Source organism: Toxotes jaculatrix, chromosome 15 (genome assembly GCF_017976425.1).
Source record: "Toxotes jaculatrix isolate fToxJac2 chromosome 15, fToxJac2.pri, whole genome shotgun sequence".
NCBI classification, from domain to species: Eukaryota; Metazoa; Chordata; class Actinopteri; family Toxotidae; genus Toxotes; species Toxotes jaculatrix.
The window spans coordinates 2,700,214-2,804,669 of NC_054408.1; the positions used below are offsets into that span (position 1 = coordinate 2,700,214).

The 104,456-nt window shown below is 42.7% G+C and overlaps 2 protein-coding genes across 4 annotated transcripts; both read left to right on the forward strand.

The window, feature by feature from the left end:
- Positions 1 to 883: 883 nt before the first annotated feature.
- LOC121194290 (diacylglycerol kinase beta) lies at positions 884 to 77,946 on the forward strand. Of its 2 annotated transcripts, XM_041057076.1 has the most exons (27): positions 884 to 1,188; positions 10,907 to 10,965; positions 11,639 to 11,750; positions 13,851 to 14,455; positions 17,818 to 17,894; positions 23,680 to 23,830; positions 26,384 to 26,650; positions 27,792 to 27,944; positions 28,430 to 28,479; positions 28,898 to 28,972; positions 29,147 to 29,266; positions 29,878 to 29,995; positions 30,545 to 30,633; positions 31,487 to 31,603; positions 32,362 to 32,460; positions 33,375 to 33,485; positions 33,591 to 33,664; positions 35,591 to 35,665; positions 38,455 to 38,540; positions 38,950 to 39,039; positions 41,885 to 42,045; positions 50,916 to 50,980; positions 59,266 to 59,356; positions 62,421 to 62,622; positions 75,029 to 75,149; positions 76,489 to 76,549; positions 77,475 to 77,946. In XM_041057076.1, exons 4-27 carry the CDS (start codon positions 14,389 to 14,391, stop codon positions 77,571 to 77,573), a joined length of 2,619 nt encoding a protein of 872 aa, XP_040913010.1. In that variant the 5' UTR covers positions 884 to 1,188; positions 10,907 to 10,965; positions 11,639 to 11,750; positions 13,851 to 14,388; the 3' UTR covers positions 77,574 to 77,946. The 2 variants fall into 2 exon arrangements, with proteins under 2 accessions (XP_040913010.1, XP_040913009.1); XM_041057075.1 differs by lacking the exons at positions 10,907 to 10,965; positions 11,639 to 11,750.
- A 9,878-nt stretch (positions 77,947 to 87,824) lies between these two features.
- etv5a (ETS variant transcription factor 5a) lies at positions 87,825 to 99,208 on the forward strand. 2 transcript variants are annotated; one of them, XM_041057664.1, is made up of 13 exons: positions 87,825 to 87,962; positions 89,616 to 89,764; positions 89,953 to 90,046; positions 90,140 to 90,187; positions 90,729 to 90,779; positions 92,715 to 92,838; positions 92,978 to 93,280; positions 93,401 to 93,711; positions 95,552 to 95,614; positions 96,044 to 96,112; positions 96,419 to 96,588; positions 96,691 to 96,798; positions 97,171 to 99,208. In XM_041057664.1, exons 2-13 carry the CDS (start codon positions 89,717 to 89,719, stop codon positions 97,399 to 97,401), a joined length of 1,620 nt encoding a protein of 539 aa, XP_040913598.1. In that variant the 5' UTR covers positions 87,825 to 87,962; positions 89,616 to 89,716; the 3' UTR covers positions 97,402 to 99,208. The 2 variants fall into 2 exon arrangements, with proteins under 2 accessions (XP_040913598.1, XP_040913600.1); XM_041057666.1 differs by having other exon boundaries at positions 96,691 to 96,792.
- The last annotated feature ends 5,248 nt before the right edge of the window (positions 99,209 to 104,456 follow it).

Consider the following 104,456-nt stretch of genomic DNA (forward strand, 5'->3'; position numbering starts at 1 on the left):
CAAAGTGGCCACTGAGTGTATGTGTTTAGTTGTATGGGCAGGACGAGACCTGATCCTTTTGTGCCCACTACCAGGATCTGGTCCGGCTTTGGACCACAGATGTTGTAGAAAATACAATGTTAGGTGATGGGAAAGATCTTGGTCTGACGTAAGATGACTACATCAAAAGTAAAGGTTAGGAATCAATTGTGGTCATGCTTAAAGAAAACACAGACTGTCGGTTGGAAACGAGAAACGAAGTCTCTTCGCTTTGTCACTTGAGCTCACAGTAGTTGTTGTTTTGGGGCATTTGCTGATACGACTGATGCTGCTGTTGTTCCTCAGAGGTCAGTCTCCAAAATGATGGACAATGTTTGACGCCTGCCTGGAGACAACAGTGTTTATTTTACTGCCTATGCAGAGGTGAACTGTTGTTATTTAAAGTGCACAGCACCTGCTCACATACCTTTGTGTTTCGACAGCCTGGTGTTGAAAGTTAAATTCAAACTTTAATAAAGACTTTTTGGAGGGAGAGTAAGTGTTGAAGTTTCTCTGACTTCAGGTTTGAAGTGTTCTCCAAAAAGCACCTCAAACAAAAACAGGCAAAAATAAAGATTTATATGAACTTATTTTGTCCTGTTCACTGATGTTATTTGATGTAGAAAAAAAAAAAGAAAAGAGAGATTTCACCCCTCAGAAGGTGAAATGGAGGAGGAAAAGAAGACTCGTTTGCAGCTGCTGATCAATGAGTCAGAAAGGGGGAAGAGAGCGAGAGAGGAAATGAACACACGGGGAAGCAGAGAGAGAGAGAAAGAGAGAGAGAGCATTAACCATGCGCACATAAGAATCACAGAGACTGAGAGAGAGAGGGAGAGGGAGAGGGAGGGCAGCAGAGGGAGAAAAAAGGCTTAATTAATTCAGGGTGGATGGGAGGGATGTTGCCGCTGTCCCTGCCGAGGCTCCAGTGCCTCTGCCGTCGTGCTGCATGTAGCCGAGTGATTGTTTGAGCGGAGAGGACGACTCGGCTGCTGCTGCTGCTGACTGGGAACCAGACGCCAGTCCAGACCAGCACGACTCCACATCCTGGAGCACGCTGACTGACTGGCTGACTGACTGACTGACTGGCTGGCTGTTTGACGGGCTGGGTCTCCACTGAGCGACTAAACAGGGATGTTACTTGGACTGTAGTGGGAGCAGCAATGGCCAGAGGTAGGGAAGACTTTCTCTGTGATTACTCCTCCTGTCCCCCTTCTCCCATTTCTGTCTCCTTCTTTTTCTTCCATGTCGATGATCACGTTTTGTTTTATTTATTTATTTTATCAGTGTTGTCTGATCTGTCTTTGCTGTTTCACTCTCTATTTTTTCAGGTCATTTATCAGCACTTAAATATTTTTGCTTTTAACACATTTCCCTTTCGTTTTCTGGCCATTGGAGCCCAATTTTATTTTGTACATAACCTTTTTTTCAGTCCAAGTTTTTTTTTTTTTTTTAATCTTTCAAATGTCCTACATCTGAAGCTCTGATGCTGATGAGGCTTTTTGGTGAGGTGTTGTCTCGTAGTGAAGGAGGTTTGAAAGACACTGGATGTGCTGTGTGCTCGGTAGGAGATGGAAGTAAAAAACACAATGTCTCGGACACGTTATACCTCAAGAGCCAGTTGGACATAAAACAAGTGAACGCAGAATAAGATCAGTTCTGTAGTTGGATCAGCTGGTATCTGGTGACACTGTCAGACATCACCTCTCAGGGTCAGGTCACTCTTTCCTGGAAAAGAAATGAATTAACACAAATAATGTCCTGATAATGTACTCAAACATGTTTCACTGATAGCGTGACCTTTGTCAGGGAGTTGCAAGCCAGAGGCATAATAATGGACTCTTGTTGAAACTACATTTCTCATGTTCTGTTTCTCAAGTACTGTTTATTATTAATGTTCAGCCAGGATATATTAAATCAACTGACCCAAAATTCTTCTAATTATTTTGATCTTGTTTCCTCTGTGCTGAGAAGGAGAGGCGAGGTACTGGAAGGCTGACATATCTGACCACCTTAAACTATAATTCTAATGCTATCACTTTATATTTAAGTCTCTGATTAAACGGAATTGGTTTTTGAGTGTATGCTGCACATCTTAATGTCACTCCCTTTTTATCCCAGGCTGCCTCCTTGAGAGCGGTGCTTTAGCATGAGACGGCTGACTTCTCGTGATTAATCTCCAGTCGGCACGCCTAATTACATCTCATCAAGCAATCACCAAATGTGATGGTTATTTATTCCTTGACAGCATCCTCTTGGTCGGTGATAAACATTAGGGATTTGACTGTGAGAGCACAACGAGCGAGCAGAGAGGGCAGAGCTGAGAGAATCAGGAGGAGAGGATCAACAGAGAAAATGAGAGAGGGAGAAAAAAAAACACATGAGAAGAGAGTGGATCTGAACAGGGAGGAGAAAGACGGAAAGTAAGGATGGAGGGTGAAGGGAGGAGGATCATTTAGCAGTGGTCTGACATGCAGCTCACGTTTTGAGTCCCAAGAAATCATATAAGCACCTGGGTGCTCTGTACATGTCTTTGTGACAGTGGCATGTGTGTCCATACTGTGTTAGTCATGCTGAAATCACGTGGAGGGTCAGTGGAGGTCTGTGAAGATGGTGGTGAAAGCCTCCTGTTAATGATCCATTTGCCAGCAGACAGTAATTTATCACATGGATTAAGAGGTGAACAGTCTCCTGTCTGAACATGGATCTGTGTGATTAGGACGAGAGCATGCACAGACCCACTCAAATTGATTCCTTTAATTTCCGTGGTGACCTGAATAGAAGATGACCCTGATTATAAGACACCATTCCCCGTTTTAAACATCAGTTATTTTATTTTATTTTATTTTATTTTATTTTATTTTATTTTATTTTATTTTATTTTTTACACAAAACAAGGTAGACATAGTTTACATCGTAATGGCTCATAAAAGTAATGCTTAAATAAAAACATTATAAATCACTATATAAAGCTAAATAATGGTGGTGTCCTGTACATGAGTCTTTAAGGCCAAGTCCTCCAGCTGAACTGAGTGTTGTGAGTCATTATTGCCACTGACTGAATCAGTGGCTTTTAGCAGTGGAGCTCCCCCCACAGGTAACTGAAAGTCTAAGTTTAAGCTCAGCTGTGATAAACAACATTTTATTAAAGGTTAAAAACTCACTGAAAAACTGAAAACCCACGATGATGCGATAGCTCGACTGCAGATGGGTGGCTGTGTGGTGAGTCTGTTTGTTCAGACCTAATTTTGTACTCAACTGAATAAAACTGTTTGAACAAGAAACAGACTTGAATTAAAATTCAGTCCAAAATGACATTTTCTTTCTGATGTGCATTTGAAGTGGGAGACCATTAAAGTTAAACCCGCAATGTTTTTGTAAAGACAACATTAACATATTATCATCTTTTAAGTTGATATGTCGAACCTGTTAGCAAACAGCAAACTGGACTCTCGGTCCAGTGTTCCCTCTCTTTTAGCTCTGTTTTTGGTCTCCACCAGCTCCTGAGGGAAATATCTGGTTCTTTAGCTGCTAAATGCTGCACTGTGTTCACCAGCTGCTCTCTGAGTGAGTCTGTCTGCTGTTTGCTGCTGAACAGGTAGTGGGCAGAGGCATTTTTACAGCTGTTTTTCTGAAAACAGCTTCTGAAAACAGTGTGAAAGTAAACCAGAGCAGTGAAGTTGTGTCCCGAGAGATAAACAATGAGCTGAAAGTCACTGTAAAGCTCCGTAAAGCCGAGGGGAGATTGCAGATTCAGCTGATAATTCTCAGGAGACTCATCACCATGAGTGACGTCTTTCACGTTATCACATTGTTTTCATATTGTAATAATAAAGTCCGACATTAACCACTGAATTCAGCTCTTTGATGATTTATAAAGTATTCAGCTCAGTAACAGCTCCTTCTGTTTTTCACATGCATCACTCTCACATACTCAGCAGTCAGTTTTGGAAACACAGGAAGAAAAAGCCCTTTATAGTATTTTTCATTTTCTATCTTATCTTTTTGGATGTACTGTCTTGTAGCATGACATTTCATGACAACATACCAGTTTTCTAATTTACTCTGTCCAGTCCATTTCCAGAGTAAAGACTTAAGGAGACACTTTCCACTTGTTGTGAACTGATTGATTCTGTGGCAGTAAAACGCGTAGCTGACGTGAGCCAGCAGAAAACTCTGGAAGGTGAAACTGAGCTTAATGGAAACTTCTGGGGCTGATGAACATAACTTGACAGAAATGCACTGACCTTGCATCTTTAAGGCAAAAAACAAAACCACAACCCATAATGCATCTCCATCTTAATGTAACAGGTTCAGTTTGGACCAGTATGTTATGTGAGCAAAGGGCATTCAGTGGCCTCAGAGACTGATTATATTCTGCACACTGGACTTTCTGCAGTGCTCTTGTTTGGCTCATATTAAGAGGCCTGCAGTGACAGCTTATGATATGCCTTCAGTGGAGTATTAAGTCTGAGTCAGAATGTTTGTGATGGCTTTATTGGTTGGAGTTTTTGCTAGTGTCGCATGAGGTCACCGTTAAAGGTGAGAAGTTAAGATAAACAGGACATGGGCGTCTCTATGATTTATTTATTTACTGTGTGTTTTCCTAAAATACGCAACATGACCAGACTCAGAAATGAAAAAAAAATAAAAAAGATGATATAAAATGCAGCGCCCACACCATCAGGTACAAAATGCAGTGTTCATGTTATACAGTGTGTAAAAATCCCCTCGAGGCTAAATTTAAAGTCCCTCCTCCACTCGTTTTTACTTCACTCTGTATGTGCAGAGTTTAACACTTGATGTCACATGATTTTGTGACAGAACCACTAATTTGGAGCCAGTCGTGGTCCAATATGCAGCACGCACAAGTGTGGTGTGGAAACTTGACACCTCCAATGCACGAGACATTGGGTGTTTTAAACTTTTTTTGTGGAAAAATATGTCTGACAGAAATGATTATTTAAAGCGGAGTATTACGTTTTAAATATGCCTGGAGGTGAACATGTCATTCAAGGCAGCAGTTTCTCATTTGTCTGTGCCACTGCAGACCCTGCTGTGCTGCAGGGTCGGGGTTGCGTTGTTTTCCTTCTCACACTGGCGACAGGTATTCATGTTTCATATTCACGACACTGAACGGTCACTGGAAGAGCATGTAAATCTATTATTCCAAATTGGTTGGCATTTCCCTTTAAATACAGCGCAATCAGTTGTTGTGTATAGCTTGGCCTTTCCATTCCCCTCTGCATTTTACACACAATCCCCCAGTTGCCATGACACCCAGGCCTTCCATAAATACTCCTGGTATTTGTGAGGCTACATCCCCAGTAGGTTGGAGAAGGGAAAGCCAGGGCCCGATGTGAGGCTAGCCTGCAGCAGAGCTAATCACAGATCAATCCACAGCGTTCTCAGACAGTCTGAGTGTCGGCTTCAGTGCCATTTCCAAGCCCAGGGCCTGCTCAGCGTACTGTAGCTACAATGGATCGCTGCACATTACATGTTTCATTTCTTTTTCTTACCCTTGTAGCCTTGCCAATGTACACCTGCTGTAGGCAAATAACCGTGTGGTAGAACTTGAGCAGACGACTAACGACACTGAGGAAGGGGTGATGTTCATCATGCCGCTGCAAGCTGTGAAAACAGAGGTAAAAACAGAGATGATTCATTCTCTGGAGATGGAAAGAACTTCTCGCAGAGAAGATCGAAATTCAGTGGAAACAGTGAGCTGTGATAAAGGGTGCGGGAGGTGAAGATAGACCGGGACAAGAGACAGGAACAGTGTGTGTGATTTTCTGTGCGGTATGTGTGTGTCTTGTCAAGTCTTGACAAGGGATCAGCAGCAGTCCTTTTATGGGTAAAGATGAAGCTCAGGCTACAGCCCCTAAGGTTAACTATGCCCCCATGCAGCTCATTCTCTGAACCAATATTAGCCTCTAAATTTGTCTCGAACTTTGCCCCCTCCCCACTGAAAACCTCATACAGAAGGAAAACTCAGTCCTGTGTGAAACATCAAAAAATAATTCACTTCAGCAGAAACAGTTTCCACTGTCTGAGGAGGGGTTTGTTTTGGGACTCAATTATTCTCTCTGCACAAAAACTCTTAATTTGGAAAGGTCATTTTCACTACTGCTTTCCTCTGTTTGCTTGGGGGACGGTGTATACTTTGCAGCCAGGAAGCATAAAAACAGTCAAGAACACAAAAAAGCAATTAGATAAAACACGAACCGTCATTCCTCAGCCATGCACCAAATGCCCAGGGTCTTTCTCTTATTTTCCTGTCCCCTTACCTTTCCCTGCCCACTTACACACCTGTTGTCATTTGCACATCAGTCTTCTAAGTATTTGGACATGAACGTTTGTAATTTGGAGACAGTCTCCATCCCTTCCAGAGGCAGGCATTATTTAACAGGGCAAATTATACACACGTCTTTCTTGTCTAGAACTGAGCCCGGAAAACTGTACAGTAACTCACAATTCTGTACTTGATGAAAAGTGAACTGGGGCCAGAAATGTTGTACTTTTTACTATCGTAATAAAATAGAAATTTTAAAGGGAGTGTTCAGCAGTGGAACACTCCAAAAGAATTATTTAATACTCGCCCAGTTCCACTCACAGACTTCAGCTCGCTTAGTCCTTGGGAGCTCAGAGCTGTCCCACTGGGAAATCAGCAAGTGTTTGAGGACTCTCTGACTTTCTGAACTCTTTATTCACACAAGTCTGAGGACTTTGCTCAAGAGAACAGCCCAGAATCTAATGCTGAATGAGGGTTTGTTTAAAGATGGATTACACCATCACGGCAGGTGTTGTTTTTTTAAACAATGAGTTTGTTTTTCAACCTGTGAAATGAAAAACAGAAAACTGGAATATCTAATTAAATTTTCTGAAAATTAAAAAAAAAAGAAATTATTATTTTTTCAACTTGCATGTGATTGACCAACAAACTGAATTCACTTTTCCAATTTTCTAATTTTTTTTTTTTTTGTGTGTGTGTGTTACAGCTTGTTCAAAATGGTTTAATGACATTTTCATTTTGTCAATCATATCACTGCCCTTAATGGTCTCTCTTTATTGTTCAAGTAGCATCTTCTTCAGCATCCTAAACCATTACAGAGAGAGGGAGAATCACTAATGGACCATTACAGGCACTAATTTGCGTGAACAAAGTGGAGGAAATCTGCCATAGGATTCAGGTGATTGAAGCGATTCAAGTGCCTCAGTGACTAATACTTTAAGAATCGGCCTTCTTTGGTCTCAGGGGTGGAAGAATTAAAACCTCGGCCCACACGCACTTGAGCTCTTTGACTTAGTTATTTTATAAAAAGCTCTGGATGTGCGGAGAGCGATGACGGTGGCTGAGAAAGTGTGGATTTCAGACATAAACACACCCACACACATAGGTCACAGGAACATGCAAATTCATCTCAAGGCAGGCCCGAGCTGCTGCAGGTGTGCACTGTTTTTATAGTCAGGGACTACTCTGTCAAATCCATACTGGATATACGTGTTTATACCATAATGCTTAGAGGTTAGGATTCTGCATGTGTGACTTCACTGCATGTTCAGATGACATGATAAAACAGTTCATGCTAAGCAAACACACTGTGTTTTGAGTAGAAAGCTCTCCTGACTCCGTGTTGAGGGAGTTGCAGTTGTAGCTGCTGAGCACTCAGAGAGTGTGTTGTTGTCATTAATCAGTTAATTCCCATGAGGCAGTGAGTGTGCTCCAAACCTTCCTGTGAGCTTCCTGTTAATCTCCTGACGTCACTAAAGTTTAGTTGACTCAACCTTCATCTTGTCATCTCTCACCTCCCTCTCGTCGCTCACCGGGCAGCGCTGAAAGGCTGTGAAATGGTAGCGCTTTCTGCTATGGGTGTGAATCTGGTAAAGCATGCTTCCCCATTATACATATATATATACACACATGTGAGACTGGTCTCACAGGCATGACTAATGCCTATAGGCCTTTACTGAAGTGCACCGTGCAGCTGGGCTCTGGTGTTAGTGCAGATTTCATGTCTAATCCAGCAGTTTAAATCTTGTGATAGGAAAAAAAAAACTGGAGCATTTTCCACCAGAAACACTGCTAATAAATTTGAGTTTCAGTTAATAAAAATGTAATTGACCAATGCAATATTTCAGTAGAAGCCATCACATGACGCAGGTGCAAACTGGGAATGATTTTTAGGTTTTGTTCAGTAGGCCACCGACCCAGTTATAGCGGTGATGCCTATATTTAGCAAGTGCTTGGATCATGAAGATTATCTCAGTGCCGTAAATGACTGATGTTTGACACAGAAAAGCTGCTGTCGGTATCCATTTAATCATTATGCTCGCACAGTTCTATGGCTTCCTGCAGCAGACAGTTACAATGCTCTGCCAGAGAGTGTGTGTGTGTGTGTGTGTGTGTGTGTCGAGAGCTTCGCTGCTGCTATCAGAGCTTGTACACACTCTTCCTGTAGTGAGGGCTTGCTTAGCCCACAGCATCCTGCCCAGCAATCTACAGGGGAATGTCAGTTAGAGGCATCCTGTATGGCATCTGGCTTCCAGCTGTATACTGAAGTGCACTGCCAACTTTACGCTGGGCTGTTCTTATTCTGATTCTGAAGAGTGGGACTGACTCTGGATCAGCCCTCTGCTTTTGTCCTCCTGCAGACTCCTCTCCATCTCTGCCTCCGTGAACATAATTATGTCGGGGCCCCTGTTTCTGTTTACCTTCCCTCCTCTTCAGTGTTATCACTGTAATCATCATCAGTATCCTAATTTGGCAGTGTTTTTCTCTCTCCACATGCTTTATGTCTTGGAACACCTCTTGGTGGTGAATGTGCAGACACAACAACAGCCGACTGGAGTGGCGTGTTGGATTGGATTTAATGGTTTGAACTGGTCCGGATTGAAAGACAGTTTTCTGCCATCTTAGGTTTAGTCAGAGGAATTTTAATGTTAAAAATATTTCTGTTTTTGTTTGTCCTGAGATTGTCCTCACCGGAAAAACAACAGCATTCGTCAAAGGCTAAAAGAAGCCGTTTGTCACTTTGCTGAAATTAAACTTTACCGAATTGTTCTTAGTTAACCCTGCTTTGTTTGGCCACTTGGGGGCAAAGGAAACAAATACTGAATAACATATTGGCACAAATTGATCTAGTGAACTTGTTAACAGTTGCTTATTTACAAATCCAGCAGTTACAGCAGCATTATCCTTCAACTGCAGTGGTCTCTGTGTCCACCTAATGAGTCAAACTCCCAAATTCCCTCTGTTTTAGCTCTGTTTTTGGTCTCTACCAATCCCAGAGGTTACTATTTGGTTTTTTAGCTGCTAAATGCTCCGCTATGTTCACCAGCTGCTCTCTGACTGAATCTGTCTTGTTTGCTGCTGAGCAGGTAGAGGACAGTAGTGTTTTTTACACCTTTTTCTCTGAAAACAGCTGATTTTACATAGGTATGTGTAATAGATTTAGAAGATACTCTAACACACAGATTGCGTATAGACATTCAAACGTTTCTCTTTCATTATGTCAGTGTTTATCAATTGACTTAAACAATGTCTTGCCATTTTTTTTATAACATAAAATAACTAAGTCTGGTTTCCTAACTTGCCACTGAAAGAGACGGAGTGCTGTAATGAACATAATGTGTTGGGGAGGTGTAAATAACCCTTCTCTATTTCCATGTCTCTTTCTTCATAACACTGAGAGGCTCTGTGAGTCACTGACGCTTGTTAAAACCACAGCACTGAGGCAGCAAGATTCGAAGAAGGCTCATACAACTAACTGCTCTTTTGGTCTCGGGTCTATTTTCAATCACTTATTATTGAGAATGAATTAAAAGCTGGAGAAACACCATAAAGGAGTACTTGGATATTTTGAGAAATATGTTCACATGTTTTCTGAAGGAAAGTTAGATGCAGAGATTTCTACCAAACTCATTTATAAGTGTGTTTTCATCCACCTGTTTGTATGGGCATTTTAAACGACAGCTGAGGTGGAAAAGTTGGTGTGGTGATAAAAAAAAAAAGTGCTATGAAATCAGATTCGTCCAGTGGTTAGGTTTATACATAAAAGGCACTTTGGTTGAGGTTAGGTTAAGACGTTCTGTATAAAACAGACCACAGTCCTTCCCTAACCTTCCTAAAAATGACCATAAAAATGTTAAATTATGCTGTAGACACTACACGTGGATGGATATTAGACTGTGTTAAATACAGTGTCTGTACACATTTTACTGATATGTTCAACATTGGTGTTTTTGCAACTTGTCAAATGCATAGATTAACATCATATTATCAAATCGTCATCTATTCGCAATTACATTTCCTAGTAAACATAGTTTCTGTTGCAGTTTAGTTGAATATAAACATAATTTCTTGGAGACAGTGTTGCTATGAACACAGTGGGACTGAACCAAAACAGGAAATTCTCCTGAACAGCTATAACAAGCCACAATGAGCTGAAACACTCTGCGCTCCGCTGACACCTTCTTAGTGTAAAACATCAGTTATGGCCACTTTAAGAAACTTAAAAAAAAAAATCCATATGGTTTGTGGTAAGAGCTGACAAATGCATACCAAGGACACACAAACAGCACTGATGCATATAATGTAGTTACATCTGTTCGTAGTTACCGTGGAGATGCCTCTCTCCCTCTATCTCTCTGTCTGTCATGGTGCTTCACTCCAGTGACGTCATAGTTGCCGGGCAACCTCGTGAGCAAAACAGAATCCCTCTCTGCTCAGAGGGGAGGCCCCCGTCTGCTTGACTGGCACGTGCTTCTCTCTCCGTCACGCACCCACACTGTCTGCATATAGATTCCCCCCCTTTGTTCCCTTTGAGTCACTCACATCCCTAAATGTTCAGCCCATTAACACATGCCACCGGCTGTCTCCCATGTACTGTAGCCCAGGAGTGAAGAGAGAGAGAGAGCATCTGGTAAAGCAGAGGGGAAGCAGATTACGGGGTAAAGTATAACACTGATTCACTCTCAAAGCTGGGCTGATAGAGTAAAAAGAAAAAAAACGGGGGGTTAAAGGGTTGCGCTATTCTTTATTTTTCTTATTGTCAACAGATCCCATTGAAAAGGCCAACACCAACAATGAACTGATCCTGCTGTACTAACAGTGCTGCCTCTGTAGCCAAAGCCTGACATAGCTTTTTCCTCTGTGCCATAGAGATCAATTCACTGTGGTCCCAAAACTAGATTTATTAGAGATACTTAATACTTAATAATCTCAAATTATACTTAACAGTACTTAGTTACTTTCCACCATTGGTGACGGAGATTTGTTTTCGTGACACCAGTTCGTCCCCGTCTGGTTTTCCTGTCCATACGACCCTTTTCTATTCTACGTCTCTTCTATGCAAACTGTTTTCCTTGAATCTGACCGCAGTCAAATCACACTGTTCTCACATGACAAAGGACAGAGAGAGTGATAGGCGGTATTTAAAAATAGACTGTTTTCAAAATGACTCACGTGTTGTTGAAACTGAAGTTTGGGAAAAATAGCACTGACAACTTTTTTTTATTGTGTCATCTGTAGAATTGAAATAGAAATGACTAAGCTACGTTTGATACACCTACATCTATATATATTATTACTAGACTTTATGACGTTATCGTTTTTCCTTCTCAGATGACAATGGAAACCTGTCCATTAGATATGAGCTGCTGCAGTGCTGAACAAACACGTCTGCTCGGGGTAACTTTTCCAAAATATGGGCGCATTTCTCGACTTCCCCCGTAGTGTGAGTGAGATTGAATTTCTCTGTTTCATGTTGTATTTTCTCCTAAAAACCGCAATAATGTTTGTTAATGAGTAAAAGTACAATACCAAATGTATTTTACGGTAAGAAGACAGTATGTGGGCTGTAATATAATGTGTGGCTGTTCTGCCCTTTTTGATATTTAAGAGTCTAATTTCTCCTTTTTGCCCACTTGTTACTCCCTAATTTGGCATAGTCCTGTTTCCTTCCACTGTATTTACATTTAAGTGTCATCATTAACAGCAGTATTTTATTAGTATCTGATTCATGCAATGAAATTATCCTGTAAATCTCAAGATGCATTATAAAGGGTTATCAGGTTAGGTTATTGTTGCTATGATTTTTAAAAAAAATAAACAATACAGTAAAATCCTTTGCTATAGCAAAAGTATGCACTGAGCTCACCACTGGCTATAGCTGCACATAGACAGTTTTTATTCAAAGACACTTTATTAATTTCCCCTTCGCCGTTTGTACCATATCATAATGAAAATTTTGAGCATTTCCAAAAGTGCATTTGCTATAATTAAATCCATGCATATGGTTTGTTTTGATTCCCACTGACTCATATGTAAAGCAGTGGCCAGAATCACAAGTGCAATGTTTTTATGCTAATCTGGGCTTTGAAGAATAAATTAAAACTGTGTTTTGACCGTAATTCTTTCAGTGAGAGCCGTTTCTAAAAATAAACTGTTGTTATTCCCTTGGTGAGTTGGAGTTAGTCACCCGTGCTTTTATCTTTTCTCTCTTGGAACTATGTGTACTCTGGCGTCAGTCAAAAGTCCTCTCATCTCCCGTTCACACAAACACACGAACAAGGATTATCACAGGAGCCAAGAAAGATCATATCACCCAGATTTTTTTTTTTTTTTTTTTACACCTTTACAGCGAAGGTATGTTGGTTTTAAACATGGCGACTTTAGCTGGTCCCATCAGTCTTTCTTTCTTTTTTTTTAACATTTTGACTTGTCAGAAAATGGAGCCTCTGTTTCATTTAATTGTCCCAGTGAAGCAGCAGGCAGAAAGAAAGCCCGAACCACTGACAGAGCAAACAGGAGAACAACAATTAATACTGTGGTTAGTTACACCTGTGTCCTTCCTGCTGACATGTCACAATACCTGCTGTGAAAAAGACCTGCTACCATTAATTTGAGGAATTATATTAGTCTTCAATATCTGAGCGTAAAATGAGACATTTTGAGCGTGGGAAAAAAAATAAAAATATTATTTTTTTATTTGTTATAGTGCGAATAAAACATGAGTAAACAACGCTTTATTCTGTGCTCAGTCATTTTATTTGCATGTTTTCTGTTACCCACACACTGTCAGCGCACAATAATAACCTCTGTAACTCATCTGAGATTTACTCTCAGCATCCCTGTGTGCTCAACCTGACACAGCAAACGGCAACATTTTTGAAAAGCACTGATTCAGATAGTTTTGGCTTTTATTTGTCTAAGTTCAAAGAAATCTCCACATTTCGTTAGTGGAGATGACAGCACTGAAAAATGAAGTCTTACAATCTCCCATGAGAGAAAATTCAGAGGACAAATTATTGAAAAAAATAAAAACATAAAAAAGGTCCTCTGTGCTTTTATTATTCAATAAATTTTCTTCTGACTTTGATCTGTGTTGTTTCAGTTTTCAGGTCACCTGTAAAAATTCAATGCATTTTGACATAAAGAAGCAATGAAAATATAAAACTACTGGACTGGATTACAAGCATTAAACTGAACAGTGCCGGTGTCCTGTACAACAGCCTGAGCATCATTCCCCTCAGCGAGCTCCTCTGTCTTCACATGCTCCATCACTCTTCGCCTCCCTTTCTGCTGTAAATCCCTTTTTGCTCATACGTCACTGTCATCTTTGCTGCCCCCTCCCTCCTCCTTCTTCCTCCACAACCAACAACCTCCCCCTTCTACCTTTTAAATGACTTTGAGATGTTACAGATATTTCTGTTATGACTGCTGATATAAAACTGCTATACACAGAGAATGCTGATGATCTTCTTAATTAATATTTTTCAGTTTTCTCTCTTCTCTTCTCCCCTCCTTGTCTTTGCTCCTCTTTTTTTCTCTCCAGGTCAGTGAAGATATTTTTTGCTGCAGATCTGCTGAGAAACCTTGTGCCATCTGCGAATTATGAGGAGTAATTAGTTACTTCGCCTTCGTGGACACACACCTGACTTGGCATTATCCTCACTGCCGCGCTGGGAGCTGACTCACATTTAGCTGCTCCCAAATCTACTTGCAGACTAAAATACATTTATTTTTGTATCCTGTTTTTGTTTTTGTATTTTGGCATTCAAAGTGACGAATTCAATATTTGGAGCACCTCAGCAATATTCAGGACGTGAAAGCATCGACCTTTAGGCTTCACTTCAACGAAACTCTTCGGCTAAACCTCCACCTCTACTCATGTGGCCTCAGTTATTTCAACTTTCCACCTCCCGTGTGCTCACAAGGTGCTCGTCGTAAAGAGGCAGAGATGACATCCCAAACGTCTTCGCCTCAAGTCTTACTGCACGACTTGATCCGAGGATAACTATCAATTCCCCAAACAACACCCGTGGACTGACGCACTCCCAGAACACAGAGCCCCACCCCTGGCTTCAGGCAGTATGGGAGACGGGAGCTGGGTATGTCTGAGCCCAGCTGAGTTTGCCCAGCTGCAACAGTACAGCGAGTGTGAGTATCCACGTGTCTGAATCTGGAGGTTTCAGATTTGTTTTTGTTTGTTTGTGTGTGGGAGATTCTGGTCTGGATGATGAGTGTCTGCATGCACATACAGTGTGCGTGTGTGCATATGATGCTGCTCAGGAGCTTTGTTTGCAAAACCAAATACTGTGGTATTCATGCTATAGTGTACCAAAGGCTTTATGCAACTCAAATTCAAAAGTTTTAACCCTCTGGAATCCAGGGTCACTTCTTTTAGTTCTTACCTACTTTTTGATTTTTTCAGCTTCATGTTTATCTTAACACTTTGTCCATTTAACAAAATATGAAAATGCCAGGAAACAAGAAATAAAACACAGACAGATACACTACACTACAATCACTGAAAATATTGCACTACATTTCAAAATTCATGCACACAACAGAAACATACAAGAAATGAATCTATAATGTAAATTTACATTTAAAGAGATTAACTGTGCCCATGTTCACTGACATTTCTTCATATCTTATTAGATTAAGTTACAAAATCATTCTAAAATCAAAAGAAGAGTAAACACTGCAGCAGGATTTCAGCCTGGATGTTTCTTGCCACATTATTCTCCCGTGTATGTGTTTTTTTTTCTGAATGCCACTTATTAGCCTGCTGGATGAGAATTGCGGATCTCTGTTCTCCCTCGCTAACAACCACATTTGTTATTCAAAAGAGCATCTGTCTTCATGTTCCTCGTGTCTGTCATTGTGGATGATGAACAGAGTATTACTTTCTCACGCGAGCTTGTCTGTTGAGGAATTACTCAATCGTACATAAGTCGTTCTTTTATAGAGCTTATTATGTCAGTGGTGGAAGGTCACTGACCAGAGGAGAGACTACCTGGTAATGTAAATGGTTACTGAAGTGCTTCATTTTGACTTTGCCTACTTGTACCCACAAAATGAGTGTGGGTGCACACATGTGATGGATCTATATGTAACTTAATTGTATATATGAGGGAGACTGATGTGATGTGGAGACACGATTTCTTTTTTTAAAATTATTATTTAATCCATAAATACCTATCACAAAGTTCACATACACATATTCAAATAAAACTACCTATTACTAAAAAGTCTAAATTAAATTTTATTGAACTTGGTTCTGAAAGAGCCAGAAAATCTAAATTCTTAAAATGTCAAATTTTGCAAAACTTAATTGTCTCTGTAATGTTCTAATAAACTTTGTCCAGCAACTCCTGCAGTGATCACAGCTCAGCAGCCACAGGAGCCACTTACACACAGGTCACACTACATCACGCAGGTTAAGACCCTGTGCAGGACAGGACACAAAAATAATCAAGGCTAACCCTCACCTCATTCATGCTGCTGTCCAGCAGGGTTTTTAGTTTATGAGTCAGGTCGCACTACAGAAGGACTCTAATCGAAACATGACAGATGTGCACACTGGGGAGGCCCCTGCAGGTCGGGAAGCTCTCATTTTCTCTGATGATGGTGAGGACTGGAAAGACAGGAAGGCTTGTGTATCAGCAGCCAATCAATCAAGGACTTAATGAAGGACACTGGCTGTGTTTTTCTGTAGAGACGGGGTATTTCAGCCAGCAGGCGCTATCAGGCTGAAGGGGTACTGTCATTAATAAACCATATAATCAAATAGAACTGAAACAATTAATTGACTAATCAGTCACAGCCATTTTGGGAACTGATTAATCATTTGCTTTGTGTGTGTGTGTGTGTTTATTTAACATTTAACAGTTCTAGCTTCTCAGGATGTGATGTTTTCTTTGTGTTGTGTGATAGTAAATTGAATATCATGTTTTGAACTGTTGGTTGGAGAAAAATATAAAATGTCAACACTGGGAAATTTACAAACTGGTTAATCAATTAATCAGTAGAATAACTGAGAATGAAAACATCATTAGTTTCAGCCCTGATATAATCAGTGAGAGCTAAAATGATTAGTTGATTCAACTGAAATGATTCAACAGCAACGATTTGCTGATTCTCTTTGTCAAACTGAATTAGGGCTGCACCGATCAGTTGATCAGTTTATTTATCTGTCAACCAAAAAATACTCAGCATCTATTTTGACCACCGATTATTTGTTTTGGACCTCTAACAATTAGCTGATTAAATATAAAATAATGTTCTTTTGCTCAAGGTTCTGAAATGACAGGATCTGCTGATTTTCCATCATAAATCGTTCAAAACTGAATTTTCTTTGGACAGTCGGTTAAACAAAAGAAGACATATAAAGACATCACCTTTGTCACTCTGTGTATTATTTTAAACACTTTATGGACCAACCAATTAATGAATTAATCTAAATAAATAAATAAAATAAAAATCTGGAGATGAATTAATAATGAAAATAATTAGTCGCGTCTCTCGTGGTGAGCTCAGTGCATCTGATAGTGATTTTCCTTTCGTGCCTGAAGACCACTAACCACATTGTGCATAAAGCTAATGCAGTGAACTAGACTTTTTATTTTTTCATACTGGATGTTCTCTAATCTTGTTTCTCATCTTACCTGAGATCACACACTCCTCTCACATCTCCCCCTCTCTCCTCACTCTGTTTGTCTCCTCCTGTCATTGCGAACATCTAATGCAGGATAGAAATGGGAAAGCATTACAGGCTGCAAAGCTGCTGAGCACTAAAAATAATGAAGTGTGGTCGGTAGTTTATTAGGAGAGCTAACATGATTGGTGAAATCAGGTCATGAGCGTGTGTGTGTGCATAGGTAAGTGCGTGTGGTAATGGCGGTGGTTGTGTGGGGATCTTCCCCCATGTACACGTGCACATTTGTCCCCTGTGATTGTTTGACAGATGAATGTGGGAGGAGGTCATTACAGTTAGTGTTTTGGACTGAGGCCCTGTGACGCACAGCGGCTCCAGAAATTATTCAGACCCTTTCACTTTTTGCTCATTTTATTGTGTTCTAGATTTGATTACAAATGGATGCATGCAACATTGCTATTTTTATCAGCCATCAGTCTTCAAAAAGTGAGGGGGTCTGTATGGTTTCTGAAGCCACTGTTTGCGTGTGTGTTAAATAAATGTGGGATTACACATATTGTCCCCTTTTACTTTTTACTAACAGGGCGACTCACAGACTCAGCTCAACTGATGCAGCACCGAGTACAGCTCAGTGTTTAACGGGGCATTTGTTAATGAGACGCAGCTTGTTTATTCAGCTTTGAGAAAACATTTTTATCCAAAGGAACATTTCATCTATGAGCTATGATTATAGAAGATGCTTGAGGAAATGTATTCGGTGTGCGAACAGCACGATGGGGCAAGCTGTTCATAAGTAAGTTGGGTGTATCAAAGCAAATGTGTTAACAAAATACTGTTTTTTTCACCATTTCCTCCTCAGACTCCACAAAGAAGCTGAAGGATGTGCTGGAGGAGTTTCATGGCGAAGGAGTCCTTTCCAAATACAACCCAGAGCAGGTGTGTCTGCACGACATCTCACTCCATTAACCTCCATCTTTTTTGTCACTTCCTGGTTGATGTTCTCTGTCTTACGCTCTGGCACAACTACTGTCTGTGAGCACACAAACACATGGAGTGACGTTGTCAGCTCCTCTGATTAAGTGTAATATCCATCACAGAAGTGCTTAGTCATTTCCCCCATTTTTAGACGGTGACACACCCTCAGCATCATCTTAGGCACCTGACGTCAGCAGATCAGCTCCCAGCTGAACTGTCGACTGCAGCAGTTGGTGCAGACTCTTTTATTCTGTCGTCTGGACTTTAGATTAGAGTGTCTCTAATTTCTTGGCTCTTTCTTTTGATAGCAGACGACTGAACCCTGTATTTAAATTTTTTTTTTAAAGGTCACTCTTACAGGTGGCTTAGACTTTGAGTGGTGAACATTTTGAGCCCTAACTTGAACCATCTCTGGTTTCACAGTTACATACACTGTATAAACTGACTGGCCTCATCACCTGTGGATGATGGAAGGTTTCCTTTCTCACAACACTGTGATGTTAATAAAGTAAATATACAGTTTGATCAATGTGACCTGCTGAGCTGAATCAGACAGATCCTGGTTCGCCTTTTCTCGCGATCAGTTTGGTTACTGGATGACAGTCTAAACGTTTATGTGCAGGTGTACAGTGTGAATTAATCCAGGTTGTAGGTGGAAGCAAACAAGCTGCCTTTACTGTGGTGGCATCTCACGTGTGGCTCAAATAACACAGCAACAAATGTGAATTAATTAAATTTTAACCTCAATTTGCCACGAAAGATCCTGTAGAACCTGTTGGATGTTTGAAAAGACAGTGATTCAAATGCTGAGCCCAGTTTTAATAAACGGCCAGACTTCACAAAAACTTCCACAAGCCATCTCCATTAAAATAATGTGACTAATAAAGCGTTCGATGCTAAAGAGCAGCTTCAGTAAAGAGCACAGACATCAGCCAGATTTGTAAGTTCATAAGATGTTTATGATCGTAGGTGATTCCTTTCTTCCTCCTTTCTCTTCCACTTGCTCCTCTCTTCATTATCACCTCCACCCTGCTGTAAGCTTCTCCTGAGTATTTGTGATGACATGACTAAGAGCCTGGCTGGACGTTTGGCGCCACAGGAACCAGAATTAAAGTTCACGTGGGCTCTCTGAGACAACACCGTCACCTGGCGCCACAAAGCCCACCACAGCTCTGCATCTGCCATTTATCAATGTGTGTGTGTGTGTGTGTGTGTGTGTGTGTGTGTGTGTGTACACGTACCTCTAATGACTCATCAGTCCATTGTGCCAGCTGTAGTGGAATCTACTCAGCCAGCTGGTGACAAAAGAAGACTATGACCTCCGTTTCTTCCCACTCAGTGCTTTCATTTTAGCTTATTTTAAGCCCCAGAGAGGCTCTGTGTCTTCTGAAGGCGTTTAAAAAAAAGTGATTAAGGACAATAGATAAAAAGAAAGAGCAGTGATTGACACTTTGAGCTGTCAGTAGTGTTGGGTTTTCTTCACACAAACAGCCATAATTCTCAAAGATTGATGAGTGACTGAGACACAGAGGCTGTTCATTACACCCACAGGGTTTCCCTTCCTTTGACTGACTGGTGTGTGATCAACAGCTTTCTCTGTATTTTCTTTTATCATTCTTGAGTTTACGAAGCGTTTTCTGACCTGTCCGTCCACGTTACATATCTTTCAGCAGGAAGCGACTTTTGAATCAGAGGGACATAAAATTTCCTTTGAAAAAAAAAAGGTAAAGCACACCAAGGATCTTGGCGTCTTGTCCTCCTTTGCTCATGTCTGGTCTGTATTCCTTCTCAAACTGGTGAGGTGACTGCAGCCTACCTCATTTCTTTCAGTCAGATAACATTGTTCTTCAGATGGACACATCCACTCTGCCACTCTGAGATCTACACCAGACAGACGTAGTTCTACCTTTAAATGCCAAAAGATAGTTAATCAAATCGTTGTAGCAGCCCTGCCAAAATGAAAAAATAAAAAGATTAAATGAACCATGTAAATGTGTCATGGCTGCCCTTGGGAGATATTTTACAGATTGGCAGCCATGAATGTGAGCCCGCTCACAGGGAAAATAATCGCTGCTTAGACTCTGGGGTAAACGTGTTTTCCAGGGGGATGAGAATTTCCCCAAATGCGCTTGGATGTACTTACATTTAAGGCAGTCTGTCAAAATATCAACACAGCTTTTTTTTATTTTTATCATATAGTTCCTCTGTAGTGGATGTGAAGAGACTGTGTGTGTGTGTGTCTTTTCTATGGCGTGTGTGCACATGGACATATTTGTGTGAGTCCGTTGTGCTAAATGATACTCAGCAAATTAAAGCTTCATGGTTTATTTGGCCAAATAAGGAGAGGAGAGTGATATGAACGATGCTGTGGCTGGCTTTGGGAGCACTCAGCACTGGGTCAGCAGTGTTGAGCTGAGGGAGGATCCTCCCGTGATGGGCGTCAGTTACAGCAGCTCCAAACCCACCGAACAGAAGCATAATAGAAGAATATTTCCACTCAGTCTGGAGGTGGAAAAGGGATCATCTATACTTTGTCCTATTTTGGTGAGAGCCAGATATTCTCAGGGAGGAAAGGGGATTACTTAGACCGTTTACCTCAGCCTCATTATGTTTCCTCAATTTATTTGCATTTCCTTGCTGCCTCTGGGAAAATATATAAAACAAATAGTTCAACCAGACTGGCACGACAATGCGACTGATTCATGTGGGGGAAAGCAGGGTTTAGGCATACTCCTGTGTAAGGATGTGTCCTTAGAACAGTAGACTGAACATCTCGGTCAACTGTAATCCTACCTTCTCTTCAACCAGTCCATTGGTTGTGCACATATATCTCCAGATTAACTAAATCAGCCTTGACCTTATGGACAAGTTTGCAAAGTTTATACTTGATTTTTCATCCATTTTAACAAAATGCATCAACGCATCGGCGAAGCCTTTGATTGTGGTGTCAATTAGTTTGTAGTCAACTCTGAGTAAATATTCAGTAAACATAAAATAAGCTAGCAGCCTACATTAGGTTGTGCAATTACAAAGCTGTGAAAATAGGATGTTTTCATATTGATCAACCAATTGCCTTCAGTCCCACAAAATATTACTAAAAATAACAAATTTTACCATTACTGTTTTTACTGGTGTGTTTGTAGTTGTTGTTGTTGTTGTTGAGCTTTTAGTGTAATTTGGGATCCCTCAGAATATTTTGATGAGAGTTGTTTGGAGAAATAAGAATTGACATTGTATTTGTTGCATAAATACCATAGAATACACAGTGAATTTGCCCCGCCCTCCTTGACCCTCCCGAAAAATATTAGAGTTTATTTTACCGTTGCAAATCTGAATATTACTGTCCAATCAGCAGCCTGAATATCATTGTCCAATCAGCTGCGCGATTTCAGTCAGATTGAAAATCGCCCCAGGCGCTCTCATAGACTTACATGTCAATGTTTTTTTGGGTTTTTTTTTGTTCACGCTGTGCGTTTCTATCATGTCTATGGGCTCCGGGAGGGGCCCAGCGTCATTTCGTCATACGCACTGATAAAGTCACGTGCGCATACGCATCGCGTTCACGTTCAAGATCATCATGGCTAGCATTGCTACTCAAGGAGTAACTCCATCGTGTCATTGCGGGAATTACCATTCTGTCGTCGGAGCAATCGAGATAAACTGGCTATCAAAGAATTAGGACCACCCAGGCCGAATCTAAATGTCAAGCTGGTGTCTGCAAAGGTGGGGAAAACCTACAGCCGCGGATTTTCACGGAGCTGGTAGGAGAAGTAAACGTGGCTAGCAGGATGCTAAGTAGCTAACGCGCTGTTCTGCTAGCCCTGCCTTCTGATTCACCCGGATGGAAACACAGACACCGCCTGGACAACCACGGGTGAGAAAACACGAAACATCGAAGATGCAGATGGACAGCTGCCTGAAACTTCCGTCTTTTGGACGAATTAACGTCACGACACAGTTGGATGAGAGCTACATGATAGCTGTGTGTCGTCACAACGATGAGGTGAGCAAGAACCGCCATATTCTAGGCCGCCATATTGACTGTGTCAGACTCTGTGGCGTGTTTGAGTTAGCTTTAGATGCAAGGATGAACTAGAGCTGTCCAGCAACCCCGGGATTTTTCGTGGACTGGTCGACTTAGTGGCGTCGCTGGACGAGGTGTTTGAGGAGCACTTAAAAACGGCCGTGTTATTTTTACTCTCTAAATGTTGAATTGTAAATAGTTGTATTGATTGCACATTGCCAGCTGAATGTCACTGTATATACTGAATATGCGATTTTAGTGTGATTTGATTCGATTTTCAATACGGTCATTCTCTTAAGTGTGTTGCCATGGTTACTGTGATGATGACTGTATATAGATTAAATGGTAACTTATGCTAACATTGATTTCATTCATTGAAACAACTGCTGCACCTAAAATAAAATGTTGTCAGATGAAGACAGTGGGATTGTTGTGATTAATGGTAAAGCAGGTCTTTTTCCACTTTCAGGGGGCAAACTAGTAGATGACTGTATCTGTTGATGGCCACAGTGGAAGTGTTTCACTGTAGAACCAAACTTATTGTACTCAAGAAATTAACCAGTGAGCGAGCATGTAAAATACAACCATCGCTAATGTCATTCAGATGTTTGATGAAAAATGAGAGCAATCAGTTTACTCCCAGTTGAAAGTCTGTATGTCTGCGTCACACAGCATCACTCCGGTGCTTATGTGACTCGCCTTGATTTGAATTCAGAGGGTTGAATTGTGCAGCCAGGAAGCTTCAGGCTTTTCAGGCTGTGACTGACTGTGTCTGGTCTACATCCCAACCACCACCACCATCTCCACTGAAGATGTGGCCTCACATCGAGTAGCTAACCCCTTCTCTTCTTCTACCCACTCCTCTCACACTCTTTCCTTCCTCCTCCTTCCCCCTTCCTCCTCTTCACTGTTCCAACTGTTAAACAGAAGCAAGACGTTCTCAACCAAGTAAGCCTCAGCCCGGCGGGCTCTGCATGCTGTGTGGTGTCTGTGTCAGCAGACTGCATGCACATTTTGTCCACTAACATAACACAACCCCACCTTATCTGCTACAGATGGTCTGTCACCCTGCCAGAAGGGAAAGGGCCAAAGTTCATGGGGTCCTTGAGTTCAGTGCGACTGTGCACCCACCACATGGCTGTGAGGGGGACAGCTTTGGGGGTGGGGGGGGGGGGGGGTAAATGGAAGGAGCATTACATTTCTGTATTCAGCACTCAGGAATGTTGGTAAACATGTTGGTGTTTGTATTGCTTTCTTTATATTGTTTTGTTTTTCTTTTAAGTCATGAAACCTCCAAACCCTGAGGTTGTGGCGGGGTGCAGCTTCCAGCACCTCCATCCTGCCCTTTCTAAACCTTAGAGAGATATTTTCTGGCGGTCAGTTGACTAGTCCGACAGACTTTTTCCTTTTGACATTTTACTGACCTTTAAACGGGGACATGCTGTAAAATCTACAAAGAATGTTTTCATTTAAATGGCTTTAAACCATATTGTCATTAAGCTGTGTTGTGTTGTTTTTAAGAAAACCTGGCATGTCACCACAATTCAAGGCTGCAGACTTTCATTTCAGAGCAGATCAACTTGAATCAAAGGGTCCATCACATTTTCCTCTTTTCTCATTGTTGTAATAAACTAACTGTCCATATGTGGTTGGTGTAAACTTTACTCACAAGTGTACCTCAGTAATTCTGTTAACCTATTTGTTCTTTCCTTTCCCGTGCAGCCCATTGATTATGAGGGCTTCCAGCTCTTCATGGCCACTTACCTGGAGAATGACATCCCCGAAGAGCTGTGTCAGCACCTCTTCACCTCCTTCAAGAGCAAGACGGGAGGATGCTCTCCCGATCAGTCTCGAGCAGGAACGAGCTTACTGGGTAGGCTGCTTGTGTCTTTTTGAACGCCGCTGATCACAGAATGTAATTCATGACACCCACTCAATGAAAAGTGTTGGGCTGTCTGTTCTTAACACACAACGTCAGGCAGGTCTTTACTCAGGCGTTCAGAGCTGTTTCTTCCACCCTTTGAAATCCAAGGCAACTTCCCTCCAGAAGTTGCCGTATCAAAACCGTTCTGGTGACGCTTTATCTTACGCGCCCTGTATTTTCCAGCCAATTTCCTGGAAGCTTATTTCATAATTTCCAAAACCTTTGCTGGTATTTACCTGTTAATTTCTAAGACATTTCTAAAAAAAGGCCATGCAATTTGGTCCTAATTATAAAGGAAATGGAGAAAAGTGTTAGTTACAACAGTTATTAAGTACCAGCATGTTATATACCAGGTTTTAAGAGAAAAAATAGGAAAATAAGTAGTAGGAGGAATGGAAGGATACAGGAAGCGTTGGCAACAGAAGCAAAAGAGACAAACTAAACAGAGAATGGTAGATTCAAATGAATTTGCTCAGTGAATACGGATGTTTTACTGACATGGAACTGGATCCAAAATGGAACCAGCTATCAGGACTCATCCCTAGTTTTATTTTATCACAAGTTTTCTTGGTGGATGAACATACATCACAGTACTGCTAACTCTGTTTGAGTTATCTCTGAGAAACACAACAGTTGCTCAGTTAGCACCAAAGATACTGTGAGATCACATGGGTTGTCACATGGGTTTGTCAGCGTATAATCAGCGTACAGTGACTTTCTTTGTTGAACAAATGTAAAAAAAAAAACCTTCAGGTTTCACACCGACCAGAAACGAACATCTTCAGGGCGCTGTAGGCCATCTCTTGCACTGTGCTCTGTGCAGGATGTAAACTGTGCCTGCCTCCGTCCTTCCATGCTGATTGCGGTTCCTCACTGCAGAGCAGCTGAGGAGACAGATGGACTGTCGAGTTAGGAATCTATTTCTGTGGTTCAGTGCTTGTAAAATTAAGAAGCAACAAGTGTATAGCGGCAGAATGTGAGTGACAGTGTGCCACTTTGGGTGGCAGCATGGGTGCTGAGAGTCCCAGTGTCCCAGTTAGCTTAGCGTGTAACATCCCAGCTTATTCTTTATCCACAGACCTGAGTTGCACACTCTCTCTGTCATTATTTTTCTCCGCTTTCACTCTAAATCATCTGCATTGTGAAGCTTCTCACACACCTACGCCCATGAGTGATGGGGGAAATTTTAGCCTTCATCTTACAATAAATCTCATTAACTACTAATGTGACTATTTCTAAATTATGTCACTGAACAAGTGACATAACGTAAATGATATTTTCACTTTGTCGTCATCATATTTGCATAAATTAATGAAAAACTTTCACCTGATATTGATGAGGAAGTTCAGTGGTCGGTTTGGAGGCTGCAGCTGCTTCAGTGTGATCAGGTTCTCACAGGGAGCCTGCACTGCCCCCTGGTGGTAGTCTGGAGTAACATCACATGATCCAGGCTGCACTGATCAAATCCTGTAGTGTAGTGATATTCTTAGTGGCTGAACTGACTCTGACTGACTGACTCTCATTTTTCATCATCTGTCTTTCATCTTGCACCAGGTGGTCTTTACATCTGAAGCCCCCGACAGAACAAAGAGTCGGATAAAATCAACGATCTTTGCACCAGATAATGTTTCACTATATGTGATGTGCTGCTTTCAGCTTTCTGCTCCAACATATCATCTGCCTCTTTAAGCCCTGCCCCCTGTCCTGTAACGTACTGTTTAATAGAGTTCTCTGTTATGTCCACTAATGCAGCTTTCTGCTCCTGACAAAGGATTCAAGAGGGCTTTTATTTTGATGTATTCACTTAATTCAACTTGTCTCCATCCAATCTTGAACCAATCCAGTTCCTGTAAACAGCTATGTTTCTGTTCTTAGAAAAAAAAAAAATATATATATATATATATAGGACATAAAGAGTATTCTTTCTTCACTGATGTTGACTCATTCTTGCTGCGTCTGCCGCTCTTTTTTTTTTTTGCCTCGAAACAATGACTGACCTCAGAAGCCCGTTCCATTGACGCAGGCATCTCTATTCAGACCGAAGTGGCCTGTGCCCCCATTACAGGTACCAGTGCAGGCCGATATCATCAGGGTGATGTCATCTTAATGGGACAAGAGTCCTGCTGGCTATAACCTCCTGCTCCCTTGGTGGTTGGTGTGCTCTCGTGTTGATGTGCGTTCATGGTACTTTGCTTGTGGATCAGTGGATCACAGTGACTTGATGTTTTGTGAATGGTATTTGTGTGAGGTTTTAACACAGTGTGGTGATTTTACCTGCTTCCTGTCCCTCTATGCATCCTGAGTATTTTTTATTTGAGGTTGTTGTTGTGAAGTTTTATGGTATTTCTTTATGTTGCTCCTCACAACAAACCAACTCTTTGTGCATCAGTCATCCCCTCCTCTCATCATCCACTGTTTCCATAATTTCTCTTAAACTAGTTTGTCCCTTTTTCCTCTCTATTATTTTGTCTGCACCGTCCTGTTCGGTGGCCGCGCCCACAGGGATGAATGGGAAAAGCATCCTGTCTGCGATGGGCCGCCACACACCGGAGCACTGCAGCGTGATGAGCACCGCAGGCTCTGGAGCCACCACCTCCCCTTGTTCATCTCGCTCTTCCTCACAGCGTTCAGGGACAGGGGGCCACACACCTGGGGGGCCCCACCGATCACCCTGCACCCAGGTCAAAACTTCAGATGGCGGCAGCAGCAACGCCCTGACCCCCAACGCTGGGCCCGCCAGGTCGCCAGTGTCCCCCAGACTTTCACCAGGTGAGGTTAGCTACACTGAGACAAGGCTCACAGCAAGTGGTCTGGTTTACTTCTCAATGGTACTTTGACAACATGGGCCATGATCTGGTTCTTATCAGTCTGCCCTGCTGTTATGCTTAACTATGTGTGTGTGTGTGCAAAAAATCTCTTAAGAACAAGAGCAACATTTTTCTAAAAGCAGCTTTTTGTCTGTATAAACACTTTAAGAATAAAAGTCTCTAGAGTGTAAATGTCTGAACAAGGCTGAAGTAACATTTATCTAAAACCTCATCTGGTCACAAACCCCAATTTAAATGTCTTTACCTGAATGGATTTTAGTTTTCTGGAAAACTTTTTAAAAAAATATGAACATTTTCAGGCAGTGGTTCTGACCTCTGACACTTTAATAATGGATGACATTAAATTGTAGCTACTAACTGTACGCAGATAAACGTAGAAAATCTTGGGAGCCATAATTGGTCAGATTACTTAATACTTTTAATGTTGCTGTTCATTTTTCACATTCATAACGTCGCTTTAGACATGACACTGTTATTTAAACTCAGTCCCATGAGTTCATGTCATGGAGTCTGGGCCTGGCTTTGCTCTGCCAACATCCCCAGCAAACATTTATTTATTGGGCCTTATTCCAGTGATTACAAAAGAAATCTAATAAAAGTTTATAGTCCCAGGTCACTAGAGACAAACTAGGCAATTGCACCGTATGGTGAGGACATCTGTTTGAAGAAGGTCTCCTGATGTTCGTTCCATTTCAGAACCAACATGAGTGAAGGTGATTTGAGTGTTCAGAGTACATTCCTGTGTTTTTTAGACTACAACACGATTCGTTCCATCTAGGCGATGCTAATCCGGTTATGGCTTTTCAGATTTGTTATCCCTGTTGCATGATGCCATGTTGTTTTGATCAGTAGCCTGTGGCATCACCATCCTCTGTCTGTACTGTAGATGGTGTTTTGTCAACCTGTTCTCCACTGCTCTGCTTTGTCTCTGCTTGTTACACTGGGATCAGAGTTTTCTGAAACTGCCATACTAATCCTTAAATGTGTAATTTACTGCTGCTTTTACTGTCCTCATTCCATTAATTTCACCAGCGGAGTAGGAAGTGTGAGTAGCTTTGAAGACTTGTGTTGTACATCAACAGAGAGGAGCCACTCTGAGAAGCATTTGTCACTGCGGAGGAGCCCGTCGCCCCAGAAAGGCTCCCCCCAGCCGTCGCCCCAGGTGGTCTTTCTCAAGGACATCGTCTGCTACCTCTCGCTGCTCGAGAGGGGGACGCCGGAGGACAAGCTGGAGTGTGAGTGATGGGGATGGTGGATGTAGGCGGAGGGTCAGCTCCACTCAGAGGGATATTGAACAGGAGCAGCTGTTGTATGCAGTGTGTGTTTGTGCTCAGGCCACTAACGCTGCTGGTCTCAGGAGGCATGTCGGCTCAGGTTTACAGCCAGAGTAATAAGGCTGTTCCCTCCTTCTCTGGCTGCCTCCCCAGGGCCTTAGATACGGCCTTTACACCTCCCACACAGGGCAAGTCAGTGACATGCTTAAGCCCTGCTGTGCCCAATTGACTTCTTTAGTGTCTAAGGCTATATTGGTGCTCACTGACAAGGCTAATCTCTGCTAACTGGTCCCCATGCAACGGTACAGAAGTAGCACACTCCACTTCCTTAACCCCGTGGCCATCTGGAGAGAGTCCAAGAACAAATGTCATAGCCTGAGAGAACCACTAATTATCTGATGGTATCTGAGTCATCATGGGATCTCTGTTCTCTCGTTTCCCTCTAGTCATGTTCCGGCTGTACGACACAGACGGCAATGGAGTTCTGGACAGCTCGGTGAGTGGACTCTCTGTGTTTTGGTATCTCTCTCCGTCTCTTTTCTCTCTCCTCCTCTTCCTCTCTGTGTTTTGTCTCTGACTTTGCCCTTTGCACACAGCAGCTCCAAGAATAGTAACATGAACACAGCAGTGACAGAAGGTGTGTTTACATGAGATCATTTGTAATGGTTCTGTTCAGTTTAATATTAGCCATGTGCCGAAGCGATCACATAAACAGACACAGCGGTACACACACGGGCTTCATTACACTTTGAACTTCACTTTTCTGACACTGACTTCAACGTTGACTCGTAACACGTTGTTCACATCACAATCAGGAGAAGCTTCACATTTCTCACGCCTGTCATCCGTGTTTAAAATGGGTAAAGCTAGGAAGGCCCTTTTCATCTCTGTGTGATATGTCTTTCTTTTTATAGGAGTTGGATCGTATCATCAATCAGATGGTGCATGTGGCAGAGTACCTGGAGTGGGATTCGACAGAACTGCGGCCGGTGAGCAGACACACACTCAAATACAGTAAAGTCTGACGCAAAACGGAAAGACAGGAATAAAAGTACTAATGTAATAAATGACTGCAGCCTGTGATCTTCCTGAAACTGACTCTGACCTTTCCCTCTGAGTATCAGACACAGTTTGTGAATTGACTTGTGTCTGTGTCACTTCAGATACTAAAGGAGATGATGGAAGAGATCGACTATGACCGAGATGGGACAGTCACACTGGAGGAGTGGATCCGAGGAGGCCTCACCACTATCCCTTTACTGGTCCTGCTGGGCATGGATACGGTACATATTATTTTTCTTCACACTTTTTAACACACTTTTTTTCTTTAGTACAGAGAAGCTTTTGTGCCATTTTGCACTACACTTCCCAGAGATCAGTTCTCAGGTCACAGTACCTGGCCGCTGACTTTTTGTTTAATCGTGACCAAAGATCTGAAATTTTACTTCTGGAAATTTAAAACATTTTGTACAAAACATAATTGGATTTTTAGACCTTTCCATGGCATCACAACTCAAATGACACCAGATCTTTTTAGGCTGATGCGAATAAACTTGAATATTAAAGTAACCAAATATTTTTTAAAAAGGTCCCTTAAACAAATAAGATACTGGATGTTGAATGGGACATTTCACACTTATAAAATAAGCATATCAATGCTTTCTGATGAACAAACTATAATATCTTTCAAAATAAAAACAAAATGCTATCTTTAGATGAGGTTTACTTACACTGCGTTCAAGCCTGGGCCAGTGTTTGTGTACAAATTAAGTAAAGAAGGGTTTGTATTGGTCTGTTTATACGAAAAATCATTATCCAAATCCTCGAAAGATGAGGCTGTCCCGTTAAAGGAATAGTTTCCACCCATCACCCATCTTTTGTTGTCTCTTCCCAGAATGTGCAGGAGGACGGGCAGCATGTTTGGCGTCTGAAGCACTTCAACAAACCAGCCTACTGTAACTACTGCCAGACCATGCTGCTCGGAGTTCGCAAGCAGGGCCTCTGCTGCTCCTGTGAGTCCCCCTGTTTGTCTGTCTGCCTCTTTCTGTTTACATCTCCTCTGGTCCATTATTCTCCTCCTCTGACTCCTTCGTCTCTCTGTCTCTGTCATTATCTCTTTGTCCGTCCCTCCATCGTTATCTTATTTTTTCTTTTATTCCCTGCAACTGACTCAAATTTAAGTAGTCAGTTGTGCCTGAGTGCCTCTGAGTCAGTGCTGTTTTTCAATTAAACATCCTCACAGTCAGCATGAAAAAACGTTGACAATGCCATTATGTGTAATTTCATTACTGATTGAATTCTGCCAGGGAGCAGCTCTCGAGGTTGATGTTGTTGTCACTGCTGAATGCAAGTACTCACTTACTGTCTGAGATGATCTCTAATGTGGTTAACCTTTTATTAAATTCTGTGTTTTTAGTCGCAGTTATTGAGATGAGAGAGGACCAATATGAAGTTTAAAATGTGGTTAAACATGAAAAATGAGGAATGTGTCAGCCGTTGTTGAGGCCGGTCTGTGATGTGAAGAGTCCTACCAACTGCTCTCTCCTGTTGTTTTCCTTCAGTATGCAAGTACACAGTGCACGAGCGCTGTGTGTCCAAAGACATCGCTGCCTGCATCAGCACCTACGCCAAGTCACGTAGACACACCAACGTAAGTGCAAACACGACGCAGGAAAAGGCTTCATTCTGCACATGAAATGCCATGCTGGTAACATGGACTGGTGCTGCAGGGTAATGAGACAGGAACGCTGTCCAGCCTGTTGGGCAGATTCCCACTGACTCGTAGTCCTGTTTAACAGAGCGGCGAGGATCATGGGATGGGCTGTGAGGTCATGCAAGGCTTCTTATCTGGTTAACGTCCTGTGTATTCTCACGGTGACGTGATTAGACAGTGGAGAGTGATCTCTCTGGCTCAGGTCACATGATGATTACGATCTGTAGAGCTTTGTGCTTCCATTCAGTCCTGGGTCACGACCAAAACTCACTGTCAGGCCTCCGGCAAAGACTCGCTCCTGTCAATAGTTGGCTTTCATTTTGATTTTATTTATATGTTTACATCTAATTTATGCATCACTTTTGGTAGTTGATTAGTCATTTATCAAGCAAAACCTCCAGTCATCTGCTGTTTCCACTCTTTCTCTGTTTTAGATCATTGCAAATTGTCTGTTATTCAGGCTTCTTTTCATTTGGCTTCTTGAACTTACATTTTTCACTATTTTCAAACAATGAATTGTAAAAAATCTTCAGATTAAACAAAAGTGAAAATGATTGGTGGTGTCAGCCCTTAAGCCTGTAGGTGTGTTTACTTTGCTAAAAAAGAAAACTGCTTTTACTTCCATTGAAGTTACACAAGGACAAAATCATCTGTGCATTGTGTGCGACAAAGCTCTAGCAAAATGTTTGTAGTTTGCTTTTTATTTAGCAAAGCAATCAAGCGTCTCAGCTGTTCTGTCTGATTAAAATGCTGAAAATGTTCAGTCTGTGCTCTCTGTCTCCCCCTGCAGGCTATGCAGCATGTATGGATGGAGGGTAACTCTCCTACCAAGTGCGACCGCTGTCACCGAAGCATCAAGTGCTACCAAGGCCTGACGGGCCTGCACTGTGTGTGGTGTCAGATCACTGTGAGTTACTGCCTTATGTACACACAGGTGAACTCTTACCAGGTACCACTTTAATCTGCAGCGGCCATATTCCAGACTAACCTATGAGTACACAGTAGTATGAATAGATTCCTTCTGGAGTATTAGTGTTATTTTTGTTGTTCACCGTTCTCCTGGTGCGTTATGTATTAAACACGTAAACATAATGAAATATGACCATAGTAAAGTGTGGCTCTCTCACTCTAACACGCATTGGGACAGTGCACTGACTTGCACCCAGTTGCCAGTTTATTAGATGCACACAGCTGTACAGCTAACAGTCCTGCCATAAATCCTAATCCTTAACGATTTACTTCATACTTCATCGGCCGTTTGTCTCCAAATATGAGACAAGTCCCCACAGTGTGAACGACTTCATGTCCCCATAATGCCATTAATACAAGTAGCCAAAACACCTTCACACATATCACTTGTCTGTGCTTTTCACATCCACTAGATGTCACCACCGACTTGGAGTTTGCTCAACAGTAATCCTGCTGTCAAGGCACTCAAGTTCTCAAAGCACTCGCTCTCTTCTCAACATTAAAAAACATTCTGCACAGAAACACAAACACATAACTTTTTGATTGATGCTGAATGGCCTCTCAGACTGTCGGTACATATATCCCGTCAGGAGAAGCACCTCAGAAGTGCAGCGTTTTGTACTGGTAACATTTGATATTCTCACAGATGGATTACGCCCACAGTTCTTATGTTTCTGCTTCTCCTCTCCCCTGTAGCTCCATAATAAGTGTGCATCTAATGTGAAGCCCGAGTGCGATGGAGGAGCCTTGAGGGACCACACTCTGTTGCCCTCGTACATCTGCCCCGTTGTCTTGGTGAGGATGCTCTTCTCTGCTGTCCGTCTACAACGCTACACACACACACGACAGTAGAAGAAATAATTCACCAAAAAAATATAGTTTTCCGAGCACATGAACCGACTGTTGTGCTCATACAGAAGGATTCGAGGGTTGCTTTAAAAAGGTTCACAGGTTCCTTGATAACAATGGATGTAATGGATTCCAATAGTTTATCGAAATATTCATAGAAAAATTATTTTGAAATATACACTCATTTGCCAGTTTATTAGGTACATCTATAGCTAAACCTCATGCAGTGCAATATTCATGAAGGTTATCATGTTCAGTTTTTGGTGAAGCTGTTTAGGTGAGGATTTAATTTAATGGAGGCTGCTGAGAGGTGTTTCTGTTATTTAGCCTACACTCATCGAGATGAATGTGGTGGACAAAATAATAGAAACACCTGCCACTGTAATGCAACGCAGGTCAATAGCACCAAAAACTGCAGCCTCCAAACTGATCATAAAGTTTAGTAAAACAGTTTCAACTAAATTTAGCAACTAAATTGGATCATTTTATTGAGATAAGGGAGTATAAATCCTGTAGCAGTAACTTTTGTTTGGAGCCGTAGCCACAAGTCTGAACCAATTGTGTATCAACAGCTGTTGAGCTGTTGCAGTGATATGGGGCTCAGGAGACTTAGACCTTTCAAACAATATGCCATTTGTCAAGGTTGTGTGAAGAGACTCAACACAAGACTCATGCACCTGCAGAACGTTTGAAGTTAATTTTTGATTTATATAGGGAAAGTGCTTGTATGTTAATAGGTATCTATAAATCACGATAAGCCTGAGTGCACAGCTTTCTGCTTCTTGTATCCTGTGGTAAAGGATCGGAGTATAATATAAATAAGAGCCTCGGTCAGTCCATCAGTCTTCCTCCTTTCTCAGGACCGTCATTCTGTGGTGAAGCGTGGTGAGGGGGAGTCGCCTCCCAGCACCAGCCCTGACGACACCAATCAGACTTTCAAATTCTCCCCTGGGGACGGACAGGCACTTCAGGTATGTCACCCAGCAGCGATCCGTCCTCCATCCTGCAGGTTGTTGAAGTGACGACACAAAGCTGGTTTTCAGATGCCTGAGTCTGTTTTTGCTTCCTTGTCCCAGATCACCCCTCTCCCAGGTACTCATCCGCTCCTGGTCCTGGTCAATCCCAAGAGTGGAGGGAGGCAGGGGGAGCGGTAAGTGGGCGTGTGGTCTGCTCCACTTTTTATACTTTAACAGTTTTTACAGTTATTTGACACCTGATTGGTTTGTAAGTCAAGTCAGGCTCTTTAGTTTTTGGATTCACTTTTTCAGAATAAATTCTGGACTTTAGTGATATTCATTTGTAGGTTTTTGGGTTTATTAGTAAAAAAATTACGCTTAGCAGAAACAAAAACAAACATCAACAAACATCAGATTAAACCACTGATTTATTTATTTTTAAAATTTTATTTATTTACATGACATTATATTATTCACATGATCAGCCAGCAGCTCATTCTTTTGCCCCACTTTTGATTAATTGAAGCATTTTCTGGGCAGAAGGACTTTTTTTTTTTTTTTTTTTTTTACCATGGGCTGAGGTGATTATTGTCTTCTTGCAACAGGAAACAAGAATTTTAGGTTGTGAGCCTTTAAGATAATTTAAATATGAAGCAGAGTATCTTCCTCTGGTGGATGTTCTGAGGAAGTGAACTACAGAATCACACACAGAATGTGGACTTAGTGGTAACCAGCCCCCTTTGGAGGCACCAAATGCTGAATGCTGTAATTTAAAGACGAAGACGGCTGTAAAAGTGGTAAATAAATGTCATGTCTTCATTGTTGCTTTTCTCCCCACCTACTTCACTACAGAGACCAATCACACCCTGTTGCTCTGCCTCAGCCTGACACATTACCATAGCAACATGCTCTTTATTACCATTAGAAAGGAAATTATCCTCTATTAATAGACATTACAAGAACAAAAAAGAAACCGTTTTGAACAGGAAACCTGCGGCCGCATTGTTCTATTTTTGTCTGAGAGAAAACTGAAACTGAAAAAGTTTTTTTCATAGTTTAACTGACGACTTCAGCACCATTTAAGCAGACAAAGTGAGATACACAAACTGGTCTCCTGTCAGACAGGTAGTAAAATCACCTACATGAAATGTGCATGAAGATGATTGTGCAGGTGTCAGTGAACACTTTACGTAACTCTCACAAGGTTACAGGAAACCGCTATGTCGACGTGCAGCTCGCTAACACATTTACAGTTTGTGAGAGCAAAAAGATCATAGATGGAGGAGTGACTCTCCACCTCTCTCTCTCTTTCGTATCAGGCCTCTTGTTCCTGAAACTCGGAGATGATTTTTTTTCTGATTATTTCTGTATAGAAACTGCAGCACCAGCTGATTATTTAAGATGTGTGCGATACAGAAGATTCATTGAAACTATGCGATGCTTACACTGGCGTGATTTTTCATGAGCACACTGTTCCATGAAACGGGAAAGAGCAGGTGGGGGGGGGGTTAGGCGAGGGGTGAAGTTAGCAGGCACCAGACACTGGGCAAAAAGAGAACAGGACCAAAAAAGGGAGCAGGCGAAAGGCAAAGTCCACAAACATGCAGGACGTTAAAAAGTGGCATGCAAAGACAGGTATATACAAAAAAGGCTTAAATGATACAGCGGAGACGGTACGATAGTCTGGCAGAGTAGAGTTAGTGCAAGTCAAAGGTTTGTAAATGGGAGGGGAACACGTGAGCGTATGGGCGTGGGGAATCAGGTGACTGCAAAGTCAGAAAGGCCTCAGGTAACTGCAGGGTTGGTGGGAGTGGTACGATCTGAAATGAAAAAGACAGTGAATGAACGATGACAAAGCAGTTAGAGAATGAATGAATCAATGACTGAATGAATTGTGACACAATCCGAAAATACAGTGAAATGATGCAGAATACAGTAGCTGATGCAACATGGCAAGCACCATGTATTTATCACACAGTCCGACTCACCTCCGCATTGATATTGTACAATCTGACACAGCTTGTGATGAAGTCTGATGCAGTAATTGTCATATTGCTTATGCTGGTCGCTGTATTCTAAAGTTTCTGCCTGTATTTCACTCTGTCGCTCTCTTTTTCCAGGGTACTGAGGAAGTTCCGGTACCTTCTAAACCCCCGGCAGGTGTACAGTTTGGAGCGAGAGGGACCGATGGTGGGGTAAGTCTGCTGCATTCATCCTGCCACTGCCTTTTCTTTATGTGACAGAACCATTTCTGTCCCAGGACACTGTGTATAACATAGTCCTCAGCAATCACAGTGTCGTCAAGTTGACATGTAAATATGAAGAAGGCGTACTTTTGTTTCCTGTTTCCCTGTTTTTACACTTGTTTACTTTAAAGATATGAAACAAATATCAGTATTTTAATTGTAGTGTGTAGTGAGTAGTGTTGCTGCACGCGTCTGATGAAAGATTGATCCTGTTAGGTCTTTTGGGGGAAGACACGTGTCTGCCTGAGCCCATTAGAGTACATTAAAGAGTAGGCAAATGTCGTCTTTCAGTGGATAAAGAATTGATATAAAGAGCCAGACACAAAGAACTAAAGCTATCATTTATTAATGGATGAAAGCAGGCGTGCTAGTGATTCATTTTACAGTGACTTTAAGCTGCATCAGGAGAACATCATGAATATAAAGCACAAGTACAGTTGGTCACTGCTCAGTCAGGGAGCTGTGCTGTTCAACCACCTCTTTCCTTCATGTCAAACTAACCCGCTGTGGAGGTCAGTGAAGGGGAATGGGAACACTGCATTACTGCCTTAGTGTGCATTTGACCTCATGACACACACACACACACACATGCACACACTCGTACATACGTCAGAGCTGAGCACAGCTTGTACTTTGAAATGAATGCTGTTGTGCCTTCTGTCCATTCACGGAAGAAAAACGCCCTACGCAGCACAAGCAGCGTAAATGTTTTACCTTGAAGGTGAAGCTCTCCCTCCACCATCCTTTCACTCTCTCTCTCTCTCTCTCTCTCTCTCTCTCTCTCTCTCTCTCTCTCTCTCTCGGTCAGCCTTTTGGAATTTAATCTTTGGTAAAACCATCAAACTCAGCTGCTGTAAAACTGGGTGAAACAAAGCTGAGTGTTTGTTCAGTGGAAGTAACAATTCATCTTTACCTGTTTGGTGAATTGGCTTCCCCGGAGTGTCATCACTTATTATTACTATGATAATTGGTCAAAAATTAGTATTTGTCCCTTTTGCTCATCCTCAGTTTTACTGTCGCCTTCTGTTCATCATTTAATGTTTTCGGTGCTCCGGCCTTCCTGAGAACATTTTGTCGTGATTGGGTCTTACAGTAATTATGTAATTATTAATAAAGAAGCTTCTTTGTCGTGTTTCAACTCCATCTTTTCAAGTGCACATGGTCTATTATTCCAGTAACACCAGCATGAGTGCTGGGGCCTTTTCATGTCTTAAACGAGGTGATGTAACACTGTCACTGCTGAGCGGTGGGAGAGTTGTGTTGGTGCTGCTAAGAGGAGGAGAGAGGCTCTACGGTTTGCAGCGAACATAAACACACGGGGCTGAATGAAGGTCTGTTGTCATGTAGAGGGTTAACCTGCTCTCGGCTGAACTCTCCACAACTGTTACCATGGGCTCCATAGCAACAGGCTCAGCAGGCTCTGAGGTGAGAGACAGCTCACTCTGAGAAATTTGTTTAGGGAATGCAATTAGCTCGCTGTACTTCCAGTCATTACGGACGTCGTTTCAGCCCTTCCATTAATGTAAACCTCTGTTTGGCTCTTTGCTGGTGCACGTCTCTCCTCAGATGTCACACATAAAGCGCAGCCCACAAACAAGTCAGGATTACGTGGCTTAATTAAAATTTTATGCTAACACAGACGGGTGTTGGCTGGATGTGAAACACAGCTCCGTGTTGTGAAAATGTCCCCACAGACAGTGCGTGTCGGTGTAGTTCCTCTGCATGGCCATGAGAGAGGGCTGTCTGCCTCGTGGCCTCTACATCATCTGACCTGATCCAGAAATAATCCACCGCCTACTTTCGTTTGAGTGGACCACTGAGAACCTCAGAGCAAAAACTGAGGAGGCTGTTTGGGAGCTTGTGTTTAGGTTGTTTTCACTTAGAAGAATAAAGCTGGCATCGCTGTTGTTTCAGGTTCTAATGAGACATGAAATCAAAACCAGGAAGTCCAGCTGAACTGTCACGCAGAAGCACCCAGTACGGGCACCTCCTCTTCACTGACAGCCTCTTCCCATTCAAATGACTCAGGGGGATTTGGCTAAAGTCTGTATTTCAGTACGTCTGTCTGTAGGACTCAACCCCAAGCTCAATGGTTCCTAATGAAGATGTTAATCAGTGCCGTCTTAATACGTCTTAACAAATATTTAGCATTTTATATATAACAAGAGATTAGAACTTATCAGTGCCTCCACATCGCTGTTGTCCACTCTACCTGTAGCCCTGCGTAGCTCTTCGCTTCGTTGTCCTATTGTCCTGTTCATTTTTAAAATGCAGGCACGGTTTGGAGGGTCTGTGGGCTGTTACTGTGCAGGACCAGGTGGTCGGTGTGAAAGGGGTCGGTGCCCTGTATGCAGCTGTCTCATGACGGAGACAGATGAAAGCTACTGTCGACACCTTTGTCCCAACGCACATTAAAAGTCCCTTTGAAGGGCACGCACTCTGTGACTGTGGTTTCGAGGGAGACGAGAGGAGTGAACACAGCTGGAGAGGGCACATGGTGATTAAGCTCTCCCTCTCTCTCTCTCTCTCTCTCTTTTCCTCTGTCTTTCTCTATGTCTCTCTGCCCGTCACTGCATTAAATCATTCTGTATTATCCATTATGAAATCCAATCAGTGGATCAGTCACATGTAGAAAGCATTCTTAATACACTTTGACACTGACACTGAATAAAATACCTTTATAAAACACTTGTCTCTGCTCATGTTGGTTAAATCTACCTGATCCTCTGTTTTCTTAGGCTCAACTTTTTCCACGATGTCCCTGAGTTCCGGGTGCTTGCCTGTGGGGGTGATGGCACTGTGGGCTGGATCCTCGACTGTATAGGTACGCTGATATGTTTACACACAGTTTGTGTCATGACAGGATTCTGACTGCAGTGTCTTTAAAGGATCTTTCCAGTTTATCACAAATGTAACCTTGTGGTTTTACAGCCCCGAGCATTTTTTTCTGTTGTGATAATACTGAACTGTAGTTGCTAAGATCTGGAAACGCTGTGTCATCAGTAAAATTAAGTCTGTCGGGGCAACAAATATGAACAGTCAGCAGATAACACAGGTTGTAAACAAACCCCAGTTTGTCGTAACCTTTAGGTTCATTGGCAGAAGCAACAAAAATGAAACCGGAGCTTTACTAAAATCCAACATTTCCTTTAATTCATCCCGTTGGGCTTAAAACAGTTGTTTCAAGGTCTGTTCAAACAACCAAATGTAACATCGACCTGTTTGTCTTGCAGATAAAGCCAACTTTGCCAGGCACCCCCCAGTGGCCATCCTCCCTCTGGGCACAGGGAACGACCTGGCACGGTGCTTACGCTGGGGAGGAGGTGAGGCGAGGCACATGCTCAGTCATCTGTGTGTGTGTGTGTGTGTGTGTGTGTGTGTGTGTGTGTGTGTGTGTGTGTGTGTGTGTGTGTGTGTGTGTGTGTGTGTGTGTGTGTGTGTGTGTAATCTTTCACAGTATGTACATCTCTGCTTAAACATTTATGAAACTCAATACCTGCAATAACTGATTTTGTAACAGGTTGTGAACTTTTCATGTTGTCACAATTTAGTTTTGCTTGATGGCCCATGATACACTTTCCCTTCTAAAACCGAGTGTTTAAGAGACGTGGGATCTAAATTTACTTTTGGATTAAGTTGCAAAACCATCTAGTGGAGAAATAATAGACAGTAACCTATAATTAAATTAAGAGAAGAGGCCTCGATGCTTCTCTTAAAACCACCGACAGCTCAGCTATTACAGACTTGTGCTATGCAGCTGAACATTGTTCAAATACAAGAACTTTATTTTCAATTTGATGAACGAATACGTGAGGCTGAAGACAGGAGAATAGTGTGTAAAATCTCAAATATTTCCGTTTGCTGGGACAAAAAAATACATGGAGTCTTGGGCTGAATATTTCATGTTGTGTAAATATCAAATGGCTTAAATGAAGATCTGGGAAAAGCTGATAGAGAAATATATAATATTGTAAGACAGAGAGAAATTAGATGATTTTTCTAACCTCAAAGCGACTGAAGAGGAAATCAAAGAGGAAATGATGATGTTAAGGTGTTGAATAGAAAAACTGGAACATAAAGTTGAACAACATTCATTTATAAATTTCTATTTTCACTCTAGTATTTCAGGTGAAAGGAAAATAAGTGTGATTATCTGTAAATGTTCAGCCTGGAGCAGACTTTAAATGTGTAGTTGAATGACTTCACATCAGTCCAGACCCTGCGGTTTCATTTTAGTGCTTAAAAGATGAGTTTGTTTTCAGGAAGGCTCTCGGAGCATAGTAAGGTACGTAAAGCGGAAATGAGTGAGTGCACGTTTTTGGGAAATGAAAGATGGGGAGAGGAGTGCGGGAGCTCTTATGTGTCAAATTAAAAACCGTTAATATGCAAAGCACTTGTGCTGTAAATCCTCTGCCAGCCATTGATTTGTTGCAGTACTAAGGGCCTGTAATTAGAATGGCTGGTTATGACGGCTTGACTGTTGCTTCTTGGAGAACCAGCAGGGCACTTAACCAGGCTTATGAATGATATTCTGTCAATAAGCTGCCAGGTCCAGCGGGCTTTGGGACTTTTGTTAAAGAGATCATCTTTCTGAGAAAGAAACACTGAGGTGAAGGAGGCGCAGCCTCTGCAGCCATTTAGCTTAATGAATATTTACTTTGGCAGACAGTGTGAGCGAGGCAGACCTGTGTGAGGTGATGAACAGGCAGTTTTTAGCCATGCTAGCGTTGTGGCTCTAGGGATGACAGGATCGGTCAGTTGGTTGGCCCACCACTTCGGTTCAGACTAGAGCTGCATCTAACAGCTGTTTTCCAATTATTTTCAATTGGCAAACAACTGTTTTCTCAAAAAAAGCTCATCATAATGTCCCAGTTCATCCCCAGATGTCTTCTTTTTGTCGGACTAACAGACCCAAAGTTAAAATCTTTACTTATAGAAAGCTGGAACCAACATGTTTGGCATTTATGTTTAAAAAGAAATTACTAAACCGATAAATCAAAAATAGTTGGCGATTAATTTTTCATACAAACATTCATGGTTGGCGGAGGATCAACTTGCTGGACTTTTGAGTGAAATGCCTCAGCATCCATTAGATAGATTACTGTGACATTTGCTTCAGGATAGATTTCAGTGACTTTGATCCTCCGACTTTTCATCTTGTGGCATCATCAGCTCAGATTTTCAATCCGGCAAATAGTTTCATGGCAGTGCACCTGCAAAACTAGCCACATTTCCATCTTCAGCTGTGCTTTGTATTCAGTGCTAATGAAATGCTCCCTCTGAAAGTGAGGTTACACCTTAAGAGCATGAGTATGTCAGAAAATGTGTTTATGCAAACAGCCTCATATTTCACACATGATGCTGCCAAGGTGACGGTTCTCATTAATGCCTCATGCCCTTGTGACACCCTTGGAACGGCTGATTGCTATTAAGATGCCTGGCTGAAGTAGCCTGTCAGCTGTGGAGCAAAACCAGAGGGCTCCCCGGGGTGCTGTCAGGCCCGGGCCCCGTTCTGGGGTGGAGGTGTGGGGGGTGGAGGTGTGATGTGGTGTCTGTGAAATGGCAACCTCATCAGTGCCATTGTGTTTCATATTTGAATCCATATAATCCACCATTTCACCAGTTAAAAGTACCAGTTTAGATTTTGGTTCTGCAGTTATAAAAGAAATCACATCTTTTTCTCCTCGTTCCGAGTTTTTAAACTTTTCTGCGATACAGAATTGTAGGATATTATTTTTCTGAATGAATTTGCTGAATAATGGTGGAGAATTGATTAGAGAATTGGTGTGGCTGCGCATGTTCACTGCTGGACAAAAGTAAGTGGACATGCCTTGGACGTGATTGTTAAACATCTCATTCCAAAATCATGGGCTTTAATCTGCTGCTCTGGCGGCCTCCACTCTCCTCTGAAGGCCTCCCAAATGATTGGCTGCAGGGTTTTACTCCAGAACATAAGTGAGGCTGGGCACTGTTACTGGGCGAGAAGACCTGGCTTTAGTTGCCGTTTACGTTCAAAGACGGAAGCACACTGTTGCCTAAAATATTATTGTGTGCTGTAGCATTAAAATTTTGATTGATTGGAAGTTGGGGTGTACTTCTCCCTCTCAAACCTGTGAATTTGCTTGTGTTTTTACCCACTGTGCCTTCCTCTCTGTCTTTTCTCGGCAGGTTACGAGGGTGGCAGCTTGTTGAAGTTCCTCCGGGACATCGAGCACAGCACTGAGGTGGTGCTCGACCGCTGGAACATAGATATCGTCCCCGATGACAAGGAGGAGAAGGGGGACCCTGTCCCCTACAGCATCGTCAACAACTACTTCTCTATTGGAGTGGTAAGGAAACCAATACAAAGACTATCAATACATACGAGTGACAGATTTAAACTCCATAATTTATTTCCCTTGTGGTTTGACCGTGGTGGAAACTTCTTGGTTTTCAAAGGAAAGAAATCCACAGTATGGTTTGTATTTATTTACTATACCTGCTACTCAGAGAACCATAAAAAAATTTGGTTGCCCACCAACTCCAAGCATTCATTTAAGTTTCATGGTCAGTAGAGCTGTAACTAATTATTGATTTCATTATTAATGAATCTGATGATTATTCTCTCAGCCAAGTGTTTTTTTTTTTTATGGGATGTCGAAACATGGTGAAAAAGCTTGCTTAAAAAATGACTCAAACAATTAAATGTGTAATATCCCATATAAACCATACCATATAGTATTAGAGACACTGGTTATTTGGCCTTTGAAACTGTCGTCGATAAATGTGTATCAGACATAATCCCCAAATTATCTGATTGAGACATAGTTGTTACACTAACAGCATGGTGAGAGAGATTATCTGGTCTGTGTGGACATAAGCAATTAGTAGATTCATCAGTGAATTTCTGCTCCCTGTTGGGCAGGTTTCTTTCTTTAATTGGAGGAAAGAAACATGCTGCCAGGTTCCAGTTGCTTAGCAACCTTTTATCTTGTCCTGACGGAGATGCTGTTATGAAGGCTCAGGGACGTTTACACAGAGGTGACAAAACAAGGGCCTTGGTGAAGTTATCACAGTGCCGACTTAGCGACCGTGTCTCCACTGCGAGTCGGTGACATGTGCAGCTTCAGTGTTTCCAGCTGTGGACTGAAACACAAAGCTGCCAGACCTCAGCTGCCCTGTATTGTGGTTTGGACACACAAGATTGAATCTGAGGCGACAAACATCATCCTCTGCACGACAGCAATTCATATTTATTCAAATGAATTCCACTGTCGTCAGCCTACTGTCTTTGCAGGCATCCTATAAATAACTTGCACTCTACTTTTTTTCCCCCACGCAGAAATGGTCAGCGCAGCAAATAAACATTATCATACCGAACTGGTAATTAGAAGCACAGTGTATATTTCAGTGTAGCAGTGGAAACCAGACTGGTAACCTTGGTGGTTTGCCAAACTTTGAGCTGAGTCATCACCATAACAGCTAAAGTCGGAGCCATCTGCTGTTTTTGTTTTTGTTTTTTTTTTTCTTAAATATTCAAGCACCATTAATCTGATAAATAAAAAATAACAGCCAAACTAATTACATACAGAGAACATATGACTATAAATAAACACCAGTGACATAAGTGTAAAGAGACATGTGTGCGCAGGTAGAAGTTACAGGAGGCTTTTGGCAGAAGAGGATGAAGCACAGTGATGTTACACAACTGCACCCCCACTGATATCTGCATATGTGTCAGTGTAGATATACAACACATAAACATAACAGAGGAAGCCAAAGACCAAAAACTAATCTATGCAGCACAAACTCAATCACCTTCAGACTGTCTCCAAACAATGACTTCTCAAGCATGTCATCCAAAAACACATCAGTAAGCCAAACCTTTTTTTTCCCTATGTAATTTTATAGGTTCTTATTACCATAAACATGGGTAAACAACATGATGTTGTTTACTTTGAGCACTTTAATTTCCCTTTATAAGACTTTCTCTGCTGCCGTAACAATTGACTAGAGCTCACAATGCAAAAGCTTGCACACACTAACTAAAAAAAAAGGAAACTAATTTATGAGCCATTTGTAAATGTTTGCATCTCCAGTAGGAATGAGTAGATATAGGGCTGAGTGAATCAGACAGACAGGGGAGGGAGGCTGTAAAGTACTGAGAGACGTACTAACACATTGGTGGTTTTGATCATTGGGATTTGTTAACAACAATAAAAATAAGGAATAACACAAAATTTATCCTTCGATGCAAAGGTTATCTCTGTGAAGCTGCGACTGTTTCTCCTGGGTTCTGACAACGCTCCAATGTGGCACGGCCGTTAAATAAAGCGACAGATCGCTGTGCCTCCAGGAGCCATAGTGACAGATGGCTGAGTATCTGGGTGCACACGACACCTGAGCAAACCAATCTCTGACTCACACCAATGATGTAGCCATTAGTAACCCTCAAATCTGGTTTACTAACCATACAGGGTTTGCATTTCCTGCCATCCCATCGCAGACCTTGCTACTCAGGGTTTGGTTGCTATGGAGACGAGAGACTGGCAGGGCCGAATCTGAAAGCTTCCACAGTCATCTGTCCTTTATCTCACTGACTTAATTGTGGATGACATGGTGTGGAGCATGTGTTTGGCTCAGCCACGGCGCTCTGAACTGTAAATCAGAATGTATATCATGTTATTTCTGTTTCCATCTATGCTTTTATTTTAGATGAGATAAAACTTTAGTGATCCCCAGAAGCAGAGAGGAGTTTTTCTGTTTGCATATTGCAAGTCCAAACCCTTTCAGATTTGGTATTAAACATACCTAAAGATATGTGTGTCATCATTATAGGAGATGAGGATTTCGTAGTTTCAACATTGTGCCATTGGCAGAAACAACTGGCTTTCTGAAGGTGCTCTGAGCAGTGGGCTCAGTGTGGGGGCTGGCAGCAGAACGGATAAGCAGTAAGAATATGTGCGAACCCTCTGCCTCCTGTTTCAGCTTCACGTGGCTCCACATAAATCTATACTGTCGCATTTTATATCTCCATCAGTTACAGCACAGCTGTTTCCTGCCGTGTTTTAAATATGCACGTCGGTGCTGAAGTTGATTCAGCGACAGATACTAAAATAATAGCCAGTACATTTAAAGCGTTTTCTGTTGAACTGATAAAAAACAAATTATGGCAGTGGGTTTAACCATCTGTGTACACATTCAAGTCAGTATCAGTTCCTAAAGTGCCTTCACTTGACCTGCAGCCTGGAAAGAATCTTGTGAGAGGAATCTGAGAGAAGGAAATCACACCATGTCAGCAGCAATTAAAGATGCCTCCTCGTGCTGCAGTGAGGAAGCTGATCCCTCTGCAGCGCGTGTCTCTGTGCCGGAGTTTTGAGTGTATGGGTGCGCATGTGTAAATGTGTATGTATGTGCGTGCACGTGAATGCACGATTGTGTGTGTGTGTGCGGCCTGCAAGATGATTCCCAGTGTTAACAGCCAGTTCCTAATGCGTACCACAATCCCTGACTTTGCCTTTGGCCAGGAGGGTGTAGAGTATCCTGTGCCTCTTCTGATGGACATATAAGTCGCTGGCTGCATCTTTCACCTGATAGGCCGGAGCTGCACCAGGACAACTAATATGAAGTACTTCACTTCTAGTGCACAGAGAACAGAGCAGGCTCAGGAAACAGTTTTAGTATTGAAAACAGTTGCACCGCAAGGTCCATTTAAAGCTGTTCAGGAGCTTTCGGTCATATCACACCATCTTCCTTTGTTTACGTGGAGTTTGTGCTGTTTTGTTGGATGTTCATGTTCGTCAAAGTTTATTCTTAGCCGTGGAAAAACAATTCCATGTCTACTGGACAAACTCCATCTGCTATGTAAGATTGAGTGATACAAGCAGAAGCCAGAACAGCTGCGAAACCTCTGTATCCAAAGAGAGGCACTTGGATTGCCTCATGTCCCGCCATAATCCAGATGACTGAAGAAGACATCATAGTGCGAGCAGTTTGTCATTAAGAAAGCTAATGCAAGTTTTTAAAAAAAATCTTGGGCCAGTCGCAGCGTTCAGACATGCCGATGGAAAGAGGCAGGACCCAACAGGTTGTCATGTTAGCGTGCTGCACAAGCAGGTGTGAACACAGAGGTTTAAAGATGAGAACAGCACCAGGTGATGCAGCGACGGGGTGTTAAAAGAGGTTTTAATTCAAATGATCGTCCAAGAGTAATGAGTCAACAGCACAACAGCAGTCGAATAGACTGGCACAGAAAATAAACACAGTTATCTCAGTAACAGCTCAGACGGAGCCGATTATGTAAATTATGTGCTCAAAATTACATTTTCACCAAAGCTACAGGTTCAGTAAGAAGAAGCCTGCTTCTCTGTAGCTTCTTGTCTGAACTCACTGAGACGCTCGATAAGTTCAGGCAGAGGATTTGATCTCTCACCTGGATCCCTGTTGTAGCTTTAAGCCCTTTTGTTGTCATCTGTCTGTTAAAATAATGTCTGTTTGTTACTTTTACATTCATGTTCCTTACAGCTTTATGCTTTTTGCATAATAAACAGAGAGAGAGCTGCATTTAAATGAAACTGAGGATAGAAAGGAAGAGGAGTGTGTCTTTACTGTCACAGGTTGAATCTCTGATGGATTTTAAAACTGGTTTTGCTGTTGTGAACTTGAGTGACGTTCGCCTCCGCTTCTCACAGTGAATCCACTGATACATGTCCACATCAGTTTCATAATTTAACGCTGTTAGAGAGCGAATTGTGCTGCCTAATTTTTAATATCAAACAGTGCACAAGCACTGCACAGCACTGAAGGGCTGAATATTCATTTGTTCATCCTGCAGTTATAAAGAATAAAAATTACGGGCAGAGACTGTTGATAAGATTATTACTTAGACTGCACAAGGTCTTTTTAGCTTCTTTTGCTCCGGTTACTGTGAAGATGTTTGACACTCCCTGATGTTGCTGCCTGTATTTAAACCTTTAAGGGGCTTTGAGTACTGAGACAAAGGCCCTATTACATTTAGTGTGTCAGTGTTTGTTCAGAAAACAGGCAAGACCAGGAGGAGAGAACGTGTTCATGTAAAATGGTGTGTGTGTTTGAGAGAGATGGAGTAGTGCTGGCACAGACTGAAGGTCAGGGGAAGTATCAGTGACAGGAAGTCAGCGTCTGCCAGGTTCAGGCCAGGTTACCGCGGTAATGAATGACCGTGCTGAGTGACACCTGGCTGGTCTTAAAGACGAGAGGAACGGCGCTCAAAAAACACACACATGGTCAAACATGAGGACACACAAACAGATTCACACACCTAGACAAACGCTGAAGCCCCTAAAAGCTTATCTCAAATCTTAAGCACATTTCTGTAATATTAATGAATATTTTTGATTTAAATAAATGACGTAAAAAAAGAATATACCACCATCATGGTACAAAGTGCTGTTAATCTGACTGAAATAAAAATGATTCCTATCAGTGTGTTTACCTTGCTCTGTATGATGCATGCTAACCTGAGCGTCTCAGTATAACAGCATCATGGAAGATGAGAGAATCGAGGCTGACTATGACATTTCTCTTTGACATTAAGCTAACCAAGCCCCTAACCAGAGGCCAGTGAAACACAATAGGGGTGAACCGACAACCTATTTCTCCGCCGGGTGCTGTAGGTCTCACTGAGGTGACATTTTCCATCCAGTGTTTTTGTTGTTGTTGTTTTTTTTTCTTTTCCCTTCCTCTTTTTCACATCGCCCATCCGATAGCACCTCTTCGTTCCCCCCCACACACCATGTGCAAAACTTCAAACGGCAAGATCAAAACAACCTTCATCACGCAGGCAACTATAGGCAATGGCAAATGTCACATATTGTTACTGCCAGATTTCTGGAGGGGGACAGAAAGCACAGGAGTGGGGCTGGTCAGCGATTTCCTGCAGCTGGGGACTGAGAGCAGATTCATGACATGAAACAGCCCGTCATGTTTTGGAAAGCTTTGCGGCCACTTTGTGTCACTGTCTGGCCCTGATCCACACACTGTGCTGGACACTCTGCCCACAATATACCAAAATCAAAAAAACATAACTCCCTGATTTGTTCACTCGTGACAAAGGATCCTCGGGCAGATTGTAAACAACTTTCCCTCACCGAACTGTCCCATGTTTCCCTCTCGCATGTGTTGGTGCGATCAGTAACCTTGCCATGAGAATCAGCTGCATAGTTTGGGCTCTGTGGGCAAAGTTAGTCTCACGTCTCCTGGGTTCATTGCAGAAAAATCCGGCACGCCTGTGATGTCTCCCTGCTCTCCAGGTTCCAGTATCAAATTCTCAGCCAGTTAAAGCAGCAGATGCAGCTCTATTTTAAGATCTGATATTTGCTGATGCTGTTAGATCTCAGCAGATCGCCGCAGTGTCTGGTTGAGGAGGTGTGTTGCAGCAGGCCGGTAGCACCAGTGGATGGGTTTTGAGGGTGACAAGCGAGGATGCATCATGTAATTGCACCTGTCCACCTGTCCTGTCACAACCTTCCGTTCTCCTTGTTGCAGAGCGCTGAAACACCTGCACAGACAGGCAGGGTGCCAGCCTGTCACCACAGATGCTTTTGCCTGTCAGAGTTGCGGGATGCAACACTTTGCTGTAAATATACACCTCTTTTATTAGCCCAGATCACAGAGGGGAGGTATGACAGATAGTCTCTGACTAGGACGACCTGAATTTACCATGAAATCCCACTTCCATAACATGGAAATGTCGGAGCAAACCACTTGTTGCTCTCTTAAACAACAGCTTGCTCATTTGCCTGTTTCGTTCTATTGACTGTTGAACAGCTAATGTCGAGCCAGGTTGGTGATATTAGCATACTGCGTGACGTTTAAAGATGCCACATTGCATCATTTATATTTATTGACATTTATTTTTAGACTCTGTACAAGTTTCATCTTCCATATTTTTCTTTCCTGCGTTTTAAAATGTGCAAAATATGTGTTGTGTATCGTAATTCGAGCATCGGAGTTCTCATATATCAAGCTTTATAGGTTCTGGAATTAATATAGCTTTTCCAAATATTAGCCTTAAGTTAATGTGGAAATTGAATGAGAGCGACCTCGGAATCCGGAACACTTTTACGGATTTGTGAAACTAAGCCAAATCTAAGCACAGCCACTGTGTAAAGTACAGCCCCATCACTTATTCATCTCATAAAATTAAAAAGCCTTCAATATCTCCAAAATTACAGATGCACGGTCACCATTTTCCTCTTCATTTATCTAAGTGTTGGTGCTGAATAAGAAGAAAATTACTAAATTATACCTTTAGTGCATGAGTAGCTGATATTCTGTTGAATATCCTGTTGAACAAGTTAAAAAAGTCCTTTTATATGTAAGAGTTGGTTTTTCCTGCTTATTTCAACCTTCATATTGTCTTCATGCATTAACTGATGGAAGTCTGGTTGTGTCATGTGTCTTGTCTCTGTTAAACACTTTAAGCAGAACCAGGCCATGTTATCATGGAGTGACGTAGTAAAAGGATGAGCCCTTAACTCTGCCTTCATATGTCCATCTGAGTGACACTGTCCATTCACCGTGCTCCGGTGCTGAGCACCATCTCCATCACTTGAGCCACATCTTTGAGTTACGTCTACATTAGCCATATGACTTCCTTTGACATATAGTCGATTTAATCTCTGAGCACATGCATCTTTATCTCATTTTATATGTACAGTCACTGTTTATCTGTGGGGGACAGATCTCGTCCTCAGGCCTGAGTAGAGCAGAAGCAGCTCTGGTCAAGCTCAACCTGAGGTCAAATTAAAGCTGCTCTCTTTAATTGATCACATCCACTCAAGGCTCAAGTGTCCAGAACACTGCTCTATGTTCTGCTTGTGCGGAGTGTTTACATGCTGTGGAGCGTTTTGCCAGATTTTCATTGTGTTCTTTTGCTTGTTCTTGAGTCTATATGTTAATCTGACAACATTCAGTTTAGACTTTGGACTTATAAGACGTGGCGCAGACATGTAAAACTTCCAGCACATTTATGTAACAAGGTGCGTGTCTGAAAGGGGCCACATGTCTGTCATTTATTTGACTTGTGCAGTTTAGTATCGCTGTAGTTTCACATGATGCACTCTCAGAGGTTCTTGTGACTGTTCTGACCTTTAGCTCAATGCTGCACCGTGTCATCCGTCAGAGAGCTCTGTTCTACTTAGTATTTTACACCGACATCCCAGTGTAGACTGAATTACTACAGCACATGACAAGGACTTTGTTTTATTGGGATTGTTGCAGAGACCAACTAACTACACTGAGCTCCACTATTGTCTCAACAACAATTACAGTTACAAGGAAATTTCATACTTTGGGTCTTAATATCGTTTTGGCCAAAATACCTTTCGGTTATTTTAAAATTATGAGTTTAAGATTGTGATTCCATTAATTTTACTGACATATCTGACAAAGAGAAGCAGCAAACCAGAAAATGTTGCTTGGAAAATGACAGAAAGAATCAACTGATAATGGAAATTTTTGCTAATTTAATTTTTTCTCAGTTGAGTAATTAAACATCATTTAATCGTCTCAGCTCTAGGACGCAGGTAAATCATCTCAGCTTGCAGATTGAACAGAGAGGTAGCTCTTCAAAGTAAAAGACTGTCACAGTTGAAAATTTGGAACCCCCCCCCCCCCGCCGGTCAAATTACATATTTTTTGTTGATTCGTCAGTGTAAAGAAATAAATCCAACCCCTGCAGCAAACAGAAATCAAAAATCGATGTCTATAAAGTAGGAGAGGCTATAAAAAGACATCAAAGCACTTCCAGCTCAAAATTTCCACTGTCTGTCAGAAATGGCAGATAAGGGAATCTGTGGAAGTCGAGACAAGATCTGGAAGACTGAGATACCTTTCAGACAAAACTGCAGGTCTGCTGGGCAGAAAAAGGCAAAGCAGAATCCCCCCGTTTGACTGCAAAGGAGCTGCAGGCAGGTTTCACTGACACAGGAGCGGTGGAGCTTTGAGAGTTCATGTACAACAGGTCTGCAAAGCGGACAGATGAAGAGGTGAAAGTTCATAGATCAAGAAGAATCAGCGTTAATGCTCTGACTGATGCTGATTTGATGTGTGTTTAGTGTATTTACTTCTTTTCACCTCCTGTACTCGACAAAATGTGGAATTTGCCCAAACTTGCTGTGAACTGTGAGCTTTACTGCTGCCCTGCAGGTAATGTTGTCTCCTCTGTTCTCTCCTGCAGGACGCCTCCATTGCCCATCGCTTTCATCTGATGCGGGAAAAGCACCCTGAGAAGTTCAACAGCAGGTAACGTAATAGCCACAAAGAGGGACACACACACACACACACACACACACACACACACACACACACACAGTAGCACTGAGCAGGCGATGAGGTGGACGGTGAAAGAGACAGTTAATCTTCCCTGTTACACAGTCTTAACTCCATTAGCTAACAAGCAACCTAATAACCAGCTAGTGACCTCGCACTTTAATCAGGAAACTCAATATCACACTGAGCTATGATCGTCTAGCAGTATGCCAGAGTCTATTTGGGCTGGTGCTGTTACTTCCATAGTCCTACAACAAACATTTGGATCTGTTAGTTGACTGTTCAATTTTTACCTGATTATAAAAAGTCAGATGAGGAGTAAATTGTCTAGAAAGGCAGATGGAGACAGCTATGACGTAAATGGAGGTTAACGTCAACCTAATGGGAGAGAAGGTATCGTCAAATGGCAGGCCAAGAGGACAAGTGCATAGCTGTCTAATTAATTGTTATATAACGCTGGAAGCTGTGTTAGTCCGACTTGAGAGTGAGAGAGGTCAGCAGAGAGAGCAGCAGAGATACTGAGCTGGATGAAAAGAAATATCTCCGTGATGATGAACTGCCAACGGCAGCACGAGTTCAGAAAATCGAATCCAACCTCGTCTCACCAGCGAGATACAAGCTTCCTCTGTGTGTTCTGTCACAAGTCTGAAGTCTTAAATGTAGGGATGGGGCCGATCCGATCCAGTATCGGTATCGGATTCCGATACCAGCATTTTTCACGGATCGGAAATTTCCGATCCATGAACCATGCCTGTGCTTTAATGTTGTCTGCTGAAATGACTCCACAGGTGATTGCCTGCCGGCTGCTCTGCTAACTGGCTGCAAACGGCAGCGTGTCTCGTTACTCAGCGTCTTATTGAGATAAGCCTCTGTTCAGGAAATCCATTCCACAGTTTGCAGCCAGCTAGCAGGCGAGCATCGAGCAGCACCATGGCTAACCAACTTTTTGCAATGTTTGCAAAGCCGTTGTACCGAGGGGCGGAAGCTCCGTCGCGACCGACAAGTGGTAATAAGTAGCGATTAGCTCAATGCTAACATAATATGGAGAATCCCATTGACGGGCTAGCGCATTAGCATCGGCCGTTTTAAACAAACGATAAACCAAAGCGGGACACCATAACAGGTAAGTCATACAGGTAATTCACACACCAATATATTACTCACAGGCTGATGTCCCTTCCAGGTACAGCAGGAAGAAAATGAACTGTGCGTGAGCTTCCGGCCCTCGGGATGTTAGAGAATTGAAAAACCTTTATTTATTTCTGCTACAAGAGACAGTATACTTAATTTATGCTGATCACATCAAGTAGCCATTTTTATTTCTATTTTATTTGGAGAGGAGTAGTCTAAGAGAAGGTTACCCTTTATGGGTATCTCTTGAATTTAATAAATATTGACTGTTAACAGGATTTCCTGTTTTTCTGACTTTCTTTTCTGACCTTATACTTACCTCAAGTTGCCTTTTGGGACATACATGCTTACATTCATACATAACATACTTGCCTGTAGAGAAAATTTATTACAGCATCATATAAAATCAACAACAATAATGATAATAATAATATTAAAGCAAACAGAGCTCTGTATGGGAATAGTATCGGTATCTGCAGATATCCAAATTCTGGTATTTGGATCGGATAGTAAAGTAAATGAAAGAATGTAAACACAGTTACTATGACACATCCATGTATGCACAGTTCATACAGCCCTTGATGTCTCATCGCTTCCATCTCCAGCCTATTTCTGTGGCCACTCTTCACCCTGACCACTCGTTCACATGCAGAGTGGAGAACAAAGAGCAGCAGTACACTCACAGCCTCTGTAGATAGATACTGTAGCCCTTAGGTGAATGACCATTGATGAGTATACGACGCTGCCCGGCTCACTTCTGTGGCCTGGCCTGTTGTCTGTGCTGTAGCCCGGGGGCTGAGGGTTGTGTGTGTGTCTGTGTGTTAACAAACAGTTAACAAACAGTTAACACACAGTGTTTGTCAGTGTGATAATGTTCCACAGTGTCTCAAAGCAAACCTCTGTGAAAAGCGTTGGATGGTATCACAGCTGCATGCAGACCTGGACCAGGCGTTAGCGTAAAAGCCATTCTGTGTATATCGTACGCTGACTGTGTGTGTTTGTGCTTTATACACATGAGCACAATTCACTGAGGGCGTGCCATGGACCCCCCCCCCCCCCCCCCCCCCCCACACACACACAACACCCCCAATTAACTTTTACTTTGCTCGACTACTCAGTAAAGTATAAAATCTTGTTGTGAGTGCCGCTGGTTCACTTGGGAACCGGGTCTTTGCGTATCTCTGTGTGTTTAGCTGGTGTTTCATGTTGTTTGCATGATGGCAACAACATGTATGCTACTGCTTCCCTCTGCAGTTAATTAGTCTACACACTGTAGAAAACAGAAAAGAGGAGTACGGAGAGTAAAGGGGAGGGGGGGGGGGGGGTGTTTACTCTTTGAAATTCAATAATTAATGCTTAAGTTTCCACCCTTAGTCCCATATCTGTTTCCAGCATCACAGGCAGAAGGAAGAGAGGGTGATAAAAGATAAAAGAAAGATACCTCTGTTCTCCAGGGGCCCTCTCTTTGATGCATTAGACAAGGGCCAGAGATAAAAGATGTAAAGCATTTATGTGCAGAGCAGGAGACATTCAGTGCACACAAACCCAGGGGTTAAACACTGTAACCTAAAAAGCCTTTTCCACCAAATGTGCTTCACTTTTGCTTTTTTATGATTCAAACTATTTCTGTTCCGCCGACTGATCGCCCCGTCGCCGTGTGAGCAACTCATGGCTCTGATCCAACTATAAGCTCCGAGCGACAGTGTTCACAAAACACAGACTGTATTGACACTCAGCCTCACACTAAATAATACCAACAGTCTAATATACACTATTTACAGGAAGCCAACACTGGAGGTTATTGTTCTTCTGTGAATTTTCTTCTTCGGAACTTCCACAGGGCGGCAGACAGCTGATGGACAGCTGCAACTGTTTTATTGTAGCCTGACTGATGTTTTGGCAGAGCAAGTATCCGTCCATTTTTACAGCAGTTGGAATTGAAAGGAGTCAGTGTGGAGATGGAGCAGTTTTTTTCTCTGCGGGTGAGCACATGATAAATCACCTCTGACCCGGTGAGAGGGGCCCATGGCCACATGCAGCACTTAGCTCAGTGCTTTACTGTCGTCCCTGCCACTCACAATCCCACATTGTCTGCATGTGTGTGTGTGTCTCTCACACACTTACACACTTACACCATCCCCCACTTGTCTGCTAGCGCATACACCCCCCACCTCCCGGTGACACCCTCCCATCCTGGGCCTGTTGGGACCGTGGGGATGTGTGACTGCTGACACCTCAGCCTGTGAAGCTCCACCAGCTTCTAATGGTCACAGTAGTCAGACCTCCAGGAGCCCAAAGCCCAGGTGCTAATGACTTCTCACGCTGGGGACAATGCTGTCTTTCTGTATGTGAATGTGTGAGTGTGTGTCTGTCATCTCATTCCCAAGTGGGGGAGTTTCAGAGCAGGAGAATTGGATTTAGAAATGTTGAGAGAGAATGCATCTTTTTCTCTTCACTGTGGCCTCATATCCACACTCGTACAGACTTTTTCCAGTTTTCTTCACATGATCACCACAGCAGTTGGTTGCACAATGCAAGATACAAATACAGTTTCTGTGATTTAAAAAAAAAAAAAGGTTTAACCTCAAGCTTCACTTACAGTCCTTTTCCACTGCATGGTGCTGGCTTAACTCGACTTGACTTTCCTCGTCTTTTTTGATTTCCCATTGGGCAAAAGTTGTGGATAGTGTTTGGTAGTGAGCTGAGGTGAAACTGAAAGGTGAGGTGGAATCACTGCAGACTACTGATTGGTCAGAGAGAATCGTTGCAGCTGCATCAGCATTGCGACACAGGATGCTCTGAACAAACCCCGCATTTTTAAACAGCCTAGCTCCTGTACTGTCTCTGGTATATTCCTGTTATATGATGTTGACCATTGTTTGTGTCTGGTAAAGACCAACCAATAGATCGACAAGGCCCTTATATACTATATGATATTATTACAGCTAAATCGGTAACACCGTACGCTGTATGCTGGCTGACAAGCAACAAGACGTTGCGGTACTGACATGCTAAATGCATGTTTAAGATATTTTAGAAGCAATGATGTTGTTACATAGTTTGTCCACTAGAGAGCACTGATGAGTTTCCCAAGTTACTTCTAAGTAGAATTTGCGCGCACCGTACTGCTGTCAGATAAATGGCATCCTTTAACCTTTCTAATTTAAACCGAATACGCGCGTCAGAGATATTTAATCTGCTGTGGCTGCTGCTGATCCCTTCTCTACCTGTTTCTTCCATTTCTATCTATCACTCGTGAATGTTGAAATCAGCAGGAAATTGTCTTCTGCTGCGTCGTTGCTGTTTTCCTGTTGTCTCAGAGGGAAAATCTATCCACACACATGAATGTGACTCATGTCGTAATGCAAACACGTGCCTTGCCAGCCTTGGATAATGACATTTTTCCACTACTGAGATTCAGAAATTCATTTATCTTTCACACAGTGAATCATGACCTATGACCTCATTCATTTGCCAAAATCTATTACTGAATTTAATCATTCATTCAGCGGTCGTTGTAGTGATTAAAATATGGGGATGATGATGAAAAAGAAGAAGAGAGACATACATGAAGGAGTACATTGAATATTTATTTCCAAGTTAAACATGACTCGATCCCTGGTGTTTGTTAATGTAGACACCATTAGCTCTCTTCATAAGCTGCTTTGTGAAGCCCAGAGAGTAGGTCACTGAGACTTATCACCTGATTGGATTAGCAGAGATCAGATGTCAGCACCTTTTTGACCTCTGTTTCAGAACACTGCAGCCTGGCTTGTTATTCCCTTTAGGTATTCAGCTGGATGCCTTTTTGCAGGTGTCGCTCTTTGCCTGTTTCAGCCACAGTGACTATCGTGTTCTCTGCCCAGGTCTTTTATTTATTCCAAACAAACTCCTAGAAAGTTCAAAGCAACAGTTCCTGTATATGAGGGAATCCTTCCCTGGAAAAGAGCCATTGCACCTACTGCAGAAAAAAAAAACACAAAAGCTGTGACGATGCTCTGTTGTAATAGCTGATATCAGATCCACCTAATGCTTTTTCTTTAGAAACGAGTTATTATATGATTTTGCAAAGTTTAGATATATTTGACTTGTTATTCTAATTTTATTCAGTGGTTTGTTTTTATGACCAAAGTTGCTTCAGAATGTGGAAGTGAAATGATTTAAAAATGCTGACTGTAGGCTTCTAGGTGTGATTCTAGAAGTGTAATATTTAGCTGTGACTCACTTCTCTTTTCACATTAATATGTCCACATTTCTTATTTGGTGATACTTCAGGGGGAATTATGTGTCGATGACAAGCTTTGAAAAATGCTCCAAGTGCAAAAAAATAAATGTGAATTTCACTTCTTGAGCCCGAACAAAGACCCCTCACAACTTTACACAGGCTCAGTCAGGGTCCACGTACCTGGAGGTCAGCGCAGTCCAAGCCTCTCAGTGGCGAACATGCATCGGTCAGAATCTGCTGACTGGGGTAAAAACATGAAAAACAGCTATAATGGTAAAGAAATGTGGCTCATAAACAGACAGAGAAAATAAAATCCAAGCAGTTTTTTTTTTGCAAACGAAGAAAAGAAGAAAAACATGGTGAAGTGACATTAACCAACCAACCAGGAGATTTATACAGTCCAAACAGTTTTACTAACCTGTCCTCAGAGACTATGACTTTAAATTCAAATGTCCTTAGACCGCTGACTGGCCGGTGCTTTGTGCGAATCATTGTCAGTTATGGTCTTTAATTTTTCAAAGTGACGTCAAAGTACACCCCCGTCTCCTCCTGATTTCACAACAGGTATGAGGGGGGAGACGGAGGAGGAGGAGGAGGGGCAGTAAAGGGACCGGGGGGTCATGAGGTCAGTGCTCAGACTGGGGATTAACGGAGATGCTTATCTGTAGGGAGGGGCAGCAAGGTAGTGGGCAAGGGTTGGCCTGATATACAGCAGGAGAGTTTCGGAGGCCCCGAGCTTCGCTGAAGCAACTGAACCATGTTTTCAAAACAACATGGTTCCACCTTCCACCTGACTGTAGTGCCAGTCTCTGTTAGATGAAATGGGATTCCACCTGCTCTCTGAATTCCCTTTGAAATGTTAACGTCTCTTAGCATCATTCTCTGAAGTTGAATAGAATTGATGAGTACTTTTCTTTGGAGTCAGTTGTTAGTTCTTGCGAGCACACGCTTAAACACTGAAGCCATTACCTTCTCCTTACCAGTCAAAACCCCAGGGTTCAGCACACCCAGGCTTACCTCCCCCCGACTTCTTCTTCTTCTTCTTCTGTTTTTTTGAGATCCCCTTTTGTTGCATTAGAGGAGGAAAGGCTTATGGAAGTAGTGTGTCTCCCTGTTGCACTCTGTGTTCATAAGAGAGGGGAAAAAACATGAGTTAATTGCGTTTTTTACAGGCCGTCTCAAGTGGAAGCAGCTTAATGAGGTTAGGCAGCTCGCCTCGTTGAGAATCGCAACTGTTCCTAATTGTGATCTCAGATATGCTCATAATCCCCTGATTTGACAGCAGCAGAGCTTTCAGGGGAGGTATTAAGGTGAAAGAGAGAGAACAAGGGACAGAAAGACAATTAGCAGGGAGAAAAATATGTGAACAAGTGCAGCGGCTTAAGACATTTTACTTACACTCAAAGTAAAATAAACAGTTATGAAAGACTTGAATGCTTTGCTTGAAGTCTGTTGTAAAGGTTTATGTTGGTTATTCTTTTTCCTGAGTTCTCTCACTGGAGCATGAGTGGAAGGAATAACAGAAACACATGTTGAACTTTTAGGTTGATTTCTTTAGCTGGTTTTCCTCTTAGATGTTCAGTGTCCTCTTCTTTTTCTCGGTGGCTCGTAACCTTGGTATTGGCATGCCCACATTGTACGGAGCTGTTGTGTCAATAGTTGTGTTGTCAGTGTCAGCAGCATATCCACATGTCAGTGAACCTACTGTCATATCATGAAATATGTGTCATTTCTGGAGTAATGCAGGGTGAGACGTCAGTTATGCTGGTAGGTTTTTTTCTGGGATTTTTTGTGATGAGCTCAGCGTTTACACAAAGGTGCAGTGAAACGTTTCGTAGGCTCGAGTGTGGCGGTTTGTTCTTGATCTTAGAGCAGCAACAACTAGTTGATTAATCAATTGATCTACTGGGAAATTAGTATTTAGATCATTTTTAGGCAATAAAGCCAAACATTTTCTGTTTTCTGCTTCTCCAACGTGAGGATTCGATCAGGTTGGGGCTAATTTTGAGGCTATGCACGGCACAGGTGGTGTGATGTATGGTGGGTGGATGAGCACTGTCTTTTAAGGATCCGTATAATTGTTTTCAGCGGGTTGAGGTGGGTGTCTCACAGTGTAGGACCGCTCACTGTGAGAAACCTCCAGTTCTCTCCAGTCAGTGAACCACATGATTCTTTTCCCCCGTTTCTACCTGTGAATACACACATCATTAGAGTTTCATCAGTTTGCAGGTGATAGTCACAGGTTGGTCGAGCAGATATTTAACCTTCAGCTGCTCTCCAGTTCTGAAACTGCAACAAATGACAGCAGGATATAAACAAAGCTGCATCCATCAGGTCGCCTCTGATAAATCCATCTGCAGGGCAGAAGTGAAGCTTTGCTCGCTCAGACCTGTGGGTTGCATTGAATGTTGTGATTCACAGTAATGTTTACCTTGACCTTATAGTCTCCACCAGCAATGTTTCACCCCGTGTCCCCTCCAGAGGCAATGTTGTTGCTTCAGCTCTTGGCATAAGGGCACTGAGGCGAAAATGTGTGCATTGCTTTGTTGAAAGTGTGGACAACAGCAGAGGGCCTGCTGGACAGATGGTAGGGTTAACCTTCGGTGGTTCAGGATCCAACCACCGATGCTGCCTGTGCCAGTGTCTCCAGTTTAAGGCTTTAGGGTGCATCAGCGGAGCGTTGAGGTCACATGGCCACTAGCTGTCCTGAACTGTCGGTTTCCAAATGTGAGATGACTCAAGGCGCCGGACAGCTTCAATATGTGTCCTCTGCACCCTAAACAAATCACGCCAGAGGCTCACAACATTGTACTCATGTGCAAGCGAAGTTAGGACTGACAGTGTTTTCTAAACGTGTTAGTCAAAAACGTGTCTGTCCTCTGTTTCCCCTCTCTCTCCTCAGAATGAAGAACAAGCTCTGGTACTTTGAGTTTGGCACCACTGAGACCATTTCTGCCACCTGCAAGAAACTTAATGAATGCATAGAGGTCGAGGTGAGTCACAGTCTGCCGTCACTGAAGCAGAATGGACGAGTGATTGGTTGTGTGTCTGATATGAGGAAAAGATCTTTAAATACTCAAGATATACTGTATTTGATGAAAAGAAGAAACATCTTGTGTACACTGCGTGTCAACAAGTTTGCTTTTCTGACAGGCTTTTAAGTGCTGTTATTCTTTTATGTTTCTCTAAAAATGTTTTTGCAGAAATTTACACCAAAGCGGTTTTGCCATATTAATGAGGCGGGCTATTCATAGCACGTCGTTAATGCTCCATAAAGTCACTGATTGCCTCATTCTGTCACACGGCGCTGTATAATCTGTCACCTGGGTGCTTAAAGCACAGCAAGACTCCAAGAAAACACACCAGAAACACACCTTTTTGGAAACCACATGCAAACAAGCTGCCAACCCAACGGGTTCATTCCCTGCTCTCTCCACACCTTCGATCATTTCAAAAAAAAAATCCTGTCTGCTCTCAGCACTTTCTGACGTCCCTTCCCTGTGTATGGCACTCAGGCCCCATCTCATTCTGTAATCTAAATATATTCCTGTTTTATTATTTCTGATATTAGTCAGTGTATGGACTGAAATGTTTCTATTTCAAACATTAGTCAAATATTTCTTATCGGTGATTGTTCGTCATGGAAGACTCTAGTTCCAGTGCTCAGAAACAGCTTCTTTCACTTCCTCTAAAGTTACTCTGGCATGTAGAGTCATGTATACTGACTGGGCAGAGCAGTGATCACAAATAACCTCTACTGATCGGAACCATACTCTGTGTGTCAGTGATTGATATCAGTTTTTATATCATACAGACCCATAAATCTCCTGCTTTGGGCCAGAATGATTAAACCTCTGGCTTTAAACCATAGTTTTCTTCTCTTTGGGAAATTTTGTAAGAAAAAAAAAAAATCTGAATTTTATTCCATTTGATCCAGAAGACCCTGTACTCTGTTTGTAATACAGCCTCTTAGAAGACATCACATTTTGTTTTCCTCTCTTTAGCCCCCAGTGCTCTGTATGTAAAAGCTTTCACCTGAATTCTTTATGAATCTGTCTGTGTAGCCAATAGCAAAACAGCTCCTCCTTCATGTGAATGGACCGTGGAAGATGCTGACGTGTTTACCGCTCCGGGGGGGGGTGATTTCCACGTAAAGTGACATCATGTCTAATAAGAAACTGGGGAACAACAGTGTAGGCAGATTGCAGCTCATGAGGGCGATCGGGTGATTTTTCACAGAAGGGCGCAGAGTGAGAGGAGCTGTACCACAGGATGTAGAAAATAAACACCATACACAGGCATAAGCAGACCAGGGAGGAGGAGGAGGAGGAGGAGGAGGAGGAGGAGAAGGAGGAGAGTCAGAACTGGACAGATAAGGAGACGGCACATCTGTTGATGGTGTTTACTGTGAAGCAGCTGCATCAGTTGTTGAGCTTGATTTTACTGTAACCTTAAAGTCTGTCTCCTGCTGTCCTTCATGAACACACTATTTTCTGCCAATGGTGGAACACTTGTGAGTTTTCTATTATTATTGCACCATCATTTTTCCTTCCTGACTTATTTATAGTAGTTTGAAGTGCGTGGGACGCATTTATAAAAAGGTGATGTCATTTATTTTTAAGGATGTGTCCAAAATCAAAAATATATCAGAAAATATCAGAAGTCTCAATTTTTTTTTTGCTCACTACTGAGTAATCTATTACTATGTGTTATATAAGCTGTGGTGAATGAGTGAGCGAGGCAGTGATTTCAGACTCAGCCCGACGTTTGAATTTGACTCTGATGGTCTGTGGTTGGCTAACAGAAATCAGTCAGTGTTAAACTTTAATAAATATATACCTGGACATGTTTTTAGCTTCAATTAGCAATCGTGCATTTATTGTTATCAAGTTATTCTTAGAATCTAAAGCCAAGTTTTGAGGGCCTTTAAAAAGATATGTATTATGGGTTTAGATTAGATTAGAGCTCCTGCCCTGCACTGATGTGCTGGAGAGTCCTGTAAAGTGTATAGATGTGCTTCTCATTGACAAACCTGTATTCATGTTGGTTGGCAGCCATCTGCACAGTTTAATCATTACATTTAGATTGAAATTTAACTGTTTGCAGCGAGACCTCCAGTACAGCAGTTGTTTGTGAGTGCGTCTCTGTGAATATTTGTATGCGTAGTACTCAACAAGTGTTGCGTACATGTGTGTAGTTTTTCACACATACTTCGGTTCTCCTGTGGTTTGCCTGCGTGTTGTGGGTGTGCGGGAAAGTCCAGCATTTCTGTGGCTGCCGTGACTCAGCACTCTGCATGCTGAGTCACGGCAACGTGTTGTTGACTTTCGCTGGTGTGTCTAAATTATTTGCTGAATCCAGATGAGGTGAGACACAGTGTAATCCAGAGACAGGCCAAGAGCGCCAGATGGTGTTATTTTATATCTGTTAATTTCATATGCAGCGCACAGACATCGGGCCAACTTACTGTATTTTATTGCTGTCAATAAAGACAGAGCTGCACACTTGGCTTCTGTACAAGTAATGCATCAGGACAAAACAAATCTTGTAGTCATAAACAAATAAGTGATGCACAAAGTGGGTACAACCATGGAGTACGCTGCAGCCTGAACTCTAAAGCAACTACAGCTTTCTCAGCCCTGCTGTGTCATCTTACATCAACATAACATGCAAATCCTGCATTAATTAGCCCAACGCCGGCTTCAGTAAAACACAAAGGACCTGAAAGTACGAGAAAATTCTCTCACCCAGAGTTTTGTGTGTTCTTCCCTGTAGTTATTGTGTGACTTGTCACAGTCTGCTAAAGAAGTTTCTGCCTACACAGCTGAGCTCATACATTGAAAACAGCAATAAAGTTTCAAGGAAAGATTTTCCACCGGAAAACATTTGCCAGCAGCATATCTCCACACAGATGGAGGCAACACATGCTGGATCATGTGAAATTGGCTGTTATCATAATTAGCATAGCTTCATCCACACATATTTTTCCTTCGGTCATTCTTTCTCTTTGTCCCTCTTCTCTCTGTCTTTTTGTCTCCTGTCCTAAATTCCTCTCAGTGCGACGGGATCATCTTGGACCTCAGCAACACGTCCTTAGAGGGCATCGCTGTGCTCAACATTCCCAGCATGCACGGCGGCTCCAACCTGTGGGGCGAGACGAAGAAGAGGAGGAACTACAACCGCATGAGCAAGAAGGTTCCTGAGAGGATGCCGGCCAGCACCGTCACAGACGCCAAAGAGCTCAAGTTTTGCGTACAAGGTGAGTCAGTGCAGACAAGTGAGGACGTTCCTTCCAGGGGAGGTGTTGAAAGAATGAATTCACCTGTCTGGTACCTGTGTAAAGTCTCGTGTTTGACGCCTAAACGCTGCACAGTATTTTATAACAGTGGGGCAACTCTGTCTAGTTATCACGGCCGGAACTGTTTATCTGTTGTCAAGACAATCGTGAGGTAAACAGCTGAGCATTTCTCAGCATTCACGTTACCACAAATGTGCACTTGCATGTCTTTGATTGGCCAACACGGCATTTCGACAGATGATGTTACGTTGCATTGAAGGAGTTGAGCCATCGAATGGTTGTTTGATTTAATAGATCTTTAGAGGCCAGAAGAGGTAATTGTTTCCAGTGTTTTGTGAAAAACATTTTGTTTGTCTTATCCTTTCATTGAACTTATGACCCCTTAGATTTAACCTGGGACCCGACCCCCAGGTTGGGTACCACAGGGCATTATATTTACAAAGGGCATTATAGTATTGAAGATACAGTGAGGATAACAGTATTGCATATTAGATACTGTACAGAGGTGCAGTCAACGCAGACTTTCTGACACGAACACGACTCCAGCTGGTCAGTGCTCAGAAACATTCATCTACCTGAGTGAAATTCTGGTCCAGCTGTCAAACCTCAAACTCACTACCTGAAGTTTTTCTTCACATTTTCCCACCTGATTGTGACTGATTGATCTGCTTGTCTCTACGTTTACATTCATATAAGTACAGCGTGTTTTTTTTATTTTGGTTTGGTGTTAACAGGGGCAGTTACCTCACCTGACTGTAGTTACAGTCAAAGAGTTAATGGACATAAACGGGCATAACAATGCCTGTAATCATCTGCTCCAGGGTGTCTGGCCTTTTAGTGGTGGCTCGATGTGTGGCAGCAGCTTTTTAGTTGTTCGTGCTGAAATAGCACAACTGCAATTAAATGCTGTTTAAAGCGTTACCTGCTTTCACTGTTCTCCACAGCAATAATTGCTTCAAAATTGACTTTAGGTTGTTAGAGATAAGCAAGGGATCCTGAAAATCAAAGGTTGTTTTCTCCTGCAGAGCAAAAATCTGATGGTTGTAGTTTCCAACATCGACACGTATCCAGTTGTAACTGTAGCTAATAGCACAGATGCCAGAAAGGTACCTGAAGGTACCTGTACATTTCTTAATGTGATGATTCGCTGTCACTGGGTTAGGGTTACAGGTTTTTACTTTTTATTAATAGCTGGTGCACTCCCTAAATTTAGTAAATACTGTAACTTCAAAGAAATAAGAACCAGATAAAGATTCTGTCTCTTTATTGATTGATTCTACTGCTGTGTCTCTGGCTCTCTTTGAAGAGAACATTTATATTTATGAGGTGGGACGTGTTTTTTTTTTTTTCCAAAATGCCTCTCAGTCTGTGTACAGTGCATATATATGATTTACAAGGTTCATATCCAGTTCATAGCTTCTTCTTCCTCTTCTCTGTCAGGTGTTTTGCTATATTACAGCAAAAAACAACAAAAAACAAAAACAAAAACAGCCAACACAAACGAGTCGGACGATTTTGATAAATTACTGCAAGGACTTCCACAGAAACCACTTCATTAGGGACCATAGAATCACTAATCACTGGTGCTCAGCAATAAAATAAAAATTAATCTATATACAACTGTATACAGTGGAATTGTAATATGAGGCAAAGTGGGATCCAACAAAAGCCAAACAAGCTGACATGAAAAAATTGATTTATTGTTTATTCTCTTCACTTATTTTTTTTTTTTAACTGTTTAGTTCTGCCTGCATAACTTTTTATGATATGGCTGGACTCACCTCCAGCCTGCATTTGATGTCCACCAACATTAGAAAATAACTCACACACTGCTCGCTCACCAGTGTTTTCGCGACTCATCCCACTTCTGTCTCTTTCGCTTTGCTTTGTCTTTACATCTGCGCTGGCTGAACCAAACCTTGTTTCCATGGAGATCACAGGGCTTTACTGAAGCAGAGAGTGGAGGAGAGAAAGAGCAAAAGACAGGAGAAAAGGAAGACACAGGAGGAGGAGGAGGACATAGTGAGAGAAACTACAGTGCAAGAAAAAAACGCAGATGACTCAAATCAGCCAGTTCTGTGTGTGTTTGCTGTTGATGAGCTGTGCCTCTTCATGGATGGAGCCTCATCACAGACTGTCCTTCCATAGAAACGTGTCTGTGCAGCAGCTTATTACAACCCATAGTTACATTTTACTGTCAGGCGACTGCTCATGTGACCGCGATCTCACAGTCGTATGAGACGGCATCAGTCTTTGCAGCGAACGCACCAATGTGACATGTTTACTTCTCAACCTAAACAAGCACATAGGAGCGCAGCAGTGGCAGCTGTACCTGACCTTCATCATCATGGCCTTAGAGCCACAGAGCACAGAAGCAGACTTCTGCACAAAGCACTGAGCAGACACACAGTTTCTGTCACTGTACATGTGACATTTATGTTGTAAATCTTCAGCCTGGTCTTAGCTCTTGACCTAAATCCGAGCCTTAATCCCAAAGTAGCCTCTTAAAGAAGTGAAGACCAACAGATCAACTGTCCTCACGTGAAGGGATTTTGCTTATGTCATTACACAAAGCAGAATAAAACATAAACCCCTGTAACACAACCCAACGGACTGTAGTGTATTATACTTGTTGTTGGTATCAGAAACCAGTTGATTCAACCTAGAGTGAATGGGAAAATGTAAACTATTACCCACCTGAAGCTTTTTTAATGTGAGGACTTTTTGTTACTCTTCTCTGTTTTATATCATATCGTTTCTATTGCACTTTTATTGGACTGCATAACAGTATACAGGGATTTATATTTTGCTTTGGTCAAATATCACTCAGAGAAAGTTGCATGCTTATATTTTTGTGTGGCTGCGTTTGTGTTGTGCGTGCTTGAACGTGTGTGATGGAATCTTTGTTCTCCAGAGTTGTCCCTCAGGATTTAACCCTTATTAAATTAGCTTCTCCTGCTAATGCTATTTAGAAACAGGACTCAGAGGCGAGTGCTCTAGTTTCAGAGAGAAACTGTGATAGGTGTGTGTGTGTGTGTGTGTGTGTGTGTGTGTGTGTGTGTGTGTGTGTGTGTGTGTGTGTGTGTGTGTGTGTGTGTGTGTGAATGCGTGCCTGCATGTTTATCATACAACTAATTGTTTATGGCAGTTGCTTTCTCTGGCACAATAAACTAAAGCTTTTAAATGCATTTGCTGCAGATAATGCAATCAGCCAGGGTTACTCAGAGAGAGTGAAAGAAGCCCGGGGCTCTTCTGACCTCAGTGCTGAAACTTCAGTCTCTGACTCACTGTGTTTCTGCTCTGCTTTCTGTTCAGCACGGACAAAAACAACAACTGACACCGACACACGGAGACGGTCGATAGTCACTTATAACCCTACAATCACTTAAATGTCATTTATATGTCGCTGACATTTAAACATCGCATCTTATTTAGGGATTAAACAATAGTTCTTCAAATGAAAGAAAGGTCCCGCTGATCGGCTGTGAACCGACTGAATGCAAAGTGAATTTCTGACTTTGACGCTATTTGCAAAACTTAAATGCCACAGTGCTGCAGTCCATGTTTATTCTAAAATAAGAGAGCTGCAGACAAATTGGCGGACCTCCACAAGAGGCACCTCCACAGTTGACAGGAGGTCACATGACCCCAGAAGCAGAAGTTGGGATTATTAAAGTTGCACACAGATTAAAAGAAACATACAAAGTTTATTTATTACAAATATGTTTTAAAAGTTGATTGAGTCTCTTTTAGGCTTTTTTATATTATTATTAGTGAATTTGCAAATAATACAGATTTTAAAAATGGGCCTTTAAAAAGTTCTTGTGAATGTTTTATAGATTTGATCCAAAATATTCAGTCGCAGTGATTTCAGTCAGAACGAAAGAACTGTGCATGTGATTGCAGCTAATGTGAAGCGGCTGTGTCCAACTGAAAGACCCTGTGAGCTACTGAGGAAAGGCAGTGACCCGAAACTCTTTTATTGCATCCTCTGTTTTGCATCCTCTGTCAAAATCAAAATGAACTCAGCTATCATCTAAAATAAACGCTGGGGTCAAATCATCTTTGTCTCACTTCACACTGCCCAGAGCAAATCGTGCGTCCTGGTTACTTCGGGGTTAAGGCTACACCATGAGTCTCCGCGTCCACGCCTCATTGTCCATTCCCAATCTCTCCCCTTTGATTTCCTGTCTCAGGTCAGTAAGAAAAGACAGCTCACCACCGCCCTGCTAGAATAAATTTAGTGTTGGTTTGATGGGACTTGTTATTAACAATACAAAGGTACAAATAATACCAGTCTTATTCAACTTTCTGTTTAGTTTAGTTTAGTGTTGCTCACTCTTCCCTCCTCTTGTGAATTATTTCTCACGCTCACTGATTTTTTGAGCATTTTGTTAATTAATCAGGAATTAATTCGCTAGGAAGCAATCATCTGATTACATACGAGGTGGGGGGAGAAACTCTTAGCATCATTGATATTTGAACATATCAGCATGTGTACACAGAAACACAACACACTGCATCTGGTGATGTGCTTCCCTGTCCTTTAATGTGTGTCTCTAACTCCTCCAGTTCTGACGTCATGGTGTAAATTACACTCAGTAAATGGGACAAAGAAAGTCTTAGAGGGGACATTAAGCTTGAGGTTTCCAAACGTATGGCGGTGGAGACAAAAAGTCCGCCTTTCTGAATCTGAGTGAAGTGGGGCCAAAAGTCCTCTGCCGTCAGCTGGGCGAAGACAGATAACAGTCAGAGGTGCAGAGGAAATCACAGTGAGGGACAGGAACAGGATTCACGTAGGAAAGGCCCCGTCCCAGCCCACCCCATCCCATCACCATGCTCCTCCTCAGCCTCTATCTCTGCACCATCTCTCCCCTCCCCTGTTTATTTCCTCCCTGCTTGTGGATCAGATTTCCTCAACTTCCTGCAGTGGATGGAGAGGATGCACGCAAATAACGTGGATGTGGCACGCAGCACTCGAGGGGCTGAGACGTGGGAAAAAGAGAATTAGGACGTGTTCAGTTGACGTTGTGAGATCTGTGAGTGGGCAGCGCACTCGGTAGCACTGCACAGGGATGTCATTACTGTTTTCAGTGACCTCTTACAATGCAGTGTCTATTTATATAATCAGGTAAATCCCACTGAGGTTAACAGCCTGTTTTTTAGGGGAGCGACAGCAGCATGACGAGAGTCAGAGTGAGTGACGCTGTGTGAAGGCGCAGTAAAAACAGCAGCAGTTAACTGACAATTAATGATCAGCTGATCGACACAAGATTAATCAGCAACTCTTCTGATAACGATGAATCATTTTGTGAGGATTTTATTTATTTATTTTGGTCACACGGGACAGTGAACTGCTTCTCTTTGGATTTCAGAGTGTCGCTCAGACTAAACAAGACATTTGAAGACGTCACCTTGTTCTGTGGGAAATTTTAAGGGCTATTTTTCATTGTTTACTGTCATTTCATCGACAAACCTTTTAACCAAAAAAATAACAACTATGTATGAATGAAGTGAACCAGTGGTTGGTTAGCCAGGGAAGAACAACAACATGTAAACACACGACTCTGGATTGACTGGAAGGCTTAAATTCCTCTTCTTTTAGCCCAAATCTCCACATCTTTAGCCTCTGTCATGGAAACACGTCCTGGGGCCAGAGACAGAAATGATATCAGCTCTCCATCTAAGTCCTGAAAGAACAGTAAACAAGACAATCCCAAAAATGTCTACTGGGGGGTAATACTGAATGTGTTACTGAGATTTGTAAATTGCAGTCCCTTCCACTACTTATCCCTGAAACCAAAGTAATCGAGTCTTCATGTCTGAAGATTCTCGGTCTTCCAGGTCATTTCTTCTCGGATAATGAAATTAACAGTCACAGGTGCTGAGTTACTGGAGCCATGGATGCTCAGTAAACATGTCCAAACGGTCAGCTGATTAAACCACAGCGCCGTCTTTTCTCTTCCTGCTGGAGCCGTTGTACGGAGCCTGATGGCTCATCACATGTCCTCATGTGTCATGTGTGTAAATCCATTTTTAATGAGTCATTGAGTTTCAGATGAGATGCAGGACAGTGGCAGTGTTTTAGAAACCTGCTATTTCAGGCGTGTTCTGTCTGCCTTTCATGACTCATGTGTTTTCTTTCACTGCTTATCCGACGCTCTGTCCACCTTCTCCTCCTTTTCCTCCTCCACCCATCACACGCCGAAGCTCTCCCCCCTCCCCTCACCTTGCCTGCTCTCGCTCCTCCTTCCCTGCCTCCTAAGGCCCACAGACCTCCTGACCATCCTCCCCATCCACAGTCAAGATGTGACCCACCATGACGGAGGCTATTTTAGGCTGACCGCATCCAGAGTCTGCATATTGTTTTCTTCTCACGCAACAGAAACAGTGGGCTATAATTACTTTGATTCACCCCCCGCTGGTCGGTGTGGCTGAAAATAGTCCCTGTATGAAGCTGCTGAGTCGCTCTCAGCGGACGGTGGGAGAGTGGACGACCTTTCAGTGATACACTTACTCAGCGTTAATGAATGGCAGCTCCTAAAACGGCCAGTCACTTTCAAACAGTATGGGAATGGAAAAGATGACATGAGAAACTAAAGTGTCTTTAAAAACTGAACAGGACTTTGATTTGTTCTTTCCCATGATTGTTTTCTTCCATCTGGAAAACTCTCGGGACGATTTGTTTCTGGACCAAAAAAAAAAAAAAATTCACCATCTGGGTGCTAACAGTCCACGCAAGAACTCAGCAACATGGTGTGTGTGGTGTGTTTTTGCACAGTGTTATAGTAACATAGTGTTCTTTGTCAAATGGCCAAGTGCTCTCCCCTGTACCTTTGCCTCCGCTGGGGCTGGCGAGGTGAGCTGCAGTTCCTCTTGACCATCTGCCATGACTCTGACCACCCTCAGACAATAACAGGCTGGTTGGGGAGGGAGGGAGGCAAGTGGGCGGAGGAAGGATACACAAATATGCCTGCTTATAATTATAGCCCGACACCTCAAGCTGATGCACAATGAAAGCTGCAGCCATTCCTCAGGGGGGTTATAATTCATCTTTCAGTTTCTAATTGAGGGGTTGGTATAAATAACTTATCGCTGAATTTAAAACATAAAGGATAAGCCTGGTGATACTATTTATTATTTATTATTGTCATCCCGCTGTCAGGTACTATAACTTGTTCCTCTGTGCCATAGAGCTCCACTGTTGTTAACGAACATGGTGGTAAATACTCACTGGAGCCACAAAAATCTGTGTCCCCAACAAAGTCAGTGTCTCCTCCTGCTTGAATCACGTTTGTGAAAACCTACTGTGGCCAGCTGTTGAAAGAAATGATTGTTTTTACCCAGGGTCATCATGCAGTCGGGGTTAAAATGAAGATGATGACAAATAATATCTCAAATAATATCTCTGGGAAGCGTTTCCCAGATTTGAGTCCCAGAAGAAGAGAGTCCTCAGGTTTGAAGTCCCGTCTCTTTCTAAAGTGAAACATGAATTATAGCCATTTAAACATCGACAAAATGTTTTTTTTGTCTGCTTGTCACATAATCAAGCTCCGGCTCGTTCAGTGTCCGGACGTTCAGCGAGGCAGGTAATTCTTGGCTACTTGACAGATGATTCAGCCGCTTGTCCGAATCATCTGTTTCTGTCATGAAGATGACAGGAAACATTTTCCACTTGTTTTCACTTGTAAGGAATTTATTTCTTCTGTGGCAGCAAAACGTGTTACAGGACCCGCCGGAAATTCTTGTAGGTTTTACTTCTTACTTTTCAGTCGACTGACTCCTTAAAGAAAATCTCTAACTCAACAACATTAAGGCTACAAACATCCCAATAATACAACACTCTCCATTCAAAAAGAATATCAAACGTAACTGACAGTTGTTTTCATTATTAATTAATCTACCGATTATTTTCTCAATTAATCACTGAATCTTTTAAATATCAGACAATAGTGAAAAATGTGGATCCCAGTTTCTCCAAGATGACACCTTTAAATGTCTTGTTTTATCAGACCAACAGTTCAAAACCTCAGTTTAATATGATATAAAAGAGAAAGAAGCTGGAAATCTCCACATCTGAGAGGCTTTTCTTTTTGTGCCATTTTAGTATGAAAAATTACTTTAATGATCAATCGATTATCAAAGTAGTGGCAGGTAAATTTCTGATCATTGCAAAAAGTAAGTGATATTTTTGTAAGCAGTATGTAAATGTTTATGTGAGCTGCAGACAGGGTGAAGAAGTCAGACATTACTGAACAACACACTGCTGGTTTCGGTCTTTTCACACACACTGTGGTAGCCAGCTTTATGCTTTATTTTATATTTTAATTTCCCTTTTTCTAGTTTTTGTTTCCTACTTCTCTGTGTGTCTGTTTAATTATAAATAAACTATATTTTTATCAGTTCAGTTTATTTATAGGGTAAGAAACACTGACCAAAGTACAGTTAAATAAGAACAGACATAATAAATTAATAAAAGCATAGAATTGTCTTTGACTACAATTGTGAATATTTAAATATCAGTTTAACAGAGGATATTCTGGTTTAATGTATCAGGAGCGATTCTCACGAGTCACCACCTGAAACGTGATGTTGTTTAAAATAACCAATGAATCCTCAATGACTTCAGTTTGCCTGCGCAGCAGAAAAAAAAATAATGGTGCAGCACAGCAGTAACGATTCTTGCCGCTCACTGCTTGGCAAACCAATGCCATCCCATCCCAGAATGCACTGTGGCCGTGTTATGTAAGAGACTGTTCTATTCTATTCTTAGCTCTACCTCACTGAGAAGTAACAGCGCTGGTTGCCTGAGAGTCAAAAGCCCAGAGATCTGATGAGGCGGGAATCGTCAGTGAGGTGAGAACCAACACAGTGGGCTACTCTGCCATCAGGCTCTCACAGCGAGACACGGGCAGGACGGCATGCCCATTTTTGGTGTTTGGAGGAAGTAGAGGTGTAGAGGTGGGCGTGCGAAGGTGGGGGATTTATAAATTTGATAGTACAACAGGAAAGACACATATGAATAGTACCGCTTTACAATCTTAAAATAGGACATGTCAACACTCACTGGAAATTTTTACCTCTTCTTTCTTAGAAACCTCACAGCGTGACACCATGTTACAGTCTTCATACACTCACACACTCCCTGGTTGTCAACTGCAGCCAATGACAGACTTCATCCATCTTTACGTCCAACCATCCTTTTAATTCCCATCTGTCATGTGTAGCCATTGTGTCACCCAACCCCCCCGCCCCCTCTTGATCCCTTAGTCTCCAACTTTCCAGTTTTTCTTAATGGATGCCCAATCCTATTATGATTATTTCCTGGAAAGCTCTGCAGAGACAGGGAGATGCACATGGTGAACACTCTATATGTCTGTGCAGCAGCATGCAGTAAAAGGATGAGGCGATCGGGATGAGGTGATCAGGATTGTAGATGCCGTTTAAGACACTGAGATCATGCCCTGAGTATTTTTCTGGGAACCTGGGGATTACAGGAAGCTGGAGGGAGTTAACGCTACAATTAAAAACCGCGTTTGATCAGCTGATTCCAGTGTTTTGTAGGCTGAATAAAACTTTGATCTTAAATAAATAAATAGGTCCGATATCAAGTTTTATCCTTTAAAACATTAAAGTATTTGTACATGAACAGTGCATACTTCCATGTAATGAAACACAGAGTAAGTTGCCTTTTACTTCTTTTCCTCACAAGCTCTTCTGTACTGAAGCATGTGCTCCGAGCATTTCATTCTGAAAGAGGCTGACAAAACTTAAGAGCAGCCTTTGAGTGATTGCAAAATGTTTGTTCCTTACTCTGCTCTGACATTTTCTTTCGAATTGTCATCTTAAATATTAAAGAGTGCCAGTGACTCAGCAGCAACAGAGTTATTCCCTTATAAACCCTGATCGTCTTCGTAGCTTGGCACGAAATGGCAACACTTTTCAAATGCCACACATGCAGACTTATGCTTTTATGTGCATGAACCAACACCAACGTTTGTTTAAATTCACCCAGCAACCGTGTGTCGTTTTATTTTGGCCCCAGAGAAAACAACTGATGAAGAGAATGAAATTAATCAGGAGAGGATTATTATTATTTTATTTTTAATGAAGGCTTAAAATTCAGAATTTGGGATGTGTTTCCAACAGTTACAGTGCACAAAGGAGCCGATTAAAGGAATAAGCACAGGCTAAGAGAAGGAAACAAAACTGAACTGTCTCTGTACTTGTGTCACATTGTTTACATAACTTTTCAAGTCTTCTGAACGTGAGAAGTCATGAGTCAGCCGCGTCATGAGGCTTGTGTTGCATCAGGCTTCCTCTCCAGAGCAAAGCAAAAAAACATGTAACAGTTTCCTGTTTGGGATTTAACACAAAGCCAACAGGGTGAGCGAGGCCTGACGATGTTGGGAAATTATCAACGTTGTTTACACTGTAAGAGACAAGCAGACCTGCAGCCTGTAGCTCCAGTCACAACAGGCAGCACTGCCAGTCGTAGCTTGTCTGGGGCTGGATGGAGGATGGAGACCCTCGGGGGACGGTTTGACTGGTTCCCTGGGTGCCTCTCACAAACTCTCTTTGTTTTCTCCGGCTGCACTGAAGCAAACTCTTGCCTTCATATTTATCGCTGCCCTTTTTTTTTTTTTTTTCTGGCTGGCATTAACGTTACTAACATGCAATGACAAGAAACCCTCCACAGTTTGGAGAGGTGGAGATTTAATGGATGGGAACTCTGAGACAAGTCACTGTCAGTCTTTGTTTGACATTTTAAACATTTTAAGATGTGTGTGACTCAGTGCTGAGCAAAGACAGAAAGCTACTCAGGGAAAACCCAGTGTTTTTTCCTTTTTTTCTTGTGCGTGCAGGAGAAAGGCCTGGAATATGTTTAGGTGTTCAGCTGGCACCAGCCTGCCTGCCTGTATGAGTTAATCAACTCTCAGCTCCACACTTACCTGCATGATTAGCCATGGAGAATGGGTTAGAGAGCAGCCTCTGCAACTGCAGATTTGACTCAGTTCAGGGTCTATTTTTGTGTCTGGCACCAGACCACACTGTCCAAAGACAGAATTATAAGAATTATGAGAACAGTAGCATTAAAAATACTATAAAACCAAGAAAAGTAAAAAAAAAAAAACACTGCATTTAAAAAATATATCTAGTGACAACTATCAAAATAAAAGTCACCCAGCCTGGTTCCTCTCACCACGTCTGCACAAGATGCGATATGTACGCGACTGCAGTTAATTAGCATAGATGGGTTTGGCACCAACACAGTTGTATGAGCGGGTATGAGATTTGATTCTGCTACAGCGCCTCACAAATTATCACGCCGGCTGTGGAGACGAAACGTTTTCTCAGAATCTTCTCTAATAATTCATTTCACAAAGCATTTGTAAAACCTGTGAAGCTGCAGAGGCCGCTCAAACGCATCATTTCTCAGTCATATTAGGTTACTTAGGAGCTAAAGTGTAGTGAAAATGAAATGTCAGATGACATCGTTGCTGACCTTTAAGATCATGTCTGTAAATATTGACTATTGGACATCACGGTATTTAGAGCAAGAACACAAAGGGAAATTCATACGGCAGAAGATAATGAGGAGGCTCGGTCTGTTAAAAGTCTAAGAATTACAGTGAACACCTCCTCCTCTCCTCCGTTGTTCTCCTCCCACAGTATATCCAGGTGAAAGTGTGCTTGAAAACCATATAAATACAGCATCTTTAAATGACTGTGATAGTTGAGTTTGACACAGTCTTTGAAAAGACCTGTTGGTGTCTGTTAAAACAATACGACAGTGTGAAAGAGGTTACTCGTAGTGACGAACCCACAGAGACCTACTGCTTTTGGCCACAGCAGCTGTGAGAAGAAGCTGTAAGAAACCACTGTCCACTACCTGCTCAGCAGCAAACAGCAGACAGACTCAGTCAGGGAGCAGCTGGTGAACATAGAGGAGCATTTAGCAGCTAAAGCAGCTGATATTTCCCTCAGGAGCTGGTGGAGACCAAAATGAAGAATGAAAAAAAGATGAAAGCGTCTGTTAATGTCTCATTCTGTCAGCTTCACCCTCTCCCACCACCAGCGGCTCAAAAGTCAAATACATACCTAAGAAGGTCATAGTCCAAAGTTTTCCTTCTCTACGCATCAGACATTATTTGTTCTGTCACCATAAAATTGTCTGTGATTAATTACTTTAATATCATGGTGAAACTTGTTTTCCATATTTGACACATGCTGATAATAGTGCAAAAAAAAAAAAAAAATTTCTCTTGTACCTCTCTTTGCACGAGCCTGTGACTGAACCCGTAACGTATCTCTGTGTTTCCCTGTCTCTCTCTAACACACTCCCTCTTTAACCTTCTCCATCAAGACTTCAGTGACCAGCTGTTGGAGGTGGTTGGTCTGGAAGGGGCGATAGAGATGGGACAGATCTACACTGGACTGAAGAGTGCAGGACGCAGACTGGCTCAGTGTGCCAGCGTCACCATCAGGTCAGAAACCTCCTCCATCTTTTATCGTGTTTAACCCGTCCTCCTCCCCCCCCGTCACCCTCTGATCTCTGTTCTCCGTCCTTCATCTGTCTCATGTCACTACCCCCTCCCCTTCCTTCTGGTCAACCAACTGGAAGCTGCACAAACCGAATCCACCTCCATTCCATACATGTACGATCAAAAATGTATTCCCTTTGAGTGTTTTTGTCCATTTGAAGGCTTACACACATGTACCTACTAAATTATAGATTTCATCTTCATGCTTTGCTAAGTGAGCTGTTGGAGCAGAGGACTGACTCACAGTCGCAGGATGAGATATGATCTGTCTTTTGATTCAGTTGGCAAAATACATGGATTCACTAAACACTGAGGCAAACCAATGTCTTATAGCTTTTTTTATGAGCATAGAGCAGTAACATTCAGGGGGAGAGCTCCTCATGCTTAGCTGCTGTTTGTTGTTGCTATCTGCTACAATGATATGGCAAATATCGGCTGTAACTATTCAATATTAATTCTTTTTTTTAAATATATAAATATATATTTAGATGAACTTTTAGCATATTGGTATCTATATGATACTTGAAAGGCACGGCAGCTTTTTTATATAGTACAGGTGCTTTACAAAGGCAAAGTGTTAGAATGACATTAAGAAGAATCAGCAATGAAAAGAACAATAAAAAAATGAAGTGCCCTGTGGTCACTTTGGCCACTTCTGAGTTTTGACACTTTTTTTTTTTTTTAAATTCAAAGAAAATGGTTTTTAGTTCAGATGCTTTTGTTGCTCTTGCAAGACTCGGCCCATTTAACGTCCACGGTGCGGCAGTTACTGTACCCAAGAAGTGACATTTACAAGTTGTTCAGCAAACTGCCCCAGAAAGTTTTCATAGACCAGAATTAAATGGGCATTCATCGCAGTCATTCTCCCATACTGTGTTTCTGTAGCCAGAGAGGCATGCATGAAAGTCTTAAACCAACTTTGACTCTGTGTGTGTGTGTGTGTGTGTGTGTGTGTGTGTGTGTGTGTGTGTGTGTGTGTGTGTGTGTGTGTGTGTGTGTGTGTGTGTGTGTGTGTGTGTGTGTGTGTGTGTGTGTGTGTGTGTGTGCAGTGGGTCTGTGAGTTTAAAGAGAGGGGGCCTGTCTGGGAATGGGTCTCATGGGAACAAAGGGTGCAGTGTTTGACCCTGTCCTGGGACAGTGTGAACAGGCTTCTCGTGCCTCTGAGGTGTGTGTGATCTGACCTTCACAACCTCCGACCCCACCCTGTCCTCTCTCCCCCCCCCCCTCTCTCTCTCTCTTACCCACCCTCCCCCTCCTGCTCGTCCCTCTGCTGTCTTCACAGGACGTCCCGACGGCTGCCCATGCAGATTGATGGCGAGCCCTGGATGCAGCCCCCCTGCACAGTGAGACCGAACACCACCACTGTAGCATTTTAATTCAGAATCACAGCTCCGATCGTGTAAATTGTGGGGCCCTTGGGGGCCCCTGTAGGTTAAGGTTAAATACATATTTTGAATCAAAACCAAATTTAGATCAATTTAAAGATGTTAGGATAGGCCGTGTCAGACAGGAGTGACCTTGCCCATGTCAGGGAAATCAGATCTGGAGTCACGTCTTGGAGGGAAACTTGCAGGAAACCCTTGATGTATGACCCTGTACTCGTCAAGTGTGGTCAGGCTCACCCCAACCCGCCAAGTGGGTCTACCACCCGTGAGGGTAGAGTCAGGGGCCTGATGCGTTGCTCATTAAGAGGCGGGGTCAAAGGCACAGGCCTTGGCAGACAGACCCCAGCTACGCCGGGCATCACTGTTCTACTCTGGATGGAGTTTTAGGGTCTTCTAAGCATCCCCTGGATGCCAGTGGACAGCTACTTATCCCTGACAGCTGACAAACTCAGCTGCATGCTGGACCAAGCTGAGTGCTGCTCAGCTTTTGTGCTGTCTTGGCTCATTTCCCTGCTCTTTTGTTCATCTTCCTCCTCTGCACCCCCCCAGCCTGAGCCTCCTACACCGTCATGCCATCAAATGTCACAGCCTGGCTGTAGTCGTCACATAAAAGGGAGAAATCAGCTATCATGTATTCATCCTCAAAGCAGTTCAGCTATTTCTCATTTTGTCGTAGTAAACCTTCACGACGGCGGAAGGTAGAGAGCCTTTTGTTGTGTGATGTGGGATATTTTCAAGGTCGCAGTGACTCATTTTATAATGTTTTGAAAAGCCAGGAAGTGATGACTGTCAGCCTGGTAAATTTGTCTGAAACCACACTGAGAACAGATTGCTGTAAAAACCTAATACCTTCATCCTACTCTTCTCTCTCTGACTCTTACAGGTCAGGATCACACACAAGAACCAGGTCCCCATGTTACTGGGCCCTCCGCAGAAGACACCGTTCTTTTTCTTCAAGAAACGCAACCGGAGCCGCGACTAGGACCCACGCATGCACACAGAAACACAAAAACACACACATATACAGTACATATAGGCACACACACACACACACGTCTCCCACTGTATAGGCAGCTCCATCAGATGACTGGAACACTGCTCTGAGGTTTGGAGTTCGAAAGCAGGAACTGCATTTACAGGATCACATCCGACAAGTGGAACATTCCTGTCGTCAGGATGCCGACAGACAGTCGACTCCCAGGGGAACCTGCAGTGACGGCACCCAAAATGACAACTCTCTCAGTATACAGTACCGACCTATTCCTGTGTAACCACCATCCTCACCAGTCATGTCTTCAAACCTCCAGGTCCCAGCCATGGATTTAGTCTCAGCCACTCACAACAGCCCCCTCCCCCCCCCCCCCCCAAAAAAAAAAAACAAAAACAAAACTTAGCCATATGCCAGTTCTGCACTGCCTGCTAAACACAACGTTGGCTGCTGGGGTTTCCTCATCACCACTTCACGGCCATTGAACAACATGAGGAAAGTGGTAGTGAGGGGATGGAGGGTGAAAGAAGCGGGCTGTATGATGAGCCAGCAGAGAAAGTAAGCGCTCCAAACACACTACAATGAGAAAGGGAAGAGGGTTAAATGAGAGCGGAGAGTGGCAGTAATCGTGGCTGTTTACAAGAACGGTGAGTAAATAGAGTAAGATCCACCTCGTGGTTAAAACACCTGTATGAATAATGAAACAGCGGTGGCTTGTAAGAGTGCTGGCTCCAGGGCCTCCCCACAGACTGACAACACGGTACAGCCGAGGAGAGGAGCGGAGCAGAGTGGAAAAGTCTCATCCATTATTGACTTATTTTGTTTGTGGGTTGATGGCAGTGGGGCGTAACAGTGGCCTGGAAAGATGGAAACATACACGGATGTTTTTTAGCCCCTTAGCATCACTGGCCTACAGAAAAAGAAATCCTTTAAACCGTATTCACAGACTCTGTAGATGATCTGGCCGTAGACTTCAGGCAGAGGAAGTGCTTGTCCAGTTGTGCACAGTTATCACTATATAAATTGACCAGGGCCTAGATTGAAAGTAGAGATTGGAGACATTGTAGTTTATCTTTGCTCACTTAAGAAACTCATTTGTGCTCTGTGGTTGGTGCACTCAAACTCTACCATCCAGATCAAATCAGCAGCAGCTTCTGTGCACCGTACGCCATAGGACGCTTGTAGTGGGTCAAGGATTGAAATAAATCCCATCAAGGGTACGAGAGCAGGGCCCCCAGGGTTTTTATTTACCAGAGCATTGACAGGAGAACTAAATTTATCCCTCTATTTCAGGGAGGGTCTGTCTGTCCTCCAGTGAAACCCTACGCCTAATTACCGTGTCAAACATCGACTCACAATGTCAAGTGTGCTGTGAGAGTGCGAATCCCAGAGCCTGCCCCTGCTGGATTGTGCTGGGTGGCTTTGGTGCATTCATGATTTGTTTAACTACCAAATGAAGATGAGACGGTAACCGAGGAAACAAAATAGGAGGTTTTCATCCTAGAAGGTAGAAGATCTATCGTTTAGAAACTGTTGAGCAGGGAGCTTAGTTCAGTGTTTTATAAAGAATGTAACCATATTACTGTCCCCCAAAATATGGCAAATTATATTATACAGTATGTGCAGACAGAGTATATGTATATTTCTGGAAAGTAGGTGTAGCTCAAATATACTGTGCACACAAATGTGTTTTTAATATATCATTGTTATTCATGTGGAAATTTTAGCTTAGAGGGGTTTGGATCAGTGTTCTTCACCATGCAGAGCTGCTACAGTCGCTCTCTGAAGGCAGTTTTCCACTTTGTCCAATTCAGATCCTATTAGATTTGAATTTAGCAGTCCATCATCTTCTTTCCTCAGCTCGACCTCTTCCTCGCTCCTGGAGGAAACAGGACGACGTGTGCATCCAAATCACAGAATGTACCACAGAATAATCTGAGCTCGAGGTCCAAGCACGAGCTGTTTCTCAGTCTTCTGACAGCGACACACAATCTGCAGGTGTCAGCAGAGGTTGGTTACGTGATAACAACTGGTTATAGACCTGTCGAAGGTAGATGAATGAGTCAGCTTATTGCAGATAAACCAGTCTGGATTTGAATGTTGGTTGATGTGAAACCGACATTTAAAGCCTCATAATGTTTCTTTTTTTAACTATGTTCACCATCTTAATTTAGCTTGTGAACATGGAGGTGATTGCTGTTTAGCAGTGAACACAACGAGCAGCTGAGCCTGATGGGAATGTCCTTACTTGTGCAGGTATTTCTTCCAAAGTATCGGACAAATTAAAATTTCGACCTGACGGTGGCACTAGATGAAAAGTTAATATAATTTAAGTAATTCGTTGTGAGACGAACATGAACGTCTGAACAAAATTTCTTAGTAACAGTGTCTCCGTTACATAGTAAGTTCACTAAATGTATTTTTTAACTTGTAAGATGTCCCACTATTTTGATCCTGAGGTGAAGAATTAACTTTCACACTCAAGAAAATAAAAGGAAATCTGATCTCAGCCCGGGCTGACTAATGCACACCGACGACTTTAATCCTGAAACTTAAAGAGAATGTAAACGTGTGAATGTTGAAATTCAGACGATCTTAATGTGATGTGAGTTAGACATTTGTGGAAAGCTGCCTCGCACCCTGCTGAAATGTGTGTGTTAATGGTGCGGGGCTGAGTGAGACTGGTGAGATGCTCTGATGGTATAAACTGAGCTCCCCTGTAGGGTCAGGCTTCGATGCCTTCTACACCCTGATTCCCTTTAAAACGCACTGAGTCGTTACTCTCGCACCCAGGCCCCATGAAGACAGACAGGATGTCCAGTCTGTCCTCATACGCTGTGGATATTTACCCAAACAGCACCAACAGCATCAGCTGGGACACAGTTCAGGTTAGTCAACTGTCATATCACACCAATGTAAAGCCATTTAACATAACTGGCATAAATAATACTACAACAACACTGTGGGAATGTCAGAAGATGAAAAATACAGCATATCATGATCCTTTATTTGTCGTAGTCCCTAATGGAGCCTGGGGGCCAAGAGAACTCAGTGGTAAAAGAGTGCATGTTTACAGTAACTTTACATTTATTGAAAGAATGGTTTTAGACATCTATATTACCAAGTGTATATATTTGTTTATAATATTTTATCTGAAGTTAACTTACATCACCGCATGCCTGCTGAAACAAAAGGAGAGTGAACAAAGAAGGAGAGTGTGGATCAGACTATTCAAACTTTATGTCTTTGCTTTAAATTTCCATTTATCTGATGTATTTATTTGTTGTGCTTTTTTTTTTTTTGGTAGCATGTTTAAGGAAAGGCAGAAGAGACGCTGTCCTTTTACATTAAAAAGAGAAAAGAAAGTAGAAATCCCACATGAAGTGGGAATCACTCCTCTACTGTCCATTCTACTTTCCATCTGTGATTTATCTTCGGTTCAAAGGGCAGAGATATGAACGCCCACACAGAGCCTGTCTGAGTGAATTTCCAGTGGTCACCACTCATGTCGATTCCTGTCCTTTGAAGTAATCAATTGCCTTAACGAATAAATGGACCCACTCTGTGCTCACAGGGCTCACACAGACACACACACACATCGCAAAGAAAGGATCATTATTTGTAGGAACACATTTAACAACACGTCGCCCTAAAAATGACCAAAATGGACTCGTTTTAACCTCGCTCTTCGACAGCTAACCCGCCATCATTTAGTCAAACAAAAAGCAGAGGATTTTATCCACCCAGTGTAATCATTTATGTGCCGTCCTACCCCTCGGTTAGCAGCAGAGCTTGGTTTCCGTCGTGGTAAAGGACTGATGTAATTTACTGCCACAGAACTGACCTTAATCAGCAAACAAAGGAGGTGATATCTGCGTCCATCTTTATCTGCAGGCAGAGTTTCCTGAAGCAAGTTGTCTCTAAAGATAAGGCAACAAATACCATGAAAAAAGACCAAAGCCAGCGACGGGTTACTCTGTCGCACAGAAGTTTTTTTCGGATGTGGTTACTACCCTGCCATAGATGTAAATCTTTAAAAACAGGTCACATATATTTCGTACTATAAAAAATGCCTTTTTAATAGTTTTAGGATAAAAATTAGGTCTTTGGCACATCAACGCTTTGGCTGCACAGGAAGTACTTGTAAAATAAAAATAGATTCACTGTTGGTTTCTTCTTTTCATGGGATTTGTTCACAATGAGAAAAACATAGAATATCACCAGCACTGTCCTTTATTGTGTTTTGCTTCCTTTTAGATATTTGATGACTGAAACAAATTAAAGTTAAAACTAAAATCCCCCTCAGACACTCACACACACACATATGGAGCTGCGTTCTTCATTCAAGATGCTGTTTTGTTCTAACCTCCACCGGCCGGGTTTACTTTTCCTTCAGCTTGAGATTTCACGATGTTTGACAACTCTCAGTAAAGGGGAAAACAAGCTTGTCACATTCAGCCGAGGGCGATGTGGCTAGTTACCAGACAGATTTCTAGCTGCAAAATTGGAGAATCAGATATACAAAATGCAACATGGCACGTGGCTGCGTTTCGCTCTAGACTACTCAAGTTACTGTTGGTGGAAACGGTGCCTTGCCACTTTGATTTCTCCTTGCGTGAGTTGGCAGAGACGCCCCTGGCCTCTGATTCTGAGGAGCAGTCACTAAAACCTGACATTTCTCTCTGTCAAATGATAAATATTGTAGTCACACTGGAAACATCTCCATGGGATATAATGTCAAGAGCAAATAAAACACATCAAACAGGACAAACGAACCATAAATACAACACATCACTCAGATTAGCTGCTTTTCAAAAAAACTATTAAGTAATAGTTTGACATTTGGGGAAACATGTTTGTTTTCTTGTTGAGAGTCAGATGAGAAGCTCGACACCAATTGCTGAGCATGAGAACGACATGAAAGCCAGTCGGACTGATTCCCAAAACTTTTCCTTCAAATATCACGTTACTGTACAATCTTTCGTATCCAGGGTCGTGTGGGCTTTCATTGCTACCACCACACGTCTCCGTGTTCCTTATTAGCAGCATTTTCATTAGTCAACAGAATCATAATCACAGTCATCTGTTTCCATCTGCTCCCCCTATGTGGAGCTATCTCAGCCTCCTCCCCCACCCGCCCGCCATTTGCCCCCTCCGCTGAGGCAAAGGTGGCTCTACAGGCCTGACTAGTGTGATCCAGTTCTCATCCTGGGACTGATTAGCCGTATTGAGTGACATCAGAGGCACAGATGCAGCGGAGAGCCCCGGCAGCGCGTTGTTGCTCTACATGTACATAAAATCATTGAATCATCGCAGACGAGTTAAAACTCAGATCGTACATATCACAACAGGAGCGTCGTCACACAGCTTCAGGGGATTATTACTGAAATATCTACTGTATATACCCAAGAGGACAGTTAATCACATTATCACTTTATAAAATCTAGGTCTGTGACATGAGTCCCCCCCCTCAGGGTCAGTATGGTGGGGGGACTCTCAGCCCACAGAGGGTCAAGGGCAGACACCCCTCCCCCCGCCCAATGTTGCCCCAGGACCTGATTGGATGGAAGAGGTTGAGGAATCAATATGTCCAGCCTCTGCAGTCTGCCCTGTGTTTATCTCTACAGTATGTCACCCTCACTCTTTGTTAGCTGTTGCCATTTTGATGGACTAAACATTTTACCAAATAAACACAAGAGGTTGAATTTGTTTTTTGTCCCCTTTTTCTCCTTTAATCACACGAATCGATAACCACAGACTCTACAGTGGTCGTGCTTTTGGATTTGAATCGGACCTTTGATGTCCATGCAGTACTTCAGGACTGGGTTACACCAGCTAGTCACTAAGTTTGTGGGTAAAGTCTTATTGTACTAGTACTGTGCTAGTTTCAAATAAGTGATTTACTAAATCAGGATGCACATGTAAAACATAAGAACTATCCTAGATCATAAAGACTTACATGCAACTCAGTCACCAGGAAGCATCTGTAATTTAACCTTCAAAAAGAAATTTCAGGTTTCAGGTCAAAAGTTTTCTCAGTTTACCAAGTACCTCAAGTCTTGTGCTTAAGCACAGTACTTGATTACATGTACACATTTTAGTACTATGAAATTGATCAAATAAGCCACTCAAAATTTGTCAAAGATTTTGTAGAGAATATTCCATAAAACTCACAAATAATGTCAAACAATTTAAAACTATAGATTGTCTGCAACATGTGGGGTCACCTTTAGCCTTTAGCACCACAGCTTTATGGATGGTATTGATCTGTCAACGCATGTGAAACATTCATGGTCCTGAGAGGATGAACCCTGCCGACGTTAGTGAACCCTTGACTTTTCCTGAAGTGTCGGTATGAGGTACCAGATGGAGTGGCGTGAAATTTCATACACACGTAGGTTGACATCTGTGCTTCAGGGTAAATTATATCTTGACTATCAAATGGATTGCATTAAAATTAGGTAGAGTCATTTTCCCCACATGATGAATGGACTTTTGCTCTAGCAACATCATCAGGGCAGATTTTTCATTTGTCCAATTCTTTTGTTTGGGACGGAAAAACCGGCTAAACCGTCAACCTCATCTGTGCCGTCTAGAAAAACTGAGAACCAGGAAGAAAAAAGAAAACGTCAAAGAAAAAGGAGGCATTGACTCAAGAATGGGAATGAAACAAGAGGGAGATTATAAAAGAAAGCATGGTTATACAACTGGGAGCCTCAGAAGAGTCTGCCTTTGGCAAGGCTTGTTGAGTACGGCTGCTAAGATAACAAGGCAGGAATTATCTCCCAAAGTCCTATTAATAGAAGGCAAGTCACATCTTGTCCCTCAGAGAGAGAGCATCCTGCGCCCAGAGGCACTACTTTCCCATTTTATCTCTTTTTGAAATGTGCATTTTGACAGACATTTGCAAGCTGGGACAGACTGCCAAGACTCTCAGTTATAATACTCACACCCACTTGTGCTTCATCACGGTGGCTGTTATTTTAGCTGTGATGAGACTAAAGGTCAGGTTCACTGATGGGATGAAATAAAGAACAATCTCACGGCAAGATGAAGGAAACGTTCATTTCTCATCCATGCTGACTGAGAAGCTGAGGTTCAAAGTTCATTCTTTTCCCTGAAAAATGGCGGTCGATAAAGCAGTCTTACCGTGAGGTCTGTTTAGAAGCTGGAGCTTTCAGTCATATCAACGATGAACTTTGAATCTTAGATTTTAAAGGGGAACTCCACGTATTTTACACATCAAAGTGTTTGAAATTTAAAAAAAAAAAAAAAACTCTGGGGGTGTGGAGTTAGAGAGATGTGAGTTTACCAGGCCTTTGTAGCCCACCTCTTATCTCTGCTCAAGGCTGAAGGCTCCAGGCGACATTAGCTTCTACAAACATAACTTACACAGATCTCAGCTGCATCATGTGTAAATCTGTGGAGCATTCTTTAAAGCCAATGTGGACAAAATTTTCTCTGCTGTTCCAAAGTCAAAAATGAACTTTGAACCTCAAAACTAGGATCAACCCTCTGACCAGCAAGGTGGCGTGGAGGGTCGTGGTTCAGAGACTCCAAGAGTAATATTTTTGTCACTGGTGGAAAGTGTCTAAGTACATTTACTCAAGTACTTGAGTATTTTTTGAGTATTACTTTGAGTATTTCCTTTTTATGCTCCTTTATACTATTTTTCCTACCTGTGGTTACTCTGCAGATTCAGATAATACAGACATAATGATACAAACAAGGAGAAATTCATGAGCTACCTTCTTTCAAATAGAGTAGTTAACATTAGCTCCACCTTTCCCAGCTGCAACATTAAAGTGAAGTCAACATTAGTGCATCAATAATAGTATTTCAGAGTATTTTTATTGTTCCTGTTACTTAAGTAAACGATCTTCTTCTTCCACTGTTTCTTTTCGGCATTCTCACCTGGTTTAGTAAGCGATTCTTAGTATCAGGATTAGCCCACATTGCACCCAGGCTGCACTGCTGACCTGGCCGTTACATCAGTGTCACAATAACCTACAGTAGTAGTCTTCGAGGGAACAGGAAATTGGCGCCTTGAATCTTCCCCTGCCTTCGCAGCTCCCACTCTCACACTCACAGTCATCCAGAGAAAGAGAGAGAGGTATGTACACAAGCAGCGTGTCACCCTTTGCATATGGCACATTTATTTAAGGAAAGAGTAAGAACAGCAACGCAATGTGCTCACTCTCCACACGCCTCCAAATGACCACCCACCACATCCGCACCAATGAAGAGGTGCACCATACAGTGGACCTGCAGGCTGTTGCTTTTGAAATAGTCTCGCTGAGATATGTCCTCTGCTATTTAATGCTTCTCACACATGTACAATTGAATTTGACTGTGGATATTTTTAAACCCTCTCACCTCCACATTTTTCAGAACTACATCTCCAAGTGGAGCCCGAATCCTGAAAGACAAGCCGTTTGCCTTTGGCCTTAGACCTCACTCCCTGTGATGACCAACAAAGATAGCACTGGATCCTATGTGACAACTAGATGTGTGTTTGTCTGTTCTGTCTATTATTGCCTCTGCAGCAGGCTCGTAATCTCGGCATCGTGGCTGCAGGGATTTGCCGGGGATTACAGTTTTCATACCAGCTGCTGGAATTTGTTTCAAACTCTGAGTGACATTTGCAGTGATATAGAATTTATACGAGGGATTCCTTATTTGGTGACTGAGGTGATAATGAGAAAGGCTATTTATTCATGACCTTTAACCTTTGGGCTTCAGCAGCCGTTCCTTCACATGCATACTTGTGAGTGAATGCACACATAAATGAATCTTACATTTTATTTTCTCTCAAATACTTTATGATATTCAAAATTTGGGAAGGTTTTACATTTGTAATTTTAAGACAGTGATAGTTAAAGAAATAAGTAGAGTCAGGAGAGTCATGTACTCACATGACTCTCTTATTTTTAAATACTTTGATTTCATTGTTATAGATTCATCTGTTGAATGTCTTCTTGATTAGTCAGTTGATTGTCTTGATTTGTAAAATAGTGAGAAACGCCTGTCACAATTACCCAGAGCCCAAACCTCAAACCTCAAAATTATTGACCAATTTTTATTTATACTAATCTGGCCTGTATTTGTTCAGACATCATGACCTTACTGACTAACCTCATCATCTCCATTTGCACTTCAAAAATCTCTTCAATTAAACTAATCAGACTGTGTGTAAATAACATTGGTGATGTTTTGTGTGTGTGTGTGTGTGTGTGTGTGTGTGTGTGTGTGTGTGTGTGTGTGTATACAGTATTCAGCTGAACTGTAAGTTTCTACCCAGCTGTTGTCACAGCCCACAGCAGCATGGTTCAAAAACTGATACCTGATAATGATAATACTGAAACCTTCAGCATTAAGAAAACCCTGTCAGTTTCCTTTTCTTCCAGGGCTCAGTCGTCATCAGGAGATAATGAGTTAAATTAATGGACAATGTATTGAACAGGTTTGTGTGGTGAATGATCTCAGCCTCATGTTCTCAGCCTTCTTGTTGACATGTTAACATGGTGAGTACAGTTGCCAAAGCAAACTCACATTCATTTACACTCATTAAAGGCTTTTTACCATTTTATTCTGAGAATAGCTTAATTCATTCCATGATCTTTTATAACAATCAAGCCACTTCTGAAGGATGATACACAACTTTGCATCTGCAAAGTAACTAAAGCTTTAAGATAAATATAGTCGAGGAAAAAGTACAGTATGCCCTCTGAAATGTTGCGGAGAAGAAGTCAAAAACACTGTAAAATGGAACTGGACAAGTACAAGCGCACAAAAACTAAACTTAATTACAGTGCTGTCAGGTAAAGTGTGTCAGAGCCAATAGCAAAGTTCATTGAGTAAGGTTAATCCAATTTGTTTTTTGCAGTATACAAATCTATGATTAGAGTCTGGGCGAAGTCAGTGGCAGTGACTGTTGCTTTGCAGCCTCTGTGTACGTTTGGATCTTTCGGATGTTTCCACTGCAGCTGGCCCTTTAACAAACACGTCTCCGCATTCATGGTCGAAAAAAAAAAGTGTGAATGAAATCCAGCCATTCATAAATATAGGCCACCGACGCGCTGTGATTGGCCAAAGCGAGCATCATGCATAATTCATAATCTCCCGAGACGCCATTGGCTACCGGCTTAACAGACGTGAGCGACCCGCCAATCAGCGTGCGCCTCCGCGTGCCGCTGGAGCCCAGGGGAAAACCGACCGGGCCATTAACGAAAAGCTCAGTCAAGTTTTGTGAGTCGAAGGAGGCACATCAGTGTGTCAGTGCGCAGACGACCACACGACTACCGACACGTTGTTTTTTTCATAATTTGTGGATATTTCTACCGCATTGTTTCGATACAGAGGACGTGTTTACACACGGACAAGGTAAGCTGCAGCGCTTCTTTCTGCGAGAAGTTGCTTCTTTTTTTTTTGAAGCCGCGTTGTGACTAGATATTTTTCTAACGCTCTTTAAGGCTACAAATGAACGCAACGCCATCTTATTTAAAGAGATTTACTTTGGCAACCATTTTAAACTGGCTCCTATCTGCGTAAAAATAGGTGCCGTGTTTCGTGTTTGAGCCCAGCGTGCGCTCTATTTGGCCCTCGATTTATCTGCGTAGATACTGGCTTTGGCTTATCAGCGCGGTCAGGCGACTGTTTGGGATTTTTTTTTTTTTTATGAATGGACGGGCCATTTTTTTCCTCCCTCTGTGTTTCCACACGGATCGAGTTTCACTTCATTGAGAAAAACAAGGGAGGGATGGGGTGGGGGAAGGGCGGGGAGGGGGAGTAGGAGGAGTGGAGGGGGTGTCGGCGCGGGGGGTGGGGGGTGTCGGATGATCTTCCTCCCCTTGCGGCGCCCCCCCCCCCAGCCTCGGGCTGAGACGCAGAAAGTTTTACCGAGTATTAGATCATTTTGTGATAAAAGTCTGACTGTTTACCTTTTCACTGGCCTGTGAAGCTGGAGGGAAAGTTATGGTCTAACTGTAATTCTGTGGTGAACTTTGTTTAGTTTTCGGTGGGTGCGCACGTAATCATTCTTATATTTAATTTTAATATTGTAATAGTCGATGCAGTGTTTCATCAGTAGGTTTGTACCGTAGGTTTTTATTAAAAGAAAGCAACTATCTGTGAATAGTAGGTCACAGTGGAGCCAATTACACTGTCAGTGGTAACTTTCTTCTCTAGGTGGATGTGCTGAACGTTAATACGTGCCACATGAAGACACGTACAGTGGGTTCTAATGTTGTATGTGGCGCCTGTAATTATTGCCCAGCAGCTATCCTTTATCCGTCATCCATTAACAGAGATAGAGGAGTGAGTCATATCACTCTGCTGAGGGAGATGTGAGGATAGAGGACAGTGCTAGTGCCTTAATGTTCTGTTATTGTTGCTGAAAGTTTTTTGTTTTTTTTAACTTAATAAAGTTGTACACAGGGGAGCAGGGATTTCAGATTCGGCCAACTGTGACACCAGTTTCATCGCCCAACAATAGGTCCAAGCCCTCTGTAAGACACTAATCAGCTCTGTGACCGGCCTTTTTTCTATCTTGTTCAGGAGGCTTTGCGTTGTAGAGCACGCCACAGAGTCCGTGGAGCCGGACTCCGCTTTCCAAGCCTTTTACTCAAGATCTCCAATCTGATTATAGTGGAAAGTAGTGCCCACAGATGGCCAGCGAGCGTGGCTTATATAACTGTTTTACATGTGTTCTGTAATGGCTGAGTGTTTACATGGTGCTGCTTCCCCTAACTCGGCACGGCTCGGTTCAAAGAGCTGTTTGTTGGTTAAATAAAGGGCTGAGAGAGAGGATGGTGGCCCTACTGCAGCGGTATGGCTTCAACAATTACAAGAAATGTGAACACCCCTGTAGGGGTCAATACCCCTCTGACACGGTTTCAACAGAACGAGTCTGGGCTTGTGAAATGACATGACAGAGACTTAAAGTGACATTTTTTCCAGTCACTGCTTCTTGTAGTTTAAGCAAAGTGATTTTATGGCACCTGCTGTATGTTTACTTCCTCATCTTGTGTTTTCCAGTGACCCACAAAGTGACCCAGGCGCTGTCGCTTTAAAGCGAACACCTCCCCCTCCCCCCAAGTATTGAAGCCCCCCCCCCCACCCCAAGTAACGCAGATAACATGGACGGATTCTACGACCAGCAAGTCCCTTTTATGGTCCCACCCAGTGTAAGTGGACACACGCCAGACTCACATTGTCACACTTTCAGCCCATGGCTCTACAGCATGGAAGTGGTCACTGTGCATCACTGTACATTTATAGTACACGTTCGTGTCATCTGTATTGTCCATCTGGAGGGCAGTGACGTCTTCTGTTCATGTTCTGACAGTCGTTCATCTTCTCGTCTTCCCAACAGCACAAGTCTCACGTGGAGGAACCATCACACAACAGGCCACTGAACGACAGGAAAAGGAAATTTATCGACACAGAACTCGCCCAGGACACAGAAGGTAAACGTCACTGATGTGAATGAACCAGGCGTATGCCCTGTATTTAGATTTGAGAGAAACTTTACTCAGTATCTTTGACTTTTTGATTTCCAGAACTCTTCCAAGACCTCAGTCAGCTGCAAGAGATCTGGATAGCAGAAGGTGAGTTCTGTATTTGTTTTACAACAGTCAACGTTGCCCCCTCCATCTGTCAAACACAAACCCAAATTTCAATTATTTGGGTTTTGGGAAAGTTATGTTTTACTTTTAATATCCTTCCACTACAATCAGCCACTGGAGAGTGTGTTTTGCAACAGATTTCTCTTAGACCTTTGTTTCTAAATGGGCAAGTTTCAAGATGAAAGATTAACTTAATGAGAATGTGAAATATTGCTATTTTTGAGTTAGCAACTAGAGCAAGAAGAGCAAAGTCCCATGCATGAGAAACTGCTGACCAGGACCCTCTTTGTCTTGCCAAATCGTAGCTTTTGCAGTTGCTCCCTTTCTCCTTTTTCTGTTTTTCAAATCCTCAATAAACATATTTTTATCTCTTGTCCTTTTTTTTCTTTCCACTGTTTCACATCTTTTTTTCTTCCACACTTTTTGGGGCACTTAAAGGCGTCAGCTTTAGGTTGTTAGCTATTGAAAGGAGTAAGTTTTTGATTTTTTTTTTCACATGTGACATTCTCCTGTATCTTCACAGCCCAGGTACCTGATGACGAACAGTTTGTCCCAGATTTCCAGTCGGATAGCTGTGAGTACCTGATTTCTGTTGTTCATCTCTGCTTATTTTGAGCCTGTATGTGTCCACTGAACGGATTTTGTCTTTTTTTTTTTTTTTGATACCAGTCAACCCTGGTCATGATCAGTCTGGTTCCTGCCAGTTTAGGGCAGAGATTGAAGTAACGGTGGCAATTCAGGCTGAAAATCAGGTTATGTTTTAGCAGCACCGCATCAGTAATTTTCACCACTAAAAGACTTAATAGGCTTCTCTTTACTTTGAAGAAATTGCTCCTATTCTTTGTGAGCTGACATGATGTCCAGGTCAGCCCTCCGTTTTATCAGAATTTCTTCATCCAGCCGAGGACAGACGCCATTCCTCGTCTTCAAAACACAGCTCTGGGAAAGGCTGCTCTCGCTCTCCCCTCCCTCCCTCTCCTCCATTTTGAGTTTAATCAGCCGATTGGCATGGGGCATCACATGAGCCAAGCTCCTAATCTGATTTCACACTTTCCCGCACTCAGGCCCTGCTGCTGAAGTGGGCTAGATTCCAGAGGATAGGGCAGCTCCAGAGCTGCCTGTTTCAGCCCTGCTCCCCAGAACCAACATCCCCAAAACTGTCTGCCTCCTGTTTGTCTTTGCACATTGACTTTAGGCTGCAGCTGAGGGATGTATTTGAGTTATGCCCGATGGAGCGCTTTATGTGCCTCCTCCCCTTTCCCTCTGTCTTTCTGAGTTTATGTTTTGTCTGATGCGTAGGAGGTGGAGACAGGGTGTGGTTGCTGCCTGTCTTTGTCAGGGCTGCCTTTTAAATCTTGGTTAATGTGGCACAGTGAGCTGCAAACTGACCACTAGCCTGCAGTGCTGTGACATATTACTGAGGCTGATACACTGACATGTGTATTCAAGGCTGTGTACATATGTAGGTTTATGCTCTATGTAGTCAGCTCACTGTAAAGTGCTGTTGTGGTGTACTCCATGACCTTGTACTGTCAGTACACTGTGTGTGTGTTTGTGGGTGTGTGTAATATGCAGAGGAGTGAGTTTGGCAGTCGCTGTTGTTGCCAGGCTGCTGGCCATTCTCTCTCACAAGTTGCTTGTTTACCAAAAACCAGATTTTCCAATATGAGCTACAGTCAGTTGGGCATCACATGGCAAACCACTCCTTCGCTTATCCAGGCCCAAACTTTATATAATGTGCTCTGCAGTGGAGGGGCACTGCGAGTTTAAAAGAGAGAAGTTGTGGGCATGGTACAGTTTGAGTTTGTGCTGGGTGCTTGTTCGTTAATCCACCCCCTTGCACCAGTCCGGAGTAAGAAAAGATGCCTAATCTCCCCATTATTTACTTTTCTCTCTGTGTGAGGAGTCTCACTCAAGCCATTAGGTTTCGCAGCGCACACAGGGGAGCTCACGTGCCCATTGTTAGCTCTGCTAAGGTCCATCAGCACCCTGGGTGATTTATTTGGCTCCCGCTCCTCTGTGCCCGGGGATCTGGTTTCTGCCTGGCTATTATGTGGCGCCCCGGAAACTGCCACTGATACGCAGAAAGCTGCAGCTAGTGTCTAATGGTTACAGCGCGGGAGAAGAAAATCATTCACCGCCATTAGATTACAGCCACACTGATTCATGGGTATTGGTATTGCTCGCCCTAATGGGAATCAGACGAGGAGTTTGATAGCTTTTGTGTGTACAGAGCAGTCAGTATCATGCTACCGAGCAGTGGTGGATGGATGGCTGTTTTCAGAGCGCGGAGTCGACCGTCATTAAGGCGGATGATAAATAGCTGCTAAGTGGCTCTGTCAGTCGGGGGAATACACACACGCTGTCCATGCATCCATTTATCCATCAGTTCCAAATGTGGTTAAGATAACTGCTGCACTTCTGTTTATAGCTTCAATTAGGTGATGTTTGAAGTTTATCTAATGCGCTCAGTCATGTTGAATCTCTCTCTATGTCTCCTTCCATCTAGTGATGTTTCATGGCCCGCCACCATCCAAGATCAAACGAGAGCTGACTCGCTCCAAAGAGCTTTCTCCCTGTCGCCAGGACAGGAGTCCCATGCCCTACGGAGAGAAGTGCCTTTACAGCTACAGGTATGTAGTGAGTCTTTACATTTGTGGAAGTCTGCAGCGAAAATGGCAGCAGCCCCCAGACAGTGTATTGATCACCCGTCTCAGGTTAAACGAGTTCTGACTTTTCACGCCGACCTTTGCCCCGTCTCTTCGTCCACAGTGCCTGTGACAGGAAGCCCACTCCAGGGTTCAAGCCATTAACTCCCCCCTCAACACCAGTCTCTCCTTGTGGCCCCACCAGCACAGCAGGAACGCACCCACTGAGTGAGCAGACTCCCCCTCCTCACCCCCATGTAGCCAATCCAACTCCAGGGTCACGTCCGGTGCACGTACAACAGCCAATAACAGCAAGTGCACGCCCTCCCAACCAGCAAGCGCTCCCAGTCCACAGCCACAGCCCGCCCTTCGCCGTGCCCTGTGCACCCATCAGCCAGGATGCCAACAACTTCACACCTGAGCACAGGTGAGCATTCACCTCTTTATCTGGGCGCAGGGCTGTTTCTTTCAACGTTTCATTTAGTGTCTTTGTGAGCTTGTTTCTGAAAAGACCGCATTAATTGTCTTGCCACTTTGTCATCTTTAGGTTCCAGAGGCAGATGTCAGAGCCATGTCTACCTTTCCCCCCATCGGAGAGTCAAGGGCGCCCCCAGTTCTTGCCCCAGCCTCCCAGCAGCAGCAACAACAGTCTGCCACGTGACGGACGGCCTCCGTACCACCGGCAGATGTCAGAGCCACTGGTGGCTGTGCCTCCCCAGGGTTTCAAGCAAGAGCTCATCGACCCACGATACACCGAGCAAGGCGTCCCCACCATGGGCCCCCCAGGCCCCCCATGTCAGACTGCTTTCCACCCCATGGCCATCAAACAGGAGCCCCGTGACTTCTGCTTCGATTCTGGTGAGTAGCAGGTTTTAGAGATGGACATTTGTCCGTAAAATAAGTTGGGAAGAGTTCATTACCTCTCGAGATGTGGTGCAGAAAGCACCACGGGGAGGGATTTTCCCCTGCTCTTGCTCAGTTAGCAGCATGAAGCTGTGTGAAAGTAGTCGTCCATGGCTGAGATCAAGTAGAGCAGGCAGAGGGTGAGGAATGTGGCTGGTCATGTTTGTTCTGGGCACTAACACATGCCTGTGAGTTTTAGCATGCAGCAGAGGCCTGGACACACAGGTGCTCATTTCACACACACACACACACACACTCTCTCAAAGACTAACCTGCATCATTCCTCCAGAGTCGTGCCAGTAAAGTAAAAGTGGGTCTTTTAGCTCAGCGTAAGCCTCCAAGGGCAGAAAGTAAATGGGTCATCCAGCCAGGTGCACCGAACCTCTTCACTGAGCCTACCTGGAATAGATCTAGGCCAGTGCCCCCAGAGGACTTAGTGACCTGCAGCACAGCAAGTTGATTGTAAGTGCCTGGGAATTCTCTGCTTGGTTTTACAGGATGCACAAGGGGCCAAATGGTGCCAGTCCTCTCCAAAAAATAAAAAAAAACCTCGTCAAACAGTCATGGCAGAGATGCTGTTTACTCACATGGTATAAATCAAACAAGCCAGAGCGACTCTCAGTGCATTGTTTGATCCCAACGCCCACACACCCAGCTGTTGTCCCTGCTCTGCTGCATTAACATCCTCTTTTCCTGAAACTCTGCAGCATTTTGTTTTTATCTTTCCTCACTCGGTCTCATATACTCTCATTCTTTTTCTGCCTGTTGTATGACCGGCTGGATGGGTAGTGATGTAATGACAAATCCTCTTAGCTTCTTATGGCCTTTAAATACCTACGTCACAGAGCCCTCTCATCTCTAGATGGATGGAAGATGTGCATGTTCCGCGGGCCAGCGTGGAACATATTGTCACCCCAGCGTTGGTGGTCGACAGGCAGCGCCAGAACCATTTATATAGATATAAAGCCACAGTTTGAATCCATGCACAATCAGCATTTGATGGGAGGAGCTTTCTCTGATTCCTTCTTTCTTTTCTCTTTCTCTGCATGCATGCTAAGACTTGACAGTAACGATTACTTCGTGCAGACTCTTTTCCTAAGTGAGGACAAGTACATTCAGAGACTCAAGGAACCGCTTGATCAAGATTGATCTGTGGTTGTCTTATCAGTAGGCAGGAAACAGCATGATGGGCGGGGGTGTAGGGGCTGGTATGCACTGCAGAGACACTGCGAACAGAAGACAGGCTTTGACCCCCTCGAGGGCCCAACTTGATTGTCATTGAGATTTAATACAGCAGCCATGGTGCTAATCCCATTTAAGGGCTTGGCGGACATGCAAGGGATGTGTGCTGAGCAGTGTACTCTGATCTAGGTGTGTGTGTGTGTGTGTGTGTGTGTGTGTGTGTGTGTGTGTGTGTGTGTGTGTGTGTGTGTGTGTGTGTGTTTGGGGTTGGGGTTGGGGTTGGGCATTTTTCAGCCCAGCTGTTGCAGCTGCAGATGTACATGGCCATTGGTTGAACAGAAAAGCAGCCACCGTGTGTTTTGACCTTTTATTTCCATACTGTATATTTATCAATGTGACCTAACACACTAATATAGCTTGGACTGAGCGTCTCCATAAACAGAGTGAACCCTGCGAACTGCAGATACAGCATCAGAGCTATGTATCTTTGTGGGCAGTGGCAGGTGTCCAAATATATCTGTCAGCTGTGAGATGGATTTTGATGTATTACACATTTGATATGACAGTGAGGATGTCTGATCTAAATTTATACGCTCATCTTCTTTGTTTACAGAAGTGCCTAACTGTCAGTCATCGTTCGGGAGAGCGGGGAGCTTCTACCAAAATAACCATGAAAGTAAGTTCAGATTATTGTCTGCTTTTTATGTCTCTGATGTTTAAATTAATCCATTCGTGAAATCCATTCTCTGTGACCCTGAACCTTGTGACTTATCGAGCCTCAGAAAGCTCAGCATGGGCGATAGCTCGATGAAAGAATAGCGGTCAGTAGCATTGAAATGACAGCTCAAGGGGAAGCGAATCTATCAATGAATCCTGTGTAGCTGCTCCTCACATCAGCAGCTGACAGGAGCTCTGCACAATACAAGCTTCCAGTCTTGGGAGGCTGCCCAGCTATATTGCTTTGCATGCAGTTTGGATCTCTGGGTTGAACGTGGTCACTGGCCTTTATATGACGCAACAGAAAGCCTGTTTCCCACGCTCTGCTGTCTGCTCTTACATTTCTATCTGATTCATGTTGCGTTTTTTCTTTTTCTTTTTATTTCAGGCTTCTCCTTCGACAGAGATTCTCAGCTGTACTTTGATGATACCTGTGTGGTCCCTGAAAGATTAGAAGGTAAGACGGAAAGAACTTTGAAAAGAAAAACAACGTTGGCGCAGAAGTATTAGATTTTGTGAGCCCATGAAGCGTGAGCATTTTCTGAGGCAGAGTTCAGTCCTCATGGCACATAATGAACAGCAAGTCCACTTCACAGTCACCATCTGGCAGGAATGTCTCACCACACTGTGGCCGTGCTGGAGTACAGTGATGACTGACATTTTCCTTCTTCTTCACTCTTTCCCCTTCTGCCTCTTCATCTCTTTCTGTCCTCTCTTCTCCTGCCCCCCCCCCTGCTTCTTCTTCTTCTTCTTCCACTCCCAGGTAAAGTAAAACAGGAAGCCTCTGTGTATCGTGACGGACCTCCCTACCAGCGCCGCGGCTCCCTGCAGCTCTGGCAGTTCCTGGTCACTTTACTGGATGACCCAGCCAATGGCCACTTCATAGCCTGGACTGGTCGTGGCATGGAGTTCAAACTCATCGAGCCTGAGGAGGTTAGTCCCCCCTACTTTGCCCAACTGGACTCTTTTTTGTCTAGGTTTTTTTTTTACTTGTTTGCTCTGCAGATTAGTAATCTATGGATTCTTTCTCCTCAGGTGGCTCGTCGTTGGGGCATCCAGAAGAACAGGCCGGCGATGAACTATGACAAGCTGAGCCGCTCGCTGCGTTACTACTACGAGAAGGGCATCATGCAGAAGGTAAAGGCACGTTCACCCTTTTCTTCTCTCTCTTTTCTCTTTTCTTTTTTTTCTCACCCTCTTTCCCCAGCAACTGTGTGCTGTTTGGGTCTTGTCACAGCCAGCGGCTAAATAGTTGTAGTGAATACTCGACTGCAGGCCGCGTCTCTTCTCCTACTAAATATATCAGTCTGTTTATTTTTGGCGTTTGCTGCCCCAGATTTCCACCAGATCAAAATCAAGAGAATTTACACACTGTTTTACCTGTGAGTCAAGAGTCTAGAAAAGGAATTTACACATTTGCAGCGTTGATATTATGCATTTTATGTGCATACATAAGAGGTGTCATTCTGGAGATTTCATACTTGAGTCAAATATGCCTGTTCTTGTGTTTCTCAGGTGGCTGGAGAGAGGTACGTGTACAAGTTTGTGTGTGACCCCGAGGCTCTCTTCTCGATGGCCTTCCCCGACAACCAGAGGCCCAACCTGAAGGCTGACCCGGACAGCCTGCCGGGGCTGGATGACGACACTGTGCCCCTCACCCATTATGACGAAACCGCTCCCTACCTGCTAGACGCTGGGGAGCAGTGTGTGGCAGGCTTGCCCTTCCCAGACGGCTACGGCTACTAACAAGCAGCAGGGTCCTGACGCACAACACACACGTACACAAACACTCCCAAAGTCTCTCGGCGCCCACTCTTAAAATCCAGCGCTGGACCAGCTGAGCTGCTTGGAAGGAAAACCTTGCACTCTGCTCCTTTATGGTTCCCTCTCCCACTCCTTGGAAAACCTTCATAAAACTCTGTAAGCTCCCCAGCTAAGAATGAGTGAGGGAAGAACCCGCGACAGCTCTTCTACTGCACCATCATACGAAAGAGAGAGAGAGAAAGAGAGAGAGAAGGGAGAGGGTTGTGAAACCAGTGAAGGTGAACTGGACTCGGTAGCCCTGCCCACCTTACGCGCGTCCCAAAGTAAGGCAAGGGGCCGCTGTTGCTATGGAGACCAAACGAAGCGCGGCCACGGCCCGCCAAAAGTAAATGAACTGACAGACCCGCCCCTTGCCCCTTTGTACAAGACTGCAAGAGTTGTTACACTTCTGATTTTGTGACAATCTGCTTTTCTTAAAAACAATCGAATAACCAACAGAGTAAAAACATTACTAATCTAATGAGGTATTTGAGATGCAGCATTATTCTATAGTTGCCTTTTTGGGACCCCCCCTGCCCCGCCCCCCCATTTCCATGTCACCACATCTGAACTACAAAATCCGTGAAAGGGCTTTAATTCGCAAAAAACGGATTCACAAAACACACAACATATACTGAACCCACAAATCGACGTGTTTTCTGTAGATAGGACTAGAATTTTTTTGTAACACGCCAGCTCTTCTACAGTTTTGTTGACTTTAGAGAACCAGAACTCTCAGGTTTCTGGGGCGTTGCTGTATTTCGGGCTAGTTGGTTGGGATGCTCTCTTGTGTAAATGTTACGTTCTTTAATCGTTCTGCCCTCGTAAGAGATTGTATCTGCTTCCCTTTAGAGACTGCACCCCACAGTAGGAGGCCACAGTTTATACAGTACACTCCCCTCATCTCTGTTCACCACTGCTGGGTCCTTTCTATCGCTCAAGTTTAGAGATGATTAGCACTACACCTCCTACATTTCAAAAGGGACACATAACACAAGTACATATTTTCCCATTGATAATTCATAAAAGCCTAAGAAGTTATGATGTATGATAAATGGTCACATTGCTCCTTTTTTTTGTATTTCTGTCTGGATGCTTAATGTTTCCTTGGCAGTGTACTAGTTCCTCTGATGCACCAGTATGGCAGGAGCATCAGGATGTTGCATGCGAAAAAAAAAGAACCCTCTTTTGGACACCTCTCTGCCAATCACAAGCTGTCAACAGGAGACCTCTGCTTCTCTTTGCATGGTGTAATCAGTCAAGACTGTGTGTCCACTAACATATCGCTTTACTGTCTTTGGACAAAGAAGATATTTGTGATATTCTCTGCATTTTTTTTGTGTGTTCATTATCTCTGTTTCTGAATGGGGGCAAAGACAAACTTATATAAAGTATATATTTTTGCTATAAGGCTGCATTTGTTTTGATTTTAATGTATAAGCTGTATAGGTCTGGCTCTAATAGACATGTACCTTTTTAAAAACCAATCTCAGTCCTTATGATGCTACTACTGCAGACTGTTTCTTTAAGAGGCCTCTGTATTGGGTTGGAAAATGGAGGAGAAGATGTTGTTATCATGCCTGTAGAAGTGTGCCACGGTGAAGACACACATGATCATGGCATCCACCCCAGGCACAGGGATCGTCTGCACTTGTACAGGCTTCAGCCCACTCCCCTCACAATGTGTTTCTTACACTGCTGAGTTTATAATAATCTGTACTGGGTACAATAAACGGTCCCCTATGCTTCACTGCCTGCAGTCCTGGTGTGTTTCATAGTTTTTCTCTCTCACCCCCACCCACACCCCCTACGCTTGCTTGCTTGCAGTCAGTCAGCTGACTGGCTGCGGTGGTCTGGCAGTCACTGTGCTTGACCTGGCTGATTTCTGAGTCACATGCTTCCCCTGACTTTCTGATACATTTCTGGGTAAATGAGTTATAACTTCTTTTAACTTCTGGGGTAGCTGTGTTCCATGTGTTTCGTTTTCCTGGCACAGTAACTGGTGGTTAAGCTAATTTAAGTGGGCATTTTGACAGTTAATACCATGTATTTACTAGTTTGTTAATGAACCCACATGATGGCAAAATTGAATTTACACTGGGGTATGTCTGACACTCAGAGTCAAGGCGACATGGGAATAAAACCACATTGTGTACCGGAGTGTAACAAAACCAAAATGAATCCATTCACGCTTCATATTTCTGGATTAGTCACACTTTTATGTTTCCATGGACATGCATGACTCACCAGTCAATAATTCACTGTTTGACGCCAAAACCTTCGGAGTTTGCAGTATGTTGCACAGGACGACATTTTTGACGCTGTCGCCTGGTGCTGGTTTGAGTTTGTAGAATTATTCATGAGTTCAAGCATTGGACTTGACTGAGAGCACAGAGTAAGCCATAAATATTAAAATATCCAATATATGCACTCCCCTGTGCAATGACTATGAGGTTAAAGTGTAACCTACAAACTGAGGTAACACCAGGATAAATGAATAGAGGCATATGATTTTATATTTAAGGATTTTTGCATTAAAAAATATATGAAGTTGTCATAAAGGAAAGCTGTTCAACATTCTCACATTTTACATGGTGCATACTTCTAAATTCATATCCCTGTTACATATTACTATATATATTATATTATTACTAAACAGGGACCCAGCAGCAAATGTTTTGTGGACTGATGAAACTAAGATCGAAATATTTGGAAAGACCATGCAGCACTACATCTGGCATAAAAAGGGCACTGAATATCATCATGAAAACATCATCCCAACCATAAAGTATGGTGGAGGAACCATCATGATTTGGGATGAATAAATTGTGCATTTTATCATGTGTAGAACACTACCTGAGGATTTGTGAGTTGTATAGGGTTTCACAGCTATGTTGTGATGTTTGTTTCATTTTAATTTCTCATTGAAGATTCCCCAACATCTGAAAGGCTTCCCTGAGGCTGTGTCTGGTTTGTAATATCACCGGGGTGTTAAATTAGTCTCGAACTGAAATTTGTAGCATGACGGTATCTGATATGTGATAGAACTGTGAGGCTTTAGACTCGGGCATTGTTTTCGTGGCCAGCAGCACTCTGCCTGGTGTTGAGTCGGAGCCTTATCAAACCACAGAGTGTAAAAGCCAAGTGCTGGTCTCCAGTAACACAGCCTGGCAGGCAGCTTTCCATTGATTGAGAGAGCAGAGTGCCTTTGAATGCTATGAAAGGCCTTTTAGTGTGCTCATGGGAGGTGCCCTGCCCTGATATTGTGTTTGTGTGTGTGTGTGAGAGAGAAAGTATAGTTGCTGCCAGCATTCATAACAGATGTGGGTTTTTTTTTGTTTGTTTTTTTTTTTTGGTAAACTTTACTCCTGGCTGCTCTCTGTTTTCCTCTTTCATTGTAAGCAGTCGATGGAAGTGCATGGGTGGCCTGGAACATGACACATTTAGAAAAGTCCACTTCAGACTGACTTCTGTGAACAATGGAGATATTGTCAGAAATGTTAGTTCATATCACTGCAACACTGTGGAAGAAATTCAAGCATTTAGTGTCCCAGTTTCATCCACTGCTTACAAAACCTCCAGAAACAATTGTCTCCTCATCTCCTGATTATTTATCAAGAAGTATCTGATGAATAAACAGAGAAAGTGAATATTATTTCAAAAATGAAAATACGAATATTCACACCTTAGCTGTGAATTCTCCACAAGACACCCAGTCACGGTGATGCATGTGATAGTTTTTGAGATGTTCCTGTCTGGACCAACCGACTGACACCATGCCTAAAGCCATGCAGCTAGCATGGCTGGAAAGGGCCACCTACCTATCTTGTTCTGTACAGACAGAGTGCGTGTTGGAGAGATGATTTAGGACTCCACACATATGAAACAAACAAAGCTGCATCATAAACATGCAGCTAAATCAATACATACACAATTACATAGTGCCTGATACAAGGCCCTGGGCTTGAGTGGGGAGAAAAGTGGACAAACCAAATGGGTAGTTCTTCAGCATACATTAGACCTCATGACCACGAGCTGCGTCCAAGTAAATTATTGATCCAGATACAAGACAAGGCAGCTCAAAAGCATAATGTGGTTTTATCTTTAAATCTTCAGACCATGGCAGGCACTCACACACAAAGCCTCCGTCCACTGTAGTGTGAGAGAGTGAACCGCTCTGTTCTGGCTACGAGTACTGAGAAATTTGGGTCATGCTGCCGGGAAGGGAACAGCACAAATCTTTCACATTATTTGGCCAACACGCTGTGTTCGCACAGTGCTAATTACCATGGTGAAACCTTGCTCCTAAAACTCTGTTACATAACTGATTTCTCACAAACACACACACACACCACCCACTAGTCATTATTCATGTCACTTTTTTTTTTTTTTTGGTCATGTTTTTTTCTACACTAACCATGGCTGCCCTCTAGTGCATGGACACCTTAACTACTAGAACATGAGCAGAACAGAAAATAACAGGCTCACACGGCACAGTTTACTTTACAAAATAATTAAAGAACATGCAGGTTTCTTGGAGAGGTTTATAGAGTTATTATAAGCAATTAATGTGAACAATAAACAATATAGACCACTTATCTTATTATCTTATTTCTTTGGTTATTCCACAGGAAGCATGTTTGCATCACCACCTGCAAATCCTATCTATACTGTGTATTGTGTTCTTGTCAGATGCCAAAAACCGATGTAATCAAGTGCAATGCATTGTGTAAATGGCATTAGTGCCAACTGTGTGTTCACTCTGTGTCATTAGCACTGCTGAGCATTACTCATTGGTTGGTTAATGAGCTGGTTTCAGAGAATAGCTATAACAAACCAATAGCCAGACCCAACATGCTGATAAAACTGAGATGTAACAACAGCCTGGAATAGAAAAGGCTGAGGTGTGTACAATACATTATGATGGTGATGTTGATGGTGATGTTGATGTTGTGACTGAAAAGTTCATTCTTGACCTTGGAGACATCATAGTCTTCCTTATCAGGCATGGTTTGCACAGTTGTCATCAAATTGCAAATTATTATTTTTTTCGTCTGGGAATTTTTGGAAATTTTCATCGATCAAAGTGTTTATGTTGTGACTGAAAATTCATTTCATTCTCAAGCCTGAACCCTCTCATCTTCCTCTTCCTCTTCCTCTTCCTCGGAACAGCTACTAAATATCCCAAACTGAATGAGGTGAGTGAACTTTAATGTACTTTTTTTCATACTTAGATAGTAATTTCTGTATGATTTTCTGAATATAAAGCCACAAAGACGATGTACTTCAAAAAGTTGTTGGAAGTAAAGCATGGTAGTCACAGCTAGTACATGGACAGTGTGGTGAGACTGTTTCAGTATAGTCAATAGACTGAATAATAGGTGAATAAACACTGAATAATTTCATCAGTCAAGAATGCAAGTTCTTAATTGTTGAAGTTTTTTGTGACTTCTGAATCGGTTTAATAGCTCTCACACTACTCCTGCACTGGCAGACAGTCCTTCAGCTTCTTACTGCTGATGATTGTGATACATACGATTTTACACCTGTACAACAACACATTGCAACAGATGGACAAACTGTTCCCGATTGCAGCTGAATTCTTAACAGGCTGCTGCTTTCTTTCTTTCTGTCTTTCTTTTTTTGTCTGTGAATGGTGGGTGTAGTGTGGGAGCTGAGAACTGAAGCTTTTGTAAGCTACGTGTTTTTCACTCTTAGCTGCACATTGAATTTCTCCAACAGTACAATCAAGGTGCTGAACTGAACTGAACTGCAAAAAATTTTTTAAGAAGTAGCACTTATCAGTTTGGGACATGAATTTTTCCTGGTGGCACAACAATACTGTCACTTTATTGAATTCTCTGGCTTTTAAACACACTGACGTCAGAATTATATAATTGTCTTCCCAGAGAACCAAACAACAGGATCCTTGAGTGGCGCGGGCGTTGAGCACCAACAATAAGTGTATGCAGCTTGAAACTGTATAACTAACTTACTTTATCCCAAGTATAACTTTTCTTTTGAGAGAGCTTGATACATTACATAATGCTCAGAGCAGTTGCAGTTTGTATTAGCATGCTCTGTTGAAGTTCTGTTGAGAAAACTGAGTGAAATTACCAATATATTGTAAAACACGACCTGCTGCAGCATGCAGGCTAAAGCAAGAAGGGTCTTATAGACAACATTAAATAAATAAATAAACAGTTGGAGATATTTTCTTGTGAATCCGAGCCTAACTGAGGAAATGTTAGTAGTTTGTTCACTAAATGTTTTTTTTTTTTTTTTACTGAAACACTGCAGTGCCAGACCTGCATTTCAGTGGGGTTGAAACTGTGAAGAGTAAAGTGATTACAAAATACTGTACTGAAATTCATTTAGTCAATAAAATGTGAAAAAATAATAAAGTTAGAAAATAAACCTATTATTATAATGTTGTGTATATAATGTTTTGTTCCAAATAAAGTGACTTTAGGTTGAACAGCCTTCTATGGACATTAAAAATTACATATGGGAATAAAGAGGCAGCTGTAACAGTGCTTCTTGATTTTGAAAAGACACACAAGATGCTACAGAAGGAAAAAAACGCTCACAACACTGAAGTGATGGGGAGATGTTTAACTGAATCAAAAATGCCTTATGTGAGCAGCCTTTTCAAATTAAGGTGGGGAATTCCCCATCTGATGAGGTCCCTGTTGAAAACAAGGTCAGTGTTATTGACCCACTGCGATTTCATATGTCCCCAAATTAATCCTGTTCAGTGGCATGTTTAGTGGAGTTGGAAGTGTGGGTTTCCCCTGTTTAGTGGATAACGGGGCTGTAACAACACAGGGAAGGAACTGTTAGTGAAGTGGGCTGATGAATATGGTTTTAAAATATATTAAAAATATTTACATTTTAGTATTAGAGTGTAAAATATATTATTTATGCAACATTTACTTAAGGACCTGGATATTCAGTTAAAGTTTAATATGTTTTAATATCACAAAACATGTCATCAC

Excerpts from the sequence above, each read along its gene's own strand:
- etv5a (XM_041057664.1), top strand. The coding sequence starts at position 89,717 with ATGGACGGATTCTACGACCAGCAAGTCCCTTTTATGGTCCCACCCAGT. Across the intron at positions 89,765-89,952 it reads CTTTTATGGTCCCACCCAGT|CACAAGTCTCACGTGGAGGA; the intron begins GTAAGTGGACAC and ends TCTTCCCAACAG. Across the intron at positions 92,839-92,977 it reads AAGTGCCTTTACAGCTACAG|TGCCTGTGACAGGAAGCCCA; the intron begins GTATGTAGTGAG and ends CTTCGTCCACAG.
- LOC121194290 (XM_041057076.1), top strand. The coding sequence starts at position 14,389 with ATGGGAGACGGGAGCTGGGTATGTCTGAGCCCAGCTGAGTTTGCCCAG. Across the intron at positions 28,973-29,146 it reads ATTCGACAGAACTGCGGCCG|ATACTAAAGGAGATGATGGA; the intron begins GTGAGCAGACAC and ends GTGTCACTTCAG. Across the intron at positions 29,267-29,877 it reads TCCTGCTGGGCATGGATACG|AATGTGCAGGAGGACGGGCA; the intron begins GTACATATTATT and ends GTCTCTTCCCAG.